This window comes from Microtus pennsylvanicus, chromosome 14 (assembly GCF_037038515.1).
Source record: "Microtus pennsylvanicus isolate mMicPen1 chromosome 14, mMicPen1.hap1, whole genome shotgun sequence".
In the NCBI taxonomy this organism is placed as follows: Eukaryota; Metazoa; Chordata; class Mammalia; order Rodentia; family Cricetidae; genus Microtus; species Microtus pennsylvanicus.
Genome location: NC_134592.1, coordinates 30,175,540 through 30,318,408, shown reverse-complemented (window position 1 = coordinate 30,318,408; position 142,869 = coordinate 30,175,540). Strand labels below are relative to the sequence as shown.

General features: G+C 49.4%; 1 protein-coding gene across 4 annotated transcripts; it reads left to right on the top strand.

The window, feature by feature from the left end:
• Positions 1–70,578: 70,578 nt before the first annotated feature.
• Jdp2 (Jun dimerization protein 2) lies at positions 70,579–114,809 on the top strand. 4 transcript variants are annotated; one of them, XM_075947634.1, is made up of 4 exons: positions 70,579–71,117; positions 80,462–80,685; positions 107,739–107,839; positions 110,948–113,725. In XM_075947634.1, exons 1-4 carry the CDS (start codon positions 70,688–70,690, stop codon positions 110,955–110,957), a joined length of 765 nt encoding a protein of 254 aa, XP_075803749.1. In that variant the 5' UTR covers positions 70,579–70,687; the 3' UTR covers positions 110,958–113,725. The 4 variants fall into 4 exon arrangements, with proteins under 4 accessions (XP_075803749.1, XP_075803746.1, XP_075803747.1 ...); XM_075947631.1 differs by having other exon boundaries at positions 70,589–71,117; positions 107,735–107,839; XM_075947632.1 differs by lacking the exon at positions 110,948–113,725 and adding an exon at positions 113,753–113,924 and having other exon boundaries at positions 70,593–71,117.
• The last annotated feature ends 28,060 nt before the right edge of the window (positions 114,810–142,869 follow it).

Genomic DNA, 142,869 nt, shown 5'->3' with positions numbered 1-142,869 from the left:
CCAGGATCTATGGAGGAGTGGAGCTAGGGCTCACATCTTGGGGGCTGAGCAACTAGAGGAGGGTTCTGTTCACCTCCACAGGCATCACAGACGACATTTGGACCAAGGGGCTGACGCCCGAGATGTCAGGCTGCTAATGTTGTTCACAAGTCATGGATACATGTGTGGGATTTGAAGTCATAATGTTGCAGCGTTGCATGAAAAGCTACCTTGCTCCAAGAGCCAGGAGTCCGCTGTGGGAGAGCGCTAGGCATGTAGACGGTAGGAATTCAAGGTGAGTGGTACAACCCAGGTACCACACACAGGCAGAGAGGATCAGGTAGAGCTTGACAGGAACCAAAGTGGAGTGAGAAGTTGGCAGGTGGCTCAGAGAACTGCAATCCACGTGGAGAACTCAACAGGTGTGAGGGCACAGAGGCGAGAGACAGCTTTGCCTGGCCAAAGATGCCTGCGTCCTGGAGCATCTCCATGGGCCCATCTGTGAGGGAAAATAAGCGACCACCAGCCACTCCTTAGCGCATGCTGGCCCCAGAGGCCTTATTCCACAGTTAGGCTCACATTACAGTGACATGGTTCTTTTCACGTTCACTCACTTATTCGTCCATCCATGCGTGCATAGGCCCATGCGTACAGCTTATGTGTGGAGGTCAGAGGACATCTTGCAGGAGCCAGTTCTCTCTTCTTCCCATCACGTGTGTTCCAAGGACCTTACCTGCCGAGCCACCTTGCCCAGTTCTAAAATTTTACACATTGTGAGCATCATGGCAGCTTTCAAACATACTAAAAACATGGAGAAAAGGGCAGAGCAAACTCACATGTGACTGTCACCCAGGTTCAGCAGCTACTCACAATCCGCCAGTCTTTGTTCCCGACTTCATGTCTCCCACTTCGATGGCCTGAGTGTCATTTTGAAGTTTGCACCATGAGGAAGTAGGCAGAGGACTATGAAGGACTCTGGTGTTTCTTCCTAGTCACTGAAATGCCACTCAGGGCCATTGTTTCTCTGCCTGTGCCCCCATCTGCCTTCTGCACAATTCTGAAGCAAATTCCTGACATTGGATCATTTCCTTCTAATTGATATGTATCAAAGCACCAATTCAAAAGGTGGTATTTTGAAATCCCCAGGGACATGTTTGACAAATCCAGAAAATCCCATAACGGTGCATGCATTTCAGGAAAAAAAAATTAGACTTTTGGGTTAGTTCAGATCTGAATGCTTTAACCAACTACACTGCATAAACCAAGAGTGGATTAGGACCCAGGGGAGAATAGCTCTCACCTTTGTGCCCTTCCAACACCCTGTACCCACCACGTGGACTGTCTCCCCTGGCCTCTCTGCCAAGCTCCCATTTAGCATCGGCCCCTGCCACACACCCAGACAGCACTCTTTAGGAGAATGCAGAGTTGTGGGTGAAACTTCCTGTGGGATTGGGAGAAGCAGGTGTGTGTGTGTGTGTGTGTGTGAGTGTGTGAGTGCGTGTGTGTGCGTGTGTTGGTGTGCATGTCCTCAGCTCTGCTGAGTGACCTCGGTGTGTGGGAAGTTTCATCCAAAGGAGAGAAAGTGGGAGAAGGGATGAAGTGGGAAAAGGAGACAGGAAGAGGGCTGGGTATGGAGAAGGAAAAAGATGAAAAAGGGTAAACAGAAATACACAATCAGAACATCCACGCACACCAGGTAAACAGAAACAAACGGTCAGAACATCCATGCACACCAGGAGCCAGGGACCCTGGCCCACCCAATCCAGGCTCCTGGGAGAGGGGCTTTCTCAGGCCCTGGGCCTCTTCTTCAGCCTGTTCAGTGAGTTACTCTATTGGTAAGGGTGGTTAGGGGCAGGTACACACAGTGTGTAAAACGAGTGTGCCACAGTCATAAGGAAGTTGGGCTCTGGGACAGCAGAGAGTCAGGTTCCTCCTGCGTCCTTACAGTGGCCTCCACCTGGACCCCAGCAGAATCCAGGAAAGGGCAGTTCCACAGTGGTGCCCTCCAAGGAAAGGGCAGAGCAGCAGCTGAAGGGCTTGCTGGGTGATAAGCAATTGTATTGTGGGGCGGCAACAGGGCCGGGTACCAAGCATGCCTCAACACCCTGCAGCTCACAAGTGGCCTTGCTGTTTGCAGCTGCAGAGCAGCACCAGGTGTGAGGGACCCTGAGGAGATGGGGTGGAGTAGAGGGGTCCCTGGGTTTTCATACACCCACAGGGGTTGTTTGCGGAGCCAGAGGTGGGGCTGGGTGGCGAAAGGCTTGGGTCATGGTGACTGCAGTATCTGCTGAGGTCTGACTTCCTCCAAGTTGCTAATCTGGGGGTGATATCACCCATGGTGAGGAGAAAGCTGAGGACAGAAAGCATTCATCCAGACTTTAGAGGAAAAGAGAGACCGGAGTGTGGCAGCGGACTCCCTGGCCTTCCCCAAGTTACAGAGGAACGCTAGAGGATTCCTCTAAGGATCTCACTGGCCCCTCCCAGCTGAGTGCTCTAATCTGGGTGGGGCAGGCATGCAGTCGGTAGAATTGCATTTGCCTCTCCAACTGTGGCCGTCACTTTTTACTTAACCTTCTTCAGTCCAGTGTTCAACAAAGCCGGGAGTACAGAGTGCTTCCTTCCGGCATTTGGCAGCATGGATTGCAAAGAGGCTTGTCAGTCCAGTGGGGATCTGACCCAGGGAAGGCGCTCTTTCTTCTTCCTAGAAAAGACACAGGCTGGGGCTTGGCTGGTGATTGGAACAGACAGAATGATGAGTGGCCACAGGAGACAAGGGGGTGAGGTCACCAGTGGTGTGGTTACTAAGACGCAGCAGGTTGGTGAGCTTATAGTTAAGGGAGGCAGAGTTAACTCCATACAGGACTTCATGTGCAGCTGGTAACAAGGGCACCAAACACTTCTTAGATACCGAACATGGTCCCAGGCACTGTGCTAAGTCATCAAAGATGGGTTCTAAACACACATTGTCTAATTCAGAAAACACACCAAGATAATTCCTGGTTTCAGATGAAGAATTCAATCACAGCGACCCAGAGATGACATCATTTGGCTGAGGTCATGTAGCTTCTGAGGCTAGGGTTGCGTTCTGCTTTTGTGAAGAAAAGGGAACACGCATTGCACTTTTCTGAGGGAAAACGCGCTGATGTCGGGGTTTCTCTAAAGAGAGGACATTTCAGGGCTACTGCTAACATCACCATCCGTTCAGCAAAACACCCCAAATGCTGAACTCACGCCCGTGTTTCTGGTTTCCTTTTTCCGCACGTGACAAAAGTCCTGATCAAAACCTAATTACTAAACACAGTGATTTACTCCTCTGAGGGTTCGTCTATCATGGAGCCAGGAAGATGGCAATGGCCCTTGCCGCTGAGCGTGAGGACCTGAATTTGACCTCTGGAACTCAAGTGATGGGAGAGAGACCTGACTCTGCAGGCTGCCTTCTGACCTCCATACAGGTGCTGTAGCATGCTCACCCCCTCCACCCTGCAAATAAATATTTGAGAAATTTTAAAAATAAGGAAGTTTAGTTACCTTGGAAATTCGTACCAGGGGATGCTTGGTTTGAAAAGTTGTTCTCTCTGTAGGACTTGGCCTTGATGTCACCAGGGTCACTGTGGCATCTTGGAAGCAGGAAGGACAGATTCTCACCTGTCTGACTGACAATGACCCCAGGAGATGGTGGAGATTACGTGATAGCGTTTTCTTTCTTCCTGTGGCTCAATTCTGAAATTCCCCATATGTGGGGCCTTCCAGTGTTGGGCAGCCGGCATTTTCTCCAGCATCGCCTTGGCATCTTACACGCTCCACACAAAGCAGATATTGTTGAGGAAAGCAGCCACCCTGGGATTGCTTGGCATCACCCCCTACCCGGCAAGCACATGGGAGAAGGAACTTGCTCACTGAGAAGAGATTCTGTCATAATGCAGGCCTGTGTGGAGAAAAGACTCCTAGGAGAACGGCTTTGCTCAGGGGTGACGATGGGGTGGGCCAAGGGAAGCGATTTCCTGGGGAAACCTGGCAGTGCCACCAGGATATTGCAAAAGCCTTATTTGGGTTTCGTCGCTCATGTCCTTGCTCCCTCCCTCACTGCCATGGAATCTCACCCAAGCCTTTCTGCTGTTGCCCTAGCTTTTGAATTTGTGTTGAACCATGGCATACCTGGCCTGCAGCCAGTGTCGGGCAGTCTGGAATTAGTGGTGTAAAATTTTAGCCTAACTTCTTTATTGTCAGTGACTATCCTGGTCGGTGTTCTGTTGCTGTAAAGAAACACTATGACCATGGAAACTCTTATAAAGGAAAGCGTTTAACTAGGGCTTGCTTACAGTTTCAGAGGTGGGAGGCATGGTGGCATGGAGGCAGACATGGTGCTGGAGAGGAGCTGAGAGTTCTGCATCTGAATCCACAGGCAGCAGGAAGAGAGAGCCACTGGGCCTGACTTCAGCCTTTAAAACCCTAAAGTCTACCCCCAGTGACACACTTCCTCCAACAAGGCCACACTCCCAATCCTTTCAAATAGTGCCACTCCCTAAGCATTTAAATTTATTTATAAATTTAAATATATGAGCTTATGGGGGCCATCCTTATTCAAACTACTGCAGTGGCTTTGTTTTATTTATTTAGAGTCTAAGTCTTGCTCTGTAGCACAGACTGGCCCGGATCTTGAAGCAATCTTCCTGTCTCAGTTTCCTGAGTGCTGGGAGTACAGGTATTCAGAGCAAGAAATTGTATTTCTAATAAATAACATTTCCGTGAGTTAATTTTCTAAGATACGAACACTGGAAAGATGTGGGAAGAGCACCATAAGTTTGAGGCCAGCCTGGTCTACATAGAGGGTTCCAGACCAGCCTGGTCTACACAGAGGGTTCCAGGTCAACCTGAGCTGTAAAGTAAGACCCTATCTCAGAACAGAACAAAACAACAACAACAACAACCCAAAACAAGGGACCAGGAGAGATGACTCAGTGGCAAGGCACTTGCTGTGCAAGCCTGCAGATTTGAATTCTAGCCAGAACCCATGGAAAGGAGGAGAGAACCGGCTTCACACACACACACACACACACACACACACACACACACGCACACGCACGCGCACGCGCACACACACACGCACACACACACACACACACACACACACACACGCACGTGGGGGAAATGGTTTAGTTAAAGTTTCTATTTCTGTGAAGAGACACCATGACCATGACAACTCTTATAAAGGAAAGCATTTAATTGGATGGCTTACATTTTTAGAGGTTTAGTCCCTTATCGTCATGGTACAACATGGTGGCAGTCATGGTGCTGGAGCAGAAGCTGAGAGTCCTACATCTTGTGTAGACAAAAGGAAGTGGTCTGCCTCACTGGGCGTGGCTTGAGCATATATGACGAGATCTTAAAGCCCACCCCCACAGTGACACACTTCCTCCCACAAGGTCATGGCTCCTAATAGTGTCACTCCTTTTGGGGGCCATTTTCTTCCAAACTACCACATTGGGGGAGAGGGAAGTTGATTAAAGAAAATTAAAACAAAAATGATTAAGATGACATATATTATGTTTCATGCTTTTGTGGGGGCAGGAGGGTTGAGAATAGGGTCTCACTTTGGAGATCAGACTGGCCAGGAAATGGTAACAGTCTTTCTTTTGCTTCCTAAGCACTGGGATTACAGGTGAGAGTCGCTGTGTCTGGTTTTGCTTATTTCCCACATTAAATGACTGAAAACAGCAACGTGGCCAAATGTTCGTGAGGGAGTTTGGGTGGATGGCTTGTGAAACATAATTATCTAACACTCATTTTATTCTGAAACCTTTTCTTTTCCTTCCTTCTTTCCTTCTTTCCTTCCTTCCTTCTTTCCTTCCTTCCTTCCTTCCTTCCTTCCTTCCTTCCTTCCTTCCTCTTAAAGGTATATTAATTTTAAAAATTAACTTATGTGTATTTTGTCTGCACATATGTCTCTGTACTGTGTGTCTGGTGCCCACGGAGGACAAATGGGGGCATTGGATCTCCTAGACATGGAGTTACAGATGGCACTGAGAATCAAACCTGGGTCCTCTGGAAGAGCAGCCAGGGTCTGCTGGTGTCCCAAACTGGGTCTTCACGCTTGTGCTTCGTCCTCTGAGCCATCTCTCAGTCTCTAGTTTTTAGATAATGTTCTTTTTCCTGCCCAGGATCAGATCCAGACTGTCACATTGAATTTAGTTGTCACCTCCCCTCTGAGCTGTGAAAGTTCCTCATTTTGTGTGACCTTAACATTTTACTGAATGTCATTTGCTTTGGGTTGTCAGTTTTCTCATGATCAGACCATGACTGTGTTCAGGGAAGAATACCACAGAAGTAAAATGCCATTTTCCTTGGAATTCATTTTAATATGCATATATATGCATGTATTGTAAATACACAGAGAGACACAGAAATTCAGACATGCATACATATGGGTTAGTTTCTATCTGTATATTTTGTATTTCCTGTCTCCATTCCCCGGGATGTTCTAGAAGCAACTGTGCAATCAGCAAGGAGCACTCCCAGCACTCAGAAACTTGTTTCTAAATGCCATCCTCGGGGCTGGAGAGAAGGCTCAATAGTTAAGAGTACTTTCTGCTCTTGAGAATGACCTGCCATGGTTCCCAGCACACAGTGGGATCTGCTTCTTCTGGTCTGTAAGAGCGACTGCACACACACACACACACACGCACGCACGCACGCACGCACAGCTCAGGGAACAACAGAGAAGGAGCAGAAGGAAAAGAAGAGGTGGAGGATCTGGAAGAGTGGGGCTAAGCCGCGTCTCCTGGACAGAACGTGGCTTTCACGCTTACAAACACACTGCAGCTGTGGCTGCGATCAAGACAGCAAACATCCCAGCACAGACGGACGGAAGGAGGCTCACAAGGCTCTGCCCAGCTAAGGAACCACTGGCAGTTAATGGTTGATGGGGGAAAGAGAGTCTTTTTTTTTCCTGGGGGTGTAGTCACTGGTAGGCTACTGCAGCTCAGCAGACGGCACTCAGGGGCAGCCTTAATTGGACTCAGTGTGTTATTTTTAAAAAGAAGACAAGGAGGAGATAAAGTTTGGAGGGAGAGATATGGGGAGGGTTGTGGGGGGTGTGGGGATGGATATGACTAAAACATATTATACACATGTACGAAATTCTTTTTTTCTTTTTGTTTGTTTGTTTTTCAAGATAGGGTTTCTCTGTGCAACCCTGGCTGTCCTGGAACTCACTCTGCAGACCAGGCTGGCCTCAAACTCACAGAGATCTACCCCAAATCTCCAGAGTGCTGGGATTAAAGGCATGCTCCACCACTGCCTGTCCTGAAACTCTTGAACAAATGAAAATTATTTTTAAAAAGAAAAGTAAAATAAAATATGAACAAGAGATACATTTTCTTTACAGAATTCTTTGCAGAGTTAGCTTTGCAGAATGTCTGGTACAAAGAAAAGGTGAGCATGCTTGGGTGGACTGTCTTTGCTTTGGTCTAGCAGAATTGTTATGTATTTCTGGGCAGGAAGAGTAGGGATCCCCTGCCTCTTCCCATTACCCTTAGTGATGGGAACCTGAGCCAGAGAGAGATGAGCCAGCTGGCTAGAAGAGAGAAGCTCAGGGGAACTTCACATTCTCTCTCACATCTGTATGGATTGTGGGGAGGAGGAGAGGATCACAGGTCTTCAGGAAAAACCTGTTGAAGTTGACTCAAGCAGTCTTGAAAAGGTTTCCCCCTTCCCAGTCCATTCCTCTATAAACAGAGAAGTGGGGTGAGGGAAAGTTCCTTCCTACCTTCAACAGTCCCGAGCGGGCAAGACTAGGAAATGCCTAATGACTTTAGACACTTAGTTGGCACCCATGTGTCACAGCAGGGGTGACCACATCCAAAGGTGACTGCAGAGGTGTGTGCTTCAGAGCTGCCGTGGTAAGTGGTGTCCTGATGACACCTTTTGTCGTCCACACAGTACCTCAAACTCTGAGTCACGCTGCCTGCCTTGCTCAGGATGTGGGCACTCGAAGGCTATCTGTTTGGTATAAAGAGGGGATTGACACTTTTCTTCCTTTCCTTTTAAAAAGTTTTTTTTTCCTTTCTAGCTATTGCTTTCGTAGTCTTCCGCACAGTTCATGTAACCCAACACAATTCTATCAGTGCTTATGGAATGAGTGAAGGGAGGCTCCCAGGAGAGACTTGATGTGAAAGCTCCTCGCCATCTCTGGAGTAGCACACAGGTGTGACGGTGTAATGCTCATGGCTTAGCTGGTGCTCCGGCCTTGGGCAAGGTGCTTAGCTTCTCTGCGCTCTAGCCTCTCCTCGTCATAGTTAACTCTTGACTGCTGACTTGTGAAGTTGACGGCATTTAGAATTTCTCTAAAGAGGATGGGACCATCCCAAGCACCAGGCTCCTGGACTGATTAAAGAGGAAGAATTTGTTGCTCTTTCCCGGCTGTAGATACAATGTGACCAATCCCCTACTGGTCTCACTATATATGCCTTCCTTGTCAGGATGGACCATTTCCTCTGGAACCATAAACCTTCCCTGCCTAAGTCACTTTGGTTTGGTATTTTTTGGTAGTAGCAGGACAAGTAACTAATACCCTCCCCCAGAGACACCAGGTGCTCTTGGCTCGTTTTAAGTTAGACTGGATGGTTTCTGAAGCTCATTTGCAATCTGTAATTCTATAACTCCAGTACTTACTGGCTGTTAGAAAAGGGCTTATGAAAATCTCTGGATCGATTCAGGTGACAAGAGTTTCAAAGGCCACCATGTGCTAGAACTAGACCATGAGCCGACGTCTTCATATGACCGAAGCCCAGTTGATAGCTACTGGTGACTGGAACACAGAACTGGGAAACCTCTGAGGGTCGGTGATGTAAAATCACAAGATGCTTGTTGCAGACCGAGCGCAACATAGTGGTGCCCATGCCAATATTTGCCACCACCCACTTAGATGCTCAAGACAATCTGGAGAAACCCCTTATCTGGGCTAGGATTTCTGAGCAACAAGCCCCAGGTTATGGTAACCTTGGTTACCCACCTGCCTTTTTCTTTACCAGGCAAATACAGACCATTAATTAACTGACTGTTTGGCTGATGGACTAGTGGGAAGTGAAAAAACAGACTCAGAAATTCCCTAAGATCCAATGGCACACCTTCTGGAGGAAAACGAGATCACAGAGATGTGTAACCATTCTCTAAGCAAGACAAACCTATTTACCTAAGAATGTTATGTGCCAAACACCACCAACATGCCAGGAAGCTCAACTATACAGCATGGCTCTGAGAACATGGATGGTCTTTTATTTCCCAAAGATTCATTTCTATTTATTTTATGTATATGAATATTTTATTTCCACGTTAAGTGCACCGTGTACTTGCAGTACCTATGCAGGCCAGAAGAGGGCGTCACATGTCAGGAACTGGAGTTAGAGACAGTTTTAACCCTCCATGGGGGCGTTAGGAACTGAACCCCAGTCTTCTGCAAGAGGAGCAATCTGTCTAATCCCACAGCTGATATTTTCATAATCACCCCCTCCCCCTATATCCTTAAGAGAGGCAACCAAACCATTCTCTAGTCGGTGTGGGTCCATGAGCCTTCTTGTTTCCATTGGTCCACCCAAGTGATGTACAAATGGCAAGTTTGAGGTTTGCTTCCAAGAATTCCAAGTGAGTGATGCTTATTACATCTCTTTGTACTCAGGGAAAGCCAGCCAGCCACAGAAAGACCTTCCTCTCAGAGCCCCCTCAAGGGTACACCCTCAGTGATCTGACAACCCCCTACTAAGTCCCATATCTTAATGGTTCCAGACCCTCCCAATAGTGCCATGAGTTGGGGACCAGACCTTTGACACTTGGGCCTCTGGGAAACACTCCGGATCCAGCAGATTCCAACTGTACTGTGTGTAGGAATACGTCACTTTCCCGTTTGCTGGGTGTGTGCCAAGGTCTCTACACCATGGTGTGGGGGGTGTATACAAGGATGCCCTCGGTCATGCATGGCTGGCCAGAAATATTTACTCTGAGAATCAAACTGACAAACCCTGCCTGTCTTCCCCCAGTTGGTCATCCCTCGCTTGACAACACAGGCTCCCATCGTTTCTCTCAGAGCCCGTCTTTCTCTGCTGTCCAGGCAGTTCTTGAAAAGGCTGAGCTAACTCAGAATGATTGCTTTGGGACTCGAAATAGATGTTTTATTTTCTGTCCCACGTATGACACAGTGACTTCCTCAATAGAAACATCACTTCGAGAGGAACAGGACGTCCTTGCGGTAGAGCCAAGAAAGTCACATGACTAGACGTTTGGGGGCCTCCTGGGACCTTGTTTCCCCTTAAGCTGTTGGCAAGGACATGGCCATAAAAGACTGTTAGTGATAGACGCTGGCAAGCCACTGTGAACTGTTCCCTCCCAGGGTTTCAGTCCAGAGCGTTTCCGCCGGGGAGAGCTGGCTGATGAATGAATGAATGCTGGGAATGGGCACGGGGAGAATTTGTGGAACATCTCTGATGATCACAGGGTGATGAACCTGGCAGGCAGGAGCTTCCACATGTGACGGACGACCAGGGAATCCCCATGACTGTTTTATCTCTGATCTCATGATACCCCTTAAAGGAGGTCGTAATGTTTGGACAAGCAGCCCAATGTGCTGACTGGGGAATTCCTTGGCCTGGTCTGGAGCCAGTTGGAATGGAGAATGGGAAGCAGAGGGAAGACTTCAGGGTCAGCCAGAAGATAAAGGCCTGTACGGAGAAGGAGTCTCAGGCTGACACTAGCTCCAGATCCTCTGACCTCACGGTCACGTGGTTAGAGTTCACTGGGAAGAGACCAGGGGAGCATGTGGCTCAGACATCTGTGCGGCATCAGGGCTTGGGGAACTGAGGAAGGTCTTCAAGAGGCCCCAAAGCAAGGGGAAATTAGCTGAGTCAGAAGTTGACCAGAGGAACCTGAGCAGGGGAACTTGGTGTGTTGAGTTCAGGGAAGCTTCATGCTGAAGAAACAGCCGGGTGTTTTTAGATCGTGACTTCCTAGTCCTGTGAAAACCTAGTAGGCACTGGGTGATTTCACATGTATTTAGCGAAATCTTCCAGAAGAATAAAGGCCAATGGGTGAATCCCCAGGCAGAATAGGAAAGCCCTTCATGGGACCAGCATGTTCTATGGCCACCTGTTCTGGTTGCTCACACCCAATGCTCCAGACTTGATCCTCAGGGGGAGACAGTCAGTTAGTAATTTAAAAAGTGGTATATTCCCCAAGAGAACAGTAACGAGCAGATAAACCCAGAGGCCCCATGCTTTTGTCCTATGGAAGAATCAGAGCTGACCATTAGCCAGGCGAGGTCACAGAACTTCAGTTTGTACCCAGGACACAGCAGAGGTCAGACAGACCACGGGTGGGCATCAGTTGTGTGGGTTAGAATGTACAGTTGCTGTCAGCGGGGTCCACACTAGCTAGGTGAGGGAAGGGTTTGCGTAGGGATATTGGGGAGACCACAGGACTAGCAGAGAGTGGGTAGAACTTCTTGGCCGAACTTTTATGTCTCCAGAGCCACACAGCCAGCCTGACTTTGTAGGGAGCTGCTGGCATTGCCGACTCGAATTGTGTTTGTCTTTACGAAAAATGAGGCGTCACCTCCAACCAGAAATCTGTGGTACCTGCTGTGACTTAGACTCACAGATGTGTCTGCCTCCCTTGTGTCTCCTCATGTAGCTCTCTTCCATCTCAAAGTCTCATGTGAACACGTCTGACTGGCAAAGTCTAAGCTACATGGCCTGCATCCAGGAGCAAGAGATGATAAGAATGTGCACATGGGCTGGAGAGATGGCTCAGTGGTTAAGAGCACTGGCTGCTCTTCCAGAGGATCCAGGTTCAATTCCCAACACCCATGTGGCAATTCATAACTTCCTGTAATTCTAGGACCAGGGGATCCAACACCTTCACACAGACATACATGCAGGCAAAACACAAGTGCACATGACATAAAAATAAATAAATAATTAAAAAAAGAATGTGCACATGTGTGTGTGCTTGTGCACACTCACAAATGTCCTTTCAAGGCACAGAGATTAATAAAAGCTTTTGGGGAGTCACAAACAATGCAGTCACTGTAAGGAGTGTATGGCCTGTGACCTGAGATACTCAAGAGAATACAGTCTGTAGGAAGTACCCCATTTTGTGGGTAAGTGATGGAGTCCCAGCCAAATCTCCCTCAAAAGCATGAATTGATTAATTTTAGGCAAAGTGGAAAAATCAGAAAAGCTTGTGTTCTAAGGTTCTTTACCAACTGGAACAGTTATCGCTTTAAATGGTATTTTATTTTATTTTATTTTCAAGACAAGGTTTCTCTGTAGCTTTGGTGCCTGGAACTGGCTCTTGTAGACCAGGCTGGCCTTGAACTCACAGAGATCTGTATGCCTCTGCCTCCCTAGTGCTGGGGTATTTTATTTTTTAATTTTTAAATAGATTTTATTATTAAAAATCATTGCAAATAAAAAAAATCACATGTCAAGATGAAAACAGATCCAAAGTCTATACCACTCACTCCATAAGTGGTGGCTGCCACTACTTACTTTTTTACCTTTACTAATTTTTATTTTTATTATTTGTGTGTGCGTGTATTGCATTTGCTACAGCACATGAGTAGAGGCCAGAGGATCATTTGTATGAGTTGGTTCTCTCTTTCCGTGAGGTTTCAGGGAGACTGAACTCGGGATGCCAGTCTTGGCTGCAGGCACCTTCACCCACTGAGCCACCTCACAGGCCTTATTACTACTTATTTATCTTGAGGATGCTTCCAAAGAGGTGTGAGCATCCCAGAGTGTTGTTCACACTTGGTAGTTCTAGTCCATTCTGAACAGTGTGACCGGTAAGGACAGTTACCCATGGGGCTGTGAGTCCTGAGGATATCCAGACCTTTCCCTCCCTGGTATCACCGTGGCCAAGAAGAACACAAGCACAGCGTGAACAGCACAGGCAGGCAACCCGGGAGCTCAGAAGTGCCCTGGGGCTTGGGGTAGCCAGGGTGACTTTTGGAGGAGGCAGGAGACAGCTGGGTCTTGGATGATGAGGCGGGACAAGTGGACCTGGAGGGCAGAGTAAAGTAGGCGAGCAAAGCTTTGAGTGATGGAGGGTGTGTTCAGAGAGGAGCCTGGGAGGACAGTTAGTTCTAAGACAAGGGTGGGGGTGGGAGGGACATGGCAGTGACAGTTTTGATAGAACTGAAGATGATAGTAAGGGAAGCTTGAGTTGCGACCATATGCATGCCGGAGATTCTTGTCGGTGTCATGGATTAGCCAGGACTGTTTTGGTTTCAGAGGACTGACCCAGCCAACTTTAACTGTTGATAAAAGAATTTCTCCTTTCATCTCATCACAGAGCCCAAGGGCGTAAACTGGATACATGGCTAGATACAGGTTCTCAGAAGAACTCGCGAGGATGCGAGTTTTCTGTCTGCACTGGTTTGCCTGTACTAATGGCCGGCCCGCTTAGCAGGCTTTCTCTGTGTGGAGGTTCCTGGTGACTCAGGGCTGGTCTTCATCACAGCGCAGCGGTATTTGCCTAAGATTTCCGGCGTACTTCCAAAGACTGACTCAGCTTTCCCCCTGTTCTGCCAGAACTGTAACCATGACCAAGAGAATGTAGGGTTTCTCACCGACTAGACTTGGCAAGTGACCCAAGAGGACAAACACAGCTGACCATACGAGAGACCATCGTTGGAACGGTGTGACTGTGACTCCATGTTTCCCCCAACTACCCTGGTGAGTAATCCTAAAAACGTTAAGAGTACTAAGCGGGTAGGGCTAGAAGGAGACACATTTTCATGTGCATTCCCTGTCTCTTAGAATGTGAGACTCTGAGCAATCCTCTTTTTATGAAGGCACCTGCCCAAGTGTTTCATTGTCATAAAGAAAGACTAATACAGTCTCTGTGCCAGATATTGTTGGTTCCTGCTGTAGTTAGGAAGTCTTCTTCAAAACTCTTGTTGCAACCAGCATGGTGGTGCACGCCTTCAATCCCAGCACTCAGGAGACAGAGGCAAGCGGATCTCTGTGAGCTCAAGGCCAGCCTGGTCTGCAAAGTGAGTTCCAGGACAGTTAGAGATCCATCTATTCATCCATCCATCCATCCATCCATCCATCCATCCATCCATGTATTGTCTGTGTGTTGATTCATGTGCACACACAAGGAAGGCATAGGAAAATGTATGGTGTCTTCTTTTATGACTCTACATTATTTGCTTGAGACAAGTTCTCTCACTGAAGCTCAGCATTCAACAAGATAGGCTAGTCAGTGAGTTCTCAAGATCCATCAGTCTCTGCCTCACTCCTCAACGCTAAGGTTATGGCAAATGCAGCCATTCTCAGTGTCTTGGTCGCTGTTCTATTGCTGTGAAGAGACCTCATGACTAAGGAAACTCTTATAAAGAAAGCATTTAATTGGGGCTTGCTTATACTTTTAGTGAGTTCATCCATGATCACCATGGCAGAAGGAAAGCAGGCATAGTGTTGGAGCCTTACATTCTAGTCTGTGGGCAGCAGGCAGAGACACTGAGCTTGGCATGGACTTTTGAAGCTTCAAGTCCACCCTAAGTGATACACCTCCTCTCACAAAGCTGTTCCTTCCTAAACAGTTGACCTACTGGGGACCAAAAATTCAGACATATGAGCCTGTGGGGGTTTAGTCTCATTCAGACCCCACACCCAGCTTTATATACCGGTGCTGGGGACTCGAACTCAGGTCCTCTAGCTCGCATAGCAGGTGTTTTTACCTACAGAGATACAGCTAAGGCTCTCCTATTTTTGTTTTACTGAGATACGGTCTCACATTGTAGCCCAGGCTGGCCTATAACTTGGCGATTCCTCTGCCTCAGCCTCTTGCGTAGCTGGGGTTAGAGGCTTCTTGAGGGAGGAGAGGCTGAGTCTACCACTGGCTCACATGCCTAGGTCATTGCTATGTGCCCACCAATCCTTCCTTTCCCTGCAGGACTCAGAGCTAGAGCGTGTCTTCAGCCTCTTTCACGGTTAGGTGGGGATATTTGACTCTAACCACTGGAGTGTGGGGCAAAGAGCAATACACTACCTCGAGGCCTGGCCCTTAAGATCTCCTCCACTGCGATACACTATCCCCTCTCTTGCCTATCGTCTGCTGGGTGGGAGTTGCCATGCTGGTGTGGAGGACTCCAGGCCTCAGCTGAAGACATGCACCACCATCTTGGAGGATATTGGGTCCCTGAATGACTGTGTTTTTCACTGGCCTATGGCAGGAGTGAGAAACAGATCTACACCAAGATCGGGGTGACACAGAACGGCCATTAGCTGCCATGTTACAGGGGACAACAGATCAACACAGGCAGGGAGAGAGGACCTGAGCACTTCCCAGTAGGGCCGAGTAGGGCTGCATTTTCTCTCCATAGAATGGAAGCAGATGCGTTCACAGCCAGTGAAATGGAAGAGAACCAATTGTCAGGAAGGACTCAGGTCCCCACTTAGCAGGAATGTTTTGTGGTGACAGGAATATCTAAGGGGACAAATACACAGTGGCCAGGCCTGTGGTTTGGTTGGGATCTGTTCTTACAGAGCTGGCCACCGAAATCAGGAAGTACAGGCTGACTTGAGGAAGGGCTTGTGAGAGGAACATGGCAGGGGTCCAGGACTTAGCCTTCATCACCTTCTGGATTTGGAAGATGGTAGGATGAGTGGGGGAAGGCAGATATGCGCTGGAGAGAGAGGCGATGGAGACCCTTAGCCATGAAGGGAGATGAAAGCCGGACACTGAAAAGATTGTATTTCCTAAACTGAAGAGAGCCAGAAAGGGTCCATTTCCCCCCAGCGTCACGTTTTCGATGTTTTAATAAATGTTTCTGCATTTGGTATTATCATGGTCCTTTGCCATCAAGGCCTAGACCCTGCTCTGTCTTGTTCACGAGCAGAGACAACAATCCTGTCCCTGACCAATGTCCGTGGGGAAGAGAGGGCTGATGGGTTGGGAACCAGGTGCTTGCTCTACTCTGAAGCCAGGAAGGCTTTCCCTCTGGAGCTTCAGGACTGGTGATGAGGAGGGGGCCCGGGAGGCCTCGAAGGGGAGATCAGAGATTTGTTGCTGAGACCAGCAGGAAATGGAGCCAGGTGGCCAGGCAGCAGGTGTTCCCAGAGCCAGTCTCTCATCTCTCAGGGCTTGCGCAGGAGGATGGCTCTGGCAGGCTCTCCAGTTACACGTGTTACTGTTTCTCTACTCCAGCTGTGTACCGTGAATGGTCTTTAGATTTCAGCTTCTTGGGTGGGAGCTGGGAAATCTCCAGGCTACAGCCACCTTGGCACCAGAGAGGTTAAAAGGTCGAAGCTAGTTTACAGAGGGAGAGAATGTGGCCTGGGGTCTGGCTTTTTGTGTGTGTACCAGGCTCTGTACTAAGTGCTTTCCTGGCTCACCTCTTTTTATCACCCACATGCCACCATCAAGGTGGGTGCCAGGGGGAGACTCCCATGAATGAGGGAACTGTCCCCCTCCAGGATATATGCCAGTAGTACCGGGTCAGGAACTTCATCTGAGAGGTTTGATAAGTAGACTTCCAAAGACTGTCCACTTTGGAGAAACTGAGGTAGCACCTGGGAAGTACTCCATTTGAGAGAGAGAGACAGACAGACAGAGGCAGAGAGAGGGGAACTCCATAAAAGGAAGGGTCCCCTGCCACAGGGGCTTGAGTCTCTGGAAACTATCTCCAGTAGACAGAACAGTGAGTGACTGTTGACAGGCTATATTCAAATGAAGTTAGACATAGGTAACGATGACCTGGTCCTTCTGTCTCTCCTCAGTATGTGCAGGCATAGCCACGGTTCCTGTTGAGGCTATCCCATCACCTCAGGGTGTGCTAGCCCTCCCTCCAAGATGGCAGCCTCTTATGCTCCTCAGCTGTCTCACCCAAACACCCACCCTCTCCTGTTTCTAGTTTTGGAGAGAGAGAGCGCTTAACTTTGAACTAATGCAGCTACCCCCTGAATGCTGGGATTACAAGGGTGAGGTGCATGACCACACCCACTTACTTATCTTTTCATGACATCTGATTTGCTTATAAAATTTTCTGCCTCCCTCAGTGGAAGAGAAACTCCAGAATAACAGCCTTTACTTTTGCTCAGAGTCTGCTCGCCCGTGCCTAGGCAACAAAGAGCATCTGCAGGTGACTGCCGAATGCCTGTCTGCTTCCCAGGCACTGTGCTGGACTCTATTCTGGCCTTACCTCCTGAGCCCTCTGAAGCCCACACTGGTTTGCCCACAATAGGCCCTGGATCCAACTTCAGTTGGTAAGAAAAGCGGAGAGTGGAGGCCAGAGGTTCTCTGTCCCCATTTCTCCCAGCAGGTCCTGGGTGTTAGAAGCCCTGAGGACAGATAAAGTTAGCAGGCTGTGGAATTCACAAGGTCAGGTGTTGGGGGGGGGCACCCCCAGGCTGTTGTTAATGGCACCATCTGATGCCAGCACTTCACACCTGGCCTGGTGTAAACGTCCCCAGGGGCGGGGGCGGGGGGGGGGTAGGACAATCACAGCCCCCAGAATTCAGAAGTTACAAACAAGACAAAGAGGAGCGCTGGCTGCAGCTGTGGTGGGTTTGTTTGCCTTGCTCTCCTTGGTCTCCTCCTTTCAGGTTCAGGGATGGAGAATGGAGTGGGGTTGGGCCTGGCCAGAGGCCTCAAGGCGAACTCGAGTTCAGGGTCCAGCTTCTTAGCCAAAGGTAGGCTCCTTTCCTAGGCCCGAGTCTTTGTAGGTCTGTCTGCACAGTACATCCCAAAGCCCATGGCCTGTCTGTCTGATGTCTAGAATGCACTAAGTTTTGGGGACCAAGAGCGGCTTAGACTGGCTCAGGAGACTGAAGTTTCTGGGGTGAATGTTCACTGTCCAGTTTTGATCCAACATGTGGAGGGTGGGGAGGGCTCTTTCCCTCCTTGATTTGAACCAATCAACCTTCCAATCTTCTTTTTCTTCCTTTGTTCTTTCTTCCTTTCCCCTTTTTTCTTTGCTTCTGTTATGTGTATTTTTTTTTTTTTGTACTAGGAATAGAATCCAGGACCTTGAGGTTGCTAGGACTGGCCTGTGCATACATCCATGGGGCATTTTGTTATTGTTCTTGCTGTTGATTGATGTGTAGGGGCACAACCCACTGTGGGTGGTGCCGCCCCTAGGCAGATCCACCATCCAGCCTTATTCCAATCTCCTTCACTATTCATTTAAAATAGATTCCTTTTCCCTCAATTGTGCTTTGGACAACTAACAAGCGTGTGATACACACATACTGAAGACCTGTGACTAGTAACTACGAAGCCACACCCACACAGATTAGGCAGACAGACAAAGCCCCTGACCTCTTGGGATTAGAATCTGGAGGCAGAATAAAGCATTCAGACCAGGGCGGGACTCATTTCCGAGTTCTTAGCATAGCCTAGCTGAGCCTCTAGATACCAGTGGTAGAGAGCCATGCAGAACTTGTTAGAATCATAAAATGTAACACAGGCATCTGGAAGCCCTCTTCCCGTTCTAGACCACCCCACCCAACTCCCACCCCACCCTCCATTCTATTCAGGGGCCTGCCTTACTGTGCTGGGGCTTTCTCTGGCTGTTGTGTGTCTAAGGCGACAGCTGGTAAATATTCTCAGAGGCCACCTGTTTTCAGAGAGCGGACCCGGGAGGCCAAACTCATCCTCAGCCCACCCAGGCTTGCGGTCTGGGCTCCAGGAGCGCAGAGAGAGCAGGTGGGCAAAGGGAGCGCAGAGTCTGTGGTAATTCCCTTGGCTCCTCCTCCATGGTGTCAGCGCAACTCCCTGGCCTCGCTATGTGGTTTGGACACACTTGCCAAGTGCTCTGCTTTGTGTTATGAAACCATCAGCTATTTCCTCATACCTTCAGGGTCCTAACGTCACTGTTTATGCTCAGCAGCCTGTGAGACCGTGTGTGCAGGAGGTGCCAAGTGTTAGCGTCAAGAGGAGGAGAGAGCATGCGCGCAGTCGTCTTTATGGGCGCTGAGGTCAAGAAGGAGGGGAGAGCCTGCTCACACGCGTCTTTGTGGGGGCAGGGGACACTTCTGGCTTTAGAAACACGGCAGAGGTTCTTAGATGGGATTGGTGGACACCGTGACAACCTATAGTGACTCTGGACTGGCTGAAGGGACACAGTCCTGCACACTGATTTAGAAGGGGTCTGCGCCATGAATCTGGCTGGCTTGACCTTTCTTTTCATCCTGCAGTTCAAATAACTAAATTTCAGGATCTTAGTCCTGTCCCTTAAATTACTGTGCTTTCAGCTTCAGCTAGCTTCCTTTTCTTGTTTTCTTTTGTTTTTCAAGACAGGGTCTCTCTGTGTAGCTCTGGTTGTCCTGGAATTCACTCTGTAGGCCAGGCTGGCCTCAAACTCACAGAGGTCTGCCTGCCTCTGCCTTCCAAGTGCCAGAATTAAAGGTGCACGCCACCACTGCCCAGCCTCATCTTCCATTTTAACACTCAATAGTCCTTTCGTGGCATTCAATATAATTAAATACAGACATATGCATTTAAAAAAAAATCGCATGTCTGTATTTTCAAAAGTATAAACATAGCATGGCTGGCCTTGAACTTGTCATCCTTCTGCCTCAGACTTCAGGGTGCTGGGATTACAGACGTGTACCACTTCACGCAGCATGAGCAGTACTCTTTGACAAAGGTTGTTATGTTCTCAGTAGCTGGAAAGGAAAGGGTTAGAATTCTCTCTAACATCTGTGTCACTTCCCTGGAACGACCTCACAACCCTGTGCTCCTGAGGACAAGTTCAAACCTGATCCTGTTACACCAAGCAGGGTAACCAGGCTGGCTTTGAACTGGTGATTTTCCTGCCTCAGCCTTGTGAGGGTAGAGATTATAGGTGTGTGCCCCCACACCTGGCTGAAGTAGTCCTAATGTCTGAGCCACACCCTGGGACCCTTTGTGTGTGTGTGTGTGTGTGTGTGCATGTTATTTGTGTCTCTTGGTGCGTGTACAATTACACACATAAGGGAATATCTATTTATTTATTTTGTCATGATTGCTTTGTTACACCCAGAGCTTAGATGAATATGGAAGAGACCATTTCTGAATGAATCTGTCCATTTGTTCCAACAAACACTTGTTGAAAGCCTTGCATTCGAGGCCCAGGCATTACTTATTCCCAGAGGTGTCAATGTCCCCAATTCTTGCCATCTTGAGTATATAAGTGTGTAAGACACTGAATAGGAATTTTCTGGCTTCCCATACCATACCAGAAGTTCAACTGTCTGGCAGTTATTGGAACTGGGAATGCATTTGCTCATGAATGGAATGTTATATGACGACTCCGAGGCTTAGTTAATCCCTGAAACTTATTTATAGATGTATAAATGAATAGATGAAATCCTACCCATATGGAATTAATGACAAAATGAAGCACTGTTTTTTAGTACAATCAGTGCTTCCGTAAAGTATAAAATTAGAAAAAAAATCATTTTGGGGCTGGAGAGATGGCTCAGTGGTTAAGAGCATTGCCTGCTCCTCCAAAGGTCCTGAGTTCAATTCCCAGCAACCACATGGTGGCTCACAACCATCTGTAATGAGGTCTGGTGTCCTCTTCTGGCCTGCAGGCATACACGCAGACAGAATATTGTATACATAATAAATAAATAAAAAAAAATCATTTTGAATGGGCTTGCATGCTAGCATTGGGGGGAGGTGGACTTTGCTCATTCTGGGGAAGGGGATTTGGATATAGTCTAGAGCAATGGTTCTCAACCTGTGGGTCACAACCCCTTTTGGGGTTGCATATCAGGTATTTACCTTATGATTTATAACAGCAGCAAAAAGGTACATATAAAGCATCAATAAAATAATTTTGTGATTGGAGGTCACCAACTATTAAAGGTTGATGCATTAGGAAGGTTGAGAACCACTGCTCTAGACGGTGTGTGTGTCGTGGTCTTCTTGTGCACAGGTGATTTGTATAGCTACATATCTGTGGTTTCACTAGCTCTGCTGTTTTAACAGTAGGCTATAGCTTGAGATTTTGCTCACAGATGAGTAGTTAGAAGGAAGGGAGAGACCTTTTCCTCCTAAGTTACTAGGTATGCATGGGAACAGGGAAACAAAGAAGGGGCTTGTATATCTTAATAGAGGTGTGTACCGGATGGATTTATGTCAGCTTGGCACAAGATGAAGTCATCTGAGAGGAGGGAACTTCAATTAAGAAAACGGCTCCTTAAGGTCAGGCTGTGCCTACAGCCTGTAAGGCAGTTTTTTAATTAATGATTGATGGGATGGGGGAGAGCCCAGCCATTGTGGGTGGTGCCACTCCTGGACTGGTGGTTTTGGGTTCTATAAGAAATCAGGCTGAGCAATCTATGTGGAGCAGTAAGCAGCTCTCCTGCAGGGCCTCTGCATCAGCTCCTGCCACCAGGTTCCTGCCCTGTTTGAGTTTCTGTACTGACTTCCTTTAAGATGAACAATGCTGTGGAACTGTAAGCCAAATAAACCCTTTCCTCCCTAGTTATTTTGGTCATGGTGTTTTGTTACAGTAATAAAAACCCCAACTGAAACAGGATGTGTCTGATGTGAGCAGGAGTTACCCACAACCAACATGTCATCATTATTCTGGCATCTGCTATCATTTCACCCCATGAAACATTCTGTAGGCTACAGGGACTGATCTGCTTTCATCGACATCCCCTGGGAACCCAGACTCAGAACAACTTCATAGACATGAATCCCCAGAACCCTTCAGGACATCTGGTCGACCCTCTAGATTTAGAGAGTAGAGAAGTGAAGGGTTTGGAGAACATGCCAAGTGGGGGAGATAGGGTCTAGATCAGTGGTTTTCAACCTATGGGTCATGACCCCTTTCACGGGGGGAACATTCTGGTAGGCTGCATATCGGATATTTATATTATAATTCATAACAGTAGCAAAATTACAGTTATGAAGCAGCAGCACAAATGTTTTATGGTTGGGGGTCACCACAGCATGAGAAACTATATTTAAGAGTTGCAGCATCAGGAAGGCTGGGAACCACTGGTCTAGAGCAATAAAGGGGATTAGAAAATGTCAGATGAGGCATGAGCTACACTTGTCCAAAAGGGAACATTGTGCAGTTGGTTGTCGTAGCATATGCCTGGGTTATAGTGGCGTATGCATGCAGTTCCAGAATGCAGCTGACTGAGGCAGGAGGATTGTGAGCTCAACACCACCATGGGCTACGTACAGACTGCCTCATATACATGCATGCATGCATACATGTTATATATACACCTATATTTACATATATGCACATGCACACATCAAGTCAGTACTGTGGGCAAAGTATGAGCTAGCCCAAGAGTTTACCTTTCTGTTGCTGTGATAAAAACAACATGTCTAAAAACAGTCTGGGGAGGAAAGGGTTTATGTGGCTCATAGGGTTTCAGTCTACCAGGAAGGAAGCTAAGGCAGGAACTGAAGATAGGAGCTAGGAAGCAGGAATCGAAGCAGAGACCACGGAAGAACGCTGCTTACTGCTTGCTTCCAGTCTTGTGTTCAGCTATCTTTCTTCTACAGCACAGACAGTACAATGCCCCACAGACATGGCCACAGGCCAATTCAATGGAGGCAATTTCTCTCCTTCCTTCCTTCCTTCCTTCCTTCCTTCCTTCCTTCCTTCCTTCCTTCCTTCCTATTTTAATGATTTATATGTGCACTGGTGTTTTGCCTGCACGTGTGTGTGTGTGTGTGTGTGTGTGTGTGTGTGTGTGTGTGTGTGAGAGAGAGAGAGAGAGAGAGAGAGAGAGAGGGAGAGAGAGAGAGAGGGAGGGAGGGAGGGAGGGAGGGAGGGAGAGAGAGAGAGAGAGAGAGATCTGGAATTACAGACAGTTGTGGCCACATGTGGGAGCCGGGGTTGAACCCGAGTCATCTGGAAGAACAGCCAGTGTTCTTAACACCTGAGTCATCTCTCCAGCTCCTGGAGGCCATTTCTTAACTGAAGTCCCCTCTTTGTAGGTACGGCAAGTTGACAGCTGAAGCTAACTGTGACTGGCCAGCAAGGTCCTGATGACAAACGGGTCTGTGGTTACTTTTTGTCAACCTGACACAAACTGGAGTCACTTGAGAAGAGAGAACCTCCAATGAGGAATTATCTTCACAGATTGGCCTGCGGACATGTCTGTGGGACATGGTCTTGATGACTGATTGATGTGGGAGGGCCCAGTGCACTGAGGGTAGTGGGTGTCACCTCGAGCCATGATCCTGCTTTGTATAAAAAAGTAGGTTGAATAAGTGATGGAGAGCAAGCCAGTAGGCAGTGTTCCTGTGTAGTTCCTGTGTAATTCCTACATAGTTCCTGCATAGTTCCTACGTAGTTCCTGTGTAGTTCCTACATAGTTCCTGCATAGTTCCTGTGTAGTTCCCGTGAAGTACCTATGTAGATCTTGTGTAGCTCCTGTGTAGTTCCTGCATAGTTCCTGCGTAGCTCATACATAGTTCCTGCATAGTTCTTGCGTAGCTCATACATAGTTCCTGCATAGTTCCTCCTGAGTTCCTGCTCACTCATTGACTGATCAGGACATGTAAGCCAAAGGAAATCTTTCCTTCCCAAGTTGCTTTTGTTTGCGGTGTTTATCAGCTCAATAGGAAGTAAACCAGGACAGTGGGAAAAGGAATGGATTCGGTATGATGACTTTCTGTGAAAGAAAACCGGGCAGAGAGAAGGCATGGCCACTCCCCGTCACTGCCTACAGGGACACTAAGCCTCTCTGTGGCCTCCACAAAGTTGAAGCAGACAGAGTGGCGCTCACCTGGCATCCCAGGTTAAGAGACAGCTGCCACAAACTCAGCCATAGGCTTGCTTCTTCAAATGTGCTTTGGGAAAAGGAAGCTTGTCGAGGGGACCCCGAAGGTCACAAAGTGTGTCCTTGAATCGCATCAGCTGATGATCTGAACCCTGCCCTTCGGCCTCCTGTGGAAAGGCTTTCGATAAACTCACTCTGTCCAGAAGTCACAAGCCCCAGTGAGGGACGTTTTAAGAGACAGCCAGTGGGACGCCTGTCACAGCACAGCTACCGTGAGGGCATTGCTTTCTCTTTGCTTTTGAAAGGACCAGCGCAAGAAACATCTCTTAGGTCTTCTCTCTAGGGGTTCTTGTCATTTTCAATACTTGCCGTTTATTTCTGGATGATGTAAACCTCATTTTAAACCCCCCCCCCCATTCTTTTGCTTAACTTGCCAGGAAGCTCACGTTCAAACCTACAGCTTCATCTTGAGCTATTGTATAGGCTCTCCCGACCTTGGAATAGAAATTTCTTTTTCGGCTTCTTCACCTGTTTTTTTTTTTCCTTTTCCCCCACCTTATCTCCTCATTTACCTTTGTTTTCATTAGATTGCGCGCATTTCTTAGAAGCCATCTTAAAGTTATTTCTTGAATGAGGTGGTTAAATAAACACAAAGGTGGCGACGGGGCGCTGACTATGGAGAACCTGGTTGCAGTGTAGTTGGGTGGCTTTTGAACAACAGGCTATTCATAAGTACAGGGGATTTGCAAGGAACTCTGGAAGTACCTGAGCTATTTATAGTTGCATTTTTAACAGAGTCTTGAATCTGCCGAGCGGTGAATATGCACCATTCTAACTGGAATGGCAATTACCAAATTCCTTAGGAGTCCGTTTGGCCAAGGCACGGAAGCACCTCTGCACTCAGGAGCAGGAGGCTCTGAGCGGAGCCGTTTTCTGTTAAGGTTAATACAGTTATGTGCCTATTCAAAGATCAAAGATCAGACACTCAGCCCAAACAACTGATTCTGCACATCCGCGGAACACCAGATGCAGTCTGCCAACTACTGAGTAGTGAAGAGACGGGGAATCAAACCCTTATAAAAGACAGTCAACCCACAGAATCCTTTCGCTGCTTAGCACTCAACACCAAGCCTTGCTTCCTAGTGGCCCTTACTCATCAACAGAAAAAGAAACCATCTGAGGCTGGGAATGGTCTGAATGGGGAAAAAGTTTCCAGCCAGAGTGTTAGTTGATAGCAGGTCTTCCTGTCCTCTTCAGATGGGCATCCCCAAAAGGCAACTGCACCCCACTGGTGTCAGCGACTGGGAGGTGTGGGTGCCAGCAGCTCCCAGGAATTAGCGTTATGGCTCCTGGCTTTGAGTGGCGGCAGCCCTGTACCTGGCAGCGAATGCTAGCAGTGGCCTCCCACAGGCTCTTGGTGACTACTCACTTATCCCTCCTCTTCCATCCTTCGTCTTCTGCAGGCTCTCAGCTTGCTGTAGCCTCTTGTTCTCTGCATTCTTTCAGCAATCCGCAGTGCCCACCCTCTCAGCGCTGTGGTCTTTCTCAGCCTCAGTTTATTTATTTATTTGCTTGTTTATTTATTTATTTAGTTTTTCTGAGACAAGGTTTCTTTGTAGCTTTGGAGCCTGTCCTGGAACTAGTTCTTGTAGACCAGGCTGACCTCAAACTCTCAGAGATCTGTCTGCCTCTGGCTCCCGAGTGCTGGGATTAAAGGCATGTGCCACCACTGCCTGGCCTATTTTTATTTTTAAAAGCTGTATTTATTGCTGGGTGTGGTGGTGCACACCTTTAATTCCAGTATTTGGGAGGCAGAGGCAGGCAGATCTCTGTGAATTTGAGGCCAGCCTGGCCTACAAAGTGAGTTCCAGAACAGTTAGGGCTACACAGAGAAACCCTGTCTCAAATAACAACAACAACAATAACAAAAACAAAAAAAGAGAGAGAAAAGAAAAATAAAGATGTATTATTTATTCTATGTATTTTATGCATATGGAGTTTTGTTTGCATAACAGAAGAGGGGATTGGATACCATGGGACTATAGTTTTAGATAGTTGTGAGCTACCATTTGAGTGCTGGGAATTGAACTCAGGACCTCCAGAAGAGCAACCAGTGCCCTTAACTACTGAGTTATCCCTCTAGCTCCATCAGCCTCTGTTTTAAAAGTCTGGTAGCAGCCACTCTCTGGAACTCTTCAGTCATTGTCTGCCTGCTGGGTGTTCCTAGGCTCGTACTGGCCATGTAGGTGAGGTTGGCCTTGAACTCAAAGAGATCTGCCTGCTTTCTGAGTGCTGGGATTAAAGGCATGCACAACAATTCCCAGTGAAAATGATCTGTGTATTATTCTAAGAGCTCAGCCCACTTTACCTGTTCTAAAACACTGTCTGCAGGCAATAAAACCACCCGGGATGAGCTTGTAATGGAACCCAGGTTGCAGCGCCAAGATGGCTTAGTCAGCCATACCTACACACAGCCTTCTCTCTGCTAACTACAAACTTTTTAGCTTAGTGCTGAGCCTGCCTGTCACAGCCGTCATGGGTGGTAGAAGTGTGTCTCCTGACCTGACTGAGGGCACCTGCAAGATGGTGGGGACATCTGAGGAGCAGCTGAAGCTGTTACTGCCCAAATGTCATCCTCTGGAATCATTACAGTATGCCTGGGGCAGCTGTGACTGAACAGAGCTTCCCAAGTAAGAGCTGTCAGCAGGACATCCCCTCAAACAGAAGCAGCAGCTGTGGCAGTTTCTGTAGCTGAATTGAAGTCTCTCTGGGCATCAGTGGCTGGGTCAGAATCTCCTTGAGCAGCCATGAGGTATCCAAAGCAACCTCTGTTTTTATAATGACAAGCTTCCCTGACTGCAGAAGAAGTTACCAGTTGATTGACAGCCTTGGGGCTTCCAGGAAGCACAGTGATGCTGCGGTTCCTGCTTTCTCTCTGGAACAGCCCAGCCAGGTGGTGAGACCATGGAGACAACAGTGGCAGTCTCCAATGTGGTTCTGTCCCTCCTAGACCTGGAATGGCACCTAGTAGCATTCTAGGCAGTTGCCAGCGTGTCCCGGTGTGAGAAAGATCCCACAGCTGTGCGGCAGAGGCCGTCCTTGAACTCCTGATCTTCCTGATGCCACTCCCAGAGTTCAGGGACCATGGGTGTGAACCATCACGTCCTGTTTCCTCCTCCTCCTCCTCTTCTTTTTCTTCTTTTCTTCTTCTTCTTCTTCTTCTTCTTCTTCTTCTTCTTCTTCTTCTTCTTCTTCTTCTTCTTCTTCTTCTTCTCTTTCTCCTTCCTTCTCCTCCTCCTCCTCTCCTCCTCCTCCTCCTCCTCCTCCTTCTTCTTCTTCCTCCTCCTCCTCTATTATTATTATTTTATATTTGTGAAAGATAAGAGTGAAACTATAGAATACACTCCAGAGAGGAGTGGGCTTGAGCAAGCATGGCACTCAAAAACCTTTTCTTTTGAGACAGGGTCTCACTGAATTGCTCAGACTGGCCTTGAACTTGTGATTCTTCTGCCTTAGTCTCTTGAGTAGCTGGGATTGCAGGCCTATGCCACTCAGCCTGCTAATTGTGTATTTCAAAGGCGCTAACAGAGAGGATATTTTTTTTAAAAAGTATATATTATTTTTCTGTGCATGAGCGCTTGCCTGCAAGTGCGTATGTCCACCATGTATTTGGATGGTACCCACAGGGGGCAGAAGAGGATGTTGGATCCCCTGGACCTGGAGCTACAGATAGGTATGAGCCATGGGTTGGTGTTGGGATCTGAACCCAGGTCCTTTGCAAGAGCAACAATGTTCTTAACTGCTGAGCCGTCTTTCCAACCCCCAGAAGGGATTTCTAACATTTCTATCCCAGAGAAATGAGAAGCCATGGAGGTGCTGGTTTTGCCCAACACCCCGATCTTATCATCACCCACCATGTATATGTGTGGAAATAGCACACTGGGCCCAAAACTACTACGGCAATTATGTGCCAATTAGATTTTTATATAAAATTTTAGAGTTTGTAGCGACTATTTCTGAGTTGTATAATATGAGGGATTGTTTTTCTTCTGCTTGGTTCGACAGCCTGGTTTCCCTGCTGCCATGGACAGAAGTCACGATACAGCTGGGCACTAAGAGGAGGAAAGCAATATGATACAGAAGGAAATCCTGCCCAGTGAAATTGCCTCAGCATTAACTTCCCTATTAAAACAGGGTGTTGAGCAAGATGGCCTATGCCTGTAATCCCAGAACTCAAGAATGAGCAGAGGCAAGAAGGCCCCAAGCCTGGGCTAGCTGGTGAGCTCTAGGCCAGCAAATCGCACATATGAATGTGCATGTGTATACATACATACACATTATATAAAATAAGACGTACATAACTTTGTGTATTACAGGTTATTGCCTTGAGTTTAGGGCCAGGGTCCCTAGAAGGATATACTTTAAGTCTTAGAATCCACTTAGAGGCTCCGATCTTGTGGTTCTGTGACCAGAGCTGGGGACAGCACTTATTTTCTGCTCATTTCTGTGGGGGAGCCTGTCCCCAGGAAACATCTTCATTCTCCCAGTTCCTCCCTCCCCCAGATGTGGTGTGGAAGCTGTTGCGGGGCTGGGTTGCCAGGCATGGTTTTAACTCAATGTTGGATGGTCACCGAGCTAGCCAGTGCTGGCTAAGGAGTAAGTCATCCTGCTCAGTGTAAGACGAAGAGCCTTAAGGTATGGGGTGTGCCTGCACACAACAGCGAGGCCTTTCAGGACGCCCACAGTGCCTTCCCACACTTACCTGGAAACCCAGACTGAGGCCTCTGGGCAGCTGTGGGAAGGGTCCCCTGGTGAGAAGAAACCTGTCACTTAAACATCAGTGACTCCTTTTTGAGGTCCTGCTCTGGTCAGGCGGGGCACTGGGGGGAGATTAGTTGGTGGGATGAAGTGACATTCTTTCTGTATGTTCCCTTAATCTCTCATCATTCCAGGTCCCCACAGACAGGCATGTCCTGGCAGATGCCTGGGGTCTTGGACAGAGGCGCACACAGTTTGCGAGCCTCTGTTCTGTGTGAGGCATGAGTCCTGGCTTCTGGCCCCCTGCCCCAGGACCTTATAGGCTCTGGGGGAAGACTGGCATTGGTATTTGTAAGTACAAACAGTGCTCAGTTCTCCAAAGGGAAAAGACAGAATCCCAGCGGACTATACCTGAAGCCTAGTTCATGCTACTCCGGAGAGAATGGCTGAAGAGCTGCCATTTAAGTTGGAAACTGGCCGGAGGAGGTATGAGCCAGAATCTGTGTGGGAGAGAGCATTCCAGTGGAGGGGAAAGCGTTTGTCTCACCTCCAGCCTCCCACAAAGAACCAAAGAAGCCCTTCTTAGCTAAAAATAAGTTGTCCCTGCCAGGAGAGGGTCCCCAGAGAGAGACCCCAGAGACGAGTCTATGAGTCCCTCTGTGCGCCGCCCCACAGGATATGCAGGCCCGGTGGTCCTCAAACCGTGGCTCCAGACCTTCCCCAGCTAATTTCACCTCCCTGGAGCATGTCTCCAGCGTGGCGCAGCTCCCAAGCTGGGCGCCCGCCAGTCAGTCTGGCCAGGCAAGGAACTATTTTGGGAATTTTTATGATGGAACAATATTTTTTGGGTAAACAGCGGAGAGCTGTTAAGCGGGGATGCTCACCCCTAGCTCCTGGTTCACCTTTCTCCACGCGGAAGTGTCACAGAGGCCGTACTGTCAAGGAGGGACAATATCCCCGGGGCTGCCTACCGCCCTGCACACGCATCATCGTTTCTCCAGGGTAAATATTCAGAGAAATCAATCAGTTCCATGCCTTGTATTCCTTGGAAATAACACCCTTGGTGTAGCCCGGGTTGATGGTGGGCTGGTCCCAACCCCATGAACCCCTTAGGGCCTTAGGCTCAATTGGACTCAGAATGCCAGCCCTGGAGGAGACCTTGGAAGACATTTGTCTCCTCCTTTCCCACTTGAGGGGACCAAGGCTTTCTCGAAGTCACTAGCGTATCAACTTCAGGGGAAGATGGAGTCTTAGCTGTCAGCCACTGACTCCTTTCTTTCTTCAAGGAGAAAAAGGCAAAGTCAGCAGCAAGAGTACCAGACACACTCCGAGAAGAGAGGATGTGTTGAGTCCCTGGGCACCGACCACTCCCCACCTCACCGGACCACCAGCCCTCTGTCGCTGTCTTGACCAGACCCAGCAACCTAGCCTCCCTGGGACCAGCAACCAGCGTCACTTGCGTCCGTCTGTTCCTGCTGGGGAAGCCAGGACTCCCTGTGTTCCAAGAGTCAGCCCCTACCCAAGCCTCATTTCTAGAGCGCTTTATTATTTCTCATTCTACTCTGTGGCCCCAGAGCATCACGGGAAGCCCTGGGTCTGATTTTTCTCATGTTTTGATGCTTGAACTCAAAGAAAGATGATTAAGACCCCTCCCCCCAACCCCCCCTCCCATCCCGGGCTGAAAAGACTAACAATTGTTAGCTGGTGGCTGGGCTCAGCTGGTAAAGCACTGGTGCGGGAGACTCCTCTCCCGCCATTCTCTTTCTCACTGCGGCGGATGAGGTCCATTGGAGATGCACCTTGGACGCAGCCAAGGGAGCCCTGCATGAGGATGGCAGTCGCCCCTGTGGCCTGCACGGTGAGACAGTGTGCTTAACTTAAGCCTTGTCATTGCAGCAGCGAAACCTATTGAAATGCATTCAGCAGACAGAACAGGATTGACTAATTTTCTGATACTGGTCTTGGACAAGTCACTTTTGTCTGGGTGGAAGCTCTGCCTGAACTCCTCTTCCCTCTCCAGCCTGCCAAGGGGCAGCTCCTCCCCCTTGAGAAGCTCAAGACCACGCCTACGGGGTATTTAAGAAAGGCGTCTCTAGCCCTGCCATGTGGTTTCTCCTCTCCCCCACCCCCACGCCCCTCACTACCTGGAAATTGCTTTGCTCATTAAACCTGGACCTTTAATCCGGCCTGATCTGATCTATTTCTTTGGCAGAGAGACTTAATATCAGGGTGCGGAAACCTTTCAACTTTGTCTTTCCAGGTCTCAGTTCCTGCATCTGTAGGGCGGGATGCTGTACCTCTTTTCCTAGGGGCGCAGGAAGCCTCTAAGTGCCGCAGAGGAGGCTTGGATTAGGAAGATAAACTGAAGAGCAGAATCAAGGTGTGTGGGGAGCAGGAGAATGGGTGTCAGTCTCCTGCTGCTGAATAGTTGTTACCGCTGTGGGAAGATGGGTCATGTGATTGGTTTAATACAGAGCCGAATGGCCAATAGCAGGAGAGATAGGTGGGATTTCCGGGGAGAGAGAGAAGAGGAGGAGGAATCTATGCCAGGGAGACGCGAAGAGGTTGGACATACAGTACACTGAGCCGTGTGGCAGAATGTAGATTAAAAACAAATGGGTTCATTAAATTATAAGAGCAAGTTGGGAAAAAGCCTAAGCTAAGGCTAAGCTTTCATAATTAATAATAAGTCTCCATGTTGTTATTTGGGGGCTGGCGATTCATTGAAAGTCCGGTGAGAAAACTTACCACAGTCTCCCATCACCGCACCTCTTCCTCCTCAAGAGCTTGTGCAGACCTAACTTATTCTGACGGCCCACGTTAATCGGAGCTAGGGTAGGCCCTGTGACCTTTTACCATCGGCCCGGACACAATTCTCCCCTGCCTTCCATACGCTCAGGAACTGGAGTTTATCTTGGCTGTGATGGGCCAGGCCTAAGGGAGCAGTCCTGATAGAAACTCTCATATAATTGTAAGGATGGAATGTGCCGAACCCAGTTGCGTCTCATTAAAATGCCACGCAGGGTGAGCGTTTGAATTTCACATTCACGACGCTTGAATGTTTTAATTCACACGAAACCCATAAGCACCGAGGTGCAATAACTGGCAGGGCCTGGGCCACTAATTTAGGATGAAGTGTGCTGGATGGTGACAGCAATGTTGACTGGACATATCGGCTCCGTAGTTTGTGGGAGGCCCCAGCTCAGGAGGGACCCCAGCATGCCTCTCCTCGGGCTGACTCGCCATTAGCACCGCTTAGTTTTTCTCAGGGAAACCAATACTGGGCTGCTCTGTGACTTGTGAAGGATAGTGATGTGTGATCCATAGAGAGGAGAGCTAGGGGTGTCCTGGGACATGGGAAGAAAGAGGACAAAGTGTCAGAAAACCAGGAAGCGACTTCTCAAATATCTTATACTTTGAAAATAATAAGGCAAATTATGGCCAATCACCTATTCCATTCATTTTTTTTTTAAAAAAAAGGTGTTGCTCTTCTAATTTACGATGTGACGCTTAGGCATGGAACTTCCTCTAAAATAGACATGGATCAGGACACAAAGCGAGTCTTAGCTAATATGTAAAAACTGAAATATCCTTTATATTCTTTTAACAATACTCATTTTTCTTATTTTTAACCGTGAGCTCGTGTGCCTATGAGTGCAGGTGCCCATAGAAGCCAGAGGTAGCTGTACTCCCTGGCGCTGGAGCTACAGGCGGTTGTGAGCCACCCAGTATGGATGCTGGAAATCAAACTCGGGTCCTCTGGAAGTTCAGTTCATGCCTTTTACTGCTGAGCCATCTCTCCAACCCAATTCCTTGTATTCTATCTGATTATAATAAATAAAAAAACCATCAAGGGAAACTATAGAATATGCATAAACCCATAGGGATTAAATACAGAAGGATGAATGGATGGTTCAAGAATTCAGGAAGAAAGCCAAAACCCTGGAATTGAGTGGTAATGAAGACTTTGTGCCCAAACCTACAGGATGCAATGAAAACAGTCCTGAGAGGGAAGAGTGGTTTGAACTGTCAGTTTGACACAACCTAGAATTACCTGGGAAGAAAGTCTCAGTGAGGATGTGTCTAGATCACGCTGGCCTGCAGGCACATCTGTGAGGGATTCTCTTAATTGTTCATTGATGTAGGAAGCTCCAGCCCTTGTGGGTGGCACCATTCCCTAGGCAGAGAACCCTGAACAGTATAAGAGAAGGGCAAGCTAGCCGAAAGCAAGCAAACAAGAGTCCGTGCATTTATTTATTTTCTCTCTGCTCTTGACTGCGGTGCTGTGCTTGAAGTTCCTGCCCTGACCTCCCCTCCAATAACAGACTGAAATCCAGACTTGTAAGCCAGATAAGCCCTTTCTTCCCTAAGTTGCGTTTAGTGTTGAGATGAAGCTATGACCCACTCAGAGTTACTCCATATTGTAGAAAACAGTTTTGCAGGCTGTGCCTTGCCCTAGGACACTCCGTTTTACAAGCAGCCTTTGACTCCATTTTGAGGAAGAAGAATATGACCGCAGACCCTGGGTGGAACCAAACGCACTCTCCATCCACCACAGATTGGCAAATGACTAATTCCTGAGACTGGAAAGGGGCCCACCCTGTAAGTTTATTGGGGGGACTTAAAATGATGGGGCACATAGGCATATTAAAAACCATGCCTAAGGACTTACCAGATGGACTGGAGAGATGGCTCAGAGGTTAAGAGCACTGGCTGCTCTTCCAGAGGTTCTGAGTTCAATTCCCAGCAACCACATGGTGGCTCACAACCATCTATAATGAGATCTGGTGCCCTCTTCTGGTGTGCAGGCATACATGCAGGCAGAAAATTGTATACATGATAAATAAATAAATCTCAAAAAAAAAAAACTTACCAGACACATTGGACTGATGAATGAGCATAGCTCCCTCACCTGGACTCCATAAAGTGATGGTCACACAGCGCTGAGATGGCATGTCCCACACAGTCTTCTCACCTGATACCTGATGTGGCATCAAGGACCAAGGACTCCACAGCTCAGCTCAGTCCCTCACTGTTGAGGAAGCCCACTTGACCGCCTGCTGGTCCAGATCTGCTCTCCCATCTGGACCTGCTTCTGACTAGTTTTCTGCTCAGACCCAGTGTGGTCTGCACCCTGCAGCTGATTTCTATAAGGTTGCTTTCAAACCCGCCTGCAGCTTCTCCCTCCACAGTTCCCCCAGCAGCTCCCCTGAACCGGTCCGTGTTCTCAGCTATGCAGAGTCCTTCTCAGTGTGCTGCGGAAGCCTCCTCGACTCTTCTGCAGTCTCTTTAACTACAGTCACCCTGGCATCCATATCTATGCAGAGAGGGGATGTAGATCTATTTACTGTGGGCTTGGTGATATGAGGGCTAATATTAAGATCGGAATAAGGAACTTGCATTAGCCTCAGCCAGGCTGCCGAGGCCGGTGGATTTCAGGACACGTGACTGTCACTGAGACTTCTAAACGTTGGGAATTCATTTATTATCTGTGATGGTTGTTTTTTTGTTTTTGTCAACTTAACACAAACTTAGACATATCTGGGAAGAGGGACTCTTAATTGAGAAAACACCTCCATAAGATTGGCCTACAGGCAAGTCTGTGGGGTATTATCTTGATTAGTGATTAATGAAGATAAGACCAACTCGCTGTGGGTGGTGCCACCCCAGGGTATACAAAAGCAAGTTAAGCAAACCACAGAGAGCTAGGAAGTAAACAGTTTTCTTCCGTGGTCTCTGTTTCAATTCCTGCCTCTGACTTCCTGCCTTTGGTTCCTGACCTGACATGCTTGCTGCCCCGGCTCCTCCAGTGTCTCCCCTACTTCCTCCAGTGATTCTGATTCCTGGGCCAGATGCATGGCCAGGTCCACACTGGGGCATCAGCTTGTGTACAAGGTCTCCTCCACCAGGAGACTGGAAGCAGAGAGACAGGTGTGGACTCCTGCGTCTCCGTATGCATTTCAAGCCCGCTTTCCTCTTCCCTGGTTTTGACTTTTCTTCCAAGCTGCCAGTACTGCTGACCTCAGCCCAATACCAGACACTGAGGCAATCATTTTCTGTAGACCTGTCACCAGGCTCCTTACCCGTATGAAATCTCATCCCTAAAACAGTTCCTTCACCCCCGCCCCTGCTGGATTCCGGCTGGTACTGTTGTTATCTCAGTCCCTCTGGTGATAATGTGTCACCAGCCATCAATGGTACTTGGCATCTTCCTCTGTCAGGTAGGATATTGATGTCAGCGCCCACGCTCTCCTCTTCTGCCTCTCTTACCTCTTCTATCGGCTACTTATTTTTACATAGTCAAGGGTGGTAACATATAAAGCCACAGTGAATTTCCCCCTTCTTGCCTATGGTCCTTTACAGAAGCCATCAAACAACATTTGAAATAATGAATGGTGTGTGGGTATCTGGGCACAAGGCCTGGAGATGGGCTCTGATTGGTTTTCCTTCCCTGTATATCAAAGGCAGATATATCTGTCACTACAAGAACAATCTTCTTAGCCTCAGGATCAAAGAGATTTCATTGTTTCATATATCAACAGTAAGTGAAACACATCTTATCTCTAATCCTGCTTATTTGGATCATGACTGGTTTTTCCAAGAGCAGTGATTTCTCCTTCTCCTCCTTCTCCTTCTCCTCCTTCTCCTTCTCTTTCTCTTTCTCCTTCTCCTCCTCCACCTCCTTTTTCTCCTCCTCCTTCTCCTCTTCCTCCTTCCTCTTCCTCTCTCTCCTTTCCCTCTTCTTCCTCTTTTTCTTTCCCTTCCCCTTATCCTTCTTCTGAAACAAAAACTAGGTCTTTGTCATCCTGTCCCTGTGGTTTTTTTTTTCCATGCTTTACTCTTTTTACACCCAACTCCCAAATAATCACACGGAAACTTATTTTTTCTTGTGAATGACCAGCCTTAGCTTGGCTTGTTTCTATCCAGTTTTTCTTAACTTAAATTATACCATATGCTTTTTGTCTCTGGGCTCTTCTCTTTCTCTATTCTATATACATTTTTTTAACCTTACTCTGTGGCTAGCTGTGTGGCTGTCCCCTGATGTCCTCCTCTCCTTCTCCTTTTCTTGCTCCTCAATTTTCTTTTCCCAGATTTCTCCTCCTATTTATTCTCTCTGCCTGCCAGCCCTGCCTATCCTTTCTCCTGCCTAGATATTGGCCATTCAGCTCTTTATTAGATCAGTCAGGTGTTTTACACAGGCAAAGTAACACAGTTTGACAGAGTTAAACAAATGCAACCTAAAAGAAATCAACACATCTTTGCATCACTAAACAAATATTCCACAGCGTAAACGAATGTAACACATCTTAAAATAATATTGTACAACATGTCCCAGCTTCTTAAACATTTTATGTGTGGACTGGAATCCTCTCCAGTCTTCTAGTACATTTTCCTTAGAACCCACTGCCATTTTATTGGCTATAAATTTCTACGGAAGCCCACGAAACTACTGGCACCTCTTTTCATTGCATTCTTGGGTGTGCCCCTCTGTTTCTTGTGTTCTCACGTTACCCTTATGCTCCCCACTGCGCACTCCAGTTGCTCTGGGCTGGTTTCTCGGTTAGCATGTCCGTAAGGTGCACACAAGGTGAGAAATCCCTATTGCCTGTGCAGTTCATCAAGCCGCATAAAGAGTGTGGAGTCACTGTGACAATCAGCTTACTAACGCGGCGAGTGTGCTTGAGCAAATTTGAGTTTATTTCACTAATCGAGCCGCTGTTTTGACGGAAGATCTTAAAATGCCCGTGAAAGAAATTCTAACTCCACAAGGCCCTGTGTCGCCGGATCCTAGTTGACTTTTCAGGTTTCTTTTCTGTTCTCATCCCGGAACTTGAGCTCTGCTAAACTCCTTGTGTGCCCAGAACACTTGTGTCTTCCAGTCCTCCAGCCTCGGCTCTGTGCTCCCTCCTCCCTGAAGCCTGTGTATCCAAACTCTTGCTCCCTCCTGAGTGCTCCTGCCATGGAGTATCGTCTGATCCTCAGCTACTAGTCAACCTCAGCTTCCCTCTGGCTTGTACCCTCTCTACCGGGTAGCCGCACGCTTGGCAGGCTGCTGGTGGACAGACAGACTCTTTCTGTGCTTCCCTGCAGCTGAGGAAGCCATCACGCTGAGTGGTCCTCTTTGTAGGCTGGGCAGATTCTCCAGGCAACATTTTCAGGAAGCTGGACGGCTAGTACTCCATTAAATATCTCTCTCAATGGGGCTTAGGCAAAGGAACCAAATGCACATACCCAGAGGAGGCTTATCGCCTTAAAGGTGGCTTCTTAGTAACACTAACATACATTCATTCATTCATTCATTCATTCTTCTTTTGGGGGGGAGGGGGTTTCTCTGTATCTCTGGTAGTCCTGGAACTCACTCTGTAGACCAGGCTGGCCTCAAACTCACAGAGATCCGCCTGCCTCTGCCTCCCGAGTGTTCTAACCTATGAGGGCCAGCCAAGCAGTTTCTTTATTTTTTTTAACCAATGACCTTCCTCCATCAAAGATGTGCACCTCCACTGCCTGATTCATTCATTCTTCATTCATTCATGTACTTATTCACCCAATTCATCAATAAATCTATAAATAAATTTGATGCTTCCTGGTGTGCCAGGCTTTGTGGAAAGGCTTGGGAATAGAGATAGGAAAGTCTATCCCTGGCCGTAAGAAAATTGTGACCAGTTTAGATTGCTTTCCAGCCCAGCGGTTGGGTATGTGGATTGGAATGGTGTAGAAGGAGAACCCAAAGGCTCCGGTGGGTGGAAGAGGACCCACAGAACGGCGAGGTGACAACATTTCCTCTGCCTCACGGGGTTAGCCTTCTGGCACAATAGAGCGTGGTCAGCCACGAGGTTAGGCAAGGAGAGGGTGGGAGGTGGCACGATGTAAGCTTGGGGTACACGTTTCTGCCCCTCTCAATTCACCTGCTGTACCCTACTGACCCAGGAGAGAACCTGGGCAGCACCTTAGAGCATGTTTGAGGTAACCATAGGGAAAGGCCAGTCCTGCACATGGTTTGGCTTCCTAGCAACTTCCGTTCACTCCCAGAGCGAGCATGGGAGGCATGGGAGAACGGTGGCCTCAGCCAGTGCTCATGCCAGGCCGAGTCACCAGCCTGGTGAAGGGGTCTCCGGCCCTGGGAGCATCTAGTATTCTTGAGCAGACACCGCAGCCCATTAAAGTGTGATTCTGTCTGGTGGTCACACCCTGGACTGGCTGCCCCTCTGCAGACAAAGCTCCTTTTGTAGCCATTGAGATGGCAGGAAGGGGGAGGCCACGTTCTTAATGTGGCCAACCAACTTCCAGCTTATATCAATAAATTTCTCCCTGGAACTTTTCAAAACCAAGTTTGACTAATGTGGAGCCATGGGGCCGTGTGGTGGTGCTGGCCGGGGTCTAGTGCCACCCACCATTCAGCTCTGTTGTTACTAGCTTTTTTTTTTCTCTGTAGCTTTGGAGCCTGTCCTGGAACTAGCTCTTGTATACCAGGCTGGCCTTGAACTCACAGAGGTCCACCGGCCTCTGCCTCCCGAGTGCTGGGTTTAGAGGTGTGTACCACCACTGCCGGCCACTGTGTCTCATTCGAATAGGACAGACTAGGGCTCAGGAGCCTAGAAGAGGAGGAGTCTCAGGGAATCTTGGCTGCTGGAAAGTAAGAGGAGATGGGTCTGAAGGAGAGCTTTGCTGCCCACCATCCTCTCCAGGCCTCGCATCTGAAAAGGAACCCACCTGAGCTATTCCTCTCTGATATGCCTTCCACGTACACCTGGGTCTTCCCAGAGGCGCAAGGGCTGCTTGACTAAGGAAGGAAACCAGGAACTCATTTGTGACGTCGCTATAGTTACAGACAAAATCCTGTGGCAAAGGGCGAACTGCCTGCTACCCCAACCGCTGTTTGGCAACGGCGATTCCAAAGAGCAGCGTAGGTGGGGAAAGCAAACCGATAGACCACTTACAAGCATGGCAGGAGGCGATGCAGCCAGAGGGTTTAAATGATAGTGGGGTCCGATACAGACTGAGGTACAGCTGTGCCAGGGTGCGCTGGCTCTGTGACCTGGGACAGCACTTGGCGTTTCCACCAGTGCCTCTGTCTGTCAGTTGATGACATTCGGACTGGCGGGATTTGTGATGGTCTGTGCCAGCTGTCAGCTGAAAGAGTTCTAGAATCACCTGGGCGAGGGGGGAAGGGGGGAATCAACCTCTGGACGCGCCTACTGGGGCGTATCTTAACTGAGGTGGGAAGACCCGCCCACTGTGGCTGTGGGTGGCACCGTTCCCCGGGCTGGAGCCCGGGAGAAAGTGAACAGGGCTTTGTGTTTCCTGACTGTTTAGCAATGAGAGCAAGCTCCTCAAGCTCCTCCCACATGGCTTCCCCACCAGAATCGGTGAGCCAGAACAAACCCTTTTCCCCTTAAGTCACATTTGTCAGGGTATTTTTTATCAAGTTACAGGAAAGATAACAAAGGCAAGATTAAATGACTTAATATATATAAAGTACCCAGAACAGCACCTGGTACATAGTCAGTGTGCAATACATACTCTTATTGTTGATTAGTGGAGTAGAAAGTCAAAACAATCAGCATCGCCGGGGAGTTTGTGCCGGCCATTGCAGATTCTTGGCACTTTGGGCAACATATGAGTTCAAAGAAAGTGGGCTTGGGTATTGCCTGAAGGGCTTCCAGTTTAGAAGAAGAGAGAAGTTTCTAATGTCAACTGTGAGGAAGGCCATGCCAGCAAGAGAAGAAACCAAACTTGAACATGAAGGAGGAAGGTTGATCCCAGAAGCAGAAGAGTAGAAACCAGGCCAGACCTTGAACATCCTGAGCCCTCAGAGATGGGAAAATTACCTTGACTATTTAGGGCAGCATGGTGTTGTGTATGTGTGTATATAGATTCGCCCCAAAAAAGAAAGGGTAACTTTTTAAAGAGGAAAAGAGGAGCTTTTCCAGCACCTCCCTGTCTCCTCATTGTGCCAGGCAGCTCTGTGAATTCATTAACACTTCAGGTACAAAACCTTGGCTTCAGCAACCCAGCCAAGGGATTGGGGGGGGGGGCTCTCAGTCAGGGAGGGAAAGAGCCTTATGGAGAGTTCCAGGTCACAGCTGAGTTGGCTGAATCTCCCTCTGGAGGTGGACTGCGGGCGGGGTGGGGGCTCCAAGAGTCTCTGGAGGGATCCAGGAGGAATCCCTGGGGCCATGTCTATGGAGGCTGATTTATGTGACTATTTCTAATGTATAGCTATTTTCGTCTCGTCCTCAGTACTGAGCCTGTGTGTGAGCCAGCACCACGGGAAGGAGGAAAAGTTCTAAGGGGTTAGAGGCTGAGCCCTTGGGGGCGGGGCAAAGCTTAAGGATTATTCTGATGGGCTTTGAATGGGGTGTTTAAAAAGCGACTTGGGCTTTTCTTGATGACATGGGTTCTTATCATAGTACTCTATTATCTTTAGTATTTTATGTATAGGATGCCTTGATCTTCCCTAAGTAGGTCCACAATGTTATACATAACTATCTTTCGTTATCCATAGAGACTGGTTCCAGGCCTTCCCCGTTTCCCTGTCCTAAACAGGGTACCAAAATCTGCTGATACTCAATTCCCTCATATGAAACACCGTGGCATTTGTATATAAGTTATACCCATCCTTTGGCGGGCCTTAAACCACCTCCAGGTTGCTTATATTACCCATGCGTTGGAAACACCATGCAAACCATAGTTCTTACATTTTATTTGAAAATAATGACAAAAAAATCTGAACATGCTCAGTTCTAATGCAATTAAATATATCTTTCAACCTGTGTGTCTTGGTTACTTTTCTCTTGCTGTGACGAAACACCATGTCCAAGGCACCGTACAGAAGGAAGGGTTTATTTCCCATGGCGGGGAAGCATGACAGCAAGCAACAGACATGGTGGCTAGAGCAGAGAAACAGGAAGCAAAGAGCACACTGGGAATGGCATGAAGCTTTGAAATGTCAAGGCCCACCCCCAGTGATATACTTCCTCCAGCAACTATATGCCCCCATCCTAAACTAACCCAAACAGCGTCACCACCTGGAGACCGAGTGTTCAGACATCTGAGCTTATGGGGGACATTCTTAAACCAACTGCCACACTACAGTTGGTGGAACTCAGAGTTGCAAGTCCATAGATGCAGAGAACTGACGATATTCTGAGTTTTAGGGTTTTATTAGGAAAAAAAACCCAACAGACTTCTGGATTCAGCTCTGGCATAAAAGGGTTTAGAAGTTAGAGGGTATTGAAAAGTTTCTGCACCCCAATAAGCCTCTCTGCTATGCAATAATCTAAATCAAACCAAATCAAATCCAATTAGAAAAAGCCCAAGTTTAATGGATGCAAACACTTCTGGATGGCTTTCCAGCCCCCCAGAGAGGAGACAGGGGAAGAAGGATGGGCAGAAAACCATGTGTTTGTTCTCTGGGGGGGGGGCAATTTAAATATCCTGTGGGCTTGGTCTTGAGCATCTCTAGGGAGCGGTCATCATTTGATGGGCTTTCTCAGGGGCAGAGTCTGAATTGGGGCAGCTCTGGGGGAAGGGGCTTCAGCTGAACCCTCATCCCGAACATCTCAGACTTTTTGGGCATATGAATGCCAGGGGCCGGGGTGAGGCTTCCACCCAAACAGGTATCACACTTGTCTGTATAAAAAGAAAAAGTTGGAAAACCCAAAGATCATTGAATTTTCTCAGACCCATCAAGGAATTGAGGTTGCAGATCATTAGAAGCCCCACTGAGATCAGCCTGCAGCAGGCACAGCTGGAGCTCCGGTTTCGGGGAAGCTGGAGGTTGAATATGAGCGATTGTGAACGTCTTGGAACCTGCAAGCTAGGAGTCGCACACTGTTGTGAGCTTTACCCCAGGAACTCAGCCAAGTTCTCACCAGAAAGAGCCAAGAAAGAGCCCCTTGTGGCTTTGGCAGCACGGGGAGGAAAATGCTCATTATGAAATACATTCAGAGTGGTCCCTGCAACAAAGACAACTCTCAAGGAGAAAAGACCTCATAGAATCTCAGCCCACTTGGGGGACTGATGCCTACCCAAGTCTGGACCGTTAGCCTTCTTGTCTCACCCAAAGGGAGGCAGACGCGAAGGTACATTTGTGGAGGTCACAATCTAGTGACACAAGTCCACTGACATACTGAGGTTAAACAAAAAAAGTTATAACATGCCCTCCCATACCTCATCACCCTAGCAGCGGGGTTCCAGATTATAGCTGAGTTCTGTGCATGGCCCCGAATCTGTGTAGAAGGGGTTCCTAGGAATTCCCCCAACACAGAGGAGACCAGCTACCCACACCCAATTACAGCAAAACAGTCAATGCCACCTAGCTAGCCAGATGGATATGAAACTTCACACTATGACTATCACTGCAGTTTCTAAGACCCCTGGCAATGCAAATGGGGTCTGGAGAGATGGCTCAGCTGTTAGGAGCACTGACTGCTCTCCCGGAGGTTCCAGGTTCAATTCCCAGCACCCACATGGCAGCTCACACCTCTCTGTAGCTCCAATTTCAGAGCTTCTGATAAGATCACACAGACCTCCATGCAGGCAAAACACCAATGGACATAAAGTAAAAATAAAATATGTATTTAAAAAACTGTGATCAAATGCTCTGTATGAACAAAGCAAGCACCATCAGCTTGCTTCAGAGTGGAGTCAGAAAGGACAGATTTTGAAAAGAATTTCTTTTAAAGATTTACTGTAATTTAATATGTATATATGTGCATGCACCAATGTGTGGGTACCCGAAAAGTCCAGAGGTATCCATCAGATCCCCCTGGAGCTGGGGTTTCAGGCAGTTGTGAAGTCAATACTGATAACAATGCTGCCTCCCGAATAGTTTATAGATATCCGCACACACAGAGGTAGGCAGATATGCTCTGTCAGCTGAGGGGCCTTAAGCCCAGCCACAACCTCATAGCAATGAGCAAGCTTAGTAGCTGCCACACCCTGCTTCTGAGTGCCTTCTCCAGTGAAAGGACACAGGAGCCCTTGAAGAAAGGACTGCCTATAAGACTTGGGCAGGAGACATACAAAATGAGCCCAGAGGACATTCCAGAAAGGAAGGAAATGCTTGAAACAAAACAACATCAACAATGGCACCAAACTGCACCATGAAAGGGGTCTGACCACAGGATACAGGAACCAACTGGAAGGACTCACGGTGACCAAAGCTGGGATGATCTGAGCAATTTTAACCCCAAAGTAGAAAATAAATATCCATGAGGACCTGTGGATATAAATAAATGATGAGGTAAAAATGGTCAAAAGCATCACCCCAGCTCCCTAACACCCCTTTACATGAAGAGTCTGGAATATTATAGTCGGGGGCCTCATTCCAGCCCTTGGCATCCATCTTTGGAATATTGGGCAGAAAGTTCCATTTCAAGCCCCCTCCCCTGGGAGTTGCCTTGGTCTGGACTCCACCTCCGGGAAAGCCCGCCAAGCGGTGATCCCTCCCCAGGGAGGGTCATGACCACTCCCACAGGCTATTTAAACTGGCCCCCAGAGAATGAACATGTGGTCTCTGGGTTTCGAGTGGTCTTCTCCCTTTCTCTTTCTCTCTTCCCCTCACCATGCTTTCCCCGTGTCACCCAGGAGCGCTGCATTAAATGTGAGCATCTTTTATTCGGTCTGATTGGAATTATTTGCATCGGCAAAGAGGCTCATCCTAAGAACTATTCCTAACAGTAAATAAATCTGTGAAGAAGACAGAAATCTTCTGCATAGAAAAATTCCAAATAATTCATACAGACATTTCCCCTTCGTGGAGGTGGAGCTGTGTTGAGAATTTCTTCCAAACAGTACGGCGTGGAAAGGTGGCCCACGGACGCAGGGCAATTAAAAGTACTGTGACATCCTTAATGAAGTCCTGGAATCATAAAAAGATACTAAGTAAAGGTGGAAGATATGAAGAAAGTACAGGTTTTTTTATTTTAAGATTTATTTATTTATTATATATATAGTGTTCTGCCTGCAGACCAGAAGAGGACACCAAATCTCATTATAGGTGGTTGTGAGCCACCATGGTGGTTGCTGGGAATTGAACTCAGAACCTTTGGAAGAGCAGCCAGTGCTCTTAACCTCTGAGCCATCTCTCCAGCCCGAAAGTACAGGTTTTAACTATGCAGATCTACATATTTATATAGGCATGCCTATATGTGCCCAAATTCTTTATACGGTTGTTGGGCGATTTTTATTTCAAATGGCTACCTGGCTGTCTCAGGCAGCCTCTCTCCCCTCTGTAATTGATCTGCCAACTTCGAAATCAAGTTTGTTCAAATTATGTATAAAACCAGAAAAAAAAAGGACTCAAAGAGAGGGCCTGGATGTTCTCCTGTAAGTGATATACATAAGCATATGGCATTTGCGACAACCGTTTGGTTTTTCATAGGCCTGTAGGAGGGGTTAAGTCTTTACCCTGAGATGTGTCAGGCTTAAAATAATCACAATTTACATTTATGAGCTCTTCTGGGTTCTGAGAGCTCCGACTGTCACAGTAGGGTAATGATTCTCAGACAGGGTGATAGGTGGCTCAGCTCCCAGACGGCTTGAGTTCCCCAGAACTGAGGTGTGGCCGTTTGCTTTTTAAAGAGCCAGTTGGCCAGGCTTGGTGACTCACACCTGTAATCTGCAGAAGCATAGAGGTTGAGGGTCACTATCGAGAGGCTGGGCTGACGGCCATAGTGAGACACAGCTGTCTCAAAACACCCGGAGTAAGTAACGAACAAGTAAAGTTCTTTTGAATATCTGCTGATAGGTTTGGGGACGGGGGTTTGTTTTTGGTCTCAGAATCACAATGATTGGTATCTTCTCTCCCCTCCAAGGTACCGGCAATACTGAGGTTCTTTCTGCAGGGCCAAGAACCTTGTTCCTGTCATCTGTTTAGAGAGTGGCTTCCTTCTGGCCACTAGGGCTCAAGGTAAATTGACCTTGAAGCTCCTGGTGGAGAGAGTGGCGGATGGGGCACCTCCACCCCCTGCTTGACTGTCTTTCCAGCTAGGGTTCCCCATGCAAACAACCCACCCCCATCCACAAGGGGGACCAGAGTCCTCAAAACCCCTGCTTGACCCCCTTTACTCCAGGTCCGTCCCAGTGTAGCCAATAGGATGCTGCTCTCTGCAGAGAGGACAGGCTGAGTCCCCAGATGGCACAGGCTCAGCAGGGTTTGGGAATTATTTGGCATGGCCACTACTCAACAGCATCAGCCACATCAGCTGCAGGTCAGGGGATGGGGGAGGGGGTGTGGTAGACTTGGCTGTTTAGCCCAGTAATGAGAAGCTTCTCCTTGCGGCTCAGAAAATGGGACGGCAAAGGGACCCACTTGCTATTTATGGACTATTTATGTGTATTGTTTGCCCTGCTATGAGTTTAAGAAGTGGTAAGGAAATAGTGTCCAATGCTTATAAATCAACACACATAAAGTCTGAGATAAACACTGTTATTTCTTTATCCTTTTTTCTCCTTCTCCTTTAGTTTTTTTTAAAAATTAGTGTGTGTGTGTGTGTGTGTGTTTGTAAGGGGCGGGGAGGTATTGAAACAGGGTCTCTCTAAGTAGCCTAACTTGGCCTGAAACTTAATAGGTGAACCAGCATGGCCTTGAAGTCAAGATCCTCTTGCTTCAGACTCCCTGGGCTGGGATTACAGCCTCAGCCGCCAAGCCCAGCTCTCTCTAACCACCTTGAGGAGGAAGGATCTAGCCTCACACTTCTGTTACCTGCCTACCCGTTGTCACACCTGAGCTCTGGTTCTGCCAGGCAGGGCTGGGATGAAGGCTCAGAGGCACGCCGACAGCGGGTGGATGACTGGTAAGATACCTCAGGTGCCCGGCTTCTGTGTGCGTTCTGTTCTCCTCCAAGGCGTAGGAATGTGTTCCCAAGTGGGCAGCCTCTGCTTCCTGTTGCTGCTCAGCTGGAGGTAAGCAGATCCTTCCTGACCCGCCTCTGCCTGCCTTGCGCGCAGCAACTAGATATTGGCAGCATCCAGGTCTCGAAGGATCGCCAAGGCTTTCTGTAGCCAGGGTGCCCGGTGTATCTGGTTTCTCTGACAGCTCTTGCCTGTGTTTACTGTATCCTCCTGCAGGGAGATGCAGCGACTGGTTTTTCACTGCTCCTCGGCAGAACAGCCGGCGCTTGCACTTCTGAATCAGAATGTTGACTCAGCCACCCGCGTATCTATCCTAATCCCTAACTGTTTGAGCAACCGGGTAAGGCAGGAGGTGGTAATAATGAGAAATATTTGCTCTGCCTGGGCTCGGATTCCAGTTCCACTAAGCACCAGCAGTGTGACACTGGGTACATTCTTTGTCACCTCTGGGTCTTGGTTCTACCTCTGTGATTGGAGGCTTGGCATGGGGCAGATGAGGCAGTAAGATGTAAGCCCTGAGTAAGAGGTGACATGTGTAAGGACTGAGGGAGCTGACCCCAGTAGAATGACCCCAGGCGTGTTTAACCCTTGGGCTACCAGTGTCTTTGTGGTCTAACCTGCTTGTAGACGTCAGTGTCACAGCTCAATGTCAAGAGGTCGGACAGCCCTGGCACTCTCACTCTGTAACTGATGTCACTTTAACCCTAAAGTACAGACTGGCCAGCAAAACAGCAAAATCCTTGTCTAAGGGTGACATTATGATATTATGATCTAAGAATCTGAGAAAGGCAGCCTTGGGGGATGAAACTCTCTCTTCTCTCTCTCTCTCTCTCTCTCTCTCTCTCTCTCTCTCTCTCTCTCTCTCCCTTTCTCCCTCCCTCCCTCCCCCCCCCTACATTTCTATGTAGTGGAAGGGCAGGAATTGCTGCTACCATTTTGGCACCAGGAGAAAAGTCTGCCTGAGCCTTAAGATGCAACACAGGGACAGAAGTCAACATCCAGACAGAAGAGGGGCTTGGATGAGGCCTTGAGCCAAACCTACACCAAAGCCGGTTCTACTTCTAGGTCTTAGGCCGACTTAAACTACAGAGTGAGAAACCTTGGGGCTTAGCCTTTATTCTGGGGGCTGCAAGGAGAGGCATGGGATGCCTGGAGCTGAATTGTAGGGATTGGCCTGGGGGGCTGTTTGCGTGGAGTCTGGTCCATGGCTTGAAATGAGGGCCTGAACCAGTCGGAGACAGAGAAACTTGAAGGTCGCAAAGATGCCAGAAGCTAGGCTACCTGGATCAGGAGGCATGGGGAAGAGGGTGTGCCCGGGGAGAGTGTGGAACACTGGCTGAGGGGCGGAGATGGAGAAGTCCCCTCTTTCTGCTTCCATCATGGACGCCCTGAAAAGCTGCCAGATCCCTTTCTCCCTCTTTGGTAGATTTGTGCCTCCGACTGCAGTTCCTGTGGTGACGTCTGGTTCTTTGCAGCAAGGACCATACCCCACCATCTTCACATCCTGGGGACTAGGCCAGCATAAGGTTGGCAGTCAGCCCATGCTGACTTGGACCGAGTCGGTAGTATACTCGTTCTTGTTGAACTAGGCATGAGCTGCCCCCTTCTCCTGCCCTGGGCCTTAGTCATCAGTTTCATAAGCAGCTTCAAAGAGCTGCAGCTCCAGTGCCCCGCTTCCTTGTTGCTGGCAGGTGCTGGCAGCTGCAGAGCCAGAGCAGGGGGCCTGTGCTGAGTGGGGAACCCAGCCAGCTCATCGGGATCATAGGCAATTGTGAGAGGTGCAGAGTGTGTCTGTGTGTGTGTGTGTGTGTGTGTGTGTGTCTCTCTGTGTGTGTCTGTATGTGTGTGTCTGTATGTGTGTTTCTGTGTGTGTGTCTGTATGTGTGTGTCTGTGTGTGTGTGGCTGTGTGTGTTTCTGTGTGTGTGTCTGTGTGTGTGTGTCTGTGTGTGTGTCTGTGTTTGTGTGTCTGTGTGTGTGTCTGTGTGTGTGTGTGTCTGTGTGTGTGTCTCTGTGTGTGTGTCTGTGTGTGTGTCTGTGTTTGTGTGTCTGTGTGTGTTTCTGTGTGTGTGTCTGTGTGTGTTTCTGTGTGTGTCTGTGTGTGTGTGTCTGTGTGTGTCTGTGTGTGTGTGTCTGTGTGTGTGTCTGTGTGTGTGTGTCTGTGTGTGTGTCTGTGTGTGTGTGTCTGTGTGTTTCTGTGTGTCTCTCTGTGTGTGTCTGTATGTGTGTGTCTGTGTGTTTCTGTGTGTGTCTTTGTGTATGTCTCTCTGTGTGTGTGTCTGTGTGTTTCTGTGTGTGTCTCTGGGTATGTCTCTCTGGGTATGTGTGTCTCTGTGTGTGTCTGTGTGTTTCTGTGTGTGTCTCTGTGTTTGTCTCTCTGTGTGTGTGTTTGTGTGTTTCTGTGTGTGTCTCTGTGTATGTCTCTCTGGGTATGTGTGTCTCTGTGTGTGTGTCTCTGTGTGTGTGTCTCTATGTGTGTCTCTCTGTGTGTGTGTCTCTGTGTGTGTGTCTGTGTGTGTCCGTGTGTCCCCTGGGAAAGCCACACCACCATCCCTTCCCTGGAAACAGACACCAAGCCTCCTTTCTCGCTTCCTTTCACCTGTCCTGCTTGAGGTCCAGAAATACATCCAGGAGCTTTCTGCTTCTAAAATAAACCAGTACTAGTTCCCACCCCTGTGGGCTACCTCAGATTCATCCCCTGGAAGTGTTAACCCCTGAGCAACCTTCCAGGCCTCTAAGTTGCGTGGGTTCTATAGTAATGAAACAGGGATCTTTCAGTTCCTGTCAGAAGTGAGGTCTCAGTTGCCTGTTGCACCCCACCTCCAAATTTCCTTCTTTTGTACAAACCCATCTGAGGATGCTAAGTGTCAAGGGCCAGACACCGGGGTGGCAGGAGCATTGACAGCCTCCCACTTCGACAGAGCCCCTCCTCCATCTTATTTTCCCGGCAGCCTCTTGGTCTTTGGAAAGTCTTTCTTCCTCCCACCCTGAAGCTACGTTTTCCCGATCCTCGCTCCATGATGCCAAGGTTCCCCTCTGGGCTGTGTCGTCACGGAAATTCCTGGTTCTTGTGCTTCTCAGAAGGGCTCTGCCACCGGGCTCTCCTCTGCCCAAGTGTTGTGTTGTTTTTCCTGTAGCCATGGCAGGGATTAAGACTTGAGCCAAGCAGGGCGGGCAGAGGGAAGGAGAGAGCTGGGAGCTGGAGAAGGGAGCCTGATTGGAGGGCATTGGCAGGAGCGGGCCAGAGGCAGCTGGCTCGGTATCTGGAGGGATGGAGGCTTTCTGTTTTGCTTTGTTCTAGTCTGGTTCTGGTTTGTTGTTGAGAGTGATAAATACATTAGGAGCTGAATCCTTCCCTCTGCAGAATCACAGCTAAAGAAATCTCTCTCTAGTGGTTAGAAATCGGAGGCCGGCTACAGATCCCAGGTCTCTTGAGGCTAGTGGTACGGCTCAGTGGGATTTAATCCCCTGCACTTAAAACAAAACTTCTCAGGATAGTTTCCAGTTACTCCCAGTTCACACTGTGGACAAGACCTGCCCGCTCAGTGGAAAACAAGCCTGCACCCCCTCAGGTGAGATGTTGCTGCTGTCTGGAGACCCCTGTCCTGTCCTCCCTTTGTGTCTGGCATGAAAAGTCCCTGGATGAAGGGAGGCTTCTGGAAAGGCACATGGCTGTAGCTGCTGCTTCCAGATGTTCTCAAAGCATTCGGGACCCCAGCATCTGCCTGGATGGCCCAAGCTCATTCCCAGGTCTCATTTGGACTTGTTTCAACAGTCTGCCCTCTCGGATTGGCTCTGGGATGGCAGCTGCTTGCACAGAGAACACGGAGATGCAGGCTGGTCTCAGGCAAGGCCAGGGTTAGAGAAGGTGGGAGGGACAGACCCTGTGCTGGGATTGTCTCCCTGTGATGCCATCCTGACTCCACTTTGACCTTCCAGAAAGTCATGGGGTTCTATGTTTGATGCCCAGAGTGTACGCTGAGGTAAAGCTGCTCACCCTGGGAGGGAGAGGGAAAATCTGGGGGTCCCCCACAACCTTCAAGGACACCCCCCCAGTGACCTAAGGTATTTTCCCACTAGGCCCCAGCTCCTAAAGTTTCTAGAGATTGTCACAGGTTGGTGACTATGGGACTCATATGCAGATGGGTCTCTGGAGGGCATTTAAGATCCAAACTGTAAAGTTTAGAAACTGTATGTTACCAACAACCATTTCCTGTTCAGAGGGTGTCCTGCCCTCACACCTATGCTTTCCTGATCCCTGGCCGACAATAGAGCTCGTACCCCACAACTGAAGACAAAAATGCTAAATTCCCATGACAAGCACTGCCAGTGCCTCCTCTGATGGCCATTCTCCTATTTTTCTTTTCCTTTAAAATCTTCTGAATTTTATTTTTGAGATTATGATATAATCATAACATCTCTCCCTTCCCTTTCCTCCCTCTAAACCCTTCTATATACCCATCTCCAACGGCCTCCAAATTCATGGCCTCTTTTTCTGGTATTGCGAGCATAAGTATTCTTAACAAGTAACATCCTGTTACTTGTCTGCGTATTTTCAGAGCTGACCATTTGGCACTGGAAAGCCAGTTGGTGTGCTTTTTGCTGGTGAGGACCCCCTGCTCTGCTGCTCCCACCCATCCCCAGCTGCCTAGAGTTCTTGGTATAGGGTTGAGGCCCATGGGTTTTCCCACATCCACTTGGGCGTGTCCATTGGTGTCATCCTATTCTGCTCTCATTTGGGCGGTCATGGCGGTGAGACTTGGCGAGTATAGTTTCCGACCTTACTTAGGAGACACAATCTCACAGCACACTCCACGATCATCTGGCTCTTACAGACTTTCCAAATCCTCTTCTGCAGTGTTCCCTGAGCCGTAGGTGCAGGAGTGTTTTCTAGAAGCATCCATTGGGACTGGGCTCTACAACTCTGCATTTTGCTCAGTTGAGGTTTTCTGTAGTGGTCTCCATCTGTTGCCTAGAGAAGTTTCCTTGATGAGGGGTGAAGATGCACATATCAGTGGGTATGAGGACAAATGCTTACAGATTGTTGTTAGGGGTTATGCTGATTGAGTAAATCAGTGACTGTAGATTCTCCTTCTATAACCATGACGTCACTAGTACTGAGTAGTTAGCTAGGTTTCCAGTACCAGGCATGGTCTCTCTCTTGCTAAGCAAGTCTTTAGTCCAATTAGAGAGCCATTGGTTACTACCAAGGCATGTGTGTCTCTACTGCACTTGTAGGGTTGTCTGGCCATGCTGGGCATTGATGTGGTTCATAGGCGTTGTAGCTACATAGGACTGTTGGTTGCCTTTCTCCTTTGGAAGCTTGCATGGTGCTTTCTATGACAGCTGGTCCTCAGCAAGGGCGCATCCAGCTTTCCCATTTTTCTTTCATGAAAGAACTTCCCATTTGGCTGGGCAGTGGGGGCACACACCCTTAATCCAGCACTGGGAGGCAGAGGTGGGCAGATCTCTGAGGGTTCAAGGCCAGTCTTGTCTACAAAATGAGTTCCGGGACAGCCAAGGCAACAGAGAAACCCTGTCTTAAAAAACGAAAACAAACAAACAAAACAGTTTCCAATTTGTAGTCTGGTGCTTGGCGATCTGGATCACAGCTTACTTCTCTGTCAGATGTGGCCCAGTGACCAATTCAACCACTGAGCTGGAAGTGGTGTATACACTTTCCAGGAAGTAACTAGTAGAGGAGATCCTTACTCAGCCCTTCACTGTGACCAAAGACCTGAGAGTTTATCTTAAGGGAGGAAGGATTCACACAGCTTTTGGTTTCAGATGGCGGCGTTCATCATGATGAGAAAGGCATGTAGCTAGCTGGGGTAACTGGGACCTCTTTCACCCTGGCAAGGCAGAGAAGCAGGGTTGAGCCTAACCAACCCTAAGATCTGCTTTGTAGCTCAATCATTTCTGCTATCCAGGCCTGAGTCTAACCTAAGGCCCCTTAGCCCCTTAGCAGCTTACTTCTGCCATCCAGGCCTCATCTCTTTAAGTTCTTTTTCTTTTCTCCTTTTTTATTTTCTTTTTGAGACAGAGCTTCTCTGTGTAACAGCTCTGGCTATCCTGGAACTCGCTCTGTAGACCAGGCCAGTCTTGAACTCACAGAGATCTGCCTGCCTCTGCCTCCCGAGTGCTGGGATTAAAGGCGTGCGCCACCACCGTCCAGTTTTCTTCAAAGTTCTACAACCTCCCCAACAGCACCACAGGTAATCAAACACGTGAGTCCTTGGGCACATTTCCCATCCAACCCTGCTCTCTTTCCTGAGGGCAGGAGCCGGGGTGCGATGGCAGATCTCAGACACGCACTAGGCAGCACGCTCGCTGGAGGAGACAGTTATGGGCCACCTTGCGCTGTTTGTTGTCACCCCATCCCCCGACACAGGCAAAAGAAGTGTGCTTTATTTACACTACAGTTATTTAACATTGTCTGTCACAGAGTAAAACCTAAACTTGAGTGACATATTTGTTTTCCCGGCCTCCCTGACTGCCAGCCAAGGGCATACTACTATGCTCATCTAAAGGAAGCCTTCTTGTCAAGAGCAGTCTTAGCAGGAAGCCCAAGTTCCTGACAGTAATGGTGGCATCCAGTGTGGGTGAGGGTGAGGCAGAATGGCATATTGGAGGCTCGTCGGCAGCACGACAGCCTCACAGGCTACTATTTTTGACTGTCTGGCTCCCACCGTGCTCTCCAGCTCCCCCAGAGATTCTGTGGGTGACCCCATGTCCTGCTAATAAATTCTGCCAGAATCAGTCATCAGTGTAGTCTTAACCCCTGTCAAAATGCTTTTCAATAAAAGTTCCCAAGGCAGTTTGTTGGCTCCGCCGTCAAATTAGTCACTGCATAATCTGTTAAAAGTCTATGTAAGGCACGAGTCCCATTTAAAAGTCAGAATTTTCTCACACCTTTGTTTCTATAGATACTTCTGGGACAGAATGGGGTTCTTTGGAATAGCTGGTGCCTCTTGTTGTAGGGGAGTGTGCCATCTGCTAGCAGAAGTCCTGATATTTGGGGACCCAGTAGAACAAAACTAAAGGCAGTGTAGGAGTCAGAAGTACACTCAAGAGGCAGTGGCACTTCATTTGTCCCCAATGATTTGCACAAAAACCTCAGCTATTTGGAACACTGTCAGGAATGAGGAAAAAGACGAAAATAAATAAAAACCAGGGTGGGGTGGAAAAGAAAAAAAGATCCAAAAACAAAACAACAACAACAAAATTACCAAACCAAATGAACATACAAGAGCCCTCAAAGAAAAACAAAACACAGAAAGATTGTTCACAGCCAATACAAACGCTACAGAACCCACACCCTAGTTTATGGACTTACTCACAGCAGGCCGCTCTGAGCTCAGTACATCCTCTATCCTCAGAGGGATTCTGTAGTCCTCAGCACAAAGGAACTGTCCTTTAGAAGCCATGAGAGCGAAGGCTGCCGCAGCCCCTCCACCAGGAGCCAGAAGATGGCTTCACTGGTGCCAAAGGCAGGGATGGAATTCGAGCGGCCAGCAGACGGGAGAGTTGGCATCTGAGTCCATTTAGTACGATGGGGAGAGCGCTGTGCTACAATTGTGTGGAGGGAGGAATGTGTGGTTTTGGATCCCCTTGGGAAATTAGAAAAGTTGTGGGAAAGTTAGCCAGACCCCAGACGGGGTCTCATGTTCTCAAGCTGGTCTCAAATCCACGACATAGATGAGAATGACACTAAGCTCCTGGGCCTCCCGCTTCTGCCTCCTGATTTACGTGATTCTGGGGATCACCTAGGGCTTCACGTGTGCTAGGGAGCACTCAGTCCATGTGCTTGCCTGTGACTCCTTTCTTTCATGTTTAGATGTGTCCACGTTGACAGTGGCTTTAGTATATTCGTTTCTTTCTACAGAATAACATGCCTCTGTGGATGATCCCACCATGTATGTTCAGGGGATTTCTGAGGGCCATACAGTGCTGCTCTAAAAAACACATTTTTTATTATTTATTTATTTATTTATTTGTGCTCATTTGTGTTGTTTCTCTGTTTCTTTCAAGTCAGGGTTTCTCTGGGCAACCCTGGATATCCTGGAACTCACTATGTAGACCAGGCTGTCCTTGAACTCAGAGATCTGCCTGGGTGTACACCAAGAGCCCCCATGACTGCCTGGTCTTTTGTGCTATTTTTGAGACAGGGTCATTCATTGAACCTGGAGCTTGGTGATTGGCTAAGCTGGACAGTGGGCTGCAGGACCCCCTTCCTCAAAGCCTCCAGTGCTGGGGTTACAGGTCTAAACCAGTATGCCTGGATTTTAGGGGAGCTGGGAACCAGAACTCAGGAGTTCTGCAGCAGCGCCTTCCTAGATCCCTCAGATTGTTATATTTGTATTAAACTCTTTTTTACATTAATGAAATGCGCTTTGCTTTATCTTATTTCTGCCTAGTGGCGGACCTGCCAGAGGCACCGGTTAGTCACGAGAGCAAGGCTAACAGAACCAAACAGCAGCCTGCACAGTGCCACAGTGCTGGAACCAGCAGTATTCGTCCCTAGACTTGTCCTTATTTGATGAAAATGAACACCACGTAGGCCACCGTTGGATGGGTTTTCTGTTGTTTGCAGCCGACAGCTTGCCTGATAAAATCTCTCTTCAGATCGCCATTAGGGGTGTCGGGAGTGATAACAGGGAAGAACCTATTTTTTGACTTGCCAAATAAGGACGATATTTCTTGAGCGCCTGTGAGTCCCTGGTTACTTCATTAGCAGGACCCATTTAACTTCCAGGTCTGCCCAAGTGGAATTAACACGTCACATTGTCAGATGCTTGAGGCCTGACTGGTGTCGGTAGTCACGCAGCTAATAGGTTGGCCAAGCCGTGCTCTCTCTGAGATGGGCAGACTCATCTGGCTCAGCACCCTTTGTGACTGATCACTGCACTAGTGTTATGAGTTAGCTTTATTTATTTGGTAGATTGATTGACAGGCTTGTTTGTTTCAAAAAAAAAAAGAATTTTACTCTATAGCCCAGGCTGGCCTAGAATTTGCCATGTAGCTAGAACTAGCCCAGGCTAACCTTGAGCTTGTGGTCATTCTCCTGCTTTAGCCTCTCTAGTGCTGGGATTGCAAGCGTGAACCGCTGTGCCAGGCTTTATAGATGAGATCTTCGTGTAGTCTAGGGTGGTCTCAACTCTGGATCTTCCTGCCTCAGGCTCCTGAGTGCTGGGATTGCCGGTGTGTTCCAAGGAGCCAGGCCTGTTTTGTGGAGCAGTAGAGGATAGCTTCACATATCGAGGCTCATACCACATCAGTATTAAAATACCCACTGCTACCTAAGAGCCGCCCTGCTGCAAGAGCAAGCTCTCATCTGTCTTCCTCTGCAGGCTGTGTGAGGGGAGTCTCCAGGCTAGGCTGTGACCCAGCAGAGGCTACTGACTGCATCTCTTCCTGACTCCGAATACCCAGTGTGCCTTCAACTTCTGTTTCCCCACTGGGAGAACTCTTCCACCTCTCCCCTCCAACATGATTCTGAGCACAACCACGCCAAGTATTGGCTTTTTAATTCGGTCCTTCTCTCGAGCCTTTCTATGGTTGTCTAATGGCCATAGTCAGACATGGTTTGGCTGATAAACACCCTAGCCTCATCCAGATGGTCAGAACCAGCCCTGGCTCATGACTAGACTCGACGACAACCCTCTCGACCGGTCCCGCTCTGAGGCATTGCCCCGGACTTTGAGTCTACAGCCATGAGCACTAAGCATTAGAATTCTGTTTACAGACATGGGTACTGAGGTTCCCACCCAAGCGCACATAGAAGCCGAGCCTTAGATCTGCTCAACTTCAAACTGAACAATATACAGTCTTCTTGGTAAACAGTATTAGTACTCATCTCCTGCCCTAAAACCAGCTCCCTGTAGAATCTCAGAAGTTCCACTGTTAAGAGAATTGTTCCTGACTGGGTGTAATGGCACACGCCTTTAATCCCAGCACTTGTGAGGCAGAGGCAGGTGGATCTCTGAGTTTGTAGCCAACATGGTCTTCAGAAGGAGCTCCAGGAAAGCCAAGGCTACACAGAAAACCCTGTCTCACCTTGGGGGAGACGGGGAGAAGAGAGGGAAGGAGGGAGAGAGGAGAGTGAGAGAAGGGCTGAAATATATATTTTTTTTCTTGCCCAGGACGTAGGTCTGTAGCTTCAGCTTCGCTGTGAACCACCAACTCTGATTTTAGCGGTTCAGTTTAGGGAAAGGCTACACTAGGGTTCAAAATTTCTGGAAATTAAACCCCATGCCTTTACCTGGAAACACCTAAACGAAGTTTTAAATAGAGGAGCCCTGAGAGAAGCCACTCCGAGATGGAGAAGGAGACAGCAAGCACAAAGGTTCTTCATTTTGAGGGTCTTTCCCCTGGTGATTTGGGGAGCCCAGCCTTAGCTTCCTGCCTGGCTCCCAGAGGCCCTAAGGGGATCATTCCAGCTGGCTATTTTGGGAGGGTGATTACCGAGTACTTTCACCCCGTGCACAGAAGGCTTCTGGGGAGCCCTCAGAAGGAATGGGCAAGCCACGTGCTCCTTCTCCTACCCCAGGGACCACAACCGCTGGCTGCTGTTGCCAGAGTCAGGCTCTTTACCAGCTGAGTGTGTGGTGAGTGGGCGGGAGGTTGAGGGGGCTTCAGATCCTCTCAGCCACTGGCTCCTGGTTGTCATGGTGACCCCTCTGGAGTCGCTCTCACATCGATTTGAGTGCAAGGCACTTCCTGGCTGCCTGTTGATTTCAGCTGGGTGGAAAGAGCCCCACAAGGAGACCATATTACCATATTAGCTTGGACACTTCAGGCTTCGGGCTTCACTATCGTTATTCCCGGCGTGGTGCAGAGAAGTCTCTGGGACCCACCGGACCCACCTGCCCTGCCCCTCCACATTCCGGAGCTCCTGTGCTGCGGAATCCTCCAGAATCGCAGCCTGTAGGACCATTCCAGATTTCCTGACCTCGCCTCCCTTCCTCCCTGTCTTGAAAATGGATCTGAATTGACTGCTCTATCCTCCTGCCCACGATCCAGGAGGGAGCTCGGCTCTGAAGACCAAGGAGTAGCCCTTCAACACAGCAGGCATTGTGATAAGTGCTTGACACGCCCCATTTCCCTCTCATGTGATCAGATCCCATCCAGAGTGTGGCTCATTTTACACCTGAGGGCTCTGATGTTTAAGGAAATAAGTGGCTGGCCCAGGGTCACTGAGTGAGGCTCTGATGGAACTTGGAGTGGAGCCCAGGTTGTCTGAGGGTTGAGCCTGTGCTAGAATTAGACACTGTCTTTCCCGCTGCCCCCCACTGTGGAGCTGCCTAGATATCAAGAGTCGTAAACGCTGAGCCTTAAAGGTGGCCAAGGACAGAGGGTCTGCCCCTTCACTGTCACTTTTGCACTAAATGCCCCAGGGAGAAAACCAGCCCCTCTAGATGAGAAGAGGAACCCCTTCCGGGGCTTAATGAACTGGAATAAATAGCAGCTGGCCTGCCTGCCTCCTAGAAGGTTCACATTGTATTCAAAACAGCAATGGGTGGTTTCCAGCATGTGATGTACTCTTGCTTTCTTGTTTGTTTTTGTCATACCTTCTTTGTGAAAGGACATCTGTCTGTGGTGTAAAATTCATTGTAAGAAATCTTAGCTTGGAAGTCTCCAGTGGAACTCTGGGGACACTTACATCTGCCCCGCAATCACGGCGATAACATTGGTACCCAGAAGAAATGGATCATGTCCCTAGAAGCTGTAGGTGATGCCTGTGCCCCTGTCCTTACCATCCACACATCCAAACACTAGGAGCTAGAGGCTGAAAGGAGGCTGGTGTTCTAAGGAAAGAGGCCATTCCTTTAGCAAATGATGTGAGAACAATTTGGACCCTCTGCTTTGGAGAAGGCAGGTGTATGGATCATAGTACCCTCACCAGCACCTGATCTGCTGACCCCTCGACCATGGATTTCCTAGCCTGCAGCACTCCATGAGAAATAGCCCTATTGTTTATCAGCCTGCCCTAGGACAATCCTTTATAACAGCCAGAAGGGACTGACGCACCAGGGTATTTGCTTTGTGAGACTCAATTGAACAGCACAATGAATACTTGTGCATGTTTTGTTTGTTTGTTTTTTGTTAGTATGTTATATCAATAAAATTTTCACTTAAAAGCCAGGCCAGCCAGACTGGTGGTATACTCCTATACTCCTGTAATCCCAGCATTTGGGACATTGAGGCAGAAAGATCAGCATATGTTCAAGACTAGCCTGGTCTATATACCAAGCAGGGAATCAATAGTAAAGTCTTGTTTCAGAAAGACAATAGGAGAGAGAGAGAGAGAGAGAGAGAGAGAGAGAGAGAGAGAGGAAGATGGAAGGGAGGGAGGGAGGGAGGAGAAAGAGAAACAGCATGAAACAAAAAAGAGATCAAAATCCATGATACATTTCCTGTAGTTCCAATCACTCAGATGATGAGACTGGGGGATTGCTCAAGCCTGTGTACTGGAGGTCAGCTGCGTTCTCTCTGCCTAGGGTTTACCTTAGAACAAGGTGCAAGGGACCCCAATTGCTTCTGTCTACTTTTTGGTGGAGCCCAAGAGCCTTCCAGCTGAGCTCTCAGTGCCCCTGAGCTCTCAGTGCCCCTCAGGGGCTGCCCCATGGGCAAACCTCTGTGGTGAGCATTGCTTTCTTTTGGTTGGCTTCTGGCAATCTGGTGCTTTCCTGTCTTCAGCTTCCAGGGTCTTACCAAATATGGTTTGCATAGACTGGTGGAAAAACTTCCCTGTGGGGCTGGGTGTGTGCTTAGTGGTAGAAAGCTCACCTAGCATGCATGCGGCCCTAGGTGCAGTCCTTAGCCCTATGAAATGCAAAGTAAAATCAAATAAATTGTGTGCCCAAGATGCTTTTCATGAGTCAATGTGTGTGCTCACCCATGTGCAGGGCTCAGGCCAGCCGACAGATCAGAAAGCAATCAAAGGGTCTTTAATGGCATCTTGGCTCTAGCACGCGTCAGCTGTGTGATCCTGATGGACTTCCTTAACCTTTCCGAGTTCTACTTTCTCATTTGTAGAATGAGGGTGGTGTCTAGGTCCACATGCACAAGGAAGGGCTAAATATGATCGTGTGTGCAGAGGGCTTAGCCTAGGGTCACACAGCAAACACAAACACAAACTGAAGGCCGGGGATAGGCTCTGGCATTCAGTGGGTGATGTCGTGTAGAGCCAAGGCTAAGACTTATGGTCTGACTTGGCCTCTGCCCTGACCTTTGCACCATGGAGGATGAAATGCTAATTCCCTTCTCTTCCTCTGCTGCAGATAAGAGCTGAGAGAGGTCACAGCGCAGACAGCTCTCTGGAAGGGTGCAGAAGCATCACAAGAAGGCCATTCCTTCTCCTCAGTGCAGACATCCACGGGTCCCATGCTGAACACTGGGTGGTAGATGGCAGGTGGTCAGGTGTGGCTCCTGTCCACGGGAACCAACTACCCACAAAGGAAACGGCCTAACAGGAATCTCTCCGATGAAGGACACAGGACCCTGCCCTGTTACTCTATGTGCTTTCTCATGTATAAAATGGGTGATTTGGAGCCTTCCCATCCCTGATGCTGTGACGGCTCACGGTGTCTCTTCACAGCAATAGGAACCCTAATGAAGACAGATCTTTACAGCTGTCATTCATAATTGCTCAATCTCACAAGCAACACAGAGCACGAAGAAACAGAATGTTGTGTGTTCAGGCGATGGACTTTTATCCAGTGACAGAAAGGAACAAGCCAGAGTACACGGGGAGTCTTGAGGTCATGAGTGAGTGTCTGAAGCCCTTCTGAATCATTCTAACTGCTATCTGATGCCTCACGGCAGGCAAAAGTCTCAAGACAGTAAAAGGATCATGCTTGCCAGATGTTGGGTGGGGGGAGACACAGCTGGCATAGAACAGAGAGTATTCAGGGCAGACAACTATTTGGGATGATGCTCTAAGAGTGGCTATGTGCCATTATACACAGTTCAAAGCTTGGAACAACTTTGTGTGTCAGCGTAGACTTTTCCGTCGCAATAATTTATACCATTGTACTTAGAGGCGTTGATAGGAGTGGAATTTTAGTAGATTCTCAATTCTGTTGAAAACAAAAGTAAATGAGAACAGCAACAAAACTCCCTGTGCCAAGCATGGTCAACAGGGTGGGTTTTGGCTGTAGAATCTGAGTTGGAATTGTGGCTCTGTCCCCTTAGGCAACTGTGACTGTCAGCAAGCTAGCTACTCACTCTGCACCGAGTTCTTAGCTGTAAAATGGGCATGGTTGGAGTGCCTGCTTTGTGGGTTTCTGTGTGGACTGGGAGAATTAGCGGATCTGAAACGTCTGGCCAAGTGTTTGACACCTGCAGCAGTGCGCTCCACACCAGATGCTGTTTAAAAACGAGCGTTTTAAGGAGCCGATCCCATTGATGGACGGTGACTGCGTTTTATCACTGCAAGTCGGGATAGACCTAAGCATGGATAAAAAGAGAGACTTCTCGCGACTGTGACAGAGTGCAAGATCGTTCTGGAGGCAGAGTCCTCAAGCCTATGCATGCTCTGAGGCCCAGAGAGAATGCTTTTGACAGGACCATCCCAACATCCCCAGCAGCAAAACCAGACACACTCTACACTTGGGTATCTTTTGCCTGAGTGACCTGGCAGATACCCAGTCCGCATCCTGCCCTTCATCAGCCAAGCATTGTTCTGTGTCTCCTGTGGCTCTGGAGAGGAAGGTCGGGCACTGGATTGAGTTAGGTCGTTTAGCCCTCTCATGACCAGAACAGCCACCTCGGGCACTGTAGCACAGCGTGTCCTCCAATGCAGGATGCTGAAATCTGTGGTTACACACACGCACACACACCACCACCACACACACACACACCATCACCACACACACACACACACCACCACTACCACACACACACCACCACCACCACACACACATACATACCACACACCACACACACACGCACACACACACACGCCCACACACCACCACCACCACCACCACCACACACACATACATACCACACATCATACACACACACACCACACACACACGCGCACACACCACCACCACCACCACACACACATACATACCACACACCACACACACACCACACACACACGCACACACACCACCACCACCACCACACACACATACATACCACACACCACACACACACCACACACACACGCACACACACCACCACCACCACCACACACACATACATACCACACACCACACACACACCACACACACACGCGCACACACCACCACCACCACCACACACACATACATACCACACATCATACACACACGCACACCACCACACACACATACATACCACACATCATACACACACGCACACCACCACACACACATACATACCACACATCATACACACACGCACACCACCACACACACATACATACCACACATCATACACACACACCACACACACACACACCACCACCACCATACACACACACACGCACACACACCACCACCACACACACACACACTACCACCACCACACACACACACACGCACACACACCACCACCACACACACACACACACACCACACACACACACACCACCACCACACACACACACACCACCACCACCATACACACACATACATACCACACATCATACACACACACACACACACACACACACACACACACACACATGAAATGACAATCCTGTAATCAACCCTGAGCTCTAGGGGTATAGAGTCCTCAAGGACTTTTAGTCCTTATGATGTGCAATTTGGATCCGGCTGGTAGACTTCAAAGCCACCTTAAATTTGTAACCTTATTTATTTATTTATTTATTTTGGACAGGGTTTCTCTGTGTAGCCCTAGCTGCCCTGGAACTCACTTTGTAGATCAGGCTGGCTTTGAACTCAGACCCTCCTGCCTCTGCCTCCAGAGTGCTGGGATTAAAGACACAGTCACCACCAAATGGCCTCAGTCAGTGATGTCTTTTTGTTTTGGTGGGGGGTTTCCTTGTTTTGTTTGTTTGTTTTGTTTTGTTTTGTTTTTCAAGACAGGGTTTTGCTGTGACTTTGGAGCCTGTCATGGAACTAACTCTTGTAAAGCAGGCTGGCCTCGAACTCAAACTCACAGAGATCTGCCTGTCTCTGCTTCTGCCTCCCGAGTGCTGGGATTAAAGGCGTGCCTACCACTACCCGGCTGTGATGTTTTAATGTTCTCCCATTGCAAACAAAAATGAGTCCCTGGGGTCGAGGATAGCCTGTTGCATTGCTCAGAGCCTCCGTTCTCCTTCCCCACTGCGCAGTCCCCCAGTGTCTAGCAGGTTCAGGGATTCGGCTTCCCTGAAGTGAATGGAGGGTCTGAGCCCAACAGGATTAGTCCAGGAGTAGACTTACAGCTCAGTGCTAGCAAAGGAGAGGTGGCAGCAGGCTCAAGGAAGATGAGTTTCCAAACCGCAAACACAGATAAAGAAGAACTGTCTCCTTCTACTTAATGCCCCAGTATCTCTTAAACATCGCCTGGCTCACTTCCTTGACTCTGGGTCTGACCCCAGATGATGGCACAACTGAATCTTAGATGCGCTTGAATGCATTGCCACCTTGACTTGAGACAGGAAGAGGGGGCCACTGTCCCTGTTATATGGCCGGAGGTCCGGACCAGCAGTGACGCTTGTGGACTCGACCACATTTGTTTTCAGAGAGGACTGAGAGCCAAGCCGTAGGCCCAGACAGGAGCTTTACTTTAACAATTCCACCTCACAGTAGAAGTATGTTGGCAGAGAGACTTCTCATGGGGAACTTTGCCCTGGAGACCATGCTGCTAGGCCATGCTGCTAGGCAGGGGCTTGGTTTCTCTGAGAAGCCCTGCCTGTCCCAAGTGCCATCAAGAACCAGAAACTAAAAATTCATACATACATGGACATTAACCCTTTAGCTCCCGGCACTCTTACTGGCTTCCCAAATAGATTTAATGGATCTTAACTGGGCAATTAATATTCATGGCGCCTAAGGACCATCTGGTAATTCTATCTTTAGAGCCCTGTTGTTGCTTAAATTTATTTTATTTTTTCTTATTTTATATGTATGGGTATTTTGCCTGCATGTATATCTATGCCCTACGTATGTGCAGTGCCCATAGAGTTCAAAAGGGGGTGTTACATCTCCTGGAACTGGAGCAACAGAGGCTTGTGAGCCACCAAGTGGGTGCTGGGACCCGAATCCTGGTCCTCTGTGGAGTAGCAATTGCTCTGAACTCCGGAGTCATCTTTCCAGCCCCTCCCCGGCTGTTTCCTCCCATTGCCCAGTAAAGAAGAGCACCAGGAAACGTCCTTGTTGAGTCCTCATGAACTCCATGCAGGCCTTGGGTCAGGTGCATGACACACATGGTCAGCCTGGTCCTCACGGTGACCCAGTGAGTATGGATTACTCCTTGTTTTCCCTGGAGAAGTAACTGAGTCTGGGAGCCAGGTTGGGTTGTGAGCGTAGGGTCTGACTCGGGCATGGACGGATCTTTCCACCCCCATGCTGTCTGTGACACAGGGCTTTCATGAACCTTAGTTCCCTTAGAGGAAAAATCAGGAAGAGTATACTATGGAATCAGTTCAGTGCCACTATCCTAAGAATATTATCCCCCGTCATTGAAGAACAGAAGGAAGCATAGAAAATGACGATCACTGAGAGACACATGAGACGTGATGGATAGGCAAACCCTGCTCACGAGCCTCTGTGCTCCTTTCTTACTGTCTGAGCAGTGGACAGTTGAGCTTGACTGCTGGGTTTAGAGAACTGTCTTCATTCTGTGTCTCTTTACCTCTGGAGCATCCTTTATTGCTGTCATTGACTGGTCCCTTTGATAAATGTTCTAGCCCCTCTCCCCCCAGTCATCCTGAGACTTGGCTGATTCTGAGTGGCTAGATACCACATTGCTGTGGAGGTCCAAAAAGCACATCCAACAGCTGCCTCCAGCCCTTACTACACAATGAGCATCGTTTCTGAATGGGTAGTAACTCCTCACAGGTTTATAATACAATAATGTGGGCACTATTGAATAAGCAGTATTATTGGCGGGGAAGGGGAGTCTAATACAGGGTGCATATGACTTGCCAAAGGCCACACAACTTCTATGCCTCAGAGAGTCTTGCAAATGGGTAGTCTGGCTCCAGAATCCACCCTTTTTCTTGCTGGGTACACTGGCAAAAAGGGCAGGGCAGAGCTGGACCTGCCAGACTTTTCCCTGGGGCTGAGTGGGATGGAGACCCAGACCTCCCCCCTGGCCACCAGGGAGAAACACACACACTGAGTCGAGAATCTGTCGAAGCAGGATCTCATTTTATTGTGGCAGGCAGGAACTTACATAGGGCTGAGATAGCGGGTGGGAGTCTTGGGATGGGTTGGGGAGGAGTAAGGAATAAGGGCCAGTAATATTCTGCCACGTTAGCAGCGGCTGGGCAGAGGCGGGTTTAGGTGGGGCAGTCATGGCCAAAGACAGGTCTCCAAACTCGAGCGAGGCTCAGGAAATTACACTGGGCCTCACGCTCGGGCCTTATGAGGCCCAACATTTTCTGCCATGCTGAAATTGCCTGCATTATCCACTAATCTTAAACGATGAGGGTCTTAGTTAAAACGTGCAAATGTGGTCTGAGACACCAAGGTGGCAGCAGATCCGGAAGAATCGCGACTGGGCCATAGAGTCTGTAGAGCTGTTCTGCAGCATGGAGACTTTGAACCGTGGGAGGAAGGAAAACGACAAAGCTCCCAGAGAAGGTTTTGTTCAAAGGATTAGCCATGGCTAGTGGGTGATAGACTTGGGGTGCCATGCTGGTTTCATTAAGAATTTCTGGTTTGGTTTTATGTTTAACTAAGATTCCTTTATGTAGGCCAGGGTGTAGTAGAACTTACTTTAGAATCCAGGCTGGCTTCAAGTTCTTGATGGCCTTCTTGGGCTCCTGAGTCCTAGGGTTTTAGGTGTGTGCTAACAAGCACGGCTGGAGAACAATTTCTGATAATGGGAGAAGTTGGTCGCAGCGGCTTTTCTGTCTTGAGACACTTCTTAATTCTCCCGTGTACTCTTGTAATGATTTAGTTAATTGGCTAATTATCTATTCACCTAACAACGAGGCTGGCCTTGTTCATCGATTTCTGACAAGCATGACCTTGCTTGTGCACCCTGTCAAGCTTTTGCAGAACGTACAGCCACGCGACGAAGGGATTAATAAAACTGTAGCCTATGCTCTGAAACCTGCCTTCAGCCTGAGCTCTCTGAGGGGAACCCTTCAAGGGGTAAACGCGAAAATAACAAACCCTCATTTGAGGAAGCATTTGTAAGGGAAGGCAGGCTTTTCAAAAGAGGAAGGGGAGGATTAAGAAGGTATGTGCAGGAGATAGAGGAAGGCTGGCCACAGGCCAGGTGGGAGGACACAGGAGTTATGGGCATGAAACCTGAAAAGGAGACTATGAACCAGCCTGGGTACCAAAGAGGCCCTTGTCCCCAGACCTCCCTAAGGGGGGGAGGGGGGCTCTCTTGTGTGACATCCTTGAGGCCTGCCAGAGAGGTGGCCTCTTACAGTAGTGTGCTCAATCCTTCTCCACCCCGGATGATGACAGCAGATACCCAGGCACCACGTGTCGGAGGCTTCTGCTGTCTCCGAGGGCGCATTTCCATCTATGACCCCAAGGTAGTGGACTCCCTCACCTCAGCTGGAGGAGTGTCATTCTGGAAAGCACATACAGGCTGACTTGGGGCCACGCGCTTAGGCGTCAAACCTGGCTCCCTTGCCTGGAGCGGAAGAGCCTTCCTCCAAGTGGCAATCCCGCCCCTCCCCCCCTGGAGCCCACACACACTAGCCCAGTCTCTGCCCCTGGAGTGCCTTCCCACACACCTCTCCACCACACCAAGACTGATGAGTGTCGGAGGAAACGTCACCTAGCTAAGAAAACTGGGGGATGCCCCCCCTTCCACAAACATTTACTGAAATAACTTTTTATCCATGGTTGTTTTAAGACATGCAGCAGAAGAAGAAAAATAAAAGTTACCCAGATTTATTCCCACCATAACTTTTGTTCAGCTAGATCTGTGTCATCAGTGTGGGTTTAATTTCCTCCTCAATGAAATACAGTATTTTCCTCACAGGCTAGGTGGTGTGCTCTGTATGACTGATAATTCTGTTTCTGCTCCACACCTGCCCCGTGAAGTTGTTTTTTTTTTTTTTGAGACAGTGTTTCTCTGTAACTTTGGAGCCTGTCCTGTACTAGCTCTGTAGACCAGGCTGGCCTCGAACTCACAGAGATCCGCCTGCCTCTGCCCCCTGAGTGCTGGTATTAAAGGCTAGCACCACCACTGCCCAGCCTATGAAGATTCTTGAAAGCCAGAACCCAGACTGCCTTCTACCTCAGCAAAGATTCAAAATAAATTATCTTCTAGGCCCCACCCATTTTTATTTAAATGTCTGTCAAGTGCTAGTCAGAAGTGCAGTCCATGGCTGGTGTTACAGGAGTTGAAAACCTTTAGCACACCTTTAATCCCAGCACTTGGGAGGCAGAGGCAGGTGGATCTCTGAGTTGGAGGCCAGCCTGGTCTACAGACTGAGTTCCAGGATAGGCAGGGCTACATAGAGGAACCTTATCTTGAAACAAACAAACAAAAAAATGTTGTCCTCACCTCTACGGCGGGTCTAAACAGTTGGAAGTGCAGCACGCGTATTTAGGTGTCAAACCCTGGACAAACACGGCTGAGGTGCCTATTTAACATATGTCAGGTTTCCCCTGCATCCTGCAGTCCCTACTTGTTAGAGGGACCTATTGGCTGGCATACCCCGCCCCCACTACCCTGAACTCCCCAGCCCAGAGGGCTGGGCTGCTCTTCTCTATATAATCCAGCCATCTTGGTTACCCACTTTCTTTGTGTCTCTGTACCTCCTGGCTGCGCACCCGGTTCTCGCCCTCTCCTTCCCTACCCTGTCTCCCCACATGGCCTGGCTGAGGGTCATGTCCATGCCGGACCCTCCCAGGTGTCTCTCCATGACTGTGCTCTTCCACGTGTCTGCAATCTCTTCCACGTGTCTGCAATAAACCGGCTCCAGCAAAGCCAGGAGCAGCCATGTTTTCTTTTCCTTTTTATTTATCTATTTATTTTGTTCACACATGAAATAAGGAACAGAGTAAACGTCGCAGATGATCAAATGTTGGAAGGATTCTGTGCAGGAGAGGGAGGAGCCATGGTGAGTCTGACCAATCTGAGAAGCCAACACAGCACCAGGGTCTGTGTTGGATGAAACAGCACGCTGATGATTATAATCCGGATGACGGTTGCGATGGCTCACCTCAGTTGTCAACATGATGAGATCTAAAATCGCCTGCAGCCCAGTATTCCTTAGGTTGAGTTTGGAAGACTCACTCACAGTGGGTGGCACCTTGCCCTGGACTGAGGCCCTGGGCTGTGTAGAAAAAGAAACCTTGAGCTAAGAACCAGCGTTCTTTACTCTCTTCTTCTTGACGGTGGAGGTCATGTGACCAGATGCTACAAGTTCCCGCTGCCTTGGCTTGCCCGTCACGATTATACTGTAGCCTTGACCTGTGAGCCAATATGAACTTAGATATAAAATTCCAGAACCTGTTAATTCACTCACTTATTTAGTCAGTACTTATTCGTTAATAACTCATGGTTTGAAATTTAAACATCATTTTTGGTCTAACAGAGTTCGGAGAGTCGACGTACAATCCTAGTATTGCCTTCAGGGACCACTTCCATTCTGGGAGCAGAATGTACCAGGTTTTCCTTGGGTCACCATCATTCTTTGCCTCAATTCCATGAATAGCATTCATCTTCTTGGACCTTGAGGCTATTTGCTTGTTTTGTGTTGTGGTTTGTTTTGTTTTATTAATTAAGTTAATTAAGTTATTATTTATTTAATTTTGAGACGGTGTCTCTTATAGGTCAGCTTGACCTCTGACTTGTTATGTGCCTGAGAATGACTTTGAATTCCTTACTCTCCTGTCTCGGTCTCTGAGTGTGGGAATTGCAGGTAGGCCAGCATAGCTGGTTTCTGCGATGCTGGGAATCGAGTCCAGGGCTCTGTGTGTGGTAAGCAGCCACCTGACTCACGCTCCCAGTCTCCAAACTGTCATTCTTTGTGGGCAGGAAGTAATGATATTTCCTTTTTACTTTGCTTCCTTCATAAGGATGGTACCAGCGCCGAGCAGATATTCAAATGAGGTTGTCTGACTAAATTATTTAAATGACTAGCTCAACTGTGAACCATGAGAAAGCAGTTTCTACAGTTCTGTATTTAGTCTCTCGGAGGTTGAGTGGCATTTGATGGATGAGCAGTAATAGAAACATAAAATCCATGGAGCCAATTCAGCATTCCTTTAAAACACTTCACTTTGGATATCTTCTGCATGTATTCTTCAGCATTCTTTTGGTGGCAAGTGTCAGAAAACCTGACTCAAGCCATCTCTTCAAGAGAGGAAGAGGAGGCCGACTCCATCACTACAGTGTCTAAAGACTAACCGAGCATGTGACATGTTAGACTCAGTGATTCGAAGATGAACTCATGGCTAGTTCTCTTCTTGTATGTCTGAACTTTCTTCTCCTCATTGGTTTCTTTCTAGGCCAGACTCCTGTCATATGATAGGAAAATGAGCACCAGCAGCTGCCCTCTATCTGCCGCCAATGATATCTTAATAGTTTATTAATTTTATGTGCATTGGTGTTTTGCCTATATGTATGTCTGTGTGAGGGTGCCGGACCCCTAGAACTGGAGTTACAGACAGTTGGGAGCTCCTATGTGGGTGATGGGAATTGAACATGGGTCCTCTGGAAGAGCAGCTCCCAAATAACCGACTGGGAGACTTGATATTAATTGTAATGCTGTACAGAGACCTCAGACTTGTTTGCCACAGCATCAACAGCTGGAATGGAGACTTGGCGAGAATCCTGCCTGGACTCCTGCAGTGCCTATGGCTCAGGTCACGTAATTACCTTCCAGCTACACTTGACCTTGCAGGTCATTTTTTTTTCTTTTAACTCGCTTTTCCTTGGGAGGTGGGGACAGGTGAGGAGCCGCGTCTTTGTGCACGTCACAGGTCACAGGCATACAGCAGATTTTCAGTAAACACTGAGTGTGCCTGTGAGCTGACAGATTGGTTAGTCAGAACTATCGCTTCCTCTTTTGACGCTGACGGACACTTCCGGAGAACTGGTTTACCTCATCAATTCACTTTTTCCTCAACAAAGAGTTTGGGATTTATCAATGTCCAGTAACTTTTAAAACAGGCTAGTCCAAATAAGAGATATGACAGCCAATGTATATTTATTTATTTACCTAGGGTCTCACGGCTACCAGGCTGACCTGAAGCTCACTGTGTAGCTGAACTCCAGATCCTCCTGCCCTTACCACCCAAAGCTCTGAATTTCTAGGTCTGCTCCACTCCCCTGAATGTGTGCTGATGCTAGGGACCATGCTAGGAGAGCACTCTACTAACGGGGCTTTATCCCCACTCCAACACGTGCTCCCTCCATGAGGACTCCGGCAGCACATACTAGGAGATCTAAACCCAAGCTGCTTCAGACCAGCCACAGTTCATAGATCCCTAACTGAAATCTCCAGGGGTAGGGAGAAAAGCCCACCTGGCTGGACATAGGGACCGGGTGCCATGGGCATTCCATTGTCACTCGCTCCTCGGTGGCTTGACTTCCCTCCATAAACTCCCTAGCTGAGGTGGCACCTGTGAATTCCAGGTCAGTTTCTGGTAGTCTGTCGCTGGGAAAACTCCTAGTCTCATCCGTTTGGTCTGGGCTACGTGATTGCCTTTGAATCAGCTCACCGGCCATGGCTGTGCATCTTAATCAGGACCTATTTTTAGTAGCAGGAGACACCTAAATTCAGATTGCTTTAGGCTAGACTACTGTTTCCTTGGGAGCCTGAGGTAGATCAGTTCCATCAGGAGGCTGTGAGTCTGCACAGAGGAGCCAGCTGTGGCCTTTCCCTCTCGGCCTCTCCCACAGGCAATGGCTGCGGAGAGGGGTCTGGTAGGAAACAGTATGGCTGGAAGACAGGTCTTGAGCTGTATGTGTATATGAAACTGAAGAACATCTGTATAAGAAAGGGGGAGCCTAAGTGGATATTATGGGAGATGAGAGGGAAGAGACTCCTTAGTGGCCTCCCTAGTGCCTTCCCTATAGCATACTCAATTTGTGTAGGAAGAAAAGGCCCAGTAGTACTGCCAGTCACCCAGCCATGATCCAAAGTACGCCGTGGAGAGGACCAACTTTAACCACACGTGTTAATTATTAGTCCCTGCACAGAGATCAGTTTAGCTTTTTCAAAGTCCCAACAGAGGATACATAAAGTAATGCTTCCCGTGTTCAATGTTTTCTTTCACATAAATGCCCAGACCCTCATCTTGGGGGAGAAACATCATGTAAGCCATTTTCACAGTCACCAGCTTTGATTTTTGTGCTCTGGTAAAGGTGTCGCTGGCTTTTCTAGGATGGAGAGTCAGGTTCTTTCTTCTACGAGACTATCTCATTCCTACTGAATTGGCAGAGCGTGTTCCTCTGGAGGTCCTACTTTCCTTTTTCTTGCATCAGTGTTTGAGGGAGGTTGCTGTGAGGATGGACAGGCGATGTCATTGGACGGTCTCTTCCCAGTCAACCTGTTTTTCCCCTGCGGGAAGAAGTAAGGGAAGCCTAGAGAATGACGCCTCCCAGCAGGCAAGCACGTGGAGCTTGCTCACCCGACTTGGCTCATTGGTGCTCAAGTCTTTCACTCTGAGCATCTGTACTCTCTGAGCTTTTTCTTTCACTTCCTTTCTTCTATGGGTGATGACCTGCCATCTCTCTGAAAAGGAGTCTGAAGGTCACTGAGTGTCAACATTGTCAGCTCTCTCTGGTTTAAGCAGAAAGTGGGGGGGGGGGAACGGACTGGTCATTCAAGGGTTTGAAAACCTGGGATGAAAATAATAGCTCTCAGGTGCCACATGTGTTTCTGCCAAAGGGCTCTGTGTACCAGCCTTTGAAGGACTGCCATGTTCTCTCTGGAGTGTCCTTTACCATCTATCTCCGAAGAAGGTTGGGAGGAGGGCGTAGAAGCCAGTCCTGAGAGTCCTTGAGGAAGAAGGCTGTTGGAGGTCTTGCAGAAGTCAGGTCTGCTCACTGCTGCATCCTCTTAAAGGAAGGCAAAAGCCTGCGGGATTGGGCAAAGAGCCCTGGGTCAAACTGGACCAGCCACTGACACAACAGTGGCCTCAAACTGCAGCTCCAGTCTGGGTCTCTGTCCACTCACAGCGTGGCTTCAGGACCTCGGGTTGCTTTGGTGGACTGTGGGTAGGGACAGAGGCTCTCAAACGCCTTGATCTCTCCGCCCATGCTCCTGCACGGAAAAACAAAACAGGCTTGCGAGATCCTGCAGCGTCCGAAGACATCACTGCGCGGAACGTCACCTCGCTCAGGGTTTGAGGCGGGGGAGGGAGGAGAGCGCACCGGACGGAGGAGGACGATGGTTCAGCGAGGGCTGAGCTGGAAGGGGTTCTCTGCTCGTCCGGCCGCCGCCTTTGCGTGGCTGCCTCCCTGGCTGTTCAGCGCTTCGGCGGTGGCGGCCGTGCGGCCGAGCAGGGGATGCGCTTACATAACCGCTCGCCGGGTCCTGCTGCCTCGCGCTCTCGGGAGCCGCGGTCGGGGCGCGCCGCGGGACCGTGATGCTGCCAGGACGAGCATGGCAGGGCCCGGGCCGGCCCGGCAGGCGGAGGAGTGCGAGCAGCGACGGGAGGAGGCCGCCGGCGGCGGGGGAGGTGAAGGTCAGTGGGTGTGAAGCGCGCGATCCACACCCCCTCCTCCCCGTCCCCTCCTTCTCTTCCTCTCCGTCCCCCCTCTGACGTGTGGGGCTGGCAGCTCGGCCGGTTCCGCATTCCCGACCCCTCCCCGCCGCGACTCAGGGCCCGCTATATAGCCGGGGCTGATGCAACCCGTCCCGCCGCCCGCCACAGCCTGCGGGAGGGACGCTCGGCGACCGCGACGGGGGGCGCTGGCGGCGGCTGAGGCTGCAGCGGCGGCGGCGGCGGGGCTGGCGCCGCGGCGGCTCCCGGGCCGGGACGGGCCTGGGCAGCGGGCGGCAGCGGCGCGGAGTGGGCACGGCGCCTGCAGCCGGGTTCTGGGCCCGGGGGCGCCGCCTCCGCCAGCGGCTTTTGCACGGTGGGTGCCCGGGGGGTGGGGTGGGGCGGGGGGGTAGGCGGGGCGCGCCGCCGCGGGTACCTGGGGCGGCCACCGTCGAAGTGGCTACCGCTGGGGGCTCCCACCGACCCGGGGCCCTGAGCGCTCTACGGAAGAGCTGCAACCGCTGCCCACCCGTGGCTTGCCGGGCTGGGCCGGGCAGTCCTGTCTGCGGCCGGGACAGCGGGGCGCTCCCGCCCCGCTCTCCTCCCCTAGTGTGCGTGCAGGGAGGTGCTGTGCACGGACGGGGGAGAGGGCGGGGTGAGCGGGAGAAAACTGTCGTGGGGACTGCGGGGGAACTCGAAGGGGACATGCACTCCCCAGACCAACTGACAGGTCGCGCCCCAGTCTCCAAAGCTCCGCAGGACCGGGAGGAGGGTATTGGGAAAGGTATCTAACCAACAGGGCTTCCTTTGCTCAGGACCATTGCCGCGGGCTCTGGCTGGGTTAGGAGGGAACCACGGGGTAGTCCCGGATCCCGTTGGGATCCCATTCTCGCACATCAGGTTACATAAGAAGGTAAGCAGGCTTATTTAGGTAACCTGCCTAGTTTTAGAGGGCACTCTTCTGTCCCTCTTCTCCAAAAGTCTAGGCCTTCCATCTGGACTCCTGGACCCTGGAGTGGAAGAGACAAGCTTTGCCTGGGTCCCTGGGGGAGCTGGCAAGCCTGGGAAGCCTTGGCTCATTTGCAGAAATGGATGGGCTGTTTGGGGATAGAGGTGGAGAAGCTGGTGCAAGAAGGGAATCAATGGACTGTTTGAGACAGCTCCTGCTAGATTGCCCAGCCCTTCCTTGTGTGGTGGAGTGGCACCTCCCGCGTGGCATTCAGGATAGGGTGCTGTGACATAGGTCCATGTCTGAGAAGGGCTTGCCCTGTGTGGACTGTTAAAAATCTTAGTCCACTCTACCCAGGACCTTAGTTCAGTGAACACAAGAAAACAGGATCTACACCACAGCAGGGTGGGTACCTGCTTGTCCTAAGGGACTGTTAGCAACTGTCTCCAACCCCCCCCCCACATTCCCAAGTATCCCTTTAAAAAGGGATAAAAAAAATCATTCCCCTCCCTGCAAGCTTTCACTGCTTTTCAACAAATCTGGCTGCAGCTTGGATGGCAGGTTTATCTTCCTGTGCAGGTTTCTAGGGGAGAGTTGAAGCAGGGCTCAGGTGTGAGCGGGACTCTTGGTTTTGCAGAAACCTGAGGTTCGGGGGACTAGAAACATGAACTATTCTTCTGCCTCTGGGTACTTGAGATTTTGCTGTGCTTAAAGTAGGAAGGATAGATTTCTCAAAGAATCCTCTGTTTCCCCTTCATGCTGGCTTCAGTTCAGAGGAGCAGGCAGCTCCAGTATCTCTCTGAAGAGCTGGGTGCTGTGTGGTTTGAAGGGCTGCAGGAAGGATGGGGGGGGGGGGGGGCGAGAAGGCCTCTGAATTTTCTGTCAATACATTGGTTGCAGTCATCTCTCAGGAGGTTTGTCTGTCATGGTGACTGTGTCACTTAGGAAAAACTCCTGCCTACTTTAGCAGCCAGCAGGGAACTCCCCCGCCCCCTGGATCTGTTGTCTCTCCCACCTGTGTGCAGGGTGTCCCCCTCTCCCACCTTTCTCAGCCTGCAGAGCCAGGAGCTGTGGGCCCTGTCTGTTAAGGAGTAACTACTGGTGTGGCAGTCCATCTCCCTCTCTTCCTCCCTCCCTCCCTCTCTCCCTCCCTCCCTCTCTCTCCCCTCTGGGAAGGAAGGAATCAGCACAGACTCGAGGCTGGCCTGCTCTGTAGCCATTCAGCACGAACTCTTCTCAGCCCCTCCAACCTTATCCAGGGCCGAGGACAACTTACATTCTTTTCTGCAGCAGAATGTAGCGGACTTTTCTTTCCACGGGAATGAATTGTGTCTGAAGCTCAGAACTGGTGGAAGAGAAAAAGGGTATGCAGGGCTCCGTGTGCGGATACCTCTGTAGGCAGGCCGAGAGTAACAGGCACACTCTTTTTCCATTTTCCTTTAATTAAGGCTCTGTGGAGGTGTGTTTGAAAACAGAGGGTCTCCTATGCCTTTGAGGGGGGTGAGAACACTGTTTTGGCTTCATCCCGGGCCATATGCAACGTATGGTGGCCAATGAAACTTGGTCTGGCTCATTCTATTGCTTGTCTTGGCAGTCGGTTCCATGGTTTGTGTTACCCGTCTTGGAGCTCCGGGGCTGCCAAGCTCAGTGTGCCTGCGTGTGTGTGTTCATGTGTGTGTGTGTGTGTGTGTGTGGTTTGTTGAGACTCAGCAGAAACAAATGCTTTAGTGACCTAGGCTTGGAATTTCCAGTCTTTCTTTGCACACACTGGAGGTGGGAAGACTGGCCAGAGCCCACCGTTAAGTCTGATTTCTGGATGCAGCCCATGGGGTTTGGTGTTTCCGAAACTTTAGCTGGCCAATGTCTTTTTTTTTTTTTTTTTTTAGGACCAAAGCCATCACACACCGTGGTCTGTCCCCTATTTAGCCTTGCCACTGAGGGACAGAGCTGAGGGAAGGCGGAAGAGTGGCAGGACCTTCTCGGTTCCCTATAGCCTTCCTCAGTATGGGTCTTGACACACCATTTGGTGCCATTTATTGATCCTCTACATTGGGAGAGGGCAGAGCTGTTTTTGCAGGCAGGGCTTTGTGAAAGACTTTTTTTTTCTGGTCTCCAGAGAAGAGCAGGAGTCTGCTGGGGGGTGGGGGGGAACGACGACAGTTCCTCCTTCTTCCATGGCTGGGATGGCTCTGCAGAAGTCATTCCTGCCCTCCTTCTTCTGTGGCTGGGATGGCTCTGCAGAAGTCATTCCTGCCAGTACACTGTGCCTTCTCCAGACCCTGGCTGTCCCTCTTCGGCTTCCCATGGCAGCCCATGAGGAACCCCTAAAGGCCAGCCAAAGACGTGAACGATGCTGGCACTCTGCTTCCCGAGCAGGGCCCCAGCCCTAGCCCATCAGTAGCACCTGCGGCCAAGAATACATGCCGCTGCACGTCGACCTGCAAGTTTTAGGACACTTTTGGAGAAACCGAGGCAGGTTGAAGGTGCCAGGCCTCATTTCTGTTCTTTTGTACCCAGCCCTGGCTTAACACCTTTGCTTTCTATGTTATAGTTTACTGTCAAGGTGCAATATGGCCCTGCCTTCTTGGGACTTGTCAGCGCAGGGAATCCTGTGGGGCGAATCCTCTTCATGATGATGGGAAGAGAGACTGTTGCTAGAGAGGGACGATCCTGAAGTCGTCTTGAGGGGTAGTCTGGTTCTGGTGCCTCCGTAGGAAGGAATGCTGTGCCACACTGACACCCCCCCCCCCAACTCATCAAGTGAAGGGCTGTTCCAGGTGCTTTGTAAATGATAAGTAATCTAATTTTCTCTATACGAGGCAAACGATGTCATTCCTGCTTTCTAGCGTGGAAATTGAGGCACAGAGCAGTCATAGGCTTGTCTGAGGTCCCAAAGATAGCAAGGTTTCACACTGAACCATCCGGCCTTGTGGATCCCCTCTCATTGGCCTGTAGACGTCAGAGCAGCCATTGCTATCATCCAGGTGCTTTCCCCACCCCTTAGCCTCCTGCCCCAGGTTTCTAGGTTTGAAGGCTGCTTGGCAGAACCCTTCAGATTACTGAAAACAAATCATGTCCTGGCCTTGGCCTTGCTTCCTTGCTTTGAGACTTTGGCTAGATTTCTTAACCCCATCATATCCTGCTTGACCCGGGATTCCTAACTATGGGTCCTGCACTCTGGTTACTGCCTGCCACCTCTGTCCCCTTCCGTGGACATTCTACCCTCCTGGGGGCCTCCCAGAGCCCAGCTCCTAAGTCGTCCTGATTTTTGATCACTGCTGCCTGCCTGTGACTTTGGCTCTGGTCCTGCTCTTGGGGTTGCACCGGCAATCTTGCTCAGCCCCTGCTCTGTTCTTCCTTCCTGTTCTACTTTCTCTCAGTCCGGAGCCTCAGACCTGAGGCCATCTTGGGTCCGCTTACCCAGCATTCCCTATGTCATCCCAGGCTGGCTGCTGTGGAGAGCAGCTGTCCTTCTAGGGGCCCAGGGAGCTTGCACTTTTTCTGATGTTCTAGAAGTTAGGTTCCATGTTCCTTTCCGCTAGTCTTTTTTTTTTTAAATTTCACAAACTTATTTTTGGCACTCTAGAGAAAGATGCTGATTATTTAAAGAGAGCCCTTTACGTGTGCAGCTTGCCAAGGTAAGACCATGACTTACAGGCGTACAAAGAGACGTGAGGTATTTATTGTGTTGCTTTCCATACGGTAATCAAGAAAGGCAGGTGGAAGCTGAATAAATTACGGCTCCCTTTACTCAGAGTGGAAGGACTTCGTGCTAATATCTGACACTGGCTATTTTGGGCCTGGAAAAGCTTTTGGTTTTTTTTTTTTTTTATTCTGCGCATCCAACGCAGCACCCTACTGCGCTCTTCCAAGTCCCCGAGGAAGTCAGCACAGACTTATAAATACTAATGTTTCCTCCAGTTCTTACCCGTTGAGCCCATCTGGTCCGTTCTCTCCAAGCTGGTTTTCAGGAGGCTGTGTCAGTTCTCCCGTTATCTTAGCTCCACAGTGGCTTAGGGGCCCTGGGACCTTTAGAGCCGTTTCTAAAAGTCTTATTTGTACTGAGCTTGTCATCTTGGCTTTGAGCATTTCCAAGATTTTTGTTTGTTTGCCTTTTTTTTATTAATTTTTGTTTTTGCATACAAAGTAGCAGGTGATACTTTGGTACATACCTAGCTTGGGTTCCCTTCATTGGCTGGTTTCCCACTTATCCCTGGTCAGTGTCCCAACTCACCTTAGTCCCTTTGGATTCTTTCCTGTGGTTTTAGGCAAAGATCCCAAATGGGGAAATTGGGAACTTGACCTGTACTAATGATCCTAGTTCCTCATGGAGTCGTGAAGGGTGTCTCTCTTCACTGCAGACCTCCTAGGCCCCGAAGGGAAGAAAAATCTAGGTCTTTCTTCTTGGGCATCCAGTGTGCACTTCTCCTTTCCCGCCAAGTTGTTCTGTCAAGAACAAGCGCTGAGGGGAGTGACTTGCCTCTTGTCCTCTTTCCTGTGTCCTGTTGGAAGTAGTAGACTCCTCTTAGCGCCGCCAACCCTTTGGCTTTTAGAGATTCCCTAAATCACACGGAATTGTTTTTGTTGTCCAAAACACCAAAAGCTGCACTTTGGCCTTGTATAGCCAACTGGTGGCTTTGCAATGAAGGGGTTTCCATTTTGCTGCTGCTCCTCTGCCCTCCCCCTCCCCCGAGGCAGCCCGGATGACTCCTCCCTGGTGAATGTCAGTGCTGTGGCTGCCTCCTAGGAATGGCATGTGTTAAGGACTTTGTGGTTTGCCTGAGCAGTTACGGTTCCCAAGCAGGGGAAGGAGAGGGTGATTTTTGCTTCTTCAAAGGAAAACCTGGTATCTGGTCCCCTGACCAAGATTTGTCTTTGGGATAGACTTATAGGGGAGCAGAAAATGGCAAGAATTTTGGGGGGCAACTATTCCCAGAAGGGGTTCCTCGGTAGCAGAAAATTCATTATTTGTCACGAGTGTTTGTTAGTGTCTCGTGTATACCATCTGTAGGAACATAAACAGAAGCTGCAAACAGAGCCTGCCGTTCCGGGAACAGAATGAGGTCTGGCTTCCATCTCCTAGGGATGTCTGAGATGAGAAACGGGCCAAAGCCCTCAGGGCTTTCTTTTGGGCTCTTCTATGGGAACAAATGGCCTGGAGGTAAAAGTGTGGCTTAGCAGAGAGCCTCTGAGATTCCAGAGAGATCTGTACCCTACATACTGAAGTCTTTGGCCATGAATTTGCTACTGTTCATTTCTTCTCGCACATACTCATTCAATAAGTCTTTCTTCATTGTGCTTTGTGTGTGCCAGAGGTGACAGTAGGCAATGGGGTCACCAGAACAACAGCTGGTGTGACCTGTTCTGGCGGGGGGGGGGTTGACTAGCTGCACCCGGGCAAAGCTCTGCCACAGATGAGGAAGAAGTGGCAGCTGCCCCTTCCCTGTTCTCCTGGAGGGGGAGGGGATGGCTGTTTGCCTGGGGGTATTCTGGGGAGCCTTCTTCCTGTGCCAGCTTCAGACCCTCTGCATCACAGACCCCAATTCTGTCCCTGACTCTGGATACCATCTTGGGGCTAATGTATGTCCGTGTGGGAGGGGCCTCAGGGCTGTCCCTCCTATTCAAGCTGCTTTGGAGCCATTAGGCAGAACTTCCTATTACTGGATCTCCTAGGAAACAGAGAGTTCTGTACGGTGGCTCTTAGGTGAAAGTTTGTCAGGAGGGGACACTGCCTTCTGCTGAAGGCATCAACACCTCTTGAACCTCCCAAAAGGAACTGGGAAAAAGGCAGGGATCTAAAACAACGGATCAGAGTCTAGTCTTGGTTTTGTCCTTATCTGATTGTGTGACCCTGGGCAAGTCATTTTACTTTTCTGAGCTTCAGGCTCGTCTCTTCATGCAAAATGAGGATGTGGTTCAGATGAATTCAGGGCCTTCCCTGGCTGTGAACCTGTCACTCAATGTGAATGAATCTCGGGTCCTTTTCTGAGGTGGCCCAGGGCACACTGGGTTCTGAGGAGGTGGGAAGAGGGTGTTAAGATCAGGGAGAACAGATATTGAGGGTATAATAGGCGGAGCTAGGATGAAGGATCGTAAAAACAGGGACTCTGTGAGCAACGTGATGGACAGAGGCCCTGCGGTACCATGAGAATGGCCAACTCACCATCCAGGTCTGCCTTTCTTTAGACAAATAACGTCCAATGAAGTCTGTCGTTCGAGGGTGCTAACGCTCTTGTATTTTTAAGAGACTGGCCCAGGGGGCTTGAGAAATGGCTCGGCAGGAAAGAGCACTAGCTTCTCTTCCAAAGCCCTGGGTTCCGGTCCTGGCCTTCATATGGTAGCTCGCAGATGCGGTAGAATATCATTTGAAGATGCATCACACTTGTTTCTGCTGTGGAATATTTGTCTAATGATGCAAAGATGTGTTGCATTCTTTTATGTTGCGTTCGTTTAACTCTGTAAGGATGTACTGTATTACTTGGCCTGTGTAAAACACCTGATTGGTTTAATGAAGAGCTGAATGGCCAATAGCTAGGCAGGAGAAAGAATAGGCGGGGCGGGCAGGCAGAGAGAATAAACAAGAGGAGAGAAAAGAATGGGAAAAGGAGGAGAGGAGGAAGCCAGGGGTCAGCCACTCAGCTGCGGAGTAAGAAGGAAAAAAGGTATATAGAATAGAGGCAAAAGGTGGACAGGATAATTTAAGAAAAGCTGGCTAGAAACAAGCCAGGCTAAAGCTGGGCATTCATAAGTAAGAATAAGTCTCTGTGTATTTATTTGGGAGTTGGGTGGTGGGGCCCCTAAAGAGTTAAAACAACAACAACAACAAGTACACACAACTGTCTGTGACTCCAGTCCCAGGGCATCTGGCACTTTGCTCTGGCCTTCAGGCCATACATGCAGACGAAACACCTTTACACACCAAAGAAAGTGAAAATTAAAAATAAGTAGGGCCAAGACCCTGGTAGGGAAGCAGGTTTTACGCTCCGAGGTGAAATGGAGAGTGTGTCTTGTATTCACAGATAAAATGAACTCCAGGTCTACCCTTCTCTTGGGTCTGGATCCAAGAAACTGTATGAGGACAGGTGGTGAGGATCGCTCTCCAGGGTCACTTGTGTATGAGGACAGGTCGCCCCAAACATGGCCTGTGAGTAGTTGAACTCTGACAGCAGAGAAACCTGGTCCACTGGATGTCCATCTCCCCTTCCTGGCCTATTTGTCCTCCAAAGAGAGACAGAAGACGATGGGAGGATTGAACGCATATTCATTGCCTGCCCACTACCCTTGATTTCTAAGACTGTAAAGATTGGTTTTTATGGACCTGGGCAGAGCAGTGGAAAAAGCAAGAACTTACTTCCCTTACCACACTGGAATGTGTGAATAGTTTTATTTAGAATGCCCTATACAGGGCTGTTTTAAGGCTATGAAACTCTGACCTCCATGTTGTAGTGCCTGCTGGCTCCTAATAGCTGGTCAGTAATTGGATGGATGGAAGGATAAAGAGTGGATGGGTAGATGGACGGGTGGGCTGGAGGACTAAATACATCTAGATGTTTAGATATGGTTCTTGGCCAACAGACTTTCTTCCCTTGTATCTGCCTGGGAATGACTATGTCATACCCATAAGATTTCCTCAGCAAAGAGAAGGAAGAAATAAGAATTCCCAGGGCGTTGATCCCCTTTTTATGCCCTTTCAAGTTTGCGCCTGTCTTTCCTTGTACGGGGCTCTGAGAGTAGAGAGATCTTTAAGGACTTTCCTGGTGGTGAGCGGAGAGGGTGCATACAAGTTCAGTCCCTCTTCTTTAGCCCAGTGTATTCCCTGGGCGTCGGACACGTACACAGTCACCTTTCACTCCGCTTAAGTTCATCTTGTATTCATGGCGTCTTCACAAGTGTGCAGAGTAGGAAGTGTGACTTGAGGGGAGGCACCACGCCAGACCAGAAATAGCTGCCTCTTGAACAGGTGCGAAGGTGCTTAAGATTCCACTGTCATCTGTGCGCGTGCAGTCTCTCCAGAGGCCGCCGCTGCTGGTGAGACCTCGTCCACCAGCTTATGAGCAGAGCCCCCAGGAGCTATCTTTCTGCCTCTGCAAGGGATTCTGGTCAGGTCTGGTGTGGTGGGTGGGACGACTACGGGCAACCTGGAGCCGAGCCAGTGCCAGATAAACGTTGCCTACAGTTGGATGGATGGCCTTCGTGTGAGTCAGTTGGCTGAGTTTCCCTGCATCACAAGGACTTGGGGCTTGCAGGCAGGAAGAACACCTGCCAGGGAGGAGAAAGGATTCAGGGGAACCCTGGTGAGGAAAGGATGGGCACTGGTGGTTCACAGAGCCTCTTCTCATGTTAACCTGCTCCTCCTGCTTTTCTCCAACCCTTCCAGGCCGGCCTACCACTCCTCCTGCTATGATGCCTGGGCAGATCCCAGACCCTTCAGTGACCGCAGGTTCCCTACCAGGGCTCGGCCCCCTCACCGGACTTCCCAGCTCTGCTCTGACCACAGAGGAGCTGAAATACGCTGACATCCGCAACATTGGGGCCATGATTGCACCCTTGCACTTCCTGGAGGTGAAACTGGGCAAGAGGCCCCAACCCGTGAAGAGTGAGGTGAGACCCTTGTTCCCCAAAGCCCAGGTGTCCAGGTTTGGTTCTAAACACACCTTGGAACCTTAGCTGTGCTCTTCAGTGTGTGGTCTGAGAACCAGCAGGACGGACGGGGACTCAGACCTCACCCCAGCCCTGCTGGTTCAGAACCTGTATTTTTACCAAGCTCTGGGGTATTCATGCCTGTGTTCAAGTTTGAGCCACACTGGGCAAGGGCGGAAGGCTTACCCTGCCTGTGGGTCTAGGAGGTGAGGGGAGAGCGAGGCTAATCCTATTTAGCAGTCTCTCCGGGGTGCTGGGAGGATCAACAGAGGTCATGGAGATGCGCATAGAGGGCATCGCGTTCTTTTTAAAAGTCAGTGTCGTGGTCACATCACTGCTTCTACCCTTTTTGGCTCCCATCTGGAGCTAAACAAGGGAAGTTAGGGGGAAAAGAGTGGAGCCTTCCTCTTTGCGCTGCTGCGGCAGAGATAGGCATGGCTTCAGTCCCCAGCACCATCTGCCCGAGATGGGGTTTGCAGAGGACTGACTCATGGAAGGCACCCCCTTCTGAGGTCTCCTGCACCTGCTGCCTGCTCTCAGGACCCGCCTGTGTCAGGACAGCTGTTCCCCAGCGACTGGTGAGAGGCAACAGTCCCCAGCGTGGTTACCACTGGTTACCAGTGTGTACCAGTGTAGCGCATGCCTCGCCCAGAGCGGGTGATTTGGTTTGTCCTAAGGTTTACCTGGTGAGGCTTCCTGCCGAGCTATGCCTTCTAAAAATCCCCCACCTGGAGGGAGCCAGGGGTAGGATGTAGAGGTAGCTGGGATGGGCTGAGAACAGGCAGTAACCAAGCATCATGCGTGTGTGGTCCTGCCTGCAGGAAGCGTTCACACGCTAAGGTGAGCCTCCGTGGAGACTCAGAGCTTGGAAGCTGGAAACTGTGGAGACGGGGATTTGGGATGGAGGAAGGTGTCAGGCTGTGCACGATGTGTGTTGACTGGGTTTTTGTTCTCCGAGTCCCTCTCTCCACATGAGTACCACGAAAGCTGCAGAGAAGGGTTTCTGGGGGCTTGCCCTGGGTAGCAGACTCACTCTTTGCAGGCTGAAGTTGGCTTTCAGAGGTGTTTGCTTTGGCCTGCTCAGTATTTTCAGAGCAACCCAACCCGATATTTCACTTAAAATTTCCAGCAAAAAATTTGGAAAATCTGGTTGCACGCTGCTCCGGTCCCAAAGGCTACATGGATGGAGAGAGCTGTCTCACTCTTGATTACTATAGAGTCCGGTGCCTCCTTAGGGCCTTGGCTCTGCTGTTCCTGCTGGTTTTTACCAGCTTACTGCCAGCTGTTTTCCCCGCCATTGCACGGCCCCTCCTGGAGTCTCTGGGCTGGAGACACCTACCTGGATTAAGGACATCACGGGTGTCTACTAAAGACAACTGATTCCAAAACGGGAATGGACTGACTTCGTTCTTCTGTCACAGAGGACCCTTGTCTTTGGCCCTCTGCTTCTCCCCTTCCTACGCCCATTACTTGACAGTGGTCCTTTCTGGGGTTTTCTGTTAGGAGGGTGGCTAACTGAACGGTGTCATTGAACTTTGAGGCCGTGAACAGCTTGATGAAACCAGTAAGCGCTGGCCCAACTGTGACCTGCCTGGGGCACAGCATTTTCCACTTCTCCCCCAAAGACCTTGGAGGAGCTTCCTTTTTTTGGAGGAAAAAAAGACCCATTTTGGGGTTGGGTATTTTTACTTTTCACAGCCACCCCCAGACTGGTGGCATATGCCCTGTACTCGATAGTGACGCTCTGTCCTCACAGGCACCCACAGATGTGTACCATCCAGGCCGTGAAGATGACAAGCTGTTTTTAGGGCGTATTTGCATGTCCTCTAGCTCACCGTCAGGCTCAGCACTGTGGGGGCAGTGGCAGTCGAAGAAGCTGAATTGCTCCTCACCGGGGAAGACCAGTGTTGCCCCTAGAACTGACTTCCAGATGTTGCCTAGGTCAGACAGTGGGGTCAGAAGCTCTTTCTTGGGGCCGGTGGAGGACCGAGGACCTTGCAGCTGATGGAGCTGTGCAGAAGACCTATCTGTGTATGGCAAACGGCCTCTGTGCATTTTCCCATGGGTGTTTTAGGCACATACAACTTCCTGCAATGATGCTAAAGTGCAGGTTCGCACTGATGAGCTGCGCCCGGCTCTGTGTGGGGTTCTTAACACACTCGATCTTTCTCTCCTTACCTCATCCTGGTGACCCATGCCCTCCCTGTAGCAGAGAGCAGGGATTTGAGGTTGAGCGGGCAGGTGAAGTGACTGGAGCTGCTGAAGAGCAGCGTGCTGGGTCCTAGATACAATGGCTAGTGGCTATCATCACAGCTCTCTCTCCCTCGCTCCAGGTCAGTCAGCAGGTGTAGTGCTGGTCATTCTGTGAGGTTCCTGGTTTGTCTCACAGGCCCCTGTGAGGTCATTCTCTATCTCCTCCTCCCTCTTCCCCTCTCTGTGCAGTGCTGGGTGTGAGTATGGGTGCTTTCCTGTTGTGGCTGGCATGCAGAGATTAGAGGACAACCCCAGTGTCCGTCTCCACGTTCCATCTTGAAACAGGATGGTTGTTGGTTTTTCTGCTGCGTATGTTGGGCTAACTAGCTTTGGAAGATTCTCCAGTCTCCATTTCTTATCTCCCCAGAGGACCAGCAGGATGACAGACACTCAGGCTATGTGTCCATATTCCCCGAGAGTTCTGGGGATTCCGTCTCAGGTCCTTACACTTGTACGAGGTGCTTTTACCTACTGAGCCTTCTTGCCATCCCTGAAGTCATGGCTGCTCTTATGTAGTGGTTACAGGTGAGGTCTACAGGGCTCAGTGAGGTCCAAGGTCACCCGCTAGGAGAAGAGCAAACCAGTGTGACTTTGGGGACAACAGATCTAACCTTAGCCAGTGCTGTTCCCATGCCCCATGTTTCTGCGAGGCCTTTGAACTCTCTCGGCCTGAGGGTGCCGGATGCACCTAGCCCTAACACGCTCCTTCGTTCAATGGCAGTCCAGCAGTGACAATGTCTCAGGCTCCCAAGGGAGCAGGGGCCAAGCCGCTGTGTAGACAGCTCTGTCAGAGTTGGCTCTGGGGCCGTCTGTCTTGTAAAGACCAATGGTCTCCTGGGCTGCATCCAAACACACACAGCAATTCAGTTAGGGATTAAGCAACAGGTTATGAATTACAGAGTTGCTTTCTGCTGAGGCTGCTGTTAATGGCTGACATGAGATTAAAATGGTTTGGGGCCAATTCCTTGCCTGCGGCCCATCCACTGAGTATCTACTACATCGCCAAACATTGTGCTGTGCCCCGAGGCCGGAGCTGTCAATAAAGGAGATAGAATCCTCCTCTCATTCGGGGCTATCATCGTGAGCTCGGCCAAAAAAGAAGGCAATTCCTTTGTAGTTTTAAAGACCAGGTAGTGGTCAAGTCAGTCCCATCTATTGAGATAGCGTGGTGCTCATTCTGGTGACAGGCCAGGGCCTCTAGGGACATTCTGTCCTATTGATTATTTCAGTGTGTGTGTGTGTGTGTGTGTGTGTGTGTGTGTGTGTGGTGTGTTTTAACAGCCGATGCTTCTTTCTTGACTCTACCTTCATTTCAAGGCAGCATTGCATTCTAGAAGACTCTGGCCTTTTCCTCCTGTTGTTTCATGTCCTGCATCCCCTGATGGCCAGCTGGCCCCTTCTGACCTGGAGACCTCGACCCTGCTACAGTGGGCAGCTGTGACCTGGTGGCCTCAGCCTTGCACACTCAGCCACACCCCAGGATGCACTCACACTAGTGAACAGGACCGCCAGACCCCTCTACTGCGCTGCAATGTTTGGAGGGAGCTTAAGGGATCAAAATGAGACCCTCCAGGATCGAGGCTGGAAACCACTATGCTGGGCTGGGTGTCTGCCTGCAGACTGAGTCTTATTGGTGCTGCCAAATTCTAAACAGTCAGTGATCTCCTTCCCTCCTCTGCCCTTCCCTTCCCTCTTCCTCCTCCTTTTATTTTGTTATTTTTTTTCTAAACTAGGGTCTCCCTAAGTAGCCCAGGCTTGAACTTATGAACGTCCTGTCTCAGCTTTCTAAGAGGCCCCCTGCTCAGCTGTGTGTGTGTGTGTGTGTTCTCCCTAGCCCTTGCAGGCCTTCCCCCTTCTATGTACAAATACTTTCCCTGTCACTTTGTCTCTCTCTGCACTTTGTCATCGTGCTCTGGTCCCCTTCTCACGCTGCTCACTGGTGGATTTTCCAGTCTGTGCTCTGGGTTCAGGTGCAGGGGTCGGGGCTCACATTCCGCTTTACTTCTGTCTGGTCCTGTAGCTCCTCCTGTGGGTCGTGGGTTCCACTCCTGCGTATTGGGCTGGCTGCTATTATCTGTCAGCTTGGCAAGGTACTGTGTTCTCTTCTCACTCATTTGCTCCTGTCTTCCAAGTCTTACCTTCCCTAGTTTTACAATTTCTCAATTTAAATGGGGGTCGGGGAGGGAGGAAGCGGGGGGGGGGGGAGAAGGAGGAGAGGGAGGGGAAAGGGGAGAGAGAGTGAAAGAGAGAGAGAGAGAATAGCAATCAAAATAAGCATTCTTAAACTTGGTGGATCATCCACATAGCTTGGGAAGCTTTTTCAAGATCCCCCTTTTCATTCCCTGCCCCGCCCCCTGGGATGCCCTGGGTATAGAATTTAGGGCCTCTGCACACTTAGCAGGCTCTGTGTGCACTCATGTCTCTTGGGGAACGTGACTCTCAGGCATCTATACCTCCGACATTCATATGTCCTTCCCAACTTCATGGCAGGGTCCCCTTGTCAGTTTCCCAGCAAGACAGGAAAGCTTCCCGCCTTCTCCAGGGCCCTATGGGGCATTTTGAAGCTTTTACCCACTGGGTGAAGGTGAATTGGAATCTCTGGACCCAGGGTGACTTCAGAAGACAGTTCACTCCCAGCACAAGTGGTGTGTCCAGAGTATGCTCACAAAAGGGACCGAGGCATACATCCTTGTTTTAGCCTGAGCATACGAAGTTGCGTCAATTCAACGCTATGCTGGGTAAACATTGGCCCAGGCTTGCTTGTGTTTTCAGAGACTTGAAACATAAAGGCAGTCCGCTGACATTTTTAGCAAGCCTTGCATAATTGGTTTTTAATTTGTGGCTCTTTGGAATAGGTTTGGCCTTCTTCCTCCTGGCTCAGATCCTTTTTTTTTTTTTTTTTTCTGGTCTCATACTTGGTTGGCAGAGAAATCCAGTCTGCCCTCTCTGGGAAGAGACTTTTCCAACTCATCTCTGAAATCTTGAATTTCTGCTCAGGCTCTGTTGTGTTGTGAGGATTGGTTTGGAAAGTGGTTGACTATCTGAAATGTGGGTAGAGAATGCTCATGCATGTGCAGGTGCACACACTAACGTGTGAGTGTCTGTGGAAGCCAGAGATGACCTCAGATGTCATACTTCCTCAGTCAGGATTCACCTTGGTTTTTATTAATTTTAAGTTTTCTGTGTGTGTGTATGTGTGTGTATTGGGTGTTTTGCCCGCATGTATGTCTGTGTGAGGTGTCAGATCCCCTGGAACTAGAGTTACAGACAGTTGTAAACTGCCATGTGGGTGCTGGGAATTGAACCTGGGACCAGTCAGTGCTCTTAACCACTGAGTCATTTCTCCAGTGATTTTTTTTTAACAAGGCTTTTTGTTGTTGTTGTTTTGTTTTGTTTTTTGAGACAGGGTTTCTCTGTAGCTTTGGAGCCTGTCCTGGAATTAGCTCTTGTAGACCAGGCTGGCCTTGAACTCACAGAGATCCACCTGCCTCTGCCTCCCCAGTGCTGGGATTAAAGGTGTGTGCCACCACCGCCCAGCTAACAAGGAAATTGTTTTTATTGATATATATATATATTTTTCTGTTCCCCTCCCTTCCTCTCCCTTCTCCTTCTACCCTCTCCCATAGTCCCCATGTTCCCAATTTACTTAGGAGATTCTGTTTTTTTCTACTTTATATGCAGATTAAATCGATATATGTCTCTCTTAGGGTTCTCTTTGTTGTCTAGGTTCTCTGGGATTGTGAACTGTAGACTATTTTTTTTTTGCTTTATGTCTAAAAGCCACTTATGAGTGAGTACATATGATAATTATCTTTCTGAGTCTGGGTTACTTCACTCAATATGATGTTTTCTAGATCCATCCATTTGCCTGCAAATTTCAAAATGTCATTTTTTTCTGCTGTATAGTACTCCATTGTGTAAATATACCACATTTTCCTTATCCATTCTTTGGTCGATGGGTATTTAGGTTGTTTCCAGTTTCTTTATATGACAAACAAAGCTGCTATGTATGCTAAATATAACCCCAGTAGCACAGACATTGAGAGAAACAATTAATAAGTGAGACCTTAATTAATAAGTTGAGCACATGACCTTGTGGCATGATTGATCATCCTTTGGATATATACCCAAAAGTGGTATTGCTGGGTCTTGAGGTAGGTTGTTTCCTTATTTTCTGAGAAATTGCCATACTGATATCCCAGGGGGTTGTACCAGTTTGCCCTCCCACCAGCAATGGAGGAGTGTTCCTTTTATCCCATATCATCTCCAACATAAGTTGCCATCAGTGTTTTTGAGCTTGGCCATTCTTACAGGTGTAAGATGGAATCTCAGAGTTGTTTTGATTTGCATTTCTCTGATGGCTAAGGATGTTGAGCATTTCCTTAAGTATCTTTCAGCCATTCTAGATTCCTCTGTTGAAAGTTCTCTGTTTAGGTGTGTACCCCATTTTTTATTTGGATTATTTGTTCTTTTGATGACCAGTTTCTTGAATTCTTTGTATATTTTGGAAATCAGCCCGCTGTCTAATGGGAGGGGGTTAGTGAAGATCTTTTCCCATTCTGTAGGCTGCCATTTTGTCTTGTTGACCATGTCTTTTGCTTTACAGAAGCTTCTCAGGTTCAGGAGGTCTCACTTATTAATTGTTTCTCTCAATGTCTGTGCTACTGGGGTTATATTTAGGAAGTGGTCTCCTGTACCAATGCATTCAAGTGTACTTCCCACTTTCTATCCTGTGAGGTTCAGTGTGGTTGGTTTTATGTTGAGGTCTTTGGTCCATTTGGACTTGAGTTTTGTTCATGGAGATAGATATGGGTCTATTTTCATTTTTCTACATGTTGATTTCCAGTTATGCCAGCACCATGTTGAATATGCTTTCATTTTTCCATTTTATATTTTTTGCTTCTTTATTAAAAGTCAGGTGTTTGTAGGTGTGTGGATTGATATCTGGGTCTTCTATTCAGTTCCATTGGTCCTCCTATATGTTTTTATGCCAATACCAGGCTGTTTTCAGTACTGTAGCTCTGTAGTAGAGTTTGAAGTCAGGGATTGTGATGCCTCCAGAAGTTCCTTTTATTGTACAGGATTGTTTTGGCTATCCTGGGTTTTTTGCTTTTCCATATGAAGTTGAGTATTGTTCTTTTGAGGTCTGTGAAGAATTTTGCTGGGCATTGTATTGAATCTGTAGATTGCTTTTGGTAAGATTGCCATTTTTATTTTGCTGGGCATTGTATTGAATCTGTAGATTGCTTTTGGTAAGATTGCCATTTTTACTATGTTAATTCTACCTACCCAAGAGCATGGGAGATCTTTCCATTTTCTGGTGTCTTCTTCAATTTCTTCAAAGATTTAAAGTTCTTGTCATACAAGTCTTCCACTTGTTTGGTTAGAGATACTTGAGATAGTTTATGCTATTTGTGTCTGTCTCTAATTTCTCTTTCAGCCCATTTATCATCTTTGTACAGGAGGGCTACTGATTTTTTTAAGTTTTTAAGTTAATCTTGTATCCTGCCACATCACTGAAGGTGTTTATAAGTTGTAGAAGTTCCTTGGTAGAATTTTTGGGATTGCCTGTGTAAACTATCATATCACCAGCAAATAGTGGGAGTTTGACTTCTCCTTTTCTGATTTGTATCCCTTTGATCTCCTTTTGTTATCTTATTGCTCTAGCTAGAATCTCAAGAACTATATTGAATAGATATGGAGAGATTGGACAGACTTGTCTTGTTCCTGATTTCAGTGGGTTGCTTTGCATTTCTCCCCATTTAGTTTGATGTTGGCTGTTGGCTTGCTGTATATTGCCTTTATTCTGTTTAGGTATGTTCCTTGTATCTCTGCTCCCTCCAAGACCTTTATCATGAAAGGATGTTGTATTTTGTCAAAGGCTTTTCCAGCATCTAATGAGATGATCATTCCGCCTTGATTTTCTAGACAAAGTCTTTTATTGGGCCATAGCTCCTTAGCTGTGGGAAGGCAGGCTGGCCAGTGAGCTCCACTGATCTGCCTTTGTCCTCCTGGCACGGCAATTATAAGCATGTGCCACCATGCCCAAATTTTTAGGTAGGCTCTGGGGGTCGAACTCAGGTCCTCGTGTCTGCATGGCAAACACATTACTGACAGAGCCATCACCACAGCCCTGGACTTTGGTTTGTCCGCTTGTTGTTTTGTTTTTAACAATCTAACTGGAGGAGGAGTGACAGTGACTGGCGGTGATGAGGATGTTTGATGTTGGCCCCTGTGGTCCTGAGTCTAAGCTGATGCTGAACCCTGAGCATGTACGGGGCTTCAGTAATTTTTACTGTAATTAATATTTGGGGGATTGATGTGAGAGTCTTCTGTTTTCTGTTAATTTCATTGGTTAAATAAAGAGACTGCCTTGGCCCTTTAATAGGACAGAAAATTAGGTAGGCAGAGTAGACTAAACAGAATTCTGGGAGAAAGAAAGCCGAGTCAGGCAGTCGCCATGATTCTCCGACCCCAGACGGATGTAGGCTAGAATCCTTCCTGGTAAGCCACATGGTGCTACACAGATTATTAGAAATGGGTTAATCAAGATGTGAGAATTAGCCAATAAGAGGCTGGGACTAATGGGCCAGGCAGTGTTTAAAAGAATACAGTTTCCGTGTAATTATTTTGGGTAAAGCTAGCCGTGCGGGAGCTGGGTGGGAACACAGCCCATTGCTCCTATCACTACAGGGGATCAAGATGTAGCCCAGTGGTAGGTAGAGTCCTTGTCTAGCATGCTTAGAATTCTAGGTTCGATATCAAACACATAGCTGTTGTGCTGACACGAGGTCCTTTGCAGAGATGATGGAAGACATCTGTGTCTTCATGGAAATATCTGTATCTTCTCGGTGGAAACTGAACACTTAAAATTTTTTGGGAGTCTTGTGGCTTCTTCATGCTCCCACCAAAAGAAGGGCGTGGTACCTCCTTCTCAGAGCTGATAGAATACAGTGAGTTAATGTGAGTGACCTTGTCCCAGGATGCCTGCCCTATAATAGAACACACACATCCAGAGGGTTGATTGTGCAAGTTCATTTTTTTGTGATTGACTAAGGAGCTGGTTCTACGAACTCTTGTTTCCTAGAAAGTTCTTTGTCCCTGAAAATGCTGGATGGCCTGAGCGTTTGGAGATGTCCAGGAGCCGGATGTCGCCCTGGTGTCCTAACCGTGGGAGCCACTTCTGGGATCTGGGACGAGCAATGGGCTTGAGTGTATGCTTCCAGGTTTAAAACAGAATGATACTCATGCCCAGTGTGACTTTGGGCAAGTTATTGGCCAGGCTGAGCCACAGAACAAGGAAACTCAGACTCTGAAATTTTAATGCGAAGGTTAAGGGAGGCACAATGTACAAAGACGGCCTTGATCAAACAGCACTCCATGCTGGGGAATCACCTCTCCTGGGAATGAGTGCATTTGCTCCGATTCCACTGTCCTGAGGGTGTTGATCTCATGATGTGCAGAGCTTGTGACTTGGGCTGCAGGGAAGTGGTGGACCTTCCCGTTTCTGAGCATTCCTGCCTGCAGTGGAGAAGCAGCTGGAGTCTGCTATCCTCAGACTCTGTGGGCAGGGAGCTGCTCTAGCCCTTAGCTCGTCTCCTGTGGTGTTTAGGTAACGCTGGATGCTTATTGGCAGCTGTTTTTTTTTTGTTTGTTTGTTTTAGCAGCCTTGTAAAGTGGCCTCTTCAGGAATTTCTGTCCATCTCCTTTGCTGTTGCCAGATCCCTAACAAACTACTACTAAGGAATGGTTGTTTGGGAAATCGACATGTTCCCCAAGTAAAACTCATCAGGTTGAGCAGTGTGAGCCATTTAAGGCCCTCTCACCTCTACTGTTCCAAAAGACATAGAACAGTTTGGCTCGAGGCTGAGCAGAGCGCTCTGGAAAGATGTGTAGATGGGTTGAGGCAGGCTGTGTGAGAGCTGGAGATGAAGTTGCGAGTCCTCTCTGAGTTGAGCTGTCCTGGATGGCCATGCTCTGCAGCATCAGTGTCCCAGTTTACTGAGGTGTGTGTGTGTGTGTGTGTGTGTGTGTGTGTGTGTGTGTGTGTGCGCGTGCGTGTGCACGCACTTGTACTGTGGGTGGCAGGGCCTCTCCAGCCTTCTGTCCTTGCCACCACCCAACCTCAGTGACTACCCTGTATGTGGCGATGGTCCGGAAGCCCATGCCGCTGCTGCTCAAGGGTCTGGGCTCTAGCCAAGTTGTGATACACCCTTGTACAAGTAGGGGTGAAATGGGGTAGTGGGGGTGAAACAGACAGCATGGTGAGAAGCCAGGAGTCAGCAAAGGCTAAAAAAGCAACCCTTTCAGTTGGTGCCGCCCGGGGCCTATGGAGGCGACGGCAATCGAGTGCAGATTTGTCACGGGGACTGGGGTCTGCATTTGTACGTTTGAGGTCTTAGTCACTAACCTGGACTCGTTTTCTGCTTCAGTACCAACAAGATTTCTTTTTTTCAAAAATAAAATAATGATATTGTTAGAAGAAACAAGGTAAAATTTTGGTGTCCTTGGTCTAGGCAATGGTTACCCAGATGCACACACACACACATACACACACACCCAAAACACAAGCAGTGAAATAAGAGAAAAATTAGACGTCTCATCCACAGATGAGAGCTTTTGCAAATTATGGCTCTGACAATGCACTGGTGAACAATGAAGAATCACAGGGCTGGCTAGAAGGCCCAGCTAGTTAAGGGCTTGCCGTGCAAGCCTGGGGCCCTGAGCTGTATCCTGATGCCCGGGCACGTGACTTGTGCCTGTAGTCCCAACACTGGGGCCTGAGAGAGCCTGTCTCAACAAAGAAATAAGCAGAGAGCGATTGAGGAAGACTTGTAATCTAAGCCTCTGTCCTCTGCATGTACATACACACACACGCACATGTGCATCCCTACACACAGGTGCCTGAACACAGGAACATGTGTGCACACACAAAAGAGTGATTAAACCTAAATATTAAAAAGACGAATAACCCAGTTTAAAAAATAGACGAGGATTTCTTCCAAGAAAATTTTTATTCTTAGTTTTTAAAATCTTTTTAATTGAAATACAGGATCAGTTTCATTGTGACATTTCCCCCTATTTGTATAATTTTCTTCATTCACACTCACTTTCCCTATTACCCCATGTAGTTCCCTCCCTCCCCCCTCTGTCTCCCTTTTACCTTTATATCGTCCTTACGTATAAATCTAGATTTTACGTAGGAAAGAAAATGTGGAATATTTGTCGAAGAAAAGGTTAAATGGCTAATAATGAAGGTCAACAATCAAAACTACATGTGTGATCTGCCACGTCACAGTCATTCATCATGCAATGGCTGTAATTAAGAAAATAATAATACAAAGCCTCGGAGGATGCAGAGCAGTGGCGGTCAAAGCTTCTAGTGGGAGTGTAAGCGGTACAGCCTCTTTGGAGAACAGTCTGGCACTTTCTAACAGTTACCATAAGCCCCAGAGACACCACTCCTGTATCCAATAGAAAGGAAGCCATGTGGGGCTGGGGAGACCCCTGGGTGGATAAGGTGGAACTCCCAGGCAGGGTGGAAGCTGCCTGTAATCCCAGCACTCAGGAGACAGAGACCCAGGATCTCCAGGGCCAAGGGGCTAGCTAGACCTGCCAGAATTGGTGAGCAGTGGGTTCAGCAAGAGCCTCTGCCTCATTGGAAATAGGGAGGCCCATCAAGAAGACCTGACATCACCTCTGCGCCTCCTCACAGACATGCACACACTCGAGCAAGCCGTGGCAAAACTGTATAGCAGAACATTATTCAACACCCGAAAGGGTGAAAGACAGATGCATGTTACAACAGAGATGACCCTGAAATCAGTGTCCTCAGAGAAGCAGCCAGTCATATGGGATCAAACATTCCGTAACTCCATATACATGAGATGCCCAGAATAGGCAATAGACATAGGACTCTTCCCTGGTTGCCTTAGGGAGACAGGAGAACAGAGAGTCTGGCAGGGCTCATGGGGGGAGGGTCATAGAGAGGAAATATAAATGTTTTAAAGTTGGCTATGGTTATGCAAGTCACCCAGCTCAATATACTAAGAGCTGTTGAATCACGTAGTTCAGTGGGTGAGTTGTCTATGTGAATTTTATCTCAATAATACCTATAGCCGGGCGGTGGTGGCACACGCCTTTAATCCCAGCACTTGGGAGGCAGAGGCAGGCGGATCTCTGTGAGTTCGAGACCAGCCTGGTCTACAAGAGCTAGTTCCAGGACAGGCTCTAAAACCACAGAGAAACCCTGTCTCGAAAAACCAAAAAAAAAAAAAAAAAAAAACTTATAAATTGGAGAGCATGGTATCTGCCTCACAGGGGTCTGAGGAGGTTCAATATAACAGTTCTCCCAGCATGCAGCAGTGTTCCAGAATTTGCATCTATGGATATTAAATCCCTCTTTGGTGCTGGGGAGAGCTAAACGGTTAAGAGCACTTGCTGTCCTGCAGAGGACCCAAGTTTAGTTCCCAGCATCCACACAGTGGCTCACGGCCTCCTGTATCCCCAGGAGATCCGACAGGCACACACACAGTGCAGATGTTGGAATGCAGGCACCACATCCGTACACATAAAAGTAGAATAAATAAATCTAAAAAACAATCAAACAAATCCCCCTTTGGTGCCAACAGCTGTGCAAAATCCAGAAACTGGTGAGGGTCGGCTTTCTCTACTTTCTTTCTGTCGCTAAGCCCATCTGGGAGCGAATAGCATGGGAAGGAGCTCGCGCAGAACTCTAGGAAATAGGGTATACCGGAGCGACATTAACTCTGGCTACACGTCTGGATCCCCAACTCAATCTGCGTGTGGCTGGCAGGCGGCGATAACCTGTGTCTATTGGTTGAAACCTTCAGCACAGTAGACAGCGGCCACTGTCTGTGTTTAGGGCAGGAGGCCTACCTGAATACCGCCCTTCGTAGTCAGCAAGCTGCTTTTGCAGAGGTCAGCTCTCACCTGCTCCAGCCTCCTCGTGGGAGGACCGTGGGAGGACCATTTATTGTTAGGGAATGGAGACTCAGTAAGACCAGGCCATCAGCAAACTTGTTAACATGACTTTCTTCTATTTAAAAGAAAGTTGTCTTTTGGTGTGAGATCTGCCTACAGATCTGTCTACAGATCTCATATCTCTTAGTCACCTGCTATAATAGCTCCTGGTGCCCAGATGACCTGTTTTGCATAGATTTCAGATCAGGGGCCTTCCTGTGACCTGACTTTAACTGAGGACAGCCAGGGCATCATTTTCTGACTACTCACCTACTCATTTACCTAGCTGCCAGTTGCCTGACCTATGGTTCTGGGTAAGTTTGGATGCTGAGACTTTGTGAACCGTGCAACCGTCCCAGCTAATTCTGAGCTTAAATTTTTCATCTATCAAAGCACACCCCGTCATTCCCATTAAGTGATTCTAAGTATTGATGCAGTTATAGGACTTTGAATGGAATTCTGTCGTTTTCTAGATTTAACTTTTGCGGTATCAAATGGACAAAAGGCTTTCGTTGCTAAAACCAGCCTGGAACCCACTGGTTTGTACTGTTTTTTTTTTTTTTTTTTTTTTTATTTTCGAGACAGAGTTTCTCTGTGGCTTTTGGTTCTTGTCCTGGTACTAGCTCTTATAGACCAGGCTGGCCTCGAACTCACAGAGATCTGCCTGCCTCTGCCTCCTGAGTGCTGGGATTAAAGGCGTGTGCCGCCACCGCCCGACTGTACTGATGTTCTTCACTGTGGGTCCCCCAAGCCGATGGCGTGGCAGCCAGGAGTATGCTAGAAGTGTCATCTTGGGTTTTGCCCAAGCTGACTCTGTGGAGGGTGGGGTCCTTTATGTGTGAAGCCCTCTGGGAATTTGGAAGCTGTGAGGTCATTGGGTCTTCCAGCCCTGCCTGGCAAGCTCCTGTCTGAGAATGACTGACAAGGATCTAAAACCACATTTTCCTTCCAACTTCTCTCCAGCTTCTTGCGTGGATCTGCCTGCCCTTGGCTGTTTATTAAAGCACATGGAACCTGGATCTGTTCAACCAGTGCTTGGTCTGAGTCAGCATCCTAACCCCTTATTTCCATGTCTTGAGATCTCTGGCCTGACTTCAGCAGTGCCCATGCCCTGAGGGACTTCACCCAATTTATTAAGCTGGCTCCTTTGTTGTTATAGGAAGGGACAATCAGATAAGCTGTTCCCATGCCCGGGGAGCCTGCATTTGCTGTGACTGCCCTTGAGTTCTTAACTGGTCCGGCTTAAGGACTAGGTAGGGCATCACTCCATCCTCCCCCTGCCCAGCCACAGCTGTCTGCCATACTCCATCTGCCTTAGCATGGCCAAGCTCTTCCCCACCCATCTGAGCTTTCATCTTAGTGGAGAAGCCTTCCTTCCATCCTCTAAGCCAGGCATCCCCGGCTGTGACCTTACTTGACCTTGTCCCGAGTGCAGGGTTTTTATTGCCCAGCATCCAGTTCCCTCGACGGAGAGGCGGCCATTCTGCTGAGTGATGTCAGTTATCTGTTGCTTGCGCCCGAGAGAAATTGGCTGAACCCAGTGGTTCGGCTGCACGGCCTGCATACAGATGAAATGGAACTGCCTTGGTGGGGAATAATTAAGCTCAGGACCTTGTTTTTCACCTTCACAGTGAAAGACAAATGACTTCCAAAGGCTTTAACGGCTTGGCACTTGAAAAGGGCCACTTGGGCCAACGGGAGCTTCCAGAGCAGCCCCGCTCATAAATACGCTGTGCAGCGGCTGAACCTCTCTCTAACTGTTGGTGGACTCCGTGCACAGGAGCAGGAATCTCGTTCATTGACCAGCGTCTTCCAGGCATTTCACAACACACGGCGCTGTTAGAGAAGCCATTTCGGAACTGGGGAGATAGTTCAGTCAATCAAAGTGCTTGCTGTATAAGCGTGAGGACCTGAGTTAGATTCCTGGCACCTATGTGAAAGCCAGGCGTGGTGATACACACCTGCGATCCTGCTGCTGAGGAGCCAGAGACCAGAAGAACCTCAGTGGTCAGCCAGTCTAGTAAAATGGCAAGTTTCAGGTTTGGTGAGAGGCTCTGTCTCAAAAATAAAATAAAATAGCATAGCTAAGGTGGGGAGCTATTGAGGAAGACAGCCAGTGTCAGCCTCTGCCCTGTGCGTGGGCACATGCCAAAAAATCACTTTCAGCAGGTTATTAGCTTTTTGAGGAGAAAATAGGTTTTCCCCTGCCGTTTGTTTTCTGCTTTGTGCCTGCCTTTTGGGGGATATTGAGAGGCCTTTATCGTCTTTTGACTAGACAGCTGGACAAGAAAAAAGATTGATGGCCTAGCATTGGGAAACCAGAGCCCACTAATCTGTAGGTGTGGACCAAGCCTGAAACAGATAAATTTCAATAAAAGTCTTCGCTCTCGGAACAGTTCCCTCTTGGCTGTTGTTGTCTCTCTTCTTCTTGATTAGAACTGATCCCTGCCTGGGCCAGGGTGGTTGTTCCGGTGTCTCTTCCGTTCTCATTCCTAGTAGCGCTGTTTGCTCTTTCTCTAGCCCGGTTGTCAGCGAATGGGTGTTACCCTGCTCAGCCTGGTTTTGGAGGCTTTGTTCCAAACACAATGCTGTCTTTTCTTAGCCTCGGAAACAGGCTGTTCTGCATGGCTTTCTGTGAAAATGGCCCTTTCCCGACATGTGCTGTAAAGCAGCCCACGCCTAGCAGCCTTTTGTTTTATAGGTTCTCTTGACCCAGAAGATTTTTTTCCCCCTGTGGACTAGGTGGGTGGAAGGCCAAAGTCAGAGACAAGCATCACTTCTTGGTGAGGGTGGTGGGGAGAGGAGACAGAAGTTGGTGAGCCTGAGGCACGAGTGTAGCAATTCATAAAAGACTACCAGTTAGTAAAAATGGTATCCGTGCCTCTTCCTGGAAGACAGTGGCTTTCTGCCAGGCCTGCCAGATTCTGATCCAGGGACCTGGGCATGCTCACTCACCTCTGTGAGCTTTTGCCTCACGGATGCACAGAGCTATAGCATCTTAGGGTCTTGTCTGTTCCGGAACCTCAGGCTGGGGTTTAGTTTCCAGCCCCATTTCTCCCTACCATTGCCGGCAGGTACGGGGAGCGCTCGTCCACCTGCTGTGTCTAGGAGCTGAGGAATCACTGTGGCAGGGGAGCTGGTGCTTCCATCAGTGCTCTCATGAAGCCTTCTTCCAGCATTTATCAAGTGGCCTCCAGGGAACAGGGCCTGGTGCTTGCAGTTGCCATGGTTACATGCTGGCTCTTCAGGCAGCAGAGTGCAGTAGCAAAACACTGGACCAGGATCTGAAATCTTAGGTTCTAATACTGGAGCCATAGATCTAGTCCCCAGCACCATAAAGGGAAATAAAGACCCAAGTCCTTGTCTAGATGGAGCCTCCTTTCCTCTTAGCAAATGTTTAGCCATCTTCTGGGCACACAAAAAGCCAACATGATACAGGCTTTCTTTTCATGGAACTCCCACCGGGATGGGGACAGTAGCAGAGGGTACCAAACAAGAAGCTCGGAGTTGGATGGGAGCTCAGAGGGATGGTTCTCGGCTTGAGGGCTTACAGTCAAGGAGGACTTGCTGATGGAGGTGGTATTCCCACTAAGTGTACAGGAGACCTGAAAAGTGAGCTGAGAGCAGAATGGTGTAGAGATATGCAGGCCAGGGGAGTCTCAGGTGGATTAGCACCGGGCGCTAAGGGAACACAGAGTGGTAGAATTGGTACAGGCAGCAGGGGAGATCACAGGCAGGTGTGGCTAGGGCACAGGAACCTTGTGTGATTTAATAAGCAGCTAGGCATTTAGAGCAAGAAAAGCCACTACCGCCATCAAAGGGCCGCCAGTGGTTATGCTTGCATTTCGGAAGGAGTTAGTGGCTGGGAGGACGGAGGATAGTTACAGCAGGACCAGGAGTCCTCCAGGGAGGCCATTGTGGTGTTCCAGCTGGGAAGTAGGGTTCGGGAAAGCGGTGGTAGAGATGGAAGACAGAAGCCAAATCTGAAAACCGTGCAGGGTGGGCATGTCCAATCTATGTTGCATGGGCCACGTGCATCTCAGGTTAGCTCTGACTGCTGCACAATCCATTTGTAGATGACGGTGCCATGTCACAACTGTAGAAGCTGGGACATTCCTGGTGTAGGGCACGGAACTGGGTGTCTAGATAGGTCAAACTTGAAGATAATGAGGAAGCTAGGACAGAGTAGGCCAGAGCTTGTAGCTCTGGGGAACGAGTGTGTCGTGATGCCAGCCAGGGTGGAGAACAGAGAGGAAGGAGACAGTAGGGGATATCATCTTTGGGGGCCGAAGCGTGTCACAGTGAGTGTCCAGGCGTCAGTTGGGTATGTGGGTGTGGACATAAAGATCTGGTTAGTAGTCGTGTCCAGGAGGCTGTGAAACCACAGGAGTGGATGCCGTGGTACCTGCGGTGGTGCCAGTGACCTGGACCAAGATGGAGAGAATTCAAGAATAGAGGTGACACCGACAGTTAGTGGCCTAAGAGGATGAACCCAAGTGTCCTTTGAGAGCTTGTTTGGAGGTTCTAGCGGGGGAGCGCAGCTACTCACATACCCTTGACGGAAGACGGGACCTCCTCTATTTGGGGAAGGTCGTCCTCTTCAACTGAGTGCAGCTTCGGGAGGGACGCACATGGACCAGTGAGGGAGGAAGAGGACACCTGCCTAGGCAGCTGGATCTCCAGACCAACCCTGGAAATCAATGGGGTGACAGATGTTGCAGTCAGATCACCCTCACATCCCCAAGTGTCCTTTGAACTTGTCCTCTGGGACCCAGTTCCTGCCCTCAAGTGTAAACCTGGAACCAGCCTCAGTTTCCTATCTGTAGAATCTAGGGATGGGTCCTGGTGTTTGCCATTTAGTCTGTGCATACAAAAACTTCTTCAAAGGGGTTAGGAGAATATTATTGTCCTTCCTGTACTTCACTCTTCCTCCCTGCTCTGTAACCATCCCTGCCAGGAGGACAGAACCCAGGGAAGTCAGCGGAAAGGAGGGTCTAGACCAGTCAGCCGCAGGAGGACAGAACCCAGGGAAGTCAGCGGAAAGGAGGGTCTAGACCAGGCAGCCGCAGGAGGACAGAACCCAGGGAAGTCAGCGGAAAGGAGGGTCTAGACCAGGCAGCCGCAGGAGGACAGAACCCAGGGAAGTCAGCGGAAAGGAGGGTCTAGACCAGGCAGCCGCAGGAGGACAGAACCCAGGGAAGTCAGCGGAAAGGAGGGTCTAGACCAGGCAGCCGCAGGAGGACAGAACCCAGGGAAGTCAGCGGAAAGGAGGGTCTAGACCAGGCAGCCGCAGGAGGACAGAACCCAGGGAAGTCAGCGGAAAGGAGGGTCTAGACCAGGCAGCCGCAGGAGGCAGCCTGCCATCACAGAGTTTAGTAGTTGCCCTGCCTGTGGAGCTATGGGCTGATCTTTACCTTCCCAAACTGCAGTTTGTTCACTGGTAAAACAAGAAAACAAGGCCCCCCCAGCTTCCCTTGCAGATGTACCTACAGGTCAGAGAGAACTGGGAACTATTGTTTCTGTAAACTGTTGAGATGGTTCAGAGAGTGGTTGGCTCAGGGTCTCAGTAGGACATTGATAGGGATGACGAGACCCCAGACTTCTGATGGCAGACTCCATTGGAGTCAAAAGCGAGCCAGGAGGCAGTACAACAGATGTGGGGGGTTTTGGTTTTTTTTTTGTTCTTTTGCTTTTTTTTTTTTTAGGCTCAAGCGGTGTTCACTTCAAAATGGAACTAGTTGGCAATGTTAAGAATCGAGAGGTCTTTTAAAAATTCATATTTTCAGCTGGTCCTGAAAACTTGGAAGACTGGACACTATTGAGACTGCTTTGCTGGTGTTAACCTGGGTGTCTCCTCTGCAGACACGGTCCTATCCAGATAGCCCTCCTCCTTTATTAACCATTCATTAACCGGCCTCATTCTGGACCGTGGCTTGGGGTTGCCGCCCTGACCTTTGAGTGCCATTTGTGTGAATTTGCTCGCAAAGCCGTGCCCAGAAGGAGCAGACCTTCAGCCCTTGGCCGCTTGCATCAGAAGGCTTGGCTGGGGAAGCAGAGAGGCCAAGGGCAGATGGTTTGGAGAGCCGGCCAGAGGCGTAGCCCCTGAAGGCTGCAGGGGGACAGAGCCTGGGGTTTCCTCATCCCTGCAGGAGTGGCGGTGGCCAAGATTTCACCTCTGAGCTGCCCTACTTTGTTGATGGGGGGGCCGAGGGAACCCCTGGCTCATCACAGCCTGTTTATGTGGGGGAATGTCTGGTATGTTTGGCATTTGGGTGTTTACTTCTCAGGGTGCTCACGGGTCCCTGGTGTTGAAATGTGGCTTCTTCATATCATTGTGGGGGCTCTTGTGGGCCTGGATAGGGGCTTTAAGCCCAGAGCTGCGACTGGATGCTGTAAGGCTGTATCACCTTTCCCGGCTCTCTCCCCTCTCACTGTGCCTCTGGACAATTGGAGTGCTAGTTGCTTTGCTGTGTGCAGAGAAGGACATTTGCAGAGCCATTCCTATGCGCCAGGCTCTGGGCTGTGGCTGTGTCCTGCAGAAGCCACCCTGTGCCATCCGTGTGAACTGAGGAATGGGGCCTCAGAGAAGGGTCCACAGCCTTGCCAACAGCATGGCTTAGGACCCAGACCATGGAGAACAGCACAGACTATGCCGTCACCCACACCCATGCCTGGCTCTCTCTGCGCTCGCTTTGGTTCCGGGCCCTTCAGATCTCCTCTCTAACAATACTGTTGGTTTCTGCTTTTCGCTGTCTACCTGCCTGCTTGTCTTCCTTTATTGCTTTGTCCCTGTGACCTCATGACAGAGAGTTTCTGTATTTCCTATACCTTGGGTTAAATTTGTCATTTTTCTTTCTTGTTCTCGCTTGGTGGTCTCACAAAAGAATTTTTTTTTTCCTCCCGAGACAGAGTTTTGTGTAGCCCAAGCTGGCCTTGACCTAGATAATGTAGCCAGTGTTGACTTAAGAACTTCTGATCCTCCTGCCTCCACCTCACAGGTGCACGCCAACCACGCCCAGTTTAGGCAGGGCTGACAGTGGGGTCCAGGGCCTTCTGCACAGTAGACAAACACTGTCAGCTGAGTCATATCCCCAGCCTTCAAGAGACATAATTTTGAAACTACCTTTGAAATGTCAGGTGTCACATATCAGTCTCGTGTGAACTCCTGCAGCTGCAGAGACAAAGTTCTGTGTCCCGAGGAACATGACCCAAGGTGAAGACTAAGCTGAGGAGAACAGAAGTCCCTCCATTAGCTAGGTAGCAGCCACTACTTGTTCCTGGAGCTCATTGTGTAGTCAATATTTTTTCAATTTAAAAAGACCCAAAGAGGAAAAAAGCAAAATGAACCTTGCTATCTGGACCAGAACTTCTGTGGTGGATATGTGTTCCCATGGAGGGCTTAGATGAAGAGGCTTGGGGTGGGGGGCAGCAGGGGTGGGGTGGGGGTGTTAGATGCCTGTGGAATACATATAGACCATGTGACCTTTCACAAAGGCAGGAGTGCTTGGGCCCTGGGGGCTGAAAGACTTGGGTTAGAACCCTGAGCTGTTACAAGTCCTGGGCCTTATCTGTAAAAGGGGGTGGGGAGCCAAGAGAGGTCTGTGTTAGATGCCTAACAAGATAGAAAAGTAAACATTCTTGATTTAATTAATAAATAGCCATTGGAGGCCCTCCCCCCACCTTGCCATACTCAGCTCTAGTGGCTGGGTGACAGCAGTAGAGACAGGCTAAGGTATTTATGTAGATAGATGAACTATAAATAGGTTAATAACCTCAGGGGAAACTGAAAAGCAGTAGGCAAATGTCTACCTGTAAAATGCGATTCGTGAAAAGCCCTGGAAAGAAATAGATGTGGTGTGTGTGTGTGTGTATGTGTGTGTGTGGAGGGCGGGGTGATGAAAAGAAAGGCACCTTCCCTTGAGGTGGCCGTGGAATCTAGAACAAGGAGTCCCAGGAGAGGGGACGGCATGTGTAGAGCCCAGGGATGGGAAGGACTTGGCCTTCTGATGATGACACGGGAGGCCCTGTAGCTCGAGTTGAGGGTAACGAAAATCCAGGCTGTAGAAGAAGCAGTCAGGGCTGGATCTTCTCCCACTGGGCCCTGCCCAACCTACAAGGGTTTGTGCCGGAAGTGATGGAGGCTGTGGAGGACTGAAAACAGGAGATGACTGACATTGTAGCCAGGAGAGCCCCTGGGGGCCATCACACGTCACAAGGCTCAGCAGCGAGAGCTGGATGGTGATGCAGTCTGGTCGGTTTGCAAGTGGGATCCTTGCAGGATGTGAAATGGGCTGTTGTGAGGGGGCTTGTTGGATTCAGGTGGTTTCAGGCTTGTTTCTGGCGGAACCATCAGGTAGATGGTGGTATTTACAGAAAGAACATAACCGCAGGAGAAATGCATTTGTAGCGAGAACAACCGGGGGCTCATGATGCCCTCCTGAGCCAACTCCAGGGCACACAAGTCCCCTGGGGAATCAGATTACAGACAAATTCCAGTCCCGAAGGTCTGGGGTGGGGTTCAGGAAGGAAGCCGCTAAGCAGACAGTTGTCCCTAGACCTTCACTCTGAGTCTCAGGGTGCTGGAACCCCACAGTGCCTGATGACAATTGCCCAGAAAAGCTAACTTTGGGGGTGACCCCAATCCCTGTCATTGTGTCCTGACTGACAGCTCTGACAAGTGGGCTTTTATGGGGTTACAGAAAGCCGTGTTTGGGATATTTTCCCTCATCCGGCAGATCCATGTGTAATGTATCTTGCCTGCTGCGTGCCTCTGTGGCCTATCTTAGCAAAGTACCATTACCCAGCATCCCTTGCTTTGAGCTTGGCCAACGGGAGGCACCAGCAGGGAGAGGGAATATTCTTTAGCTAATTATTAGAGCATTTTTAAATGTTTGGGGAGAGGGTAGTATTTCATACATGCATACAGGGTGTTTTGATCATGCTAACCCTCATTCCCTCCACTCAGTTCCCCTCTCACCTCCCCACAACGATCCCCTCCCAGCTTCATGTGTTTCTTGTTTACCACCTGAGTGACCCACGGGCCGCCAAAATGTGTGTGGGCATAGGGCTATCTTCTGAAGTAAGGGTGGACTCTCAAGGGCTGCATCCTTGAAGAACACTGCCTGTCCTCTACTTTCTGAGCGGCTCAGGTAGACCTTCATGTCTACTTCCCTTCTCCATGCTGGGATCTTGTCTGTCTTGAGCTTGCCGAGGTTTTGTGCGTGCTGTCATGCCTGCTCTGAGTTCCTACAGAACTCAGCTGCCCACACGTGTCCCGAAAACAGCTGTAGTCATTTGCCGCCTCTGGCGCTCACACACGCTGCAGTCTCTCTACCGCAGTGCTCTCTGTGCTTTGGGAGGGGAGGGAGGAAGTAGCTGTCCCATTTAGGACCAAGGGCTCCAGGCTCGCTCATTCTCGGCGTGTTGATCAGTTGTAGGTCTCTGGTAATCATTGTCTACTACACGTAGAAGCTTCTCTGATGAGGGCTGAGAGATGCACTTCGGAGTCAGTTTAATACCATGTCCATGTAGCATAATGGTATAGCAGGAGCTAGGGGGGAGGATTTTAGACGCCAGTCTTCCCAGTGCTGGCACCATTTGCTTGTTTTCATAGCTGCTGTCTAAGGGCCCTCTGCATCTGTGCTCTGCACTCTGCTGTGGCTGGTTCTAGACTTTACTGCTGGGTAGTTCTTCCTAAGATCACTGGGACCACCTCCTGCTCTTCCTGTATCACCAGGCGCCCCTGATGATGGGAGGGGGAACCTAATGTCCCAGGTGTCTTTCAGTAGCAAGCGGTAGAAACCTCAGACTCACTCCACGTCAAAGGAAAAAGTCTCAAGCTCCGTGGGTCCATCGGGAACCCCAAAGACAAGCTGCATAGTCAGGCCCTACTGGGTGGGATCAAGAGGACCAAGATGGCTTTTTTTTTTCCTGCCTGTGTGCTGCTGTTTGCCTTTGTCTGTCTGTGTCTCCCATTTGTCTCCACAAGCCCCACCTCTCTTCGCCCATCTTTGTCTCTTCCTTCTGCGTGTATCTGTTTCTTCCTGGAATCGTCTCTCAGGGCCTAGATAAGACATTGAAGGATATACCTCTCCCTGGTATACCTTGTACTTACAGGGGCCTCAGGGTGAGGGGACCCAGTGTGTGCCTTGGGTATTGCTCACCCATCGTGGCCCACACTTTCCCCTTGTCCCCGTGACTCCCTCCTGGAGCTGAGCGTTTCCCTCAGATCTCTCTTTATTCCTGTATACTTCAACTGCCTGACCTTCCTGCCTCTGGCAATGCTGGGAATTGGTGACTCCGTGCATCTCTGTGTGCAGCCTTCAGAATCTTCAAATCACAACACAGCTCAGCTCCTGACAGCCATCCATTCTTACCTTGTCCCATGCATCAGCTGTGGTCAGCATCTGCGGCTTCCCTGTCCCTCGACAGGGACTTGAGAATAGAGATGGAACGGGGTGAGGAGGGACCTTTCAGGTCGCTGGTCCCTGAAGCATCTTTCCCTTCAACGAAGAATACAGTGCAGAAACAACTCTGACTGATCTTGCAGACTTCTTCGCCCCTGGGGCTTCTGGGAATTTGGGGGACCACAGACAGAGCTCAGGGTGATGGCTGGAAAGGGTGGACTCACCAGCTCCCAACTCCATTGCACTATTCTCTAGATGCCTTTTGCTATAAGCTACCTCCGACACCCAGGTTCGTCCAGCTGTAAGAGCTCTGCCCCACACACCCCCTTCCCAATTTGGGGTTCTGGTTTTAGATGGCTGCACTGTGTGTGGTGAGAATATTCTGTCAGATGCTTTGGAGAACTCAGGAGGCATTAGGGAGGGGAGGGAGAGTAGTCTCTGTCTAGTGAGGGCCACAGACAGTTGAGGAGCCCAGTGACTGTGGGGATGGAGAAGGCAGAGGCCCCGTGAGCCCCTGCCCTGTTTCTGGAAGGGCCTTGCTAGCCATATCACCCCTAGGCAGCTCCAAAGCAGCAGTTGGGGGGCAGAGGAATGTATCCCCATCCTGATAGGGAAGATGTGGTAAGTAAATGGGAAAGGTGGCTCAGGGTGGGTGGAGAGGCAGCCTGGGTGTATGCAGTCGGAGCTGCAGAATGGGGGCTCTAGACCTAAATTCACACCCTGATCCATGCCAGGACTACACAGGACTTCTACAGATTCGTGCCCGGTCATCTAGATCTTGCTTCCCGCCACTGTGATTTTGGAGGAGACAGGTACCACCCTCCCAACCCCGTGCAGACAGGCAGAGGCATCCCATGGATGTCAACTCAACCCTCGAAGTCTATAGATAGAATCCGTCCATTCTCTACACTCAGTATTCCATTCACTCAGCTGAGCCCATCGTCACTGACCGAGTGCCTGCTTAGGTACCCATTCTCCAGAAAAGAAGGGATGGCAAGCGGTCACCTTCACTGGCATAGAGTGGAATTCTGTAGTGGCACAGGGGTTGCATGAGGGGCATCTAAGGGGCCTTCCTAAAGGAGGTGACATTTACTCTTGAAGGATGAGAAGGAGTTTACCAAGTAAGAAAGGAAAGTCCCCTTAGTTAGGGTAGATGGTCTGACCAGCTGGAGGAGGGTGTGGCCTCCAGAGTCAAAAGGATTGACAGGAGGGATTGATTGGCTCAGAGGGTGGACAGAATGGTCCACTGCTCTGGGGTCAAACTGACCCAGGTGACCTGTTAAAGCTGCAGCCACAGCCCCTGAAAATGCCGCTCCCAACTCTGGTCCAAGGCCTTGTGCAGGGGTCGGGGGGTGGGAATCCAGGTTCCGGGGATGAGACTACGTCTCCTCAGGCTGCTTAGGGGAAGGCTTGAAACCCTGGAGCCCGGCAGGAGCAGGCTGCACCCATCACCATGGCAGTTTGTGGGCAAAACCTCTTGGCAGAGGGGAGATTGCTTGCCAGCCACTTCCTCCAGTTCCTTCCCTTTGCCTGATGTCACAGTTACCTCGGCCCGCTCTGGGGTGAGGCTGAGGTTGGGCGGAATCAATTTGAGCCAGGTTTCTGTACCTTAGACGCAGGTCAGCCAGAGGAGCTGTCACTTCTGGTTCAGTTTCAAAGGAGGCCAGGGGCCTGGGAGGTGTCGGGTGTGGTGGCATCCATGAGGGCACCGCTCCAGCAGCCTGCTGGGGGAGGGCAGTATGGCTTAGAGGGGAGCCTTAATGTGGTGATGAAGGAGGAAGGAAGCCACCCTGCCAGGGTCTGTTTCCTGGGCCAGCGCGTTGGCCTGGTCCTCTCCTCGTGCTCTTGACGGTGCCAGAAGGGCATGCAGAGAGGACACTTATTTTCCTGGCTGATGCCCCTTTGGGCTGAGGCCTTGTCACAGGCTGTGCATTGCCAGAGTCACCCCTAACCTTATCCCACTCAAGAAGTGACAGAATTGGCAAGCCCAGAGCAACACCATAGCTTGTGGCCTCTGACTTGGAGCTGTCCCCAGTCCAGCTGGCCCTCTGAGGCCTCCAGATCTCCCTGGTTGGCAAGGACAGCACAAGGCACCCCAACAGAATACCCCCGAAGGAATGTGGCTTGATTGACAGAGTGTTTGCCTAGCACGCAATCCCCAGCATCTAATAAATTGATTTGTGATGGCCTACAGCTATAATCTTAGCACTCAGGCCGGTTATAAATTCAAGGTCATCTTTGGTTACGTAGTGAGCTGGAGAACAACCTTGGCTACAGAAGCCTCTGGTGGTGGTTCTTCTTCTTCTTCTTCTTCTTCTTCTTCTTCTTCTTCTTCTTCTTCTTCTTCTTCTTCTTCTTCTTCTTCTCCTCCTCCTCCTCCTCCTCCGTCTCCTCTTCCTCCTCCTCCTCCTCTTCCTTCTTCTTCTCTTCTTCTTTTTTAAAGGTTGAAACTGGTGTAATCCATCCAAAAGTTCAAGATCTGGCTCTCCTGTGGCCTTTGATAAAGTGGCCTTTTAAGTCTCAAACTTACTGTCTGCAAATCGGGACAGTAGCAGTCACTTGATCTTGTGATGTTTGTGTTGGGAGCATTTGCCAAAGTAGACAAGAGGTAGCTCCTGTTCATACTGACAGCGAAACCTTAGCAACTGCCAGTCAGGGAGGGTAAGGGGTGAGGTTTTGCTGCTCCTGAGTTAGGGACCTTCCTTTATGCTCCTGAATTCCTTCCAGGGAGACAGGCTAGCTTGTAATCTCAGGGGACTCTGGGATGTGTCCTGGTACCTCCCAGCTGTCTCCCAGCTGGAGTCTTAGGAGAGGACTATAAAAAAGAGGAAGAGAATTCCAGTCAGGTGAGGGGACAGAGTCACTGTGACAGCCTGGGGAAATAGAGTAAAAGTTTGGGGGACCAAGAAAAGGAGCCATGTTGGCAGAAATGGATGGTGAGAGTTTGAAATCCCAGCCGAAGAGGTGGGGTGAAGATCGTCTGGGAGGGGTGGGTACAGAATGGGAACCTGGTCTCTGCCCAAGGTGTTTTTAAAGGAAGTGCCTGGGAGCTGCTGGCCTGGAAAAAAATCACACCCAGAGGGCTTGTGCCAGGCAGAACGGGTTGCCCCACTCCCTTGTGGGGAGCTGCCTGCCTCAGAAACTCTGGCTAAGCCAGGTAGCCCTGCCCTTGGGGTGGGGGAACACTGGCTCCTCCCCAGGCTCCCCACCTGCTCCGAGAAGTATCCTCCTATGACCAGGAGACAGAGGTGTTTGCTGAGATGTGGGTGCAAACGGGGGATCTGTCCCCCTGTCTGTCCATGTGTCAGGTGGGAAGCTGTGCCCAGGGCCACCCGTGGTGTCTAATCCGTGGCTCTGTGCCCTCACAGCTAGACGAGGAAGAAGAGCGAAGGAAAAGGCGCCGAGAGAAGAACAAAGTGGCAGCAGCCAGATGCCGGAACAAAAAGAAGGAACGCACGGAGTTTCTGCAAAGGGTGAGCAGGGTGATGGTGGAGGGGAGGCACCTTGGCCTTTGCAGGGGCCAATGCGCTCGGTAGTCGGGTGCATCATCAGACACGGCAACACAGAGAAGGAAGAAAGATCCATGTTTTCCCCACACACACACTGAGCTTAGATCCTGGGTACTGATTGACCCAGTGGCCCAAACCTGGCAGTATCCATTTTGGTCCCCGTGGCTACCATGGTGTTAGGGTACATGCTAATGAAGTAGGATGTTGGGGCAATGTCATGTCTGTGGGCAGTGGACTTAGCTCCTGGGCTGGCTACTAGGAAAAACTCCACTTATTGTAACGTCTCATCCACCATGCATCCCCACCTGTCCAGCACTTAGTCCCACTGAAGATGACCTCTGAACTCTGTTGCTGCCTCCAGGGACCAGAGGTCTGATCTGAATGTGAGGTCAGGCTCCCTCCCGCTATCAGCTGCCTTTTTACTTGTGATATGCCTAGCAGGGTGCTTGCTCTTTCTTCCCCTGGGTCCTGTGTCTCAGCCCCTGCTGCCTTTGTCTCCAAAAATGGTGGCCCTGAAGAGAGTGGAAAGCTGGATAGGCAGTCCCCAGGCATTGCCCCGGCGGTCAGCCATGCTCCACCTCCATTACTGGTAATAGCAATGCTATATGCTAACTTAACCGGCAGGCATTTTTCTTCTGCGAGTCACCATAACGATGAGCCGTAGTCATGAACGTTTGCAAAGCCAGGCACTGTGATCTCATTTTGTTGGCAGAGTAGCCATGAAGATAGGGAGCTTCGTGGTTCGCTTTCTGCAGGCGAGGAAGGCACAATGAAGGTGGTGACCCACCCAGCTCTCTCAGCCACTGAAGGGTCGGACTGATGCCAAAGCCCGCTACTAGCCTCCAAACCTCTGGTTCTGGTTCTCAGGCTCCATGGGTGTGCGAGGCTTGCTGTTAGGGGGGGGGGGGCAGAGCAAGAGTGAACATCGTCCTTCTTGCTATGAAGAGGTAAGGCTGGATTGGCCTGATGTTTTCCAACACTGGGGTTTGTGGTCCCATCTCAGTCTTGCAGAGAGCTCTTCTGGGGTCCCAGGTATGAACAGTGTGGGCCATGTACAGACCTCTCCCTAGCTGTGGGCACCCTGGGCAGGGCAGTGCCAATCAACATGACTGAATCGCCTACTGCTGGGAGGTCTTAAAGTGAGGGCATCAGTCAGCGGGTTTGAAGATACAGGCCTTAAAGAGGAGGCAGTTGGGTGTTTTATGTCCGTCTATCTAGTACCCGATGGACAGAGCCAGGAGGTGCAGCCAGGCTTCTTAGGAGAAGCTGCCCACGCAACTCCAGCTACTTAGAGCTTTTCAGACAGTGGACAAGATGTTTTACACCAGAGACTCTCAGTGACACAGCAGCACACTAGCTAGCCAGCGCCAGATGGACGGCTTTTCAGCCTACTAACACTTGCTAAGCACCTACTGTGTGCCTAGATAGTTGTCGCCAGGTGAACTTGTCAAGCACCTACTGTGCGCCAGACATTTCACATGGTCACAACATTTTTCATAAGGTAACATTAATTATTTCCACTCTAGAAATTGGTCTGTAGTTCAGAGAGATCGAGTCGTTTGCCCAAGGCCACACTGCTAGCAGGTTGAGGGCAGAGACTCATCTTTCTGTCTAGCAGGTGATAACCAAGGGCCCCTGTACCATGGGTCCATGGGCCCCGTTCTCAGTGGGTAGCATATGGCAAATGAGGAGCGGTAGCTAGTGAGGAATGTTGTTTCAGGAGCCCAGAGTGCTGTGGGGACTTCCAGTGCTGAGAATGGACTGAGAGAGCTATTCCATTGGTGAGACAAAATAGAGGAAGGCAAGGCTGGGCGGTGGTGGTGAGTGCCTTTAATTCCAGCACTCGGGAGGCAAAGGCAGATGGATCTCTGTGAGTTCGAGACCAGCCTGGTCTACAAGAGCTAGCTCCAGGACAGCTAGGACTATTACACAGAGAAATTCCATCTCTAAAAATAAAAACAAAACAAAACAAAACAAAACAAATGGGGAAGGAAGTAAGAATGAAGAATGTGGGTTTGAAGGGGGCATCAGAAGCAGCATGTACGAAAGCAGGTGCTGCTATTTAAGGGTGTGTTCAGAGAATTAAAAAGGACGTTATCAGTGTAGCTGGAGGTTAGCTTCCCATGTGGAAGGAAGTTGGGACAGGCAGACCCAAAGCCTCATTTTTAAAGATATCCTACATATTGGCTCGTCTGAAATAGACCGGTGTATCCCTCTTGTCCTGCCCCCATTATTAAGACACCTTCTTCCCGTCTCATGAGTGTCCCCATTACATGATACTAACCATGGTCATGGGGAACCACCACAGGATGCAGGAGGAGAAAGGCGCCAGCCTATCAGAGGAGTCCGCTGGGTTGGGGCAGATGAAATACTATTGTGTTGTCCCAGGAAGAGATGTGGCTGCTATGATGGAGGAAACTCTGTGAGCTTAGATCTGGAGAGCAACACCACATGGGCTCTGGCCCGGTCCCTCTTCCTCGCCATCTGAGGCCTTGGAGGAGAAGTCTCGATGTGGCCACTGTGCTGGCCATGCCTGCAGACCCGAGTGGCTCGCGGAACGTAGCTTTTAACCCTCACCCCTACCCTGACCTCTGGACACTGACGTGCACCAAAGAGACAACCTCTGAGAGGGTTTGCCTCTTTAGATCAGCCAAGGCCTGAATTTGGGCGGGCACAGGCCTGATGGGTCAGTTCACACCCCACAGACCCTGGGCCTACCCCAAAGTCTCCGTCTGCAGCCTAAGGTGTCTCTCTGCTATGGTGCTGGCTGCTGCTGTGCCACTATACCCAGCACAAGGTCCTCCGGCCCTGGAGGCAAGGAGACCATTTTACATTCCCAAGATACTCTGTGCTCTCCCTAGGTGCTTTTCCTCCTGGTGGTCACATTGACCCTGGAAGGATGAGAAGGGCCCCCTCTGCTGGCAGGTTTCTGAGGGATGAGTGGGTGGCCTCCCATGGGAAGAGTTCTTCACAGTAGCTAGCATAGCTAGCAAACAGCCAGCGTTTAGCCCAGACACAAGCTGCTTCCCAGCCCTTAGAAAAGTTGATGAAACTCGCTTTTATGTCCCCTAGGACATTTTAAAATATAAAGTCAGGGCTGGATGTGATGCATATGCCGTTAATCCCAGCACTCAGAAGGCAGAGAATCTCTGAGTTCAAGGCCAGCCTGGTCTACAAAGCAAGCTCCAGGACAGCCAGGGCTACACAGAGAAACCCTGTCTCAAAAACCACAATGAAAAAGAAGAGGTTAGTGGTGCTGTGACAGCCAGGACAAGTTGCCCTAAACCTCACCTGTTTTTGTGACACAGATATCCACAGCAGGGATTGAATCTCCACTGTTGTTGGTTCGGAGACTGTAGATCTATGTGGTCTTGAGTGCTATGACGTATTCTTCCATTAGGTTTTTGTTTGTTTGCTTTTTAACTGTTTTGGGTTTGGAACACAAGGACAGGCTCTCACGTAGACCCGGCTGGCTTCAAGCTTACTGAGTATCCCAGACTGGCCTTGAACTCCTAACTTCCTGCCTCCAACTTCTGAGGGCTTGAAATACAAGCCTATGCTGCTATATTGAGTTAGCCATGTCCAGCGTGAACTTCAGGCACACTGTAACCAAGGCCAAACTCCTTCCAGGCCCCATTTGGCACCCTCCAGCCCAGCTCCCCTCTCAGGCTCCAATCTAGTGTCCACGCGGCTGTTCCCCTCTGCCCTGCCTCCTCTGTTATCTAAACCCAGGCGTTCCTCAAAACTTGCTGAGCTGACCCTGAAGCATCTTTATCTTCCTGCCCAGAGGTTAAAGGGAGACTCCCTGATGCCCCTCGAGCCCTTTGGTTTCCACAGTGCTTTCTCTGTAGGAACTCTCCTAATCCCGGGGATCATCACCTCTCGACGGACAAGATAACTTGCTTAAGACTGAGTCTAAGCCTGCGGGGTTTGCATAGCTGCCCTCTGGCTCTGCCTTCTCCGCCCTCTCCACTGTGAACCCGACTGTGTCCTAGAGAGCTGAGTGCAGTGGTCCCTGGTTATCTCTTCCCATGTGGCAGCTTGCTCCTGTCACTCCTCTTGCCTGAGGGTTCTTACCCAGATGCCCTTCCCTGCCCCCTCAACTATCTGGAGGCAGCTGCTCACCCTGCTGTTAGTAATGCCTGTTGGTCTCCTGCACTCAGAATGGCTGGTCACTTTGGGGGGCCTTGCTATGTGCTGAGTGGACACCCCTCAGGAACCATAGGAGGAACAGTTCACAGGCTTTGGATTCCCCAAAGTGTTTATTGCCAGGACAGGCCTAGGCATATCCTCAGAGGTAGGTAGATGGCCCTGAGGCTTCTCAATACAACGGCTGAGGACAATCTGAAGATTGTGCTAGCAGTTTGGGTTGGAGGAGGTGGGGAGGATGGCAGAAACACTAGCCATCTCTGAGTTCTGAGAAGTGTGGACCAGGCCTGCATTCCAGTCTTGCCTTAGCCTGTCCCAATAAAAGCCACCATAGACACTTTTTGTTTTTTTTTTGGGGGGGGGGTCCCCCTTAGCATTTCTTTTCTCTTTTTTGAAACTGTCGCTTTGGGGGTGTGATCCTAATGGCTGCCTTCCTCGGCTGTTCTGAGCTCTCTGGGAGCCCGTGCAGCCACCTCAGAGATGTACATGAGGAACAATCCCGACCTGGCAGTGCAGGGAAGATGCCCCCCTCACTGGAGGTGTGGGGACTCCACGGAAGGCCCAGGGTCTCAGAGGGAGGCTGCCCCAACTGCACCCCACTGGGCAGAAGCACTGGTCACCCAGCTTGCTCTGTGACTAACACAGGCCACTCAGCATCCGTACCGTTGGCGTTTTGAGCCGGAATGTCCTTGGGAGGGCTACCTTGTGTGTCACAACCACAGATCTTTATTCTCCATCCCCTGCCTGCCAGTGAAGCAGCCTCAGCCAGGAGAGCCAAACCCTTCTCCGCACCTGGGGACAAGGTCGTTTCCATGGAGAACTCGCTGGCCTGAGGCGCCTTCGTTCACACGTGAGGAGAACTTGCAGTTACGGGCTGTAACTGAAAAGCAGGAAGGCCCATTGCTGTGCTCTTTGGTCCTACTGTGCAATGGTCCTACTGTGTGAGCCCCAGGCCTAGACCAGACATGCTTGTCACCTCTCCCCACTCTGAACACACAAGCCCACACCCACACCCCATCACACCCTCAGCATCCCTTCCTCTCCCCAGGGCTGGGAGTGTGTAGGAAGTCTCATCTGAGACCAGTTTGAAACCTCATTTGGGGTCCAGCAGGTTGCTTGTCGATTGTCTCTCTGTGGGCGAGACTCCTAGATTCTGGGGGATCCTGAGGGAAGAGGGGAAAGTTTTAAGTAATTGCAAGCTACTGGCCGGGAGGCACACGATGGAGGAGGAAAGGCCCACACTGGGTTTATCAATCCCAACATCAAGACTATCCCATCAGATATTGCCACGTAGCAAAGCTCTTCTTGATTTTGTGCTGCCCCCTGTGGGCTACCTTGGACTACCCTTCACGGACCTGCTCCAGTGTCACCTGGCTTCCCCCCCCCCCCACACACACACCTTTTTTTGGTGCAAAGATCTTGTTGCAGGGAGCATTTGGGTATGTTTTCTAGTCGAGAGCAAGGGGGCCATGAGGCTGGAGCAGCTAGAGGGAAGGGAGCAAGAAGGGCTCTGAGTTGGACTATTCCCTACATGTCTGGACCTGATGTGGCAGAGGACATTACCGCGCGACAGGGCACTGCCCGCAAAAGGTCATTTACCCCCAGACGCTTCCATGGGACTGGCAGGCAGAAAACCATGCCAGAAGGACAGGTGCCGGCCAGAGTGTCTGGGTACTCCTAGGGAGCAGGCTGGCAGCAGCCACTGACAGTGTGTCTCTGTCTGCACAGGAGTCAGAGCGGCTGGAGCTCATGAACGCCGAGCTGAAGACCCAGATAGAGGAACTGAAGCTGGAGCGGCAACAGCTTATCCTGATGCTCAACCGCCACCGCCCCACCTGCATCGTGCGCACAGACAGCGTCAGGACACCTGAGTCCGAAGGCAACCCACTGCTGGAGCAGCTGGACAAAAAGTGACTGAAGGCTTGGAGGAGGCATCACAGGATGGGGAGGGGGGACGGCAGAAGGAGAAGAGGTGATGGAGGTCTCCCCCTGGGCGCATGATAAACTCCACCATGAGGCTTGGCATAACTGGCCTCCAGCCGGCTCCTTTCTGAAACTCAGCCCAGCCACGCGAGAGCAAGAGCAGACTGAAGAAACCAGAGGGACCAAGCGACGAGACCAAAGTTGACCCGCAGGTAGGGGCTGTCCCACTCCAAGGCCCAGCTTGAAGGGCACCTCAGCCAGAGAGATGCCCAGCTAGGTAGCCTCCTCAGGCGCTCCTCTGGCCTCTCTGCCGAGACCCCCCACCCAAAGGACTACCGAGCAGCCGAGAAAAGCCATGCGTCCCAACACACGGTGTGGCCAAGGATGGAACTCAGCGTGGACTGCAATCCACCCTCCCCAGCCCTGCCCAAGCCCGGTGGAAAGGGGTGCACTGCGGGCGGGGCTGTGATGGCCCTGCTGGAGTTTGCTGTGGCACTGAGGCGCGGGCGCCCTCCCAAAGCACACAGTCGATGAATGTTTACAGACTGGCTGTCCTGGCGGGGCTTCCAACTGCACACCTTTTTTTTATACTTTCTTTTTTTTTAATATTTTTTACAAAAAAAAAGATTTTATACGAGCAATATATATATGGATTTCTATAATCACTCGATTGACACAGTACAAATACGCTATGGTCTGTTGTTAAGGACATCCACCCTCCGGGTACAGCCCTTGTAATTCCTAAGTACTGTAGGCTCTGGGTGTTGAGGGGTGGTGGCCAGGCGGTGGGGGTGCATTTGCATCCTTGTAAACCCTTCCTAGTACTCAGTCCTGTATCGCTCAGTAAACATTGCTCTAATTACTCAGCTGCCTCGAGTGGTGTCTGCCCGGGGAGAGGGCATGCCCAGGGCAGGAGGCGTTGGGAGTAATTGCCATAGCTGCCCTCCCAGGTAAGCCTGAATACGCCCAAGTCTCAGATGAGGAGGCGAAGGCCTAGAGAGGTTAAAGAACTCCATCCATTACTGGTTTTGAGAGTACTCGCTTCATTTATTTAGGCCAAAACTTTTTAATATTTATTTTTATTATTTTTAATTGTGTGTGTATGTCTTTGTATGATATGTGCAGAGGTTAGGGGATTTGGATCCCTCTGGAGCTGGACTAACAGGTACTTGTGAGCCTCCTGATGTGCTTGCCAGGGACCGAACACGGGTCCTCTGAAAGAGCGGTATATACTCTGAACAGCAGAACCGTCTCTCTTCAGCTTCCACAGAAGCTGCACCCTTGAGTGGGCCACGCACTGCAATGAATGGAACCTTTGCTGGGGAATAAACAAACCTTGGTCTTGCCCCATGGAGCCCACGCTGGGGTCATCTTATACTTGCTTACTTGCTTTAAACCCAACACCCTTCTTCATCTGCATGGCAGCTGTGTCAAAGGGGCAGCCACTGGCCCCAGTTCATAGATGGGGATTTGAAGACCCAGGGAGACAAGATGAAGCCACCACTTGTTGAAGTCTTAACTGCATGACAAACATGAGGTCACTTTTACTTCCTACAATAGCACAAAGCAGATCCCCCTCTCAGACAGATGGCTTAACTAGGGCTCAGAGAGGGCACATGACTTACCTAGGGTCACTCAGCTCACAAGAAACAGAGCTGGAATTGGAACTCCACCTCCAGAGACACATGGCTTTCCCATCACCGGCTGTCTCTGATTGTCCTTATGGATGAATGCCACACCCCTGGGAACAGGAAGTTTAGAGGCCACCATTAGAGATATGATTTGGGAGAGAGCTGTAGACTCTGGAGAGTTGTAGGTTGGCCCATGGTGGTGTAGTGAGCCAGCTCTCCCAGCAGAGGTGTCCATGACCTAGAGACACGTATGTCTCTCATCTCCACAGTCAAATTTCCTGTCCTGCAGAGTTGGGGCAGCCCAATGCCATTCAGACAGCAGATGCCACTTGCTCCACACGTGACCGTGTGCAAGGCACAGCTCGATGTGCTGTCTGCTTCTGTGAGGGTTCAGCCAGGCCAACAAGGTGGTTGCTGTCAGCTCCCTTCCACCCAGAGGCTCACCAAGCTCACAAAGTCCCCCAACTTGAGAGAAGGGGGATGAGTGTAGACCCTACGCTGATCCTTCCTGGAAATGTTTCTTCTGGGGCCGGGGAACTTCTTGATATTGAATCTTTGTGTCAGTGACCATGAGTGGCCTCTCAGTCATCGATGAGGCATCTGGGACGGATGGAAATGGAAAATAGGTCACTAATAAACAGTTGGTCCCCCTCTTCTTCCCCTTGTGTTCCCTCCATCCGACTTGCCTGGTGTGGTCTCTCTACCCAGAGCCGCAGCCTGGAGACAGAACGTGGCCAGCTCCCTGTCTGATATGGCAGCACACAGTAATAACCCGTCACCTGGGTTTCTTTAGCACTGTCCAGCCAGGAGAGTAAGGGAAGTGAGACTTTGTAAGAGCCCTTCCGGAGGCCTATAGATGCCCCTGCAGGGTTGCTGTCCACCCCAGGCCGTGGCTTCTTTAGTTTCCTGCTGGGAAGCCAAGAGCTGGACTTTCATAGATCCAACCCTTTGTTTTTTTGTATGTTTGTTTGTTTTTGTTTTTTAAGACAGGGTTTCTCTGTATAACAGTCCTGACTGTCCCGGAACTAGCTCTTGTAGACCAGGCTGGTCTCGAACTCACAGAGATCTACCCTCTGCCTCCTGAGTGCTGGGATTAAAGGTATGTGCCACCATTGCCCGCCTGATCCAGACAGGTTGTGTGAACTTCTTCCTGCTCTTGCCATGGTAGCTTTCTCCTTTAGTTGCACTCTTGGCTTCACCATCAGAGCCAGCTCTAGGGTGTCTCCTGTGTGTCACACACTGTGTGTTTCAGCTGGTTCACGCAGCTTTTCTGGGAGGTCCATGCAATAGTCTCAGAAGGACAAGGCAGAGAGAGGAGGGACCTCGCCCAAGGTCACAGACCTGTTAGGTAGTGACGAGATGCTATTCTCAGCTCCTCTGGTAGATAACAGCTGGGCCCGCGCCTCCCTGGGAAAGGAAATGGTCTGAGCTTAATTTGTCTGCAATGAGACCTCAGCTGCCAGAGCATCACGGCAGCAGGCAGAAGTGATGGCGCAGAGCCTTATGGGTTCACAGCACACACCGGGTCGCCAGCTCTTATGTCCATCTACAGAGGAGAGCTTTGTGTTTCCTTACCTGTAATGTGGGGCAGTAGGACCCTAATCTTTTTTATGGGCATGTTCTCAGGATCAAAGAAGGAATGGAGGTAAATGAGCAGTATCCTGCCCTCTGTTGGAGAGGCCACTTGGTATTTATCACAAAATTATTTGACTATCTTTGAGTCTCTAAAGGCCGGCTGCAGAGTTTGCATTCTAACCAGGGCTTGTTGTGTGATGTGATGGAAGCCTGGGATCCAAGGCTCCTGGGCTCCTACAGCTGTGTTGGGTTCATCATTCCCTCCCTGAATGTCCAGGATGAAGCAATTGAGTTGCGTGCAGTCACAGCCTGAAAGACAGGTGAGACACATTTGCCATCACCAGAGAGGCAGGAACCAGAATGGCTAAAGGAAGCTTCCATCCTCTGCAGGTGGGACTCTGGGGAGAACAGTGTCTATTGCGGTGCCGTGACCTGTGGTGACAAAGCAGTTTCCCACCTAAGACTGGTACTTGGGAGAAGTTCTGTCACAGGCTCCCCAAAACGCCCAATAATCACCACTGAGACTGCTGTGCTAAAAGAAAACCAGGGGTCACCTAATCACCGTGAATGGTGGACAAACAAATGATGGTCTTTCACAGAATCACGTGTTAGCCCTTAGAATGAGCCCCTACTACGCCCATGGTTAGCCATCTATCCATTGGGATGAATCTCGGAAGCAGTCGGGAGCTGGAGGGCAGAGGAGCAGAGACAGAAGGATGGAAGGTGTGGCATGTTTCTCAACACGTAAATGGATACGTTCTTAAGGACACACAGAGATGGTAGCAGACAGAGCAGCAAATGCAAGAATGCTATAAATACCCAAACCAGGGGCTGGGATTGACGTGGGGTGGGCAGGAACCAGCGGGGGATTCTCCAAGGGTAAATAGGACACCAGGTTTCAACTGTACGTGTGACCGTTTCTTCGCTTTTAAGCATAACCATCAAATGTACAGTAACTCCAGACTTGCCAGAGGTGCTCAAGGGCACAGTTTATATTCCTTTTCCTCCTTTGTCTGGTTCAAGTTTCCTGGTAAAAAGAGCAGATCCCAATTCAAATAGAAGTTTTGCCCCCCCCCCCCATTATTTCCTTAGCAAACTCAGGAAATAAAAGCCACTCTGAAATTTCAACGGATTGCAACACTTGGCTCTGACTTTATGCAAGTTCAGTTGCATGCCTAGAGGGAAAGAGAAGCCCTTCAGAGTGTGTGAATCTAGTTGGCCCTGCCCTGGGGAGGACGCTCTGCGGGTGTTACCCTGGAGAGTTGCCTCTGCCCTGGCTCAGCAGCTCCCGGTGCCTGAGCACTGGGGTGGGCAGCTAAGGTGAATGCAAAGTTGATTCCTGCCCCCTCGATGCTCTCCTTCCCTGCTGGCTTTGCAAACCCATCCCCTGGGCAAAGACTCCACTCTGCCCCTTCGGTAGGGAAAGAATAGGGTGGGGGCAGCCTTTGAAAGACAGAACTCAGTGGGTCCCGGTGCACGGCTTCTTGCTGCTGCTGTGACGTTACACCAGGGGAAATGGCTTCAAGCAACACATATTTTATTATCCCACAGCTCTGGACTTCAGAAGTGCAAAATGCTTCTCACTGGGCTAAAGCTAAGGTATTGACAGGACTGTCCCTTCTGGAGACTCAGGGAAAATCCATGCTTTTTCAAAATCACAGTCCTTCCTCTCCCATTCCAAAGCCAACAATAATAGCTACACATGTCCTTTCATGCCCAAGCCCCCTAATAGTGACTCTTTTTCTTTTCACATCTGTCTTTGTCTGGTGTGAGTGTACACGTTCACTACGCTGATGTCTCTCTCAGTCACTCTCCATCTGACTCTGAGACTGGATCTCTCACCAAGGCTGAATCTCACCAGTTCTGCTGGAGTTGCTGGCCTGCCAGCCCCCAGGATTCTCCTGTCTCCGCCTCCCAGTGCTGGATCACAGGCGTGTGTAGATGTGCCTGCCTTTTTATGTGGATGCTAAGGATTGAACCCAGGGCCTCCTGCTTGCACAGCCGAGTTCACAAACTGAGCCACCTCCCTGGGCCCCATCTACTGCCTTGTAAGGACCCTTGTGATGACATTGTCCCCACCGAGATAATCTAGGACAATCTCTTTGTTTTTAAGACTGGTTAACAACCTTATCTTCAGCAGGGCATTGGTGGTGCAGGCTTTTAATCCCAGAGTTTGGGAGGCAGAGGCAGGCAGGTCCCTGTAAGTTCAAGGTCAGCCTGTTCTACAGAGTGAGTTCCAGGAAAGCCAGGGCTACACAGAGAAACCCTATCTCAAAAAACCAAAAACCAAACCAAATCAAACCAAAAATACCCACCTTACCTACATGTCCCACGTTAGCTTCCCAGGCTTATGACAACAGGTTCCAAGGATTAGAATGTGGCCTTCTCTGGGCTGGACATTATTCTGCCTGTGACCCAGGAAATGAAGACTTGGAGATCCTTAACTAAGATCCTTCCTGCTACCGGCAAGACAGGCTACATTCCCTGTGAGCTCCACAAGACGTGTGGTTTACCTCCACCCACCTGCTCCCAGTGCCTGGCATTCAGATCTGCGAGACAAAGCAAACACAGGAGCCTGGCCCGACACAGAGATAAATGTGCATACCACCTAGACACATCCATCTAGTCACGGAAATGCATAGACACGGGCACGTTAAATACAAAATAGTGAGAATGCCCAAGTCTGGTTAAAAGGGCAGCTAATTGAGCTGGATGCGCTGTTTCAGATTAAAAACTGCACGGGACAAGGCCTACACAAAGCCAAGCCATTCAATATTCTTGCATGAGGCAGGGAAAGACTCAGATAACTCCCTCCTCTAGCTGAGGAGCCGTGACAGTTGCCTGGAGAGAAAAAAGTAATTTTTCTTTAAGAGTGTGGCCCCTGGTAGGGTTGACCATGTCCAGTGGCTTCTTCGCAGCCACGAGTGTATGGGCAGCGCAAACTGGACTCAATGGATTATTTTTTATAAAAGGACTTGGAGTTGGGAGCAGGTGGGAAGTGGACCCAGGATAAGTCAAAGGGGGGGTAGAGGGCTGCATTTGGTCAAAATACGTTATAGGAATGTATGAAATTCATATATAAACACTAGCTATTTTGAGAGACTGATTTCTTGCTAGGGAAGCAAAATGACCCACATACCTTCCCTGCTGTAAAGGACACTACGTGCTGGGTGCTGTCCTGGACACCGCTGTGTTCGCTTCCAGCCCTCTGGACTCTGCTTTTTCTCACAACCTATTCTGAGCAGGTGTGAGCATCTCCACACAGGCACAGCCAGATGGCACCTCCTCACGGTGCAGGCCCTGACAGTCCCACTTCCTACCCTGGAATTCATCTGTCTATACACACACGACCTGGAAACTCAGGGCGTCGATGCTTCTAGAGCCTCCTGTGGTTACTGGCGGGGAGGAGAGTGTGGCGAGCACTCTTCCTTTTCATCCTCCCGATGCATGGTTCTGAGTTCTCTCCCACAGTCCCTGAGGTCTAACAGTAGGGTAAGAGAAGGCCTGTAGAAGAGGAACTGTGGAGGGGAGCTGTGTGTGGGGGCCGTTGTTGGGGAAGGGAGTAAAAGAGGGGAGAGTTGTGGAGGTGGTCCGTAGAAGCGATTTGGTATTTGGTCCTGTGACACTCTCTCCTGGTCCCACTTGATACTGCCCCCCCGCCATGCTGACTAAGCACCAGAGCGTAAGGCTTGGGCTTCAAGGTGTGCTTCACAGGAGCCAAGCCAAGCCAAGTGCTGCTCGGACTGGACGGTGCAGCGAATAGCGCCCGCCTGTGTGGATCACAGAAGCTCGGATAGTCTACGTGGAGCGAGACGTGACACTGGTGGAAAGGACACGTGTGCCACCTGAGTGCCCTGGAGGCCAGTCACAGACCTCGACCTCGGTTGGTGTTTGCCAGCTGCTTCTGAAGTCAGCTGACTAGAAACTCGGCAGGGGCTGTGGAAACCAGAGCCCACCTTGGTAGTGTTTTGTTGAAGGGACCCTTGTTTCTATAGCACCAGGGCACACTGTGCTGAGAACTGGATCCAGACTCAGACTGTAAAGACAGCAGGCCTATCTGTGAATGAATAGCCCTTGATGAATTTTCTTTCTTAAAAAACAAACAACAGAAAAGATGTGTGTGTGTGTGTGTGTGTGTGTGTGTGTGTGTGTCTGTCTGTCTGTCTGTCTGTCAGTCTGTCTGTATGCCACAGTATGCTTTGTGAAAATCAGAGGACATCCATGTGGGCCCAGGGATCGCATCCAGGTGGTCAGCCTTGGCTGCAAGCTCCTTCACCTACCAAGCCATCTCGCCAGCCCCTTTGATGAATTGTCTGACATCATATTTAGGGCCCTTAAAAGAGAACATCCTAGGGCAACAGACCCTAACACCTGAAAGGGGGCATTTGGGTGACTGAGAATTATGAACCCCCAGAATCTGTTGAATATTGTGGAGAAGCAGAGGCAATCAGGTCACCTGCACAGGCTGCTGTGAAGCAGGCCCTGCCGCCTGGTGTTTGTCCTCGGGCCCACCTCGGCCACACTCACCTCCAGACACAGGTCAAAGAAACACAGTCCCTGGCCGAAAGGCAATTGCTCACTTATTGGAGGATGCCCAGACCCTGGCTGACAAGTATCTGCTGGACCCAGGAGAAGACATGCAGGAATGGTTGCATCTCCGCAGGATTTCCCGCAGTCTGGGAAAGTGGGAGCCTCACCTCTGACTCAAGCAACAGCATCAACACCTGGGATGTATCCGCTCCACTGTCCGTGTAGCCGCTCGCAGCGCACAGAGATGCTGGTCTGTAAGTGGGGTGGAAACATGCGGACAGTGTCTCCTCGGGGAGGTAGGGAAGAGCCCAGAAGGTCCACCAAGAAGTTGACATGTGAGATGGGGAGGGTTTAGGTGGAGGCACTACCGGCCTCCATATACACCCCAAAAGTCTGGGATGTTTGGAATCTCCAGCTCAGAGCCCCATTCCAGACCCCTCCCTCAGCACTCTGAGTGGCATTTCCCCTGGAGCTGCCCCCTCTAAACCCCACTCGGGGAGCCTAGCACTGGCCCCTCCCCTGACGCTGCTGTCTTCCAACTCCGCCCCTGAGAAAGCCTGCCAAAGCCAAAAGTCAGCTCCTCCTTGAGGCTGCTCAAGACCACGCCTATAGGCTACTTAAGACCTGGTAGTCATATTTGCCATGTGACACCTCTCGTACCCTCCTGAGTGTCACCCAGGAGTGCTCTGCTCAGATCAAACCTGGCTTTATTAATTCGGTTTGATTGGCTTATTACATCAGCGGTAGTGGATTCCCACTAAATGGGGATTAGAAAGTTTATCAGGAAGATCATCATCTGACAGTGCTCCATAGAGCCCCAGAGATATCCCCCCCTCCAGGTAACAGACACATTGTGATGAGGGACAGCAGCATCTTGGAGAAGCTTGGCACTGGGTTCACCATAGGGAAAGCTGCCCTGAGACTGGAGCTGTCTGGCATCGATGGTGATTGTGGAATTGCAGAATGGGAGAGGCCTGTTTGAGACATGATGTGTAACAAGAGAGCCTGCTTGCCGGGGTTTCTGTCCTGCCCAGTTCCCACAATCGTTAGGTCCCAAAGAAAATCACACAGAGATCTCCATAAGTTATAAACTGATTGGCCCATTAGCTCAGGCTTCGTATTAGCTCTTATAACTTATATTAACCCATTATTCTTATCTATGTTAGCCACATGGCTCAGTACCTTTTTCAGTGGGGCAGGTCACATCCTGCTTCTTTGGTGTCTGGGCAGGACTGCGGAGAGAGCTTCCTTCTTCTCCTGTTCTCATTTCCCCACCTATACTTTCTGTCTGGCTACTGGCCAATCAGCATTTATTTAAAATGTAATTGACAGAATACAGAATTGTCCCCCACCAATGACGAAGGGCATTGTTGCATGGTGGGCATCAAAGTTCTCCTCCGTGTCTGGATGGACGTCAGCTCGCAGACCCAGAATGCAGTATGCAAGGCACTAGGGACTCTGCTGAAGAAATCCCTGCATTCCAGACACTCTACAGCAGGGAAATGGATTTCTCAGCTCTTCTGAGGACTGTTGAATCCATTACTAATAATGGGCCATGCCCATTAATATAAAGGATGTGAGATTTATGTCAACTTGACCCAACTGAAGTCATTTTGGAAGAGAGAACCTCAATTGAGAAAACCTGTAGGCAGGCCTATGGTGCATTTTCTTGATCAGTGATTGATGTGGGAGGGCCCAGATCACTGTGGGTGGTGCCACCCCTGGTCTGGTGGTCCTGGGTGGCCAAGCAAGCCACAGAGAGAAAGCCAGTCAGCAGCACCCCTCCATGGTCTCTGCATCAGTCCCTGCCTCCAGGTTCCTGCCCTGACTTCCCTCCCCAATGGACAGCACGGTGGAACCATAAGCTGAAATAAACACTTTCCTCCTCGGGTTGCTTTGGGTCATGGTGTTGGTCACAGCCTTAAGGCTGTGGCCTCTGTGGATGGTGTCACAGAGCCGGATGGTGACTGATCCTAGTCTGCCCCACAGTGGCTGCAGTAGTGAGTTACAGTCACACCCTTCCTGTTGCGTTTGCCTAAACTGGAAGTGTGCATTTGGGAGGGAGAAGCTTGGGGACTGCAGAATCCTCACGTTCATTTTGGACACTCAGTTGTGGCGGAAATTCATGCCGGCCTGGAGCCAGAGGGTTAGCAAGTAGCCCCCACTAGCCATGAACCCGCGCTGGGCCATACCCGGCCTAGCTCCGGAGTTAGCACACAACCCTAATCCATCCTCCGTGTCACAGATACCTTTTGTTGCCCTATGTGAATCTTGTCTGAGAGTTTCCCATGGATTCGAAGCCTGTGCAAACTGGGTTATGGGGAAACCCGGAAAACCGCGTTACCTGGTAAATCAGGTATCTGCACTTGGCATTGTATTTTTGGAAGCTTCATTTGGTTTGTCTTGAGATATGGAAATCTACTAGCTAAAATGTAAACAAAGGAAAAAATACAAGAGGCAAAGGGGCCAGATGGTGGTGGCGTATGCCTTTAATACCAGCACTCAGGAGGCAGAGGCAGGTGAATCTCTGAGTTCAAGGCCAGCCTGGTCTACAAGAGCTAGTTCCAGAACAGGCTCCAAAGTTACAGAGAAACCCTGTCTCGAAAAACCAAAAAAAAAAAAAAAAAAAAAAAAAAAAAAAAGGCAAAGGAAAAAAACTTCAGTCCACAGAGGCTGAGCCCCCTGCAGCCGAAAGGCTAAATTCATTCTCAATTGAGTCTCTTTTGAGTCTTCATTTCACGAACCCGTGTGAACCAACACACCCGGGCCACTCAGTGACCTCTGATGGGAAAAGCTGAGCAGATGCATCTGAAACGATCCCCCTCCCCCCCACGCACACACACGAGAAATCAGAAATGCGCAACGCAGAGAGAAAGCTCCTGCTGCGGGGACTCAGAGGATGGAGGTGGGCGTGTTCCCCACCAGACCTCCGTGGGATCCACTTGTTTGGCCCCCGTGCAAGGTGGATCGCAGAAGGTGAACTACTGTGAACCTAGAAATTGTTGCCAGTGTGCTGCGTGTTTTGTCATCACAGCCAACCATACTGCTCAGTCACTCTGGCAATGCGTTCTTCTTAGCTTCCATTAACCGGTAAGATACAAAGTAGCTCACTTTAGTTGGTACCAAGGCTCAGATGGTGAATGCCTTCCCCTCCCCTGCGAAGACCCATGCCTTCCTGACTTGGTCCTCAGCTGGTGGTGCTTTTAGAATGTGGTTGGATTGTTAAGAAGTGTAGCTATGTAAGAGGAAGTTAGGTCACTAGCGGTGTGCCCTTGAAGAGGATATTGGGACCCCAGGGGCTTCCTCTCTCTCTCTCTGGGTTTCCTGGATGCCAGGAGGTGAGTGGCTTCCTCTATCATGCATTTGGTGCCACGATTCTCTAACTCATCACAGGTCCAAGGCAACAGGGCTAAGCGATTGGAACTGAAGCCCCAGAAATAATGAGCTAAGATTATTCACGCTAATTGCATGATTACTTCAGGTATTCTGTTGTAGTGCCGGAAAGAGGACAATGCAGGTGGCAATTGTATGCGAGGCTACTAATTGGTAAATATGTTCTCAAGTTTCACCCATAGGGGAAAGGAGTCAAAATCTGTTCACTTTCTCATGGAAAAATCAGAGATGCCCGTACCATTTAGCTTGAGGGTTACTTTGACTCTCTTTCCCCATCCTGGTATGACCCAAGGGAAGTTGGAGTCTCTTGATATTCCACAGGGTCCCGAAGCTCCCATTGGATGGATGCCATCCTGCTCGTGAGACCCACAGAGCTAGAAGTGGCAGTCACTAGATGCCTCGTAAGCCACAGAGACGGTAGACAATGGGAAAGGAACCCGAGGTGAATTTATCGCCTGCCACATTGATGACTGGTCCATTGGTCTGATGTGTCCCAAAGCATCACCTTCAAAACGAAGCGCGAGTTCATATTGGATATTACACCTGCCACAGAGAAAGGGGCCCAGGGCCTTCGCAGACCTGAATTTGGAGACAACATAGATAACGTGTTAGGCATAGGTTAGTCTAACTAACCCACAGGTCGGCTTCAAGAGCTGCCAACGGTGAGGCTGGTCTAGACTGCCCTCATAGCTGCTCTTCGCCATCTAAAGAAACCCCAGAGCGGAACAAAGCTGCAGCGCATCTAACGTCCTCTAGGTGGCTCCACTAAACAGAGCCCAAGGTGGTCCACACCACTACCCTACACCTGGTGCTGGGAAGTCCTTTGTGGTCACTTGCCCAGAGAACCTCAGGGCAGGTGGATCTACTCAAGCCGATAATGTCCTGAAATGGCTTCCTCCTCCTCCTTTGACTGGGAGGCTGGAGGGAATAGCAGGCCCTCCCTTGTGCTGGAATATGAGCTCCCATGGAGAGGATGGGATCCCATGGGACTCTTATTCATTTGCTCTGCAAAGCTGGCCCCATCTCTCCATGAGCATATCCCAAACCAGGTAAAGGGACAGTCAGAAACAGTTCTGCACACGGGGACCTGGATTTAGACCTTCTGTGCCTTACTGTCTCTGTTAAATCTTTAATGAAATTTTTCCTTCTTTATTTTTATTTTATTTTATGTGTATGGATATTTCTCCTGCTTGCCTTGTCTGGGTACCACATATGTGCAGTGCCTGCAATGGCCACAAGAGGGCGTCATGGTCCCTGGGACTACGTGAGTTAATGTTAGAACCTAGCACTTTGTAAGTCCTGATCTTGCTCTTGATCCCCACAGACACACAGACACACAGATACACACACGTGAGCAATTACAGCAAGGCCACGTGACTCCCTAATGCTCTAGGAAAACAAAAGACGGAACCTGCTGGGTTCTTGTGAGATTGGTCATATTACTGAGGTGCTGAGGCATGCTATGGCTGGAGAAACCGAGGCTTGGCTGAGAGACTTGCTCAGCTTCACACAACTATCTGCTAGGTTCAGTTGAACTAGTGTTAGCTGAACTCTGTTATGCTTTAGGTGTGGTGTGTAGCAATCGGGTTTAGAGGTGGGGCTTCATGAAGCAGTTGGATCGTGAGGATGACGGCTCCATCAATGGGGTAACCTTCTGGCAGATTGCTGCAGAGAGAGCGGTGCGGCTTGTTTGGAGGAAGCAGGTCAGTGGGGACAAGCCCTGGAAGGTAAACTTTGTCCCTGTGCCCTTCCTGTCTCTCCTGCTTTCCAGCCACCGTGGGGAAGAATGCCTCTGCTCACCATCAGCCTAGAAAGAACGGAGACAGCAGCCATGGACTAAGACCTCTGAAACTGTGCTCCAAAAACAAAAACCACTCCTCCTTTTAAGCTGCTCTCTCGACTCTGAAAAGCCAGCACAAAATGTCTTCCAGGCAGGAGAGCAAGTATGGGAGGCCTGTGTGGTAAGGGCCAGGCTGCGGCGTGAGGTGAACAGCAAACCACATTCTTTTTCTAGGGAAACGAAACCCTCCTCTGACTGAGCACTGGCAGTAGTAGGGATTTTTGTCGTTCTTCATGTGCCAACATTTCAATATTTTTATGGCAGTCCTGGTCTCGCTCCCCCATCGCGCTCTGGCCCAAGTGCCTTTCCTCTGCTATCCCGGAGCTGCTTCATCTAGGTGACCAGAAGTTGTCCCTGTCTCAGGAGACAGTAATCTGTGGTGCCACGAGAGTCGGTCACAGACGTCCAGCAGCCCTTCAGAAGAGAGAGGGCTTGGCAAGCTGTCCACAGTGGCCCCAGCAATCCCGTCTCAGAAATTCAAAAGAAGGAGGAGGGGGCAGTGGCAAACAATTACATTTTAGGGCAAAATGGCCAATAGGAGCCTCACCAAGAAAATATCCAGATGACAAGCACGCATTTGTCAGGAAGGGACGTGCTGCTCCGTGCTTCTGGGAGTGGCTCAGATCCAAGCCACAGGTGTTATGAATTAGGCATGAAGTGGGACCTTTAGCGGGTCCCATGGCAGGTGAAAGACAAATACGCCATGCAGACGGAGCTTGAGTGTGGAGTTTATTGAGAGAAGGGTAAATAAAGGAGAGAGAAGAGAGAGAGACACAGAGGAGGGGGAGAAGAGAGAGAGGCAGAGATCTGCTGGCCTCTTAGGAAGACCAGCAGGAAGATAGCAGGAGCAGGCGGGGCTTGTCTCTCTTTTTTTTTTTTTTTGAATTTTTATTTATTTATTTATTTTAATTAATTAAGTAATTTATTTATTAAAGATTTCTGTCTCTTCCCCCCCACCACCTCCCATTTCCCTCCCCCTCCCCCAATCAAGCCTCAAGAACAATGGCAATGGGTTTTTGATCCTACTGCACATACTGGCTTTGTGGGAGCCTAGGCAGTTTGGATGCTCACCTTACTAGACCTGGATGGAGGTGGGTGGTCCTTGGACTTCCCACAGGGCAGGGAACCCTGATTGCTCTTTGGGGCTTGTCTCTTAAAGGGACCTTTGCACCTGTGTGCAGTGCAGTCAGGGTACTGCTTGCCATGCTCAGAGGGGGTGATGCACTGTGCCAGGTGCCCAAGGGGCAGGACCAAGGTGTGCCTGGATGCTAGCTTTCCTCCCTTCTTTTTTTATTAAAAAGGTGAAGAGTTGGCCGGGCAGTAGTGGTGCACACCTCTAATCCCAGCACTTGGGAGGCAGAGGCAGGTGGATCTCTGTGAGTTCAAGGCCAGCTTGGTCTATAAGAGCTAGTTCTAGGACAGACTCCAAAGATAGAGAGAAACCCTGTCTAAAAACAAAAACAAAAAACAACAAAACAACGGCAAAAAAAGGTGATGAGTTAGGCAAGGCAGGTTAAGGGAATGAGAGTTGAGTTCTCAAGACTGCTTCCTACTGCCCTGGGGGCATCGACCATCTTTGGGGGAATCTGAAAAAGCTGGGGTACCGCCACATCCTGGGGTAGCTGGCTGTTTTACCGCTGTTCAGGCTCTCTGGAACTCTGCTGCCTCTTAGACCCGGCAAGATGCTGGCAGAGGAGAGGTCAAGGTTACGTTTAGGGGAAAATTTTTTTCTTTAGGTCCTGGTAATTGAGGGGGAGGGTGTCAGGACCAGGGAAAGGTGGGAAGGTTTAGGGCCTTAGGGTCTGGTATTTGAGGGAGGGGTGCATCTGTTTGAGGTGAATGCTCCAAGTCAACTCCCTGGAACTTACAAGAATTCTTTGAGTTTGTGAGATCATAAGTTTTAGACACATTGGCAGTTCCACTGTTTATAATCTGCACTGAAATTTACGTTGTATAAATGGCAGTATATTTATGCCAGAAATGACTATGACTGGTGGTTTTTTTTTGCACAATGAAAAGCACCTTTTAAGTCTATAGTTAAACTGTTGATCTTGCAGTTATGAGTGTAGCAGTACTCTGCCAGAGCTAGATTAATAGCTTGTTGCAATTTTATTAATTAATGCTAAGGTTATGAACAGTAGCATGAGAGAGAAATCTGAAAACTTGCATATGCACACCTTAAAACCCTTTCTTATACCCTGAAGCAGTCCTGGATCCTTGCATCTGAAGCTCTTGTGTCTTTACATAAATAAACTTAAAGCACCTGTTCTTTCCCCATCATTATGGCAACACCTTAACACGCCAGAGAAATCTGCTTTGTGAGTTTTCTCTTTTTCGAGTCTGGAAATGAGCTAAACTGTGTCTAGACTTAGCCTTGGCTCTAGGAGAGTGAGGCCTGTGACCTGAATTTTACACAGAGAACTGAGAAGGCAGCTGGTAAAGCTACCGGTCGTCACACTGCATCACAGAGCTTGAGAAGGATAAATTTCACCCGAGTTAATGCTGTAAAAAATGACAGAGACTTGATTGGCTACCCTGACAGCCACGTCCCAGGGTCCTCCATAGTTGTTGGGGGCAGTGACGTTAGGGCACGTCCATCTTACAGATGGCAGCACGGGGCCTGTCAGGCTTCAGAAGAGCCTGTGGATTAGGAGTTTGTAGGATGACTGGCCTGTCTTTCCCTGAGCCAGGAGGCAGTCGATTCCAGTGTCCCATCGTTCACGGTCTGAAGAGATCTTTGCAACAGATGAGGTGAAAGGCAGGTTCGCTCAGTGGCTAGCGCTTTTGTTCATGAAGCAAGTTATGGGTAGAAGTTCTTCTGTTCCCATCCATCTTCTTTGGAGGAAGTAGGGTTTGCTGCCAGGAGCCAACCTGTCTCTCTGTTATGAAAAGCCTTTGTAATTAAACATTTAAATGCCATATTCCCCAGATCTCTGAGCATTTTAGGGCTGTGTATTGGGTATATATGAGTTTATGACTACTGTATAGGATCTGCCCAGCGAGCTGGATCCAAGCTGATCAGTTGTGAAGAAATATTTTTACCCAGAGTCCTCCAGTTTGACTGTAACTGGTTTTAACTTAACAAGTCACATTTGTTTGAGAATGTTAGCCTTTGTTAACATGAAATAGATCTTTATAACCTTAAATTTTTTTAGCAGTATATAGACTATGTTTTAAAGCAGAGTTAAATCACATTGTAACAGATCTAACCATATGTTTTTATCATCATTTAAAAGTACATACCAGTTTAAAGTATTTGGGACTTGTTTTCTTAGTCTAAAAGGAGGCATAATGAGCAGAGCTCATTAGGACTGTTTAAAATATTTTTCTTTAACAATAAGTACATGTACACATACATGCAGTTGCATTTAAGCTGCATACACACATACACATACATATATTCACACAGCTAGGGTTAAGTCAAAAGTGACATGCATACACACAGACATAAATTAGCAGGAGTTGAGTAAAACAAGAAGAAAGGGAAAACCAATGTGTATTGAGTGAGAGGAAACTGGGTTTTCCATCTCTGACTTGCACATGGTAGCAAACAGACAGGGCATTGAGAGAGAGAGAGAGAGAGAGAGAGAGAGAGAGAGAGAGAGAGAGAGAGAGAGAGAGAATCAGAGCCATCAGTGAAGGAGAAAGCAGGTTTCTTGCAGGTGGAAGGGAACAGATCTGCTGCAGGTGGAGAGGGCCGGTGGGTGGGTGGATGGGTAGGGTCCCTGCAAGCTGGGAGGGTGAGCTAGAGAGCTAGCTGGAAGGCGTGTGGGTGGGGTCCCTGTGTGACGTAGGTGCTTTGGCGGGCCGTGCCAAAAAGCCTGCCACTGTGCAAACATGCCACATGCAGCAGAATTAGCATAAGAGAGACATTTAAAAGCGTAGCTAATGGTGTAAGGGCAGCTGTGACAGGTGGTGACGTAACTGCTCTGGCTGTGGGGGCAGGCTGCTGTGGTGCTGTTTGGCTAGGGGCAGAGCTGTATGAGTCCGTGGCTCCTCCCTGCCGCAGTCGCCACCAGGGCTGAGTGGCACAGGAGCTGGTCAGGTGGCTACCCTTAGTAAAGATGGCAGTTAAGATGCCTGACCTGCCCTTAGCCAAGACGACGTTTTAACTCCTTCATCTACCCGTCCACTGGCAGAAGTTAGAACGTTCCCATGAAAGTTTGGGATATGTTTTGTCGGCTTGATTCCCTTGGGTGAGGCAGGAAGACCCAATGAGTTAAACTCATATCCGTGCAAATGCTCTTAGCTGTCTGTTCAGAACTGCTCCAAATGAAGACTGGGAGCAAACTCTGTGGGTCAGACTGCATGTATGAACACCCGAATCTAGATCCTCAGCACCCATGTAAAAGTGCTGTCAGACCCAGTGTTTGGGAGTGGAGACAGGTGGATTCTGGGAACTCACTGGCCAGTCAGCCTTGCAAATACGGTGCGCTTCCAGTTCAATGAGAGGCCTTGTCTGAAGGAATAAGGTGGAGAACAATAGAAGATACCAGATATCTTCCATCTGTCCACACTTGGGCACTCACCACACACACACACAGAAAAAAAATTAAAAAAATAATTATTTTAAATAGGCGATAATGCAATATATTCTCAAGTGGGTGCATAGGCAAGCTTATACACTCATACAGTAGAGTCATATTGAGCAATATGAAGGCGTGAGGGGTCCAGGGCTGTCACGATGGCTCAGCGGGTAGAAAGAACTTGCTGTACAAGCCTGAGTTGGATTCCCAGAGAAATGAGTGCACAGAGTTGTCCTCTGACTTCCACATCTGTGCTAAAGCATGTCCCTGCCCACCCATAACATACACATATATACAGCAATAATAAATAAAAAGTTCTCCTGCCAGGCAGTGGTGGTACACACATATTTATTTATTTATTTATTTATTTGTTATGTATACAACATTATGCCTGCAGGCCAGAAGAGGGCACCAGGTCTCATTATGGATGGTTGTGAGTCACCATGTGGTTGCTGGGAATTGAACTCAGCACCTCTGAAAGAGCCGTGAGTGTTCTTAGCTACTGAGCCCTCTCTCCAGCCCCTGGTACATGACTTTAATCCCAGTACTTGGAAGACAGAGGCAAGGGGATTCCTGAGTTCAAGGCCAGACTGCTATGGAACAATCTTTGTACACTATAAATATGCATTGCTCTCATTGTTAAGAAGTTGATTGGCCAAAAGCTGGGCAGGTAGACATTGGGTGACACAGAATACTGGGAGGAAGAAGGGCAGAGTGAAATGAGTCACCAGCCAGCTAGGGAATAAGCAAGGTATGCCAGAGAGATAAATTCTATGAGCCTTGGGACAGCACATAGATGAATAGAAATGGGTTTATTTAATATGTAAGAGCTAGCTAGTAACAATTCTGAGGTATTGGCTGGTCATTTGTAATTAATATAAGTCTCAGTGTGTTTACTTGGAAGCAGCTGGTAGGATAGAAACTTCCATCTACACCAGCCTGGTCTACAGACTGAGTTTCAGAATAGCCGGGGTTACGTAGAGAAACTCTGTCTCTACAAACAACAACAACAATAATAATAATAACAACAACAACAATTTCTTCAAAATTGAAGGGCCAGGGTAGAACTTGGTGGTAGTGAATTTGCCTAACATGTGGGAAGCACTGGGGTCAAACTTCAATACTAGGATTAAAGAAAAAGAAAGGAAAGAAGGAGGGAAGGGGAGAGAGGAAGCATGAAGGAGAGAGAGAGAGAGAGAGAGAGAGAGAGAGAGAGAGAGAGAGAGAGAGAGAGAGCAAGCAGACATACAAGCTATCAACCCATGAAGATCCATGGAAGAAGCCTAGGTCTGTATCACTGTATCACCAGAAGCCATTCTGGGAAGGACTCTCACTGGTATGCTGGCTAGTTTTATGTCAACCTGAAATAATCTAAAGTAATCAGAGAGGAAGGAGTCTCAGCTGATAAGATGCCTCTGTAAGATCAGGCAAGCCTATAGGGAATTTTCTTAATTAGTGATTGATAGGGGCAGATCCAGCCCACTGTGAGTGGTACCATTCCTGGGAAGGTGGCCCTGTTTTCTATAAGAAAGCCACGAGGAGAACAGTAAGCAGCATCCCTCCTGTGGCGAGCCCACAAGTATGATACAGTAAATGTACCGTTGACAGATCTATCAGACAAATCCAAGGGAGTACGGACACTCCATGTGGAGAACCCAACTTGTGAAGCTTTGGGAACACCCTCTTTTGGATAGTCATTGTCAAATCTGTAAAAGTCTTGTGAAAGCATGACATTTCTCCCTTCATAATATCCCAGCAGTGTATAAATCATTCGTTGAGATAACCTCTTCCTGTATGGGCAACTGTATCCCTTTTTCCACACCATGGAGCCCTGGTGTGAAAAGCATTCACTCAGTCAAACCTTCTCATAGTCAAATCTACATAAAACCAGTCTCCCACAGTTACCCTATTGACAGGACTCCCACAAAGAAAGGAGCCCTAGGCACTGAGCAGAGACACGGTTTGTCTGGGCGGGCCTGGATTCTCTAGCAGCAGACGCAGGAAGGTGTAATCTACTGGCCGTTTGCTCTAACCCAACAAGCTATTAATATTCTGTATTTACTCTTCACCTTGGTTTCAATTAGCATAAGATCATAGCCCAGGAAATTAAGTGTTTATGCCTCTACCCCTAGAGATACAGGAAAAAGGTTTGAGCCACTAAAACCAGCCTCAGAGAAATTAATCCTCACCTGGGTGCTAGCAGGCACCCATTGGAGTTACCAGCACTGTGTTCCAGCCTCTGAGGAAGGAAGCGGAAATGCTCAGAAAGGTGCGGCTGCGTTTTCTACAATTATTAACCATAATCTTTGAGCTTAATTAGTTACTCTTAAGAAATGTAGTTAGTGCATGTAAACTTCTTAGAAGTTTGTATTGATTCTTAATTAATCCTCCCAGCATCTGCCAGAGAGCTTCCCAGGCCTGCCTCCTCTGAGACACAAGGCGCCTGCTTGCCAGGTTTAGCCAGTTTTTGTGATTGTGTGAAATGCAGGCTTGTTACCTGTCTATAAACTGGAAACCATGTGGGATAGGTGGAACAGCGAGGAGAAATGAGGAACAGCGAGAACAATGAGAAACATCAAAAAAACTCGGAATAAGGAATATTCCATAGAAGGAATAAATGAGGCATGATAAAAAAGACTTATGTGAGCTAATTTATTTTATTTTTACCCTCAGACCCTGTTAGTCAGATTTTTGCCTGCTATAGCAAGTCTTTCTGAACGCTTGAGAAGCTTAACGGGGTTTAAACCCCAAATAAACCTCGATACCCTCTATGGCCTCTACTAGGTTTTCTGCCCCCACATAATAGGTTTTTCTGCTGATGCAGTAAGCCAGATCAAGCCACGCTGAGAAAGTGTAACAGCAGGTGGATTTGAGCAAAGCAACTCCCAGGCGGCTTCTCCTGTCCCAGAGATCGAGGCTGGAGAAACTGCACCCACAAACACAAGCAGGTAGACTTTATAAGTTGTAGGCAGAGGGGGATGACGTGTTCCCCACAAGCTGGGTTTGTGCCCAAGTATGGTCAAAAGCTGAGCATTTTAGTCCAGGACATGGCAGCTGGCAGCTTCAGGGGAGGAAGCTGCAGTAGCCATGAAGAATGAAGAACTGGGTTCTTTTTTTGGCTCCTTTTCTTTGTTTGAAGACTCGCTGAGCAGGCAGGGTCTGGAGGGAAACTGGAGTGGGCTTTCGTGATCTCACAGGGGCAAGCTGGAGGTTCCAACTGAACAGCCTCTGCATCAGTTCCTGTCTCCAGGTTCCATCCCTGCTTGAGTTCCTGTCCTGACTTCCTTCAGTGATGGGCTACAACGTGGAAGTGTAAGCCACATAAACCCTTTCCTCTCGAGCTTGCCTTTGGTCATGGTGTTTGATTACAGCAGTAGTAGCCCTAACCAAGACACTGAGTGATTCCCGCTGTTGGATACCGTGGGGGAGGGCCAAGCTATACTGAAAATAAGAAGCTCGGTGGCCTCTTGGGCAAGATGGAGTGATAGTGGCCACGTCCTTGGAACTGTCCTTGGTGGGGGTACGTCTCCTCCCTTTGCCCTTTGGAGGGTTATTTCCTTTCCTGGTGCTTTTTGGAGACTCACATCCCCCCACCCTTTGCCCAGAATTCTTCATTTCCGTCTACTGTACGTGGCTGTGCAGTGTCCTTCCGCGTTCTGCTTAGGGATTCTCACACAGTCCCCGAAGCTCAAACCTTCCCGGCGGCTTTCTACTTTCCAGCCCTTGTCAGAACCCCCACATCGCCTCAGCCATACTGCTTGTTCCTGCCAACACAGCCTTCTTCCAGAATGCCGTCCCAAAGGCTCGGCCTCGATTTGATGCTTGTGTCCAAAGCCACTTCCCCATTTTCAGGCATTTGCTATGCCCACTTCTCTAACACCAATCTCTCTTAGTTTCTGCCACTCTAACCTAGTGTTGCTGACTGGATAGTCCATAAAGAACAGAAACCCATGTTCACTTTGTTGTTATTGTTGTTGTTGTGTGTGTTGTTCTCTCCCTTCCCGCACTTTCTAAATTCTGGGGTTACAGAAATGTACCATCACATCTGACTTATGGGATGCTGAGAATCAAACCCAGGGCCTCGGGTATGGTAGGCAAGCACTCTCCCAGCTGAGATACATCCCAGCCACAGAGTCCATTCCTCATAGTCCTGGAGGCTGGGTGGGAGCCCCAAATCCAAGCACAGGCAAGCCTAATGTCTGGCCAGGACCTGGTTCCTCCTTCCAAGATGGTACCTTGTCTTTGCACCCTCTAGAGGGGAGGAATGCTGTATACTCACATAAAGAGACAGAGCGGGCAAAAGAAAGGGTGATTCCCCCATTAGCCCCTTTTCTCAGAGCATCTCCTACAAAAGCCCTAATGATAATCACCCCCAAAGGCTTCACCTTTGTAGTATGCGGGGTTTCGGGTTCAATATGAACTTGAGAGGGGGCACAAACATTCAAACTAGCAATAGCCATTCGAAGTCATTCCATTCCCCTATTCCTCATACCTTCTGATGCCGTGGCTGTTGATAATTTGCTATGCACATTCCTGTTTTTCCTCTGATCTCTACAATCACATCTTGATGTGCATATATATAGATCAAGCATATTTTAAAGAAGATAAAATCATTCTGCATGCATTAGTTTGCAACTTGGCTATTTTTTTAAACTTACATTATGCACCTCCACCTAGGCTGTACACCCAGATGGAATGCTTTCTGAAAAAGCAAGGCTGTCTACATCCTCTGTATGTAACTATGGTCCATGCCCAGGCTGCTGCTGAGGAAGATCACAGGGTCTGAACCAGTAATTCCTACAAACCCACGGTCTATTGACCCAAGCCTAGAGTAAGACTTCTAAGTTAGTAAGACTTCTAAGACTTTTTTGTTTTGTTTTGTTTTTTGAGACAGGGTTTCTCTGCAGCTTTGGAACCTATTCTGGAACTAGCTCTTATAGACCAGGCTGGCCTTGAACTCACAGGGATCCACCTGCCTCTGCCTCCCAAGTGCTGGGATTAAAGGCATATGCCACCACTACCAGGCTTCTTAGTAAGACTCCTAACAGTGAGAGGCGTTACCTCTCCCTGGAATTTGGATGGCTTTTAGTAACCTGTTCCCTATGCTGGATTACTTGGCTCTGCCACAAGGTAAGGGGAGGTGTGTTGTTCCCACAGGCTGCTTATACCTGTGGTAACGGCTTGAGCTCCTGCCTGCTGGTAGCCTCGCAGGGGAGACCTTGCCTTTGAAGGTCACCCTCTGTGGCTGGAAAGGCCCCTTTCCCTTTGCCTCATCTTCCCACCTGTACCCCCACTCATCCCGACTTGGCTAGGCTGCAGGTTAAGACTCACCATTCAAATATGATTGAACATACAACCCGTCTAAGGAGGTGGGGATGACATGCCCTGCAGTTACCTTGTGGGCATGGCTAAGTGGAGGGGAGGGCGGGGAAGCCTGCCCAGTTGCCATGGAGACAGGACAGGCAAAGAGAAGAAAGACAGTGACGTGTGTCTAGCTTACCAAGCACTCCCTCATTGTCCTTTGTTCACTAATCTTCTGCAATGCTGATATTATCACGTCACGGGCTGGGGTGATGGTTCAGTTGGCAGAGGGTACATGCATGAAGCCATGGGCTCGGTTGCCAGCATTGCATAAGTTGGACGTGGTGGGGCATGCCTGTAATTCCAGCACTTACCTTTGTAAAGCACAGAAATGTATTTTAATAAACGTGTTTCCTTTTCTCCGTAGTAGTAGTTTAAAGATAATCCATGGCTACATAGTGAGTCCCAGACCAGCTTAGGGTACACGAGTCCCTGCGTCAAAACAAAACACAACAGTACATTATACGTCACGCTGCTGTGGTAGCTCGTGGTGGCCTTCCCAGCTGCGGCCCTCAAGGTTGTCGTCACTGTCACTTTGTGCTGGCTCCCTTCCCCTTTCCCAGCTGAGCGGCATAGCTGATCCTTCCTCAGGAACTGGCTTTGGCTCAGGTTAGCCCGCCAGTTCATGTGACTTACCAGAGAAGGGAAAGTCAGACTGCAAAGAACTGAGATTCAGAACCAATAGGCTGCCTTCCAGGGCACAAGGCAATAAATTCTTTTGGGGGAGGGAGGCAGTGGCATCCCTGTTACTATGTGAATCAGGAAGCAGCTCCTGAGTGCAGGTGGCAGATGCTTCTGGCTTCTTGACCTGTGCACACTCTCCTGTCCCTTAGGGTCCCATTCAGGCATGGCTGCACTTTCTGTGGGTTTTAAGCTTGGAGCTCCTCTGACAGTGAGCAGGGAAGCCGCTGGATAAGGGTGCCCAGGCTTGACTTGGGGGGGGGGGGACAAAGAGGTGTTTTGGAGAGCAAAAGCCTAGGGTCGCTGCTGCCTGATGGCCAGTGTTGGGGGAGGGGTCAGTCTGAGGTGCAGGATGTGTTGGCATGGGACCAGGAAGTGGTAACTCCTTAAACCTTGTCGCTGGTTCACACCTTCCGTGACTCATTTTGACGAAACTCAACGAACTCAGAACACCTGCACACGCTGGAGTATTTTCAGATAGAAAACCCCACCACTGCCCTCTTTACAGACCCCAGGAAACGAGACCCAGCAGAGGGACCAACAGTCTAAGAGAAAGCTGCTCCTGCCTGTCCAGGCCTTCGTGACCCCAGCGACTACACTCCTGGATGCAATGGAGACTGGCCTTAGGGGCCCCAAGGTGGACCAGTGAGATGCACGCGGGTGAATACTTTATGCACTCACACGCAGACACAGACATATAGGGATATGTATGGTGTGTTTTTTAAACAGATCGCTAATTTGCACATTGTGACGGATAGCAGTTTTATAAAACAAAAATCTGTATGTGAGTATATCTAAACTTACGTCTACCTGGGTGGTAGAAGTATAATAATTTGCTTTCATTTTTAAAAATCAGATCAATAGTTTGATTCTTTTTTCCCTCCCTCCCCCTCTTTCCCTCATTGTTTTCTGATCATACCTTATTATGCTGTCCAGGCAGCCTTGCGATTCCCCAGTGCTAAGGCTGTGGGTATGCGCTACTCACCCACTTTGACCCACTTATTTCTGTATTTGCAGAACTTTCTACAACGTCCAGGGACCCGCTACACAGCCAGAAGAACCAGCCCAGAGCTGGGTCTGGAGAATGCTCTTTGAGCCCAGCCTTTTGAGGATTCCCTTCTGAGCGGGGAGCACGCCTCCTCTAACCAGTGTCTTTGCTGCCCTCTGGCGGTCATTTGGGGCCTCAACACGTCCAATATCTCAAGCTGGCTGTTTCTGCTACTTCTGATTTGTTTCCCAGGAACCCGATTTCTTAGAACTAGTTTGCTTTTCTGAGGTTGAGAGCCATTTATATTCAGTGAGGTGCTCAGGCGTGAGTCGTTTAGGCCCGGGGGAAGTGTCGAACTTGTAAACCTCCAAAGCCTCCAGCTCACTGCAGAGTCGGAAAGGGCCTGAATAGTGGTGCCGAGAGGGCCACATTCGCGTGGCTGAGGAGCAGAATTTGTTTTTGTTCAGTGTGCTTACTGTCAAGTCGACCAGCACACTTATCCAAATGCAAAAGATGGTGCTTCTCCTGCAGTAGGAGGAGGCTTCCGCTCTGGGCTCCCACCGCTTAGTTCTGGGCCCCTCCCTCCCCAATTCCCAGACGCCTTTGCACCTTTGCTTCACGCAAATTGCTCCATCTGCCACGTGGACTTGGTCATCATGCTGCAGGTTCTGTACCCCCTGCTCTGTCAACCAGCTGTTGAGCCTGGGCATATTGCTAAACGGCTCTGTGCCTCAATTTCCTCATCTGCAAAATTCGAGCAGAATCGGGTCTCATTCCTAAGAGTGAGGAAGAAATCAATTTATACATGTCAGTCATTACAGTGGAGCCTTGGTCTTAATTAGTTCTTGATAAATGCTTCTCAAGTTTATAAATGTTACCCGTTGTCAAAACATATTAATAACTAAATGTCACTGTAATCATGCATATACTTAAGAAAAGGGGAATTATGATTTGATTAATCCTTTATGCATTAGAAACTTTGCCCCGGGTATTATTTACTTAATGCTCTCCAGAATCCATAAAGATTTCTCTCCTATCAGTCTGGGGCTAGAAGACAAGGCCTCGTATACAGGGCAAGCACCCCACCACCCCCAACCTTTAGGAGATGCGTGAGTTGCTTTGCCTGTGACTGTGGTCAAAACTGCAGAGCCAACAAAAGCTACTTAAAGGAAAAAGAGTTTTTTTCCCACAGTTGGCGTGTACAGTCGGACGCTGTGAGGACGTCAAGGCTGCAGGAGTTTGAGGCAGCTGGTTAGGTGGCATCCACGGTCAGGAGAAAGAGAGAGACTAACGCTGGTGTTTGGCCTATTTTCTCCTTTTCCTTCAGTCCAGGACCCCAGCCATAGAGTCGTGCCATCTGAAACAGTGAACGTAATCTAGATATTCCCCAGGAAGCTGGTCTAACCTAGAGCCCCAACAGTTGTCTTCTAGGTGCTTCTACAGCCTGTCAGGCTGTCAGCAATACTGACCATCCCAGAAAAGGTGTCTTATCTTCATTTTACATCCAAGAAAAGCAAGATTCGGACAGGATGAGTTTCCAATGACCACACAGCTAGGCAGTAGGGAGAGTTTGATCCCATTTTCAGCTCCCGTCCATCCCCACTCTTTCTCCTGTCCCCTGAAATCAGGTTGTTCTTTCCTAATAGATTTACATTTTTTTCTAAAATATTTTATTCCCCACTCTTACTTGGTTGAAATTCGGGAGATACCAGCTGCTGCCACAGAGAGGCCCCAAGTCTCCATGGCTTTATGCAACAACATCTGTCTTTCTCAAGTATGTAGTAGCATGGAAGGACACTCTCATTCTGCGAATGAGCCTTGCATACGATGATTTGGGAGTCCAGGCTCTTTCTGTCATTAGTTCTGATTTCCTCTGGGTCCCTGGTGTCCTCGGCCTTAGCTGGTGAGGAGTCAAGATTACGACTCCCAGGGGTGCTTCTGAACTGCCCATGTTGCATTGACTTAAGGCTGATTGTGTAGTCATACTTTACTGCCAAGTCGGCTGGAAGCTGCAGGCTGTGTGTGTGTGTGTGTGTGTGTGTGTGTGTGTGTGTGTGTGTGTGTGTGTGCAGCAGACTGAGGCCACAGGACCTGAGGCCAAATCTCTTTGGTGTCTCCTGCAGCAGTTTGGTTCCTCGGGGGAAGAGGCCTGACTCTTCAGGTACTCCAGGGATAGCCCCCTCTGTCTTCCTCTTGAGGTGGAATCCTAGCGTTTGTTTATCCGTCTCTCCCATGACACCAGGCTCCCGGGCACTGGCTGTGGGTCCCTGCTGAATTCCCACCTTACAAGGTTATAGGGGTCTGATGATTGTTCCATGGAGGGGCGAGCTGACGGAGGGTGGAGGAAGCGGTTAACAGTGGTCTCCTAGGCTCCTCCGCCCCTGCCGCAGTGAGTTTCAGAACCGTGGGACAGTGAGTCTAGGAACAGGGCTGGAAAGCCCTTTGAGGTTGATCTGGAACTTGCTGCTCGTTAAGACTGGAACTGAGACCCTGTATGTGGTCACAGGTCATTAGTGCCTCCACACGTGGCCCCCAGCGAGGGCCTCACACATGAATCCCCTCTAGTCTGTTCTGAGCTTGTGACCGCCGGTGCCTGGCTTTGAACTTGGGGAACGGATCGCCATCACTATCCTGAAATAGTTGACTGCATTTATTTGTTTGGAGTTTGCGCATTGTTTGAATCTCAAAGTCTTTGCGGTAGCTTACATGGGGACTGCCAGTGAGCCAGGCTGTGGCTCCAGCTGCCTGCTTGGGAGGAATGCCATGTTTGGTGGAGGGTGGGGAGAGAGGCTTGGCTCCTGCGGGGTCCCATGAATATAGGGTGCAGTGTGTTGGGGGGGTAGGGCGGACCACAGTTTTCCTGCTGGCCTCTCAGCCTGATGATGGCATATAGGTTATAAGGACTCTTCCGGTCATCTTTGGGATGGGACTCCTGGGAGACAGGGAGGGCTGGCTGGTGGGGGGCCTGGACTGAAGTAAGCTGAGGTCTGTGTCCTCCTAACGGGGCAGGAAACTGAGGGAAGAGGAGTCTGAAGGCCCAGGAGCAATGGGCCCCAGCAAGATCTGTATTCTCAAAGAGTTTTTGCCCCATTGAGGTAAATTCTGTGCTGATTCATAAAAGAGAGAAGAAAACAAAACAAAATCTAGGGTTCTGAGGGAATAGGTTCACAGCGGGCTTTACAGAGAACAAAGGCCAACCTGAACTGAAGGAGGGGTTTCCCCCAAACTCTCCCTATGCTCCCTCTGCAGTTGGCAAAGCTGAGAAAGTTTAGGGAGGTGGGGTCTGGGCCTGGGGGGTGGGGCACTCTGGGGAGACACTCCCTTCTTGGACTTTTGTCACCAGGCTGGCAAGTCCATGCTCCTCCAATAATCACAGGCTTCCCACTCCGTCACCGTCACCAAAGAGGCCTGAGCCTGTCTCCAGGTGGAAGACAGAAAGTGGACGTCATCAACAGGAAGTGGAAGTCAATGTCACCCTGAGTACCCTGCCACCAGATCATTTACCAAGGTGAAAACACACAGAACAACGGTTAGCCCAGTAACTGTATCAACCATTGGTAACGCCATCAACCCGACTTTTTCCCGAGGCGTTCCTTCATCTCAGAGGACGAAGGCTGTACTTCAGCTGTGCATCCAGTATTGCGTCTTTCCTGACATGGTGCCATGTTGAGCCGGCCCAGCTTCCACAGGCGGAAAATGGGGGCCTGGTATCGCCCACCTGCCTGATAGGATTTGACATAGCCCCGGAATAGCAGAGCCTCTATGATGTTGCTGGCGTTGCCTTCTGGGGGCAGGCCTTTGATTTCCATGATCACTTATGCAATACTGGAAATTTCCAAGGTTCTAAAAGCACATATGTAAATGTGTGCACAGCCTCCATGATAAAATGGAGCAGCCACAGGGAAGCATCTCCTGTAATTGTTCTTTATGCCTGTCAGCAAGTGTGTGCTGTTCTACACACAACCAGGTGTGCACGCCCTGTGGCCCTGCCCTTGGGGCACACACAGGTGAGGAGGATGTTGCCTATTGGTCTGCTAATAACAGCAGGAACTGCGGCTCACTCTAGCCCCCAAAGTGCTATCTATGGTCCTCACAGAATGTTCTATACCGTATGCACCCGCAACAGCCCCAGGTTCAGGTGAGAAGACTAAGAAAAGTTCCATAATCTGTCTGGTCACGTGACTAGAAAATGGTGGAGCTGTGCTTTGATACAGTCTGCCTGACTCTGGACCGCCCGTCCTTTCTTGCTGTGGCTCGAATATGGCCTGTCTCCTCCGAGACGAGTGTTGCCATGGCATGGTCAGAGGTGGGATGTTTAAGGAGTCTTTGGGTCACTAAAGCTGCCCTCGTGGAGCAGGGTCATTTCTCACAGGAGTGAATAAATTGCTGCTCTTGGC

Excerpts from the sequence above, each read along its gene's own strand:
- Jdp2 (XM_075947630.1), top strand. The coding sequence starts at position 70,688 with ATGCTCCTGCACGGAAAAACAAAACAGGCTTGCGAGATCCTGCAGCGT. Across the intron at positions 71,118-80,461 it reads CGGCGGCGGGGGAGGTGAAG|GCCGGCCTACCACTCCTCCT; the intron begins GTCAGTGGGTGT and ends CAACCCTTCCAG. Across the intron at positions 80,686-107,734 it reads CCCAACCCGTGAAGAGTGAG|CTAGACGAGGAAGAAGAGCG; the intron begins GTGAGACCCTTG and ends GTGCCCTCACAG.